Source organism: Euleptes europaea, chromosome 1 (genome assembly GCF_029931775.1).
Source record: "Euleptes europaea isolate rEulEur1 chromosome 1, rEulEur1.hap1, whole genome shotgun sequence".
Lineage (NCBI taxonomy): Eukaryota > Metazoa > Chordata > Lepidosauria > Squamata > Sphaerodactylidae > Euleptes > Euleptes europaea.
In genome coordinates this window covers 16,597,885-16,712,908 of record NC_079312.1, presented here as the reverse complement: position 1 = coordinate 16,712,908, position 115,024 = coordinate 16,597,885, and the positions used below count along the sequence as shown (strand labels likewise).

The 115,024-nt window shown below is 46.7% G+C and overlaps 2 protein-coding genes across 2 annotated transcripts; both read right to left on the bottom strand.

Annotated features, from left to right (window-relative positions):
• Window positions 1-4,761: 4,761 nt before the first annotated feature.
• On the bottom strand, window positions 4,762-85,839 carry LOC130494089 (uncharacterized). Its single transcript, XM_056867741.1, is given in 19 exon segments — window positions 4,762-5,276; window positions 7,991-8,023; window positions 9,043-9,161; window positions 10,229-10,251; window positions 10,730-10,960; window positions 12,022-12,117; window positions 12,800-12,964; window positions 15,806-15,981; window positions 15,984-16,317; window positions 23,292-23,791; window positions 32,154-32,186; window positions 35,550-35,653; window positions 38,679-38,701; window positions 43,311-43,541; window positions 44,045-44,140; window positions 44,749-44,955; window positions 54,606-55,048; window positions 85,396-85,542; window positions 85,545-85,839. Coding segments are annotated over 19 exon segments (3,771 nt in total).
• Window positions 85,840-93,490: 7,651 nt separating this feature from the next.
• Window positions 93,491-108,370, bottom strand: LOC130492452 (E3 ubiquitin-protein ligase TRIM7-like). Its single transcript, XM_056866204.1, is given in 9 exon segments — window positions 93,491-94,008; window positions 98,760-98,792; window positions 100,327-100,445; window positions 101,687-101,709; window positions 102,999-103,229; window positions 104,215-104,310; window positions 105,848-106,012; window positions 107,931-108,274; window positions 108,277-108,370. Coding segments are annotated over 9 exon segments (1,623 nt in total).
• Between the last annotated feature and the right edge of the window lie 6,654 nt (window positions 108,371-115,024).

Sequence of the window (115,024 nt, the reverse complement as noted above, 5' to 3'; positions counted from 1 at the left end):
ATTGCTTTATTGCTATAGAATTGGAACACAACAGAAATAATTATTTCATTAGCAATATAAAAGGAGTAATTGTTCTGAAAACCCCGAATCCCGCCTAGACTGGTTCTGTCTTACCCGAGATGCACAGCCTGCTGGTTGACAACCACTGCTGTACATTAAACTCCTCTAGCAAAAAAGATAAACACCTATGCTGCAAAAAGTGGGTAATAAACCAAAGTACAGCATGAGGCTCAAAAATATTAGAAATAGAAATAATGACAATACTTATTTCAGTGTGATAACAATCACTTCAATATATTGTGCATGTGAACTTCATAAATGTATTAAATGTTCTTAGCATGACATTTCCAAGTAACAACAATTCAATGAATTTCATAAATACAATAAATATTCCTATATATAATTAATGGCAGTACAAATTACCAGCATCTGTTGTTAATTGTGTGCAAAAATGCTCTAATATATAACCACAGACTGTACCAAACAGCAGCTAGTATTAATGGTAGAATCCAGTTATGAACATCCCTGTATAGATTGAAAGAACAGGCAACATCACTAATAAGGCTTTTCAAAAAGCATAAAGTAAATGATACCAATTGAAACCCCTCCACGTGCACAATTGTATAAGCATATAAAGCAAAGGGACCAGCTATGCTGTGAACTGAACTCTCATTACAAAGACAATAATGCAGCTGTACTGAACGCACTCACTTGGGTGTGCCGCTTGAAGCGGAAAGAAGCGTGTGTGTAAGGCGTTACAAAGTTGAAATCCCCCGTATTGTTGTTACTTGGAAATGTCATGCTAAGAACATTTAATACATTTATGAAGTTTACATGCACAATATATTGAAGAGATTGTTATCACACTGAAATAAGTATTGTCATTATTTCTATTTCTAATATTTTTGAGCCTCGGGCTGTACTTTGGTTTAGTGCATTAAACTCCTGGCGTTCACAAAAAGAGCCCGTCAGGGATGAAACTAGACTGAACCATCCCCTTCTGACAGACAAAAATGTGTTCTGTGGGTTTGTTCTGTTTGTTCCTTAACATAGGGGAGTGACCTCTCAAAGGTCCAGAGAAGACCAGGCCAATTCCAGCTTTTGACCTGTCTAGCTATATTTTTTTTTAAAATTGCTGACACACCATTACAATGACCTATTATGGCAATGACTAGTTCATAGATTTTTTAAAACCAACTCTTGCTCTTTTCATTGTGAAGTTATAAGAGGAACAGTATTGGCTGCATATTGAGCCTTATAACTTTGGCATGAGAAGGGATAGAGAGTTATTTAAACAAATAATAATTCAGGGAATTAGTACATTGAAGTTATGGCCCAAAGAAGACCAGGCCACTTCCAGCATTTGAGGTGCCTAGCCATAATTAAAAAAAAGACTCTCCATTAGAATGACTTATTGTGACAATGGCTAGTTCACAGATTTCTTTCCTGTTTTCTTTTTTTTAAGTAACTCTCTAGCTGTTTTCATTGCAGAATTATAAGGGGAATGGGACTGGCTGCACATTGCTCTTTATAACAGAAACAAAAGGGGCTAGAGAGTTACTTTTTAAAAATAAATCTGGGAACAATTACATTGTTGCAATAGGCAGGGGATATAAATATTTAAATAAAAAAAACTATGTTGATCTGGTACCAACTTTTTAAAAAGGCCTCCATTAGTAAGTGGATGAAAGGCCTCCCCAGAGCATCAAGGCAAGGAAATCGCACATGAGCAGGAATTCAGTGTAAATGTAGACAAAAATAAAAGCCAGAATACTGAAGAGTCCTGCGCATATGGGTGCCAGCCCAGAGCCCTCATTCCACCCCCTCCACATTCAATGACCACATCCTCATCCGTCCATGTTGAAGGAGGACGAGGCCTTGGCTTCGTCTTTGCCTCTTCTCTCTCTCCTTTGTTTTCCCCATCTTCAGCTTCTTGCCAGGCTCCTTCCTTTACAACATTACAACCCACCCCCTGCACTTCCCCTTCCCCCAAAGTTTGGGTCCTGCTGTGGTCACCTCTCTCCTTGCAACCTTCTCTGCTCTCGCTCTGGTCTTTCAATGTTCCCCTCAAGCCACCTCCCTTCTATCCAGAACTCCACTGCCAAAACCCCCCACCTCTCTCTTCATTCTGAACAAGGGACGTTTCTCCTTTGACCCCTCCATTAACTTCCTTCCGCTCCCAGACCCCACAAACTCCTCAATCCTGCCCTTCAAACCCCTGTGGCCTCCCCTCACTCTGTACCTCTCCTGCTTATATCCTGATACAACCTTCCTCCTGACCTTCAGGTTCACCATCCTCTGCCTCCCAAGAGCTACTGCGCCCAATAACTCCTCCCTTCCTGCCCCTGATGCCTGGAACGGCCTCCCAAGAACTCCTGCAGGACACCGCCTCTCTCCCTTCCTTCCCTAAAAGCCCTCCTTTTCTTTGGTTTAGTCTCATTTCCCAACAGGAACTGGAATGAATGTAGTTTCAGAAGTTAGTCTGCAGTAGAAGAGCTAGATTCGAGTCCAGTAGCATCTTAGAAAACAGAAAATTTTGTTGGTCTCTGTGCTACTGGATTTGAATCAAGCAGGAATGAATGTATATACATCCCCGCCTTTGGAGGTCTTTAAGCAAAGGCTAGATGGCCATCTGTTGGGAGTGCTTTGATTGTGGGATCCTGCATGGTGGGGGGAGGGTTGGGGTCACTGGGGATGTGGGGGGAGGTAGTTAATTTCCTGCATTGTGCAGGGGGTTGGATTAGATGGCCCTGGTGGTCCCTTACAACTCTATGATTCTACGATTCTTCCCATTGATCCCTGCTGCCACCTTTCTCCCCTCCTTAATGGCAAAGTATACAGTGTAAGTTCCTCAGGGCAGGGACTTGTTTTCCTGTACTCTGCCAGAAGTGACACATGGTAGCTCTAGGAGTACCTGGAAACTGTATAGTCTCCCCATAGAGTTCAGGCAATTCTTAGAACTATCCTGTGCTGTAAAGGCAAACCCAGAAGTGATGTAACAACATTACCAACATCACCTTTAAATTTAGAAAAACTATCCTGGTGCTCGGAGCAGCTGGTGCAACCAGAGCTGCCGGTGGGAGGCCAGGTAGCCCTGGTGCATTGATCCATCAGAAAATGAAGCTGGGGCCCTCAGAACTGGTCACCAGCGTCTGGATTTTGATGGGACTTGTAGAGCCCAAAATGAAAGGAATTGGAAGATCCTGGCCCAGATTAGGTCCAGAAACTCTGCTGCTCTTTGCAATGGAATCAAAGGTTTAACCATGAGAAGCCAGGAAGGTGGGAAGCAGCACAGCCAGGGATGGTGGGAAATATCCCCTCCCTTACAAAACAAAGATGGGTTAACTTCCCTCGCTTATCAGAGCCAGTGCGGTATAGTGGTTAGAGGGTTGTAGAATCTATGAGACCCGGGTTCCAATCCTAACCCTTCCATGGAAGCTTGTTTGTTGGCATTGGGCCAGTCACACACCCTCACCCTAACCTCCTTCTCAGGGTTGTTGTTGTAAGGATAAAATGGAAGGCAGGGGGGTGATATAAGCTGCTGTGGGTCCACCTTTGGGAGAAAGGCAGCAGAGACAAGATGAGTGGAATATGTCACCTCTTTTACAAAATGGGGGGGGAGTAAAGACTCCCTGAAGATTCAGAGCCAGTATTTTGTAGTGGTTAAAGCAGGTCTACGATCTAAGAGACCCAGGTTCAAATTCTCATTCTGCCTCTGATACTTGGAGGCTGACTGAGGGCCACTCACACTCCGCCTCCTCCAGTTCACAAGACTCTTATTGTGAGGATAAACTGGAGGACTTGACAACTATGTCAGCCACGTTTGGTCCACACTGGGGAGAAAGGCTGCTTCAGAGCATGGACTCTATGGCATTATGCCCCCCTCAGGTTCCTTCCCTCCCCAAACCCCACCTTCCCCAGCTTTGCACCCAAAATCTCCAGAAATTTCCCAAACCACAGTTGGCAACCCCAGCAATGCAGCTCAGTAGCACTTGGCCTAACTTCCCTCGCAGGGTTGCGGTATGAACAAAGTATGAGCACCCAGTTTGTTGGAAACCCAATTAAAGGAGAGAGAGAGAGAGAGACAGCTGTGTGGATGAAAAAGGGTTTATCATGATTTGAAGAGAGACACAAAAACAGGAATTAGAAACGTTTAACCCACCAGGACCCTGGCTACGCAAATCCCCCTCCTGCATTTCTTTCCAACTGGAGAGTTGGGGGGGTCAATAAATGAAACCACCCTTGTGGTTGTCTGGCAGTTACAAAATCCACCCCCCCCCAATTTTTTTTTAAGGCAGCAGAGTTTTCAAGGTAACATAACTTTATCATAACATCATTTCAACCACTGGTATAACTGAAGCACAACTGCAATGAATATAGCAAACTTGATAGGGACAGGATCTTCAGTGCTCTTCAGAAAGCAGGATCCTATCAGGCAGTGCAAATAAAAGAGAAATTCCAGAGTATAAACTTAAAACTTGCAGGGGCCTCTTTCTTCCTCTGCAGGGTCTTCGGCTGTTCCTCTTGTGCTGGAGAGGAATGGAGGTTGGAGGAGTGCGGTCTATTCACAGCTCTCCTTGACAACATTGCTATTCGTTATAAAGTGAAATGTGTTTCTGTTGCTTTCAGAAATAATCATTCAAAGAAAAAAAGGGGAACGTTGGGAAATGGAGGGGAAACGTTTCCATTTTACCCCGTCAGTTTTGGTGTCTGGGAGACCGGAGAGGCCTTATTGATGCTCCTGGTGTGAAGAGAAGGGTCTTAAGAGAGTTTGAGGTGGCCTTTTTTAGACACCCGAAAGAAGGGCAGGAGGGTCTCTCCAGAGAAGGAGGCTCCAGAGAACTCGTAGATCAGGGATCCTCGGTCAGCATCGAAAAAGGCCACTTGGCCCCCAGCGTAGTTCAGGCAGACTCGGATCCTCTTGGGCTCCCCACTAATGGACAGGGGAGGCTCACGGTCTTTTATGGAAGCCCTGTAGTGTCCCTCCCACTTCCCCACAACCCAGATCCCTTCCTCAGGACTAAAAGAGAAATATCCCTTCCTCCTCACGGACTTTCTGGCCACCCCCACAGCCCATCCTTCCTCACTTCCCACAAGGACTTCCCAGAAATGGCGGCCTGCTGTGAATCCCTCACGGCCCAGAACAGCAGGATATCTTTCAAATCTCTCAGGATTGCTGGGCAGAGCTTGAACTTTTTCTCCCCATCTCACGCTTTTCCAATCCTCAGACAGGACGAGTTGGGGATGGGCTGTGTCTGGATCCAGAGTCACATTTGCTGTTGGGGAGGGAAATGAGGAGACAAGAAGAGAAGCGTTTTCAGCCGGGAGATTTCTCCCCCTCTGGTCTCTTCTGCGTCCTTCTCCTACCATTCCTGTCCTGCTCCCACCTCTTTAACCCTCTCCTAGATTCACAGACTCTCCTGCCTCCTCCTGACCTGCTAAAAGGCAGAGCAGCCTTCCTCTGAGCTTCAAGAGAAGGCAGATAAAACGCACAATAAAAACTCACAGGAACACAACCCACTTCCCACCATATCCTGTCCCAAGCAGAAAACCTTGAGAGAGAAGAGAACCATGGATATTTCACTCACAGGGTTTGTTTGTTTTGCTAACAGCATTTACACAACCACCCAGATCATATGAAAATGAGCAGAGGCACAGAATGGGTTGAACAGGCCGTGGCTCTTAATCCTGATCAGAGGCACATCTCAAAACAGGCAATACCACTGAATTTGGCTGTAATTGACTCCGAACAAAACACGAAGACTGGAAGGGGGTTCCCACTGCTTTCAACCTGCTAGGGAGGTTTGTTTCTCAATTGGCATTTGGGACACTTTTGGATGGACTTGGGGTGGTTTATGTATTTTAGTGGGGGGAAAACAAAGATTGGACTGAACGCAGCTTCTCAGGGAATGTGCTGTAAGGTAACATTACATCACCAGTAAAGTGGAGCTGATGTCCTGCCTGCACCCCTCAGAGGATGCATGCGAGATCAGACCTTCACACCATAGCCTGAAGAATCTGTCTTCTGTCTTTTACAAGGTTGCAACATCCAGCCTGACCCTACACAGAAGGGAACAAGAGAGTCCAAGGTGCTTCGGCAGAGCTATCCACACAGGGACAGGCTTGTGCAGGTTTCCTTGCTACTGGTGAAGCTACTGATCAAGTGCAGCAACAAGAACGGAGCTTCTGCATGGCAGGTCCCCCCCCAGTTTCCATGCTGTAGTTTCCCAGCAGCATCCACCCCCCTCCACTGGAGCATTGGCAATTGTTTTTAATTAGTAGCAGCATATCATTATATTGATGTATTTCCTTGTATATGGTCACAATCAAAAGGCCTAGTGGGCTGGGAATTCAGAGAACCAGGTACACATATTGAGGGAAGGAAATGATCACCACAAAGAAAGGGTCAGGTAAATGGCTGCCACAACGGTGGGGAAATCTGAATTTTCCCACCCACACAGCAGCCATCCTGGCTTTACTGCAAACCAGGTTTGAGAAAGACCGGAGAAAACCTGGGAAACCCCAGCAGGTGTACAAATGTGGTGAGGAAGCTGGGGGGAAATCACTTCCCGCAACAGTTGAACCCAGAGCTAATAACCAGTGAGAAGACGGCCAGGATCAAGCTAGAATTTACGGAAATATCCTTGGTATTGAATTCATGTCCCCTCCCTGCTCCTGTGGAAGCAACTTATTTTCAGCTCTGCAAAAACTAAGCCCTCTTGTAGTTTCCTCGGTGGCAGTTTAAAAAGAGCTGCAGTAATTCCAGTGGGGAGCCCTCTGCACTAGAGTTTCCATCACAGAGCTATCAAACTTCAAGCATGACCTATCCTGAGCTGGGAAAAACGGATGCCTCAATAGCCACCTTTGGCAGAATAATACTTTTGTTATGGAACTCAGCCAAGAAACAAATGTCCTTAGGCATCAAGAATAGGTTTCCTTGCCTCACGTATTTTTTGCAGAGCCTTGAAAATGCTATTCTGATTCTTGCAAATTTGGCAGCACCAAAGGGTAAAACCTTTTAAAGCAGTCGTAAGTTTCCAATGAGGCAGAACAGGTTTGGAAGATACTTTGCTGTTCTGAAAACACACATACATCTAATATCTTGGACATACCTCTTCACAAACCAGTTCTGCAACTTTACTGAAAGCTTTGTAAAGGATTAATATATTGTGATATACCATCAATGCCGTTTGAAACAGCCAACAACTGACCCTACGCAGAAGGGAGCAAAACAGAGCTAAGCCAGCATTTGACCTGCAAACACGAATGTGGCAAATGGAAGCTCCTGAACTGGAAAACATTTGCCTTCCTTCTGTCTGAATTCACTCTAAAATATACTCAGGAGACAGCCTCCTCCTGCCCAGAACTCTGCACCCTAGTGACAGCTGGGGAGGAGGAAGACCAGGCTGAAGAGGAGGCTTGTGAGTGACGGCACGTAGGACCTGTTCTTCTCCCAAACATTGAACACAAATTCTGTGTGAACAACTGGAAAACACCACCAGGGCAAGCTGGACTTCTGCTTTCATATACTGCTATTCCATAAACACAGCTTAAAAACAAACAAACTATGGACCCAATACTCAATTTATAGCACCTTGAAATTGAGGGAAACCTGGAAAGCAGGTAGGGAAATCCACTGAGAGAAAGGGAATTCCCAACCTGGTCTGGGCCTCTCATGGGGAGGATTCTGAAAGGCCCTCAAGGGCTGATGCCCAGCAACCCTTCTACCATCATTCCAATATGGTGGCAGGTAGGTGAACGGAGGCAGGTCATTTCCCTCAGAGTTCACCCTCTCTTTCACCCTGACAGACCTCCTCAGAACAAAAAGGAACTGGCTGTGGCAGGGAGAGAGAGAGGTTGAGGAGCAAAACAAGAGTGTCCAATAATGTTATCTTTGCACACACAAAAAACACCAAACAGAAGAACACAAATTGTAAGGTGAAGCTTTTTAGTTTAGAAATAATTGATCAGTGTATGAAGAAATATATACCTTTCTGCAGGTGAAATCCAGAATCCAAAGTGTCTGAGGAAGGAAAGGAACCAAACGTGAGCAGCAGACCCTTGTGCCGATCACCAATCTTGTGACAAAAACATCAGTTAACAATATCATCTATTTTTCTCTTGGGGAGGGAAGGGGCCATCGTATAGCCCCACCTCATTAGATCTCAAAAGCTAAGCAGGGTTGGTACTTGGATGGGAGACCAAAGAGGATTCTGCAGAGGAATCAAAGGCAAAGCAATTTCTGCTTCTCACTTGCCTTGAAAAGCTTTTTCTGGAGTTGCTATAAGGTGGTTGTGTCTTGATGGCACATGCATACCATCTTCTGAGGTTCAGTTGAAAGCTGGGGGAAATTCTTCCAAATGTTATTTATGTGGAAACATTCACATTTCTTTTTAATGGTCACTTTAAGTGACTGGAGATGCACTTTATAGAACGTAGGCTAAGAACTGCAGCCCAATGGTCCACTCCAGCTAAACTTAAGCCCAATTTCAATGGGCGCAGAAGGGTGTAAATCTGTTTAACACAGCATTATCAGACCCCTTGAGACCACTCTGTGGGCTCAGCTACGACATACTTCAGCAAACACATGCACTCCCTCAAAGGGGACCATTTTGATACATCCAATTTGGTTATAAACTCACTGAAATGATTATGGAGGCAGGCGTTCCTGAAAGAGATTGGGTGGGTGTCTCCATTAAATGAGGATGCCCTGAAGGGCAGTTTCCTCCCCCTCCCTTTCATTTTAGGTGCCTGTTCTACCATCTACCTCACGGTTTGCAAGTGCACAGTCACAGAAATGACCAGGGATCAGCAATGTAGAATAACTTTGAGAAAATCCAGGTAATGCAATTCTGAGCTAAACCTGTGGAAAAATTCTGACCAGAAAACTTCACATTGTGAACTAAAATGGCCTTTTGAATCAGTACATGGATTCCTGACATTCCTGGGTCTGCTAATAATACAAGCAGCCTGAAACATACTAAAACACATCTGGCCCACTCTAACGTCCAGTCTGAAATCCCTGCAGCGGCTCTTCATTACCTCTCAATGGCTTCATGATGACCTTGAAAAGGAGATTTAGATCGGAGAAGTCCCACATGTGCCACTTCCGTAAAAGAGAAAAACCCACTGGATTCTCAAATGCCTCCTTTTCTTCATACCTTGAGAAAAATCATGCTACAGTATCATCCAGTATTACCCCCACCCACCCAGTGGATCAGAGACCCCAAAGCCACACAGCAGCTGTGGGGAACAAATATTTAAAAATAACAGAGCCCATCTGGACTCCTAACGCCACCATGGGAAGAGGAAGCGCTCCTGCCTCCTCCACCAGCCATTTTCCCATGTTGAAACTGCACTGGGGGTCTTATTTCCCCACATGGGAATGCCCCACATGGGGAAATAACTCCCCTTCTCAGCGCTGTTTCAGCATGAAAAATGGCTGGGGGGGGGGGAGTCAGGAGATCTTCCTTCCTTGCGGCGGCATTCCAGGGCCAAGCAGGCTCTGCTTTATTCCTTAAAAGCCATTCCTCACAGACCCAACTCATTCCCCAAGACCCAACTCTTTAAAAAGCAAACATTGTTTGGCCCTAAGAACAGCAACTCCACATCCAAATGTCTAGGGAAAGCTGGTGTGGTCAGAGTTCTAGACAAGGACTTGTAGGACCCTGGTTCAATCCCACATTCAGCCATTTGTCTCTCAGTGCCCTTAGACCAGTCTCTTTCTCTCAGAAGAGGTTGTAGTCAGGTACAGTGCCTTGACATCTTTTTCTCCGTCTCCCATAATGCTAGAACTCAGGGGCACCCAATGAAGTTGTTGAGAAATACATTCAGGACAGACAAAAGAGCATACTTTGTTACTTAACCAGTAATTAATCTATGGAATTCACTGCCGGTTGAGGTAATGATGGCCATGAGCATAGATAGCTTTAAAAGGGGATTAGACAAATTCATGGCCGAGAGGTCCATCAGTAGCTATGAGAACTGGTGAGTGAAGAGGAGCCTCCACAGCCAGAGGCAGCCATCCTCTGATTAGCACTGCTAGGAGGCAGCAGCAGGGGAGGGCCTTGGCCTCTGCGTCATGTTCCTTGGCCACTGTGCAAAACAGGATGCTGGACTAAATGGACCACTGGTCTCATTCAGCAGGCTCTGCTTATGTTCTCAAGAGGGAGGCTGAGACCCAGACCCCTAATAGTGTAAATAAGGTTGATGAGAAAGATCCACTTACCTCTGCAAGGTGCTTCTGGCATCCTAAAGAAAAATAGCAGAGAGAGAGAAAAAGAAGGGAGACCTCAATGGTTGCTAAAAGGCCACACCAGGAAGAGCCCTGAGACCCTGGGAGATTCTGCACTCTGGCCCTTCTCTTGTGTCCAGCTAGCAGATTCCACTCAAAGGCTGGGGTGGATCTCCATACAGTGGGAGAAAATCTTTGTGAGGATAATATGAGCAGTCAAAGTGGAGCCATTTCAGAGCAGACCTGGGAGATCTGCTTTGTCAACCCAACAGTAGCTTCTTTAACAAAGGGAATTTTCCTCAAGTGGAAGGCAGGAAGTCCTCAGATTAGGGTGTGTAGCTCTCACGGCCACCTCGGGGGAGGGATAGAAGGGCTGGCATCGGGCTGCGTCCTGACAGCTCATTTACTTTCAGCCCAAGCAAAGGAGGCACAGAAAGGGTTCAGAGGCAGCCTTCTCCCAAAGGGGAGCCTGGGCTGTTCCTGCCACACTCTCACCTGCAGGAGTTCACTGGCCGGCTGCTGACACTTCTCCTCCATTTCCCGGATGAGGCTGTCCAGAGAGGAGAGTTTTTCTGACAGTTCGTCCAAGTGCTGGTCCCTGGTTTTTGTCACCTCCCTCTCCACCTCTTCCATCTGAGCCAGCAACAGTTTCTCTTGTTCCTCTAGAAACGAGCGTAGTTCTCTGAACTTGGCTACCGTCACTAGCTTCTCTCCTGTGGTTTCCTTCTGAAATGGAAAGAGAAATCAGGTCAATATAACACAGGTGGTCTTTGCAGTGGAAAGAGGTTCTTCAGGAGACTCCAATCGGAAGGGCAATTTGACCTTTCACGGAGATCACATCAACATTGGGCAGGGAAAAAGGAAGATTTCCATGGATCCATCCTCAGGGCCAAAGTATATCACACTCAAACTCCTGGAGAGGTTCTTTCAGCCACTGAGGGCTATGTCTGCAGCAGAAGTCCCAGAGAGTAGAAAGGACTTCTTGAGTCTGTTTGTTTCCTCAGTAAAACACCCTCCATATGCTGACCCCCCTCACTTCCCAACAGGTGAAGACGTACAATGTTTGAGTAGTAATACCACTAAGGAGAAAAGAACTAAGAAGCCCCTTCCCCTCACTCGGTCTCCCTGGCTGCAATTTGAGCAAGGAAAAACTGCAGGGGGAAAGATCAACACGCCACTGAGTATTGCAGGTACTTCTCCCCCTTAGAATCAGCAATGGCTGAACAACCCTTGGACCAGTTCAGGATCAGTGGAGTATCTAACAGCATTTCTACCCAGCATTTCTCGGGGTGGGGGTGGGGAGACACACCCTCGTCTCTCTTCAGGGACCTCTCCTGGCTTGCAGTGTAGGTGCAGGCACACTAGTGGGGAATTGACACAGACGTTCCTCTCATCCGGGAACAGACAACACCTTGGAAGGTCAACTGATTCTGCCCAAAACAAGATCACTCAAGAACAACAAAAAAGGGGGGGGGCTAGAGCTGGATAAATACCCAGGGCAGCCCACCCACTAGGAAGTCCAAGGTGACCATCTTAGGGTGCCAGGGGCACCAAGAATGTGCAGTCCTGCAGCACACCCACCCCAGTTATAACTCTGCTTAGAACTGCAATATTATGCCTCCCTTGGGGGGGGGGGTGTTGGTCTGATCAATACTGACCATCTGTGCACCGAATTTCCAAATTGCTGGGAGTTTGCTTCGTAAGTTGCCTCTTTTGCTATTTTCTGCCATTCCTCCCCCAGTACTAGTCCTCGATTCTGCTCACTTCCCAGCCGTAGTGACACTTACGAGCAAGTCTTGGCTTTCCTTTAATATGTCTGCTTGACACGCCTCAATTCTTTCCCTCTCCTTCTTCAGCATCTCCAGATGGTTGCTGAACCGATCCTGGGGGAGGAGGGACCCAAAACGGAGATTGGTTCATTTTTTAGAAGTTTATTATAAAACATACGAGAAGCAAAATTGTCATTAAAAACCAAACTAGATGTAACGGCCCCACAAAGCAGGGGAAACTCTGTGTGGAAGCAACCACAGCTGTGGGGTGGGAAAGGATTTCTTATGGAGCCACAGTGCTGTGGAAGGGCCAAGGCTCATTGGGAGAACATCTGCTTGGCGTGCAGAAAGTCCCAGGTTCAATCCCCAACATCTCCAGTTGAAACTCATAGGTAGCAGTTGCCATGAAAGACTTCCACCCGAGTCCCTGGAGAGCCGCTGCCAGTCAGAATGGACCTGGACAGACCAAGAGTCTGACTCAGAATAAGGCATCTTCATGTGTAGCCCTCCCCCCCGCCAAAAAAAACTGAAACTACCCCCTCGTAGCTCAGTCATGCAGTGGGCTGTCCAGACATCAACACAGCCAGGCAGAAAGTGAGTCAATCTCCCCACTTTTTCATATCACCCCACTTTAACCTCAGCAGGGGGCAGGAGGCAATGCTTTACGGTGCCACTAAGCCAAGAAGGAAGCAGCAAAGAGGCTGAGGCAGAAAATGGAGGCAGTTTCTCTGCAAAGAGACCAAGGAGAAGGATCCACAGCTCTTCCCCACCAACCTCCACCTTATTGATTTCCCACCTTGTACTCTTGGGAGGCCTCCTCAAGAGGAAGGGTTTCATGATCTCTGTGCTCCTTGGATCTGTCGCAAACCACACAGATGAGGGCTTCGTCATCCTTGCAGAAGAGCTTCAGTGGCTCCTGGTGCTTCTGGCAAACTCTCCCTCTTCTAGCAGCCACGATTGCCTGATGGCCAAAACAAGGAAACAGGATGCGTTTGCATAATAAGGACCACCTCTGTTAAATCATATGAATCCATTTATAATTACCTTGACCAAACTACCAATATAGTTTTATATCTGACATTTTTCATTTCTAAATACTATCTCATTTGTAGTTACATACAGGCTTATATACAGTGACTATATTCCCTAATACATATTTTCAATAAAACCTTGTGGTTAAATATATTGTAGCTAAACATACTCATTTATACCAGCCTCACAAAACATATGAGTAATACAATTTCCACCTTTCTTGAAACTCGTTGCATTCCTGGGGTGTTCTTATGACAAACCTCCAAATATAGGTCCAGAGGTGTAATAAGGTGAAGCTGGAACTGCAGGAATACGGATGGACCCAGGTGGATTTTTCATTCCCCTTTCAAGATTCAACTCCAAACCAGCCCATCCGCCCTCTCACAGACAGCATCTCCTCCTAGTAGGGTTGCCAACTGCCAGGTAGTAGCAGATCTCCTGCTTATTCAACCGATCTCCAGCCGATAAGAGATCAGATCACCTGGAGAAAAATGGCCGCTTTGGCAATTGAACTCTATGGAATTGAAGCCCCTCCCCAAACCCCGCCCTCTTCAGGCTCCACCCCTTAAAATCTCCCGCAGGTTGAGAAGAGGGACCTGGCAACCCTACCTCCCAGGTGGCCCTCCAGACAACACCATGAACGATACAAATGCCTGATGATTCTGATACTGGCCCAACAAGCTGATAATCATTCTCATAAACTTGAGCTTGATTTGAGGGGTTTACCCTCCCTGTACCTTAATTTTCCCATGGTGGTGATGATGAGGCATTCCTTCACATCCTGGACCCACAGGGGCATCAGTATGTGGGGCACCTGTGGGTTCCTAGCCCTTTTGCTTGGAAACCCCATAATGCCCCTCAGACTTAATCTCACAGCCGATGATCTCCTGCAGGGCTGTTTGCCCTCAGGGAAGCCTTTGTGCCAACACATCTACAGGTACTGAGTTTTGGCCACCCTGATCATGGGGGACTTCTCCATTGGCCTGGTGATGAGATTTTTTGGGCCTCGACTCTGAAAAGTAGCACAAAGTTAGTCCTGACCCAGCCAGACTTGCCAGTTGTCTAAGTGCTGGGATTCTGAGAACGACACACATCCATTTCTTGCCTTCTGCTCCTCCCTCCATATTCACAATGACCCCTGCAAAGTACTGGAAGCCCCACTTCATCAGAGGCCTGCACTTCTGGGGGGGGGGGCTGGGAAGCCCCCCCCTTGGGCAGTGAGACCTCTTGGGCTGGCCACACAGCTCAATCTCAGGATGGGAGGGCCAAGGGGATGGCCATTGTAAATAAAGGGTAGGCCACTGCTTAAGGCCCTGACCTGGATGGCCCAGGCTAGCCTGATCTTGTCAGATCTCAGAAGCTAAGCAGGGTCAGCCCTGGTTAGTATTTGGATGGGAGACCACCAAGGATTACCAGGGTTGCTGTGCAGAGGAAGGCACTGGCAAACCACCTCTGTTAGTCTCTTGCCTTGAAAACCCCATAAGGGGTCGCCATAAGTCGGCTGCGACTTGACGGCACTTTACACACACACACACTGCTTAAGGGGAAGGAAATGGGATTGTACTGTGCATGTTCCTCAGCCAAAGGTAGCCTATTAGTGAAAGGCTGGGGCAGCAATATTGAGAGGATAACAAGCAAAAATGGCAGAAACTAGCAAAGACTTGAAACGACTACTGCTGAAAGTTAAAAGAGAAAGTGCCAAAGCAGGACTGCAGCTGAACATCAAGAAGACAAAAGTAATGACTACAGGAGAATTACACAACTTTAAGATTGACAATGAGGAAACTGAAATTGAAGACTTTCTATTCCTTGGCTCCATCATCAACCAAAAGGGAGAGTGCAGCCGAGAAATCAGAAGGAGGTTGAGACTGGGAAGGGCAGCCATGAAGGAGCTAGAAAAGATTCTGAAGGGTAAGGATATGTCACTGGCAACCAAGATCAGGTTAATTCATGCCATTGCATTCCCTATTACTATGTTATTTGAGAGAGCTGGACAATGAAGAAAGAGTCACTGGAAAAGACAATCATGCTAGGAAAAGTTGAAGGCTGCAAGAAAAGAGGAAGACCCAACAAGAGATAGATTGACTCTATAAAGGAAGCCACGGCCCTCTATTTGCAAGAACTGAGCAAGGCTGTTAAGGATAGGACACTTTGGAGGACATTTGGTTCATAGGGTCGCCATGAGTCGGAAACGACTTGACGGCACTTAACACACACACAACCAGCAAAGGATGCTCTCTGGGAAGGGGGAGGTGGTGAGGCAGAGAAGAAGTGGCAGCCAGGCCCTCCATCATGAGGAAAAACCCTTCCTCAAGCACTTGTGATCGTTTATTCCTAGCTGCTGCTTTGCAGGCCAATTTGTGACGGGGCAGTAATGTAATACTGTATAATTCACCATGGGTAGCCGTGTTAGTCTGTCTGCAGTAGCAGAAAAGAGCAAGAGTCCAGTAGCACCTTAAAGACTAACAAAAATATTTTCTGGCAGGGTATGAGCTTTTGTGAGCCACAGCTCACTTCTTCAGGTATCTGAAGGTATCTGAAGAAGTGAGCTGTGGCTCACGAAAGCTCGTACCCTGGCAGAAAATATTTCTGTTAGTCTTTAAGGTGCTACTGGACTCTTGCTCTTTTCTAGTAATACTGTATATTTATAGTTCATATTGTACTAATAGTTACAAGCCAGCAAGCGGCAACGACCACTAGCTCGAGAGAGCTTTGCGCCAAAGGAAAATCTTGAGCCACACACAAGGATGCAAGGAAGTCGCCCTGCCACCGCTTTCTTACTCACCCTGTTTTCTTGGAAAGCCTCTTCCTCGTGGTCTTTCTGCTCCTCGCACACGTCCCAGAAAATGCAGACGGGGGCTTCGCCTTCCTTGCAAAAAAATTTCAGGATCTCCCGGTGCTTCTCGCAGACGCCCCTCTTTCCTTCTGCCCCCCTTTCCCTCTTGAAGAGAGTTTCTTGGCTATTTGGACAAAGTTGGCCAGCTGCTGGTTGGGCCGGAGGCTCCCCTCCTGCGCTCGCCCTCTGCACTGGGGGCAGCAGGAAGCCTCTGCCGCCGACGCCCCCCAGCTGCGGGTCAGGCAGGCGCGGCAGAAACTGTGGCCGCACTGGGCGATGGTCACCGGGTCCCTGAAGAAGTCCAGGCAGACGGAGCAAGAGGCTTCCTCGCACAGCTCCTGGACGGGACCCCCGGCGGCCATGGTTGCCTCGAGGAAGGGAAGGGAGAACAAAAGAGTCCGTTTGGTTTTCCCGCTTTGCAAAGCCACGACGGGGCGTCCCCCTTCCTGCAAATGGCTTTAGAGAAAGGGGGGAAGGCAAGCCTGGGGCTGGGCGCGTCTCTGGCCTCGCATTTGCAAGCGGCCGCCCCCAATGGAAGGGAGACCCTTTCCCCTTTGCGCCCCAGGGCTGGGCAAAGGGGGAGTTCCCGGTGTTGGAGCGAGATGCTTCCCGGGTCTGGGGCAGGCGGGTGTGGAGAGATCAGCGCTCACCAGCCTGGGAAGGGATGCGCTGGAACGAATGACACAGGATTGCCCGTTGGGAGATGCTGGCATGCCCACTGGCTATGCTGGGAGCCAGGAATACCCACTGCTTTGCATAGGTTTATTGAATACAGTAGGCAAAAGTTGCAATAAAAATGCAGAATGGGACTCTGATCCGAGATACACTGCTCTGGCCCCACAGTGGAAAGATGTGTGTGTGTGTTAAGTGCCGTCAAGTCGCTTCCGACTCATGACGACCCTATGAATGAAAGTCCTCCAAAATGTCCTATCTTTGACAGCCTTGCTCAGATCTTGCAAATTGAAAGCTGTGGCTTCCTTTATTGAGTCAATCCATCTCTTGTTGTGGAAAGATGGCCCCTGGGAATAACAGAAGTGTTCTGGGGCTAGAGCAACAGGCCCCAGAGTGGAATGGAGGGCTCCCCTAACAAAAGCCCGCCTACCTCCCCAACTCCAGAAGGGTATCCTCTGTACGAGAGGATATTGGTCCATCACCCAAGGAAGAGGCCCCTTCTAAGGGATCACATCCCTCCTCCTCAGACTGACACCCTCTGACCTGGAGACTCTGACCCTCCACAACAGCACAGGAGTGGGGCTGTTCTGGGAAGTCCCCGAAGGTCTCATCCCCAAACCTCTCTCTGCCTCAGCTTCTCCAGGCTGGCAAACCGTAGCCTCAAGGGAATGAACCTGCCCCCTGAGGGCCAAGAGCTTCAGGCATTGAGCTCACACCCATCATTTCTGCCCAGTGGATAAGATGATCATACCTGTGGCACGCCTTGCCAAACCCTGGATAGTTGTGGCTTCACCCCCAGGGGTCAGACAATAGCAGGCAGCTGACACATCTCACTCAAGCATAAGAGCCCTCCCAGCAGAACCATGTGCTTCTAATACACTCCCCCCAAAGCTAGATTTCCACACAGACAGCCCAAACAGCTCAGAAAACACACCACCTCTCTTCACCTCTTGCATGTTTCTAATCCAATATTTTTAACCCACTATTTACTTTTAAATATTGCAAATGCAACAGACCTCTAGTCAACAAAAAAAGTGACGGGCATCTTTGTGTGATACCCCAGCTCCTCTCCACTTTTGGGGTTTTCATGGCAAGAGACTAACACAGGTGGTTTGAAAGTGCCTTCCTCTGCACAGCAACCTTGGTATTCCTTGGTGGTCTCCCATCCAAATACTAAACAGGGCTGACCCTGCTTAGCTTCTGAGATCTGATGAGATCAGGCTAGCCTCGGCCACCCAGGTCAGGGCACAAATAGCTTGCCTCCCCTCTTTTCCTCCTTCCTGCTTTCCTCTCTTCCTTGTCTTTTCCCCTCCCGGACCGTTGCATAATTCCTCCCCAGCTGTCTCCCTTTTTCCTTCCCTCTTCCTTCCTTTTGGGGTGTTCCTTGCCCCCATGTCTTCTTCGTCTACATCCTCTTTCCTTTCCCCTGGACTGAAGGCACTGAACAGTGGGCATTGATACACAGCCCACCTGTAAGCCCCATCCTCCCTAAGGTGGGGTAGTTATGTGCCATCAGATGAGAGTGTTAGTTTAGGAATGATTTTAGATTGCAATAAAATACCAATACAATACAGTACAAATTACATTCTTATGATGCTAGCCACCCTGAGCCCGGCTTTGCCAGGGAGGGCAGGGTACAAATAAAATGTATTATTAATAATTAAGGTATTGCATACATTTTGTTCGTATTGGGTTTTTTTGCATGGACCACTATGGCTGTACAATTTTTTCCCTGTATTCAAATAATGTCATTTTTACTCAAACCAACCTTGAGTTATTTGTCCTAAAAGATAACTACCCCTCTTCTCCTGTCATTCAAGGTGTCTCCCAGAACACCTTGAATCAAAAACACCCCAGTCACTAATAGTTTCTGTGCTTCACAGCATGGGTAACTCAGGGGAAGGAAGACAGAGCAGGATTGACATTCCCGTGAAACTCCCAGTGTCTTGTAGAGAGACCCAGGTGCTTCAGCAGTGGTTTCCACATGGAGAAGGGCTTGTGCGGTTTCCTTGTTATTGGTGTAGCTACTGATAAAGCGCAGCGACAAGAACAGGGCTTCTTCAGGGCAGGTCTCCCCCCTCCCCGTTTCCCTGCTCCAGTCCCCCAGTAGCACCCACCCCCCTCCACTGGGCCACCAGGGCTTTGGCAATTAAAAAACAACAACCCAGCAGTAGCACATTATATTGATGCCTTTGTATATTGTCATAACAGAAAGGTCTAAAGACCTACTTTTTAATGGAGGCTGGGAAGTCAGAGAACCAGGTACATGTATTTGTAAAACATTATATATATATATAATGATATAATAATATAACCTATTTAAAAAACCAGTCTGAGAAAGATCAGAGGAAACGTGGGCAACCCCAGCAGATGCACAAATGTGGTGGGAAAGCAAAGGCATTGAACCCATGGCAGATCATCTGTGTGAAGATGGCCAGGATAAAGCGAGAATTGATAGAAATAACCTTGCATCTATTCATGTCCCCTCCCTGCTCCTATGGAAGCAACTTATTGACAGTTCTGCAAAAACTTGCTTTATGCTGCAGGAGTTCCTTTCATATAAACACTCAGGTGCTATTTACACAGTCCAAATAATGCACTTTCAATCCACTTTGAAGGTGGATTTTACTGTATGAACTGGCAAAATCCACTTGTAAACTATCGTTAAGGTGCAGTGAAAGTGGATTGAAAGTGCATTATTTGGGCTGTGTAAACAGCACCTCAGTGTGTACCTAGGTACCTGTGACTTCTAGAGAGAACCAAGCACTTCAGGCCCAAGCTAGAATTGACAGAAATATCCTTGGTATTGGATTCATGTTCCCTCCCTGCTCCTGTGGAAGCAACTTGCTTAAAGCTCTGCAAAAACTAAGCTCTCTTGTGGCATCTTTGGCAGCAATTGAAAAAGAACTGCAACATTACCAATTGGAAGCCCTTCTGCACTAGAGTTATCATCACAGAACTATCAAACTTCAAGCATGACGTACCCTGGGCTGGAAAAAGACGCCTCAACAGCCACCCTTTGGGGGAAGAATATGAAGACCTTTCTTATGGAACTCAGCCAAGCAACAAATGTCCTAAGGCATCAAGAACGGGTTCCCTTGCCTCACATATATCTTGAGGAGCCCTGAAACGCTATTGTGATGCTTGCAAATTTTGCAGCACCAAAGGGTGAAAACATTTTAAAGCAGGTGTAACTTTTCCAGGAGGCAGAACTAGCTTGAAAGAAACTTTGCTGCCCTGAAAATACACATATATTTAACATCCTGGAAATACCTCTCCAAAAACCAGTTCTGCAACTTTACTGTGGTAAAGGATTAATATGTTGCAATTTACCATAAATGCAGTTTGAAAATGTATTCATTTAAAACAGCAAACTAGAGATCCTATGCAAAAGGGAGCAAAACAGAGCCAAGCCAGCATTTGACCTGCAAACATGAATGTGACAAGTGGAAGTTCCTGAGCCCAGTTTACAGCACCAGAAAACATCTACCTGCATTCTGTCTGAATTCACTCTAAGATATACTCAGGGGACAGCCTTCACCTGCCCAGAAGTGTACATCCGAGTGACAGCCAGGGAGACGAAAGACCAAACTGAAGAGGCGGCTTGTGAGTGACAGGCACGTATCTCCCATTCTTCTCCCAAATAGCAAACACAACTTATGTGTGAACATCTGGAAAACAGCACCAGGGCAAGCTGGACATCTTCCTTTATATGCTGCTACTCCACAAACCCACGGATCCAATAGACAATTTGTAGCACCTTGAAACTGAGGGAAACCTGGAAAGCAAGTAGGGAAATCCACTGAGAGAAAGGGGATTCCCAACCTGGTCTGGGCCTCTCATGGGGAGGATTCTGAAGGGCCCTCAAGGGCTGATGCCCACAACCCTTTCCCCCTCATTTCAATATGGCGGCAGGTAGGTGAAAGGTAGCAGGTAGTTCATCCTCTTAGAGTTCACCTTCTCTTTCACCCTTACAGACCTCCTCAAAACAAGAAAGAACTGGCTGTGGCAGGGAGGGAGAGATGTTGAGGAATAAAACAAGAGCATCCAAGTAGAAGAACACAAATTGTAAGGTGAAGCTTTTTACTGAAGAAATGATTGAATGGTGTATGAAGAAATACGTACCTTTCTGCAGGTGAAATCCAGGATCCAGTGTCTGAGGAAGTAAATGAATAGAAAGTGAGCAGCACACCCATGTGCCTCTCACCAATCTTGTGACAAAAACATCAGTTAACAATATCGTCTATTTTTATCTCGGGGAGGGAAGGTGCCATCGTATAGCCCCACCTCATCAGATCTTGAAAGCTAAGCAGGGTTGGTACCAAAGAAGATTGTGCAGATTAACCCTCTTTCTGGGGTCACCATAAGTTGGTTGTGACTTGATGTTACATGCGTACATATTTCTTCCTGAGTTTTGGCTGAAAGGTTAAGCAGAACCTACTTCTGGGTAAAAATTCTTCACAGATTTCATTTATATGTAAATATTCACATTTCTTTTTACTAGTCACGTTGAGTAGTAATGATAGGTCCAATTTGTTCATAGACACACTGCGATGAGAATGGGGGTAAGTGTTCCTGAAAGGGATTGGGTGGGGGTCGCCATTAAATGAGGATGCCCTGAAGGGACAGTTTCCTCCCCCTCCCTTTCATTTCAGATGCTTGTTCTACCACTACATCCCAGTTTGTCAGTTCATGGGCACAAATAACTAGAAAGAAGCAACAGAGAATAATTTTCAGGAAATCCACATAATCCAATTTTGAACTAAAGTTGTGGGAGAATACGGAAACTTCCCATGGTGAACTCAGATAGCCTTGTGAATCGGTACATACAATTCTCACATTCCTTGGTCTGTTCCTGATATAAGTCAGGGGTCCCCAACATGGTGCCCATCGACACTGGTGCTACCAGTACCTTTCCTGGTGCCCACCAGGTATTTTACAAAGTGGCCAGGGCAAGGTGGGACTTTTGCCAAGCCAGGCTTCTGATTGGCTGTGCAGCTTTTTAAAAATGTTGCTTGGGCAGCATCTGCCACCACAGCACAAGGATTTCCACTGTGTGACTGAAGGTAAGTTGCAGTAACCATTTCGTGGCTGGCTCCACCTCTAGGGGCAGCTATTTTGGGGAATCCGTTTTGAGGCTGCTGCTGCTGTCATCTTGTTTGTGGGCTTCCTAGAGGCACGTGGTTGGCCACTGTGTGAACAGACTGCTGGACTTGATGGGCCTTGGTCTGATCCAGCATGGCCTTTCTTAAGTTCTTATGGCCATTACCTTTGAATTGCTTTTTGAAGCCCTCCAAAAGGGGATTTAAATCCGAGAGGTCCCAGACCCGCCACTTCAGTGCAAGAGGAAAAGCCGCTGCATCCTCAAACGCCTCCTTTTCTTCATACCTGGAGAAAATCATGTCAAGGTACCAGAAGGACCTATCCAAAGTACACGTGAATTATTTTTGCATTGTTTTTTCTTTTCTTTTCTTTAGGAGAAGAGAAGCAAGGCCTGCCACCATCTGAATCAGGCAGGTAAAGGTGGTGGCGCATTAGACTGACAGAGTGGCTGTTCAGTGGCCAGCAGGGCAAGCGGGGATGGGATGATGCTCCCCTAAGCCTCATTTAGTCCCTTTATCACTTGAAGTGTAGATGACACATTAGTATGAGTGCTTTGAAGTGCAGTGTGGTGGACTTGAACTGATGAGGCCTGGGTTCAAATTCCTACTCAGCTATAGGGTTGCCAGCCTCCAGGTGGGTGCTGGAAATCTCCCAGAATTACAGATGCAGATGATGGAAATCAGGTCCCCTGGAGAGAAAGGCTGCTTCAGAGGATGGACTTTATGGCATTGTGCCCCCCTCAGGTCCCTCCCCTCCCCAAACCCCACCCTCCCCATCTCTGCACCCAAAATCTCCAGGAATTTCCCAGGCCACAGTTGGCCACCCCAGCAATGAAGCTCAGTAGCTCTTGGCCCAACTTCCCTTGCAGGGTTGCGGTAAGAACAAAGTATGGGCACCCAGTTTGTTGGAAACCCAATTAAAGGAGAGAGACAGAGAGACGGCTGTGTGGATGAAAAGGATTCATAATGATTTGAAGAGAGACACAAAAAACAGGAATTAGAAACCTTTAACCCAGCAGGACCCCGGCTATGCAAACCCCCCTCCTGAATTTCTTTCCAACTGGAGCGCTGGGGGGGGGGGCAAGCCAATAAATGAAAAGCACCCTTGTGGTTGTCCGGCTGTCACAATATACCCTCCCACCACCCAATAAAAAATTCAAGGCAGCCCAGTTTTCAAGGTAACGTAACTTTATCATAAGAGCAACAACATCTTTGCAACCAGTAATATAACTGAACCACAACTGCGATGCATGGAGCAGCCTTGACAGGGAGAGGCAATTTCCTAGCAGGTGCTGCCCAGTGTAGCATTGAAAAGAGAAAGGCCAGAAGATCATCTTAGACTTTCAGGGGCCTCTTTCTTCCTCTCCACGGTCTTTGGCTGTTCCTGTTGTGCTTGAGAGGAATGAAGGCCGGAGGAGAATGGCGGGGGGTGGGGTGGGGGGGACACGAACTATTCACAGCTCTCCTTGACCACAAGCCGATTATTCTTTATGAACAGAAATGTGTCACTGTTGCTTTCAGAAATGAGATACAAATTTTAAAAAGGGGATGAAGGGAAAATGTCTCCCTTTTTACTCCAGTCAGTTTTGGTGGAGCCCGGAGAGGCCTTATTTGGTGCTCCTGGTGTGAAGAGAAGGGTCTTAAGATGAGATTTTGAGTTGGGCTTTTCCCCACAACCGAAAGAAGGGCAGGAGGGTCTCTCCACGGAAGGAGGCTCCAGAGAACTCGTAGATCAGGGATCCTCGGTCAGCGTCAAAAAAGGCCACTCGGCCCCCAGCGTAGTTCAGGCAGACGCGGATCCTCTTCGGCTCCCCACTCAGGGAAAGGCCTTCTGTGGCAGCCCAGTAGCGTCCCCCCCTCTTCCCCACAGCCCAGATCCCTCCCTCAGGACTAAAGGTGATGCTTCCCTTCCTCTCCACAGACTTTCTGGCCACCCCCACACGCCAGCCTTCCTCACTTCCCACAACGACTTCCCAGAAATGGCGGCCTGCTGTGAATCCCTCCCGGCCCAGAACAATGTCACAGTTTTCAAATCTCTCAGGATTGCTGGGCAGAGCTTGAGCTTTTTCTCCCCATCTCATGCTTTTCCGATTCTCAGACAGGATGAGTCGGGGATAGGCCGTGTCTGGATCCAGAGTCACATTTGCTGTTGGGGGGAAAATGAGACAAGAAGAGAAGCATTTTCAGCCTGGAGATTTCTCCCCCTCTGGCCCATTCTGTGTTCTTTTCCTGCTCCCACCTCTTCATAACCCTCTCCTGAATTCACAGACTCTCCCGCCTTCTCCTGACCTCCTAAAAGGCAGAGCAGCCTTCCTGGGGGCTTCAAAAGAAGGCAGATAAAATGCACAATAAAACCCCACAGGAGCACAACCCATTTCCTACCATATCCTATTGTGGGGAACATGGAATTTTAATTGATTTAATCTTAACATATTAATCAGTCACAAGAAATATAAAACAATGATAGACCATGCCACTTTATATTAATCGAGCTGTAGTTACTTATATAAGCCAGTAGAGAGCAGCATTGTTTAACAAAAAAAGTTTTAAGGCTTTTAATTAGTTTTGGCTTGTTTCTTAACTTTGAATTCGTTCCTTGCTCTCCCTGATACCAATAACAGATGAGATCATGTTTCGAGATAATTACATCATAGGGGTGTGTTTGAGGGAGGAGACCTCCTAAAATCCTCTTGGAACAAAGGACTCTCAAATATTATAAAATGTAAAGAAATAGGAGGGGCTTGTTAGAGGAAAGTTTCACTTTTGAGGTCTTTGTCTAAACTCTTTCCTCTCTAATTGTTTTTGCCGCAAAAATAATTTTAAAAATCTCTTGCTTTCAATCCTGAGGTTGGGTTTCTTTTTATTCAGAACTTAAGTCTGTTTAAAGAAATAAATCTTTTTATTTCCAACACTATCCCAAGCAGGAAGGGAACTGGGCTTCCCCCAGGCAGTGTTAGTAGATTTCTAATAGGTATAGGTTACAGCCCATGTTTGTGTTAGTGATGTGTAGGAAAAACGTGCTTCCCCTTTAAGAAAAGTGCATGCTAGTTATTGTAGCCCAGGATGGGAACCTTAAGAAATCACAGGAGAGGGCATTTACACACCCAAATCACAGGAAAATGAACAGAGGCACAGAGTGGGTTGAACGGGTCGGCGAGTCACATCTCAAAACAGGCAATACCACTGAATGTGGCTTTCATTGAACAAAACACAAGAGACTGGAAGGGGGTTCCCATTGCTTTCAGCCTGCCAGGGAGATAGATGTGTGCCTCAATAAACATTTGGGACCATTTTGGATGGAGTTGGGGTAGTTTACGTATTTTAGTGAAAGAACAAACATTGGACTCAACGCAGCTTCTCAGGGAATGTCTCGTAAGGTAATATTACGGCAGCAGTAAAGTGGAGCTGATGTCCTGCCTGCAGCCCTCAGAGGATGCAAGCGAGACCAGACCTTCACACCACAGCCTGGAGAATCTTCCTTCCACCCTTCTGTCTTTGACAAGGTTGCAACATCCAGCCTGATGAAGACGTCTGGTGTGCTTGAAAGCTTACACAATGTTTTGTGCCAATTTAAATAATAAATAATGAAGGTATTACATGAATTTTGTTCTTCGGTTCTTGTAGGTTATCCGGGCTGTGGACTGTGGTCTTGGTATTTTCTTTCCTGATGTTTCGCCAGCAGCTGTGGCACGCATCTTCAGAGGAGTAACACTGAAGGACAGTGTCTCTCAGTGTCAAAGTGTGTTGGAAGAGTCCATCCCCTTCCAACACACTTTGACACTGAGAGACACTGTCCTTCAGTGTTACTCCTCTGAAGATGCCGGCCACAGCTGCTGGCAAAATGTCAGGAAAGAAAATACCAAGACCACGGTCACACAGCCCAGATAACCTACAAGAACCGATGAACTCTGACCGTGAAAGCCTTCGACAAAATTTTGTTCTTGTTTGGAGGTTTTGCACGGACCGCTATGGCTGTACAGGTTTTTCCTGGATCCCAAGAATGACATTTCTACTCAACCCAAACTTCAAGTATTTGTTCTAAAAATGATTACCCCTAGAATCACAGAGCTGGAAGGGACCACATAAGAACATAAGAAAGGCCCTGCTGGATCAGACCAAGGCCCATCAAGTCCAGCAGTCTGTTCACACAGAGGCCAACCAGGTGCCTCTAGGAAGCCACAAACAAGACTACTGCAGCAGCACCATCCTGCCTGTGTTCCATAGCACCCAATATAATAGGCATGCTCCTCTGATACTAGAGAGAATAAGTATGCAGCATGACTAGTATCCATTCTAACTAATAGCCATGAATACCCCTCTCCTCCATGAATATGTCCCCTCCCCTCTTAAAGCCCTCCAAGCTGGCAGCCATCACCCCATCTTGGGGCAGGGAGTTCCACAATGTAACTATGCGTTGTGCAAAAAAAAAAAAAAACTTCCTTTTATCTGTTTTGAATCTCTCACCCTCCAGCTTTAGCAGATGACCCCAGGTTCTAGTATTATGGGAGAGGGAGAAAAACTTCTCCCTGTCCACTCTCTCCAAACCATGCATAATTTTATAGACCTCTATCATGTCTCCCCTCAGCCGCCTTCTTTCCAAGCTAAACAGCCCTAAGCGTCTTAACCGCTCCCCATAGGACAGTTGCTCTAGTCCCCTAATCATTTTGGTTGCTCTTTTCTGCACCTTCTCAAGCTCTGTAATATCCTTTTTTAGGTGCGGTGACCAGAACTGTACACACTATTCCAAGTGTGGTCTCACCATAGATTTGTTCAAGGGCAGTATGATATCAGCAGTTTTATTCTCTATTCCTCGTCTAATTATGGCCAGCACAGAATTTGCCTTTTTTACTGCAATCGCACACTGGGTTGACATCTTCATTGAGCTATCCACTACCACCCCAAGATCCCTTTCTTGGTCTGGCGCTGCCAGCACAGATCCCATCAGTGTATATGTGAAGTTGGGATTTTTTGCCCCAATATGCATCACTTTACACTTGCTCACATTGAAACTCAGTTGCCATTTTAATGCCCATTCTTCCAGTATGTAGGGATCCTTCTGGAGCTCTTCACAGTCCAATTTTGTTTTAACCACCCTAAATAATTTGGTGTCATCTGCAAACTTGGCGACTTCACTGTTTAACCCCAACTCCAGGTCATTGATGAACAGGTTGAAAAGCACCGGTCCCAACACAGATTCCTGAGGCACCCCACTGCTCACATCCCGCCATTGTGAGAACTAACCATTGATTCCTACTCTCTGCTTCCTATTTTTCAGCCAGCTCTCAATCCATAAGAGGACTTGTCCTCTTATCCCATGACTATGAAGTTTGCTTAGCAGTCTTTGGTGGGGGACTTTGTCAAAAGCTTTTTGGAAATCCAAATACAAAATATCCACAGGCTTATTCCTGTCCACATGCTTATTGACACTTTCAAACCACAAGGGTCATCAAGTCCAACCCCCTGCACAATGCAGGAAATTCACAACTACTGCCCTACACCCCTAGTGACTAGAAGATGGCCAAGATGCCCTCCCTCTCATCATCTGCCTAAGGTCACAGAATCAGCATTGCTGACAGATGGCCATCTAACCTCCATGGAAGGAGAGCTTACCACCTCCTGAGGAAGCCTGTTCCACTGAGGAACCGCTCTAACTGTTAGAAGATTCTTCCTAATGTCTAGACGGAAACTCTTTTGATTTAATTTCAACCCATTGGTTCTGGTCCAACCTTCTTGGGCAACAGAAAACAACTCAGCACCATCTTCTATATGACAGCCCCTCAAATACTTGAGCATGGTTATCATATCCCCTCTCAGTCTTCTCCTCTTCAGGCTAAACATACCCAGCTCCTTCAACCTTTCCTCATAAGACTTGGTCTCCAGACCCCTCACAATCTTTGTTGCCCTCCTCTGGACATGCTCCAGCTTGTCTACATCTTTCTTAAATTGTGGTGCCCAAAACTGAACACAGTACTCTAGTTGAGGTCTAACCAGAGCAGAGTAAAGCGATACTATCATTTCGCGTGATCTGGACACTATACTTCTGTTGATGCAGCCCAAGACTACATTAGCCTTTTTAGCTACCGCATCACACTGCTGACTCATGTTCAGTGTTTGGTCTACTAAGACCCCAATATCCTTTTCATACACACTACTGCTCAGACAGTTCTCCCCCATCCTATAATTATGCATTTGATTTTTCCTACCTAAATGCAGAAGTTTACATTTGTCTTTGTTGAAGTGCATTTTATTAGTTCTAGCCCACTTCTCCTGCCTGTCAAGATCATCCTGCATCTTGGTTCTGTCTTCTACCATATTTGCTACCCCTCCCAATTTAGTATCATCTGCAAATTTAATGAGCATTCCCTCTATTCCTTCATCCAAATCATCTATAAATGATTCTTCTCCTATCATTCAAAGTGTCTCCCAGAACACCTTGAATCAAAAACACCCCGCTAATAGTTTCTGTGCTTCACAGCATGGGAAACTTGGGGGAAGGAAGACAGAGCAGGATTTACATTCCCTTGAAACTCCTTGTCTCTTCTAGAGAGACCCAGGTGCTTCGGCAGTGGTTTTCACACAGGGAAGGACTTGTGCAGTTTCCTTGTTGCTGGTGAAGCTACTGATAAAGCACAAGAACAGGGCTTCTGCATGGCAGGTCCCCCCCCATTTCCCTGTTCCACTCCCCCAGTAGAACCCAAATCCCTGCATTAGACCAGCAGGACTTTGGCAATTAAAAAAAAAAATCAGTGGTAGCATATCATTATATTGATGCCTTTCCCTATATATTGTCACAACAGAAAGGTCTAGATCACTGGTTCCCAACCAGGGGTCCCCAGGGGTCCGCGAGAACTAAATTAAGGTCCGCAAAACAAAGTTATAAACCCATAATAAATTAATATTTTCAATTAAAAGTTCTCTATTATAAAAATATATTCAAATATTATTCTAACTTTAATGTTTAACTAACAGTTATGATTAAAGTTTATTTTCAAATTCTCAGAATTTTTATTTTAAACTTGGGGTCCCTGCACCGAACAAAAAAGTCCTAGTGGTCCCTGGTCAAAAAAAGGTTGGGAACCACTGGTCTAGATATTTACTTTTTAATGAAGGCTTGGAATTCAGGTACACGTATGGGTAAAACATTATATCTATATAATAATAATAAAGCATTTCCTTTTAAAAAAAACAAAAAAACTAAAAATCCCCCCAGAGGTGGGGAAAGGAAATAGTCACCACCAGGACAGGGTCAGGGAAATGGCTGCCACGTAGGGAGAAAAAGCTTAATGTTCCCACCTTTCACTGAGAAAGTTTGAAGAAAACCTGGGATACTCCAGCAGGTGTACAAATGTGGTGGGGAAGCAATGAGGAAAACCACTTCTCAAAACGGACAAACCCACCTGGAAAGAGTAACTAATTATAGACCAAGCTCTTTATTAAACGTGGATTACAAAATATATGCTTCTATATTATCGAATCGTCTAAAGCAATTTATCACAACCTTGATTCATGAAGACCAAGCGGGCTTTGTCCCTGGAAGACAGATAAAAGACAACTTGAGGATTTTATTAGATGCAATGGAATATTATGAACAAAATAATCAACATAAAGCTGCTTTTATTTTTTTGGATGCTGAGAAGGCTTTTGACATGGTTTCATGGGAATATATGAAAAAAGATTTGGAAAAAAATGAATTTTGGTGTAAGGTTTCGGACGGAGATTGATGCTATTTACAATATGCAAAAAGCTAAAATATTAGTGAATGAATCTATATCAGATAATTGTGAAATACAAAAAGGAACCAGACAAGGATGTCCGCTTTCTCCTTTGCTTTTTATTTTGACTTTATGTTGTAAGATACGTGATACAGACGTAATCCACGGTCTTAAAGTAAACAAACAAGAATTTAAAATGAGAGCTTTTGCAGATGACTTATTACACATTCTGAATGACCCGAATCAATCTATAAATAATTTGTTGGATGTATTGAAGCAATATGGTGAAGTCTCAGGATTTAGGATTAACCAAGATAAGACCCAGATATTGTTTAAAAATCTCTCAAAAGAAGAACAAAAAGACTTCATAAATACTTCAAGATGGGAGAAAACAAACAAAGTAAAGTACTTAGGTATTTGGATTACAAACAAAAGTAAAGACTTAATAGTTAACAACTATGTTAAACTATGGGAATTAGTTAAAAAAGACATGATATCATGGTCCAATAAAAATATCTCCTTTTTGGGTCGTATTTCAGTAATACAAATGAATATTTTACCAAGACTGTTGTTTTTGTTTCAGAATTTACCAATAGTTACACAAACAAAATATTTTGATGTGTGGAGGAAGGACCTGTTGAATTTTGTTTGGAAAGGGGAAAAATCTAGAATTGCCTACAAATATTTGGTTGACTCTAAAGAAAGAGGAGGATTTGCTCTTCCAAATTTTAAATTATATGCGGAAGCATCGGCTTTGGTATGGCTAAAGGACTGGATACAATTAAAGAATACACATTTATTGGATTTAGAAGGTTTTGACAATAGATTTGGGTGGCATGGTTACTTATGGTATGATAAACTTAAAAATCACACGGCTTTTCAACATCATATTGTAAAATCCTCTTTAATAAAAACTTGGTTTAAGATATAAACATATTTTAGAAACCAGAACACCTCTATGGATCTCTAAACAAGAAATGCTAACATTACGACCACTGAGACAATCTCAGTTTGTAGCATACCAGGACCTTTTTTTATGGGAAGACAATAAATTTGTCCTAAAAGATCATGAAGACCTAAAAGAACACTTGACTTGGTTTCAATATCACTAGATAAAATCTGTATATATACAGGATATGAAAATAGGTTTTATTAAAGATAAATCAACTTTACAACAAATATTATTGGAGAATAATGATCATCTAATTTCAAAGATGTACAAGATGTTGTTGATAATATATACAGAACAAGATCAAATCAAACCTACGATGATAACTTGGGCACAGACACTGGGTTATAATATTCCTTTGAATAGATGGGAAAGACTTTGGTCAAGAGATATGAAATGTATCCTTTCACAATGGTTAAGAGAGAATATTTACAAGATAATCTATAGATGGTATTTGACACCAAAAAAGTTAGGTAAAATGTATAGAACAATGTCACCAAACTGTTGGAAATGTCAAGATGAGGTTGGTTCCGTTCATCATGTTTGGTGGCTTTGTGAAAAAGCTAAGAACTTTTGAGATATGATTTATAATGAATTAAGACTGATATTACAACAAAATATCCCTAAAACACCAGAAATGATGTTGTTAAGTATTATACCAGAATCTATATTGATTCAGAGATCTTTTTTGATATATGCCACTACTGCCGTAAGATTGGTTTATGCAGCAAAATGGAAATTGTCTGAGACACCGGATAAGACTGACTGGATAAATAAAATGTTGGAACTAGCAAAAATGGCCAAACTCACTGCATTAGTAAATTTGGCAGCACCAAAGGGTAAAAACTTTTTAAAGCAGGCATAACTTTTCAATGAGGCAGAACTGGTTTGAAAGAAACTTTGCTGCCCTGCACACACACATACAACTAATATCCTGGAGAGATCTCTTCAAAAACCAGTTCTGCAACTTTACTGAAAGCTTTGGTAAAGTATTAATATGATGGAGTTTACCATAAATGCTGTTTGAAAACATACTAATTTACAACAGCAAACAAATGACCCTACGCAGAAGGGAGAGAAACAGAGATAAACCAGCAATCGACCTGCATACATGAATGCGGCAAATGAAAGTTCCTGAACCCAGTTCACAGCGCTAGAAAAACATCTGCTTTCCTTCTGTCTGAATTTCCTCTAAAATATACTCAGGAGACAACCTGCTCCTGCCCAGAAGTGTGCATCTGAGTGACAGACGGGGAGGGGGCAGACCAAGCTGAAGAGCAGTCTTGTGAGTGACAGGCACGTCGTTCCAGTTCTTCTCCCAAACATCAAACACAAATTATGTGTGAACAAATGGAAAACAGCACCTGGGCAGGCTGGACTTCTGCCTTTAAATACTGCAATTCCAGAAACACAGCTTTAAAAAACAAAACAAAAAATGTGGGTCCAATACACAACTTGTAGCATCTTCAAACTAAAGAAAACCTGGAAAGCAGGTAGGGAAATCCACTTGGGCTGAGCTCTCAACCTGGTCTGTGCTTCTCATGGGGAGGATTCTGAAAGGCCCTCAAGATCTGATGCCCAGCAATTGTCCTCCCATCGTTTCAATATGGCGACAGGTAGGTGAAAGGAGGCAGTTTCTCCCCTCAGACTCCACCTTCACTTTAACCATACAGACCTCCTCAGAACAAGAAGGAACTGGCTGTGGCAGGGCAGGAGGGAAGTTGAGGAACAAGACAAGAATGTCCAGTAATGTTAGCTCTAGAAAAACACTAAGTAGAAGAACAGAAATTGTAAGGTGAAGCTCTTTACTTAAGAAATAATTGATTGGTGTATGAAGAAAACTATACCTTTCTGCACATGAAGTCCAGAATCCAGAGTGTCTGAGGAAGCAAAGGAAACAAAAGTGAGCAGCAGACCCTTGTGCCAATCACAACTCTTGTGACAAAAACATCAGTTAATAATATTCCTCTTGGGGAAGGAAAGTGCCATGGTATAGCCCAGTGGTCGGCAAACTCATTAGTCAACAGAGCCAAATATCAACAGTACAACGATTGAGATTTCTTTTGAGAGCCAAATTTCTTAAACTGCTGACTGTGCAAGAGCTCCCCCTCGCCCCCAAACCGGCTTAAGAGCAGGAGGAAGCACGAAGTCAAGCAGTGCCGATCCTGCGGGGGAGAGGGGGGCGCGGCTTCTCCCCATGCCAACGGCTCGAGCGGGGTTCTTTTGCGCTCTCCCCGAGCAAGTAAGCCCACAGGTCCCAATGGGTCTCCTCAGACCTGCCCCTCCCCACCCAAACATGCAAACCGCGCCTTAAAAAAAACTCAGCCCCTGGTGGTGGGGGAGACAGAAGTGCCCCCCCCCCAGCTTATGCCTTTCTGGTTTCAAAACGGTGCTATTAATAGTAAGAAATACAAAAGGGGGGGAGAGAGAAAGAGAAGGAAAAACACGCGGCGGAGACCAATCGATCCACTGGCTTTTGTATCGGGAGAGCCAAAGAGATCCAATGACAAGCCCCCCCACCCCCGACCTAAGGGGAAAGCATTTCCTAACTTGTAGTAGGTGAGCAGTTGCACACCTGAATGCTCCCTGCATGCCAGGCAGAAGGCTCCGGTGGGGTTTGGCGGGGTGCATTCAAACCCGGGCCTGCAAGCTGAAAGAGGTGGCCGGCCGGGGATGAAACGCTTTCCCGCTGGGCCTCGGGCCTTCCCCCCATTCCCCTCCGTGGCTTGCCGGCAGCCTTGTGCGGGGCCAAGTTGGAGCCTGCTGGGGGCTTCCCTCCTCACGGGCGAGAGGGTGAGCAGGCCAAGGGCTGCCTTCGGAGGGGGAGAGGGGTGCGTCGCCCACGCCGCCGCTCAGGGAGGGAGCTTGCAAGGCGCGCCGGACCTCCCTCGCCTCTCCCCGGCCAACCTACCTGCAAAAGCCGCCGAAGAGCACGTGGAGAGAGCAGGCGGAGGAGGAGGCCGCCGGGCTGGGGGTTGTAGCTTCGGCGTCTCAACCGGCAACCGGTGACGCGGAACAATGCGCAGCAGGAGGGAGGCTGGGCCTTCTTCCCCCTGCCGGACTGCGTCAGCGTGCTGGATGGGCTGGTTCAGGAGGGCGGCAGCCGCTCCAGGGCAAGCATGCTCATCGCCGGGTAACCTTCAACTAAGGACAAGCTATGGGGCGGGGAGGGGGGTTGAGAGAGTGTATTGGGGGGGTGGAAAGAGGAGATGCCTCCCTTGGGTCGCCCTGGCAACTGCGACCCGCCTGCGCCACGTCTCCCGTCCAACACACCCCGCACGTGCCTGCGCTCCCGCAAGTGGTCATTTGTGGCAGAGCCGCACTCAAGGGGCCAAAGAGCCGCATGCGGCTCGCGAGCCGCAGTTTGCCGACCACTGGTATAGCCCCACCTCATCTCAAAAGCTAAGCAGGTTGGTACTTGGATGACCAAAGAAGATTCTGCGGACTAAGGCAAAGCAATCTCTGCTTCTCATTTGCCTTGAAAACCTCTTCCTGGGGTTGCCATAAATTGTTGTGACTTGATGGGACATGAGTACATATTTCTTCTGATTTTCAGCTGAAAGGTTAAGTAGAAGCTATTTCCGGGAAGGTTCTTTCCAAATTTTATTGATGTGGAAATATTCAAATTTCTTTTCATTAGTCACTTGGAGTGACTGAAGATTCCCTTCACCCATCTATAAAAAGGGCTCCAGGGTGGGGCTCCAGGAAATTACAGGCCAGCTAGCTTAACGTCTGTTCCAGGTAAATTGATGTAAAGCATCATTAAAGATAGAATTGTCAAGCATATAGAAGGGCAAGCCCCACTGAGCAAAAACCAACACGACTTCTGCAAAGGCTGGTCCGGTCTCACTGACCTTTTAGAGGTTTTTGGAAGTGTCAATAAGCATGTGGGCAGGAAGGAGCCTGCGGCCATTGTGCATTTGGATTTCCAAAAGGCTTTTGACAAATTCCCCACCAAAGACTACTAAGCAAACTTCATTGTTATAGGATAAGAGGATTGGGAGCTGGCTAAAAATTAGAAAGCAGAGTAGGAATCAATGGTCAGTTCTCACAATGGAGGGATGTGAGCAGTGGGGTCCCTCAGGAATCTGGTTTGGACTAAACTTGTGCAAAACAAAATCAGTAAATTTTGGATTCGGGTTTACTGGGCCCAAATTATTTTGGGAAACCCGAAATAAGCTGAATACCCATACCGGTAAATATAGATATTCGGCTTTTTTTTGGATTTCCTGAAAAAATCCGGCCCATTAGAGTCTATGGGGATTTTTTTCAAAGCTTCTCTGGGGACATCTTTGGAGGTAGAGCCCCCATATTTGCATCGTCGCTTGAAGGGGCTCTCCTTGCATGAACCCCAAAGGTTGGTGAAGATTGGGTCAAGGGATCCAATTGTATTGGGTCTTAAAGGGGTTATTTCCATCCTCCATAGAGAAACATAGTAAAGTAAGCAATTGGGAATCTGACCTGCCACTTCCAGACCCTATAAAATTGGACCCCCTGACCCAATCTTCACCAAACTTTGGGGTTCATCCAAGCAACATTGCAAATATGGGGGCTCTACCTCCAAAGACGTCCCCACAAGGGATTCAGGGGAAAATTTCCATAGACGTTAGTGGCCGGGAATTGACCTACTTTCCTATCATTGCTTAGCATGGCCCCACTGAAAGCAATGATGGAAAACTAGGTCAGGCAACTGCCTTATGAGGAGCGGTTAAAACGTTTAGGTCTGTTTAGCTTAGAAAGAAGGTGATTAAGGGGAGATATGATAGAGGTCTATAAAATTATGCATGGTGTGGAGAGAGTGGACAGGGAGCAGCTTTTCTCCCTCTATTAATACCAGAACATGGGTTCAACTGCTGAAGTTGGAAGGTGAGATTCAAAACAGACAAAAAGGAAGTATTTCTTCACACAACGCATAGTTAAATTATGGAACTCCCTGCCCCAGGATGTGGTGATGGCTGCCAGCTTGGAAGGCTTTAAGAGGGGAGTGGACATGTTCATGGAGGAGAGGGCTATTCATGGCTACTAGTTAAAATGGATACTAGTCATGATGCATGCCTATTCTCTCCAGGATCAGAGGAGCATGCCAAATATATTAGGTGCTGTGGAACACAGGCAGGATAATGCTGCTGCAGTCGTCTTGTTTGGGGGCTTCCTAGAGGCACCTGGTTAGCCACTGTGTGAACAGACTGCTGGACTTGATGGGCCTTGGTCTGATCCAGCAGGGCTTTTTTAATGATCATTACCTTTGAACTGCTTCTTGATACCATCCAAAAGAGGATTTACATCCCAGACACGCCACTTCAGTGCAAAAGCCACTGGATCCTCAAATGTCTCCTTATCTTCATACCTAGAGAAATCATGTAAAGGTACCATCCGTCCAATTCAGACCCCCCCCCCCCAATGGTGGATCAGTGAAACAGAGGAAGGAATTGGCAGAAAGCTGAGAGACACAGGCTGAGGCTGAAAGCAGAAAAAGATGGGAGGTTCTTTGGAGAGCAATGTCCACCCCACTATAGTTCCTGAGACACCAAAGTCACGCAGCAGCTGAGGGGAATGGTTATTAAAAAACAAAACAGAGCCCATTTGGGCTTAGACCACCACCAGAGGGGGAAGAAGGGCTTGTGTCAGCCCACAGCCATTTTCCTGTGCTGAAACTTCACTGGGGGGGGGTGTATTTTGCTGCTTCGTGTGGACTATTCTGTGCATATGAAGCAGCTAAAAAGGAGAAGCTACTCCCCTAAGTGGGGGCTGTTTTAACATGAAAAATGGCTGGGGGTGGAGGCAGGGGTTCCTCTTCTCCTGCCGCAGCAATCCAAGGCCAAATGGGCTCTGCTTTCTTTTTTAAGGAAGAGAAAAATTGAATCTCTGAATAACATGAAAAAGAGGCACAAAAAATCCAGAGTTTTGGAACAACGACCTTAAACCACTTGCTTTAGAAGCTGGAACTTCAACAGCAATATCATAGTATGTAGAATAGTATAACCTTGAAAGAAAAACATCTTGGCTCCTACTCAAAAGATAGTTAAGGACTGATGAAGATTCAAAACAGGAACTAGCTGGCATCTTATCTTTGTTGTTGTGTGCTTTTCCATTTACTGTTTTTGTTTAGAATTATCACATGATGTTTGTAACTGATATTTTTACTGCAATTGATAATTGCTGAATTGTTGGATATATTGTGGTGCAATGATGCAATTTTGTAAATCACAATATTAATACTTTGTATTTTTACTTTTAAGATATAAACTGTACACACTTTGGTAACTTTCCCCTTTCTTTCTGAATCATTGTTCCAGATCTCTGGTACTTCTGTACCACTTTTCTCCCTTTTTTCACAACCATTCCCCACAGTTGCTGTGTGGCCGAGGGGAACCCAGACCCAACTCTGAAAAAAGCAAACACCAACTTTGGCCTCCAGAACAGCAAACCCCCCCCCCATCCCCTGCCCAGATCTGTCTTGCAAATGTCCAGCAGAAGAAAAAGAAAGCTGTGGTGGTTGAGAGTTCTGCACTTTAGGGTTAGAGTTAGGGGAAGGGATGCAGCTCAGAGGAAGACCATCTCCTTGACATGCAGATGGTCCTGGGTTCAATCCCTAGCACCTCCAGGTCTAAGAATCAGGTACTAGGTGGTGTGAAAGACCTCTATCAGACACCCTGGAGAGCCACTGCCACTCTGCATAGACAATACTGACTTTGATGCACCAAACATCTGATCCAGTCTATGGCAGCTTCCTGTGTCCTGTGATTAGGACTGTAGGACCCGGGTTCAATCCCACATGCAGCCATGCAGTTCACTGGGTGACCTTAGACCAGTCCCTCTTTCTCTCAGACAGGGATGTTGTGAGGAGAAAATGGAGGAGGGCAGAATTTTGTTCAGTGCCTTTGTGTCTTTTTCTCCCTCCCCCATAATGCTAGAACTCAGAGGCACCCAATGAAGTTGGCCAACTATCTCAGCCTACAGTGAATTGTCATCAACACAGAGGGGGACTAGGCAGAGTCATGGAGCAGAGGTCCATCATTAGCTACGAGACCTGATGACTGAAGGGAACCTCCATAGCCAGAGGCAGCCAACCTCTGAACAGCACTGCTGGGAGGCAGAAGAAGGGAAGGGCCTCGGCCTCTGTGCTGTGTTTGTTGGCCATCAAGGGGCATTCCTTGGTCACTGCGTGAAACAGGATGATGGACTAAATGGACCACTGGTCTCACTCAGCAAGCTCCACTTATGTTCTCAAGAGTGAGGCTGAGAGACGGTGGAAGGAAATAGGTCACATGACATCACCATACCCAAAAGTGTGTTTACTTCTGTTCCTTTTAATCGTTTGCCCTAGTGGGAGCTTTATAATGCCACATGACAATTCTTCTTCCTCTCAAACTACTTGGGGATACTTAAAGAAGATGTCAATTTCCTGATCACCAGCTGTGTGTTCCCCATCATGGGATGCTCAGCATGACAAATGCTTTATTTCTAAAGCCCTGTTGTTACCATGGCTGCCACATGGCTTTCTGATAGTGGGTTTCTTTGTCCCAATGGCTGATGTAGGAAAATAAAGTCAAAAAGCACAGTGGATGGAGGAATCACTACCATTCTCGCTTCGCCCCAACCTTTAATGTGGGGCAAATGGCCAGTGTGGAAACAGCCAAGGACATATTTGAGTAGGAGCAGCACATTTAAAGGGCTATGTGGTTGCAGGAACACTGATGGAAACATGGCACACACACCCCAACTCCTGCTTCCTCATGTGTAGTCTCACCCGACCCTCCTTAACAAATGGAGCACATTGGATTGGGTTGGGTGGTCATACCCGCGTTCACCTCTAAAGTGGCATCCCCCCCAGCCAACCTTGATACCAACCAAGGCCTTATCTGGGCCAAATAAAGTTTCAAACTGCCATTTTGTGGAATTAATGTAGCTCAGGAAACTCAAACTCTATTTCCTGGGGTACTTTTCAGAAAGTGGCTTTAGGAGCAGCTGCCACAACTCAAGGATCTTCAGTGTGTGACTGAAGGTAAGATGCAACACCCATTTTGTGGCTGGCTTCACCTCCTGCGGCAGCCATTTTGCGCCAGCCATTCTAGGTCAGCCACACCAGGGCATAATTTTAAAGGTGCCTGGCTGCCTCAAAAAGGTTGGGGACCCCTCTTCTAGACAGGCACAGCTAGGTGTCAACCCAGATACCACCCCAATTGCTATTTCACTTCACGATTTCCTGTTGATGAAGCTCTGAGTTTAAGCTGTTTGACAGATGGGTGGAGGTGCATTATCTTAATTTCACTTCATTTGGCCCACAGCCATGACCCTGAAGGAGCCCATTCTCCACAGGCTATCCAGACCCCTCCCAGTGTTAAAAGGGGTAATGAGAAAGATCCACTTACCTCTGCAAGGTGCTTCTGGCATCCTAAAAAAATGACAGAGAGAGAAAGAAGAGAGACCGCAATGCTTGCTAAAAGGCCACACCAGGAAGACCCCCTCAGACACTGGGAGATCCTGCCCTCTGGCCCTTCTCCTGGGTCCAGCTAGCAGACTCCACTTAAAGGCTGGGGAGTATCTCCATAAAAGTGGGAGAAAATCTTCATGAGGTTAATATCAACAAAGTGGAGACATTTTAGAGCAAAACTGGGTGATCTGCTCTGACAACTCAACAGCGGCCACTTTCACAAAGGGATTTTCCCTTACATGGAAGGCAGGAAGCCCTCAGATTAGGGTACGTAGCTCTTGTGGCCACCTGTGGACATAGAGGCTTTCCCAGCAACATTTCGTACCTCAACCCCGCATTACTGTTATTTTCCTTCTATTCACGATGGAGGGCATTTCCCAGGTTTTAAAAATTATCTGTGTTACAGTTTCATGGTAACAACATACCTAGGGTTGCCAGATCCAGGTTGGGAAATACCTGGATCCTGAGGAGGGCGGGGTTTGGGGAGGGACTTCATTGCCATAGAGTCCAATTGCCAAAGCAGCCATTTTCTCCAGGTGAACTGATCTCTATCGGCTGGAGATCTGATGTAATAACAGCATACCTCCAGCCACCACCTGGAGGTTGAGCAAAAGAAAATTAGGCAGAACAGTGGCCAAATAAATACAGTATGACAAAAGACTCTGCTCTGTATAATCTCACTTTTGCTACTTTGTAATATATTACTGCATAAACAAACTCAAGCAGATATCAAACATTTAACATAGTGAATGCCATTGACTAATAGTTGTAACAAAAAAACACTACAAGCCCTTATACTGTAGCCCTATTTGGGAACTGTAGGTGCCAACTTAGTAGTAGTATTCATGAAAGGTCCAACATGTGAAGAAGAGAAATATACACGTGGCCAATTCCTGCACTTGCTTAGGACACGAAAAGGAAAGTCTGGTTGCTAATCCCTTTCAAAGGTCTTCATCAGTCGCTTGTAATTAGGTGCCAGGATGAAATTGACCAGTAGAAGCTCCATGTTCCTTTGTCCTTTTGGAGCAAAGCTTTTCAGCAAACTGCTTTAAGGCACTCAGTGCCTAGAACTATCAACAAGAAAAATCAGCTATGTAGTGTCCAGACATAATAAATCACTGCACACATAGAATACATGATTAATATCATATCAAAAAACTCTTACATCCCATATCAAAGGAGGCACTATCTAGCAGCCTCCCTTGCATGTCATATGATTGAGTCCTGACAAGAAACTATGCCGACAGCTCTTCCTATTTCTAGCTTAATCAATCGCAAGTGCGAGGTACATTTATATAAGTTGGTAGCTGTATTATAAGAAACAAGACAGATCCATGGAAGAATTTAAGCCATGAGGAGACTTTAAAAAAAAATAAAAATAAACTGTGTTTCCTGCTGCAGCAGTATCCTATCTATGTTTTGTCTGGAATAAGGTCTAGAAGGGTACTGCCATACAGCAAAAAAAAAAAAAATGTACGTCATCCTCAGTGTGTCTCATGTCTTTGAAGTGTTGGACCAGCGGTGCCTCAATGACCCCATTTCGAATCCTACAGCGATGCTCTCCTGTGCGATACCTGAGTGGGTGAACAGTTTTTCCCACATACAAAAGACCGCAAGGGCATCTAACCAGATAAATAACTTTTCTAGAATTGCAATTGCTAAATAATTTCAGTTTGAAAGTGAAGCCAGTGTTGACGCTGGTAAATTCTTTTACCGGTAAGGCAAATGGACACACTTGACAGCCATTGCATCTATTGTGACCTACTGTATATACCCATGTATAAGCCGACCTGCGTATAAGCCGAGGTGCCTAATTTCTCCCCAAAAATGGGGGAAAATTAGGCACCCGCGTATAAGCCGAGGGTCGGCTTATAACACCTCCCCCCCCCCCGGAGGCATACCTGACAGGGCTCTCCAGCGGCGAGGGTCCGGCGGCGGCGCAGCCCCAGGGGGCCTGGGCAGCCTTCCTGCGGCTGCAGGAGTCTGCCCCAGGCCGCTCCCGGCGGGAGGAAGCGGCGGCGAGGCCCAGGGGGACCCGGAGCAGCCTTTCTGCGGCTGCAGGAGGCTGCCCAAGGCCCCTCCCGCCCGGGAAAAATGGCGGGGGGGGGGCGGGAAGGGCCGGGGCAGCCTTCCTGCGGCTGCAGGAGGCTGCCCAAGGCCCCTCCCGCCCGAAAAAAATGGCGGCGGGGGGGGGCCTTGGGCAGCCATCCTGCAGCTGCAGGAGGCTGCCCCAGGCCGCTCCCGGCGGCAGGAAGCGGCATGGGCCCGGCGGCGGTAAGTTTCCCCCCTCCCTCCCTCCCCCCGTATTGACCCGCGTATAAGCCGAGGCCGGCTTTTCCAGCCCATTTTTGGGGCTGAAAAACTCGGCTTATACGAGAGTATATACGGTAATACTCTCGGGGCCCTGACCTGGATGGCCCAGGCAAGCCTTATCTCGTCAGATCTCAGAAGCTAAGCAGGGTCAGCCCTGGTTAGTATTTGGATGAGAGACCACCAAGGAATACCAGGATTGCTGTGCAGAGGAAGTCACTGGCAAACCACCTTTGTTAGTCTCTTGCCATGAAAACCCTAAAAGGGGTCGCCATAAGTCGGCTGCGACTTGACAGCACTTTACACACACAATATTCTTGGGGCTGATTTTCTAATAATATTATCAGTCTGAATTAAACTGTCTCTGATAGAAGAGGTTTTCCTGAGCCCCAATCCTGGCGGCTCCTAACAGCCCGGAATGTTCTGTAATAAATGCCAATGTCATCATCATCATTTGTTTATTATGGTCAAAGACCAGTTTGCACAAAAAAGATATCATAATAATTAAAAACAAAATGTCTGATATTTGCTCAGATAAATTGTAAATTTAGTTACAACAACTCTTGGTAAAATAGTCTGTTTAACATAAAAGTCATTTTAACAGCTACTTCTGCCTTATTGCACATGCCCTAGCACAGAATCTCGCAACCTGATAGGTAACATCTTTAACAGAATCATCTAATAGTAAAGTGGTATAGTTAACTCTGTTTCTATCTGGGTAGACAAAATTGGATCAATGAGCGTTCTACGTATGTCTTGATAAAATGGACAGTGTAATAGAACATGTTCAACCGTTTCCACCATTCCAGATTGGCATGGACAGAGGCGGAATTCGTAAGGGAGACAGGCATACCTCCCATCAAGAAAAGCAGATGGAAGGGCATTAAAATGAGCTAAAGTGAAGGCTCTCCGATGTTTATGAAATGAAGTAGGGCGTTTTTGTCAAGTGACTTTTTTAAAGGGACGCACTACTAGAGTGCCCTATGGGCAATTCTGAAGATTGAAAAGGAACTCCACATTTCTTGATGACTATGAACATTCAGCCTCTAATCTGTTTTAAGTCTTTAGTGGCAAGGGGGTACTCGGAGACTGTTGTAAGAGCCGCTAAGGCAAGGGCTGACAAACAAGACAGAGGGTCATTATTCACCAACAGCTGTAGGACTGTTAGACACAACAACAGAGCCTCTTTGCAATATACACCTTTAACCAAGAACATCAGAAAAATCATATTCAAACATTGGCATTTACAATAATTTTGGTCCCTCCAAATTATCTTTATACCAAATTATCTTTATACCCGTCCCTTTAAAAAAGTCACTTGACAAAAACGCCCTACTTCATTTTGGTTCCTTTCACCCTGACCACTTAAAAGCGAAATTTGCCCTACGGGCAGCAAAATATTTCAAAGTAGCAAAAGTGAGATTATACAGAGCAGTCTTTTGTCATACTGTATTTATTTGGCCACCGTGCTGCTGAATTTTCTTTTGGTCAGCTAACGTTAACACGAAAATTGTGTTTTTTTTACCACCTGGAGGTTGGCAACCCTAAACATACCTGTCCCAGCTTTTTATTTTATTTTATTGTTGTTGTAGAGTTATAACTAGAAATGTGCAGCCTACACTTTACATCCTCTAAAATAAAAGCTAGGAATTAGTGCAACAGATCATTATGTTACAATGCTATAGCAATCTAGTCATTGCCCCTTTCTGTAAAACCTGAGAAAAGCCCTCTGATAGGGGCAGAGATGGTGTCCTCAGCGACTGAGGGAAGAGACAAACTCTGTCATCTTGAAGCCCTTTAAAGGGCTTTCCCCCCCTTTCCCCTGCAGTGTTGCCACATAGCTCAGCAGGGAAAGGGTGGGGTCTGGGCATAAATGCCAGATTGGCAGGAGCAAGCACAGTGGTGCCAGAAACAGTTGCGTGGATGCAATTCCTCTACCACCTGTTTTTCCTCTTGTGTGTGTGTGCATTTTTGCACACCTATCTGCAAGCAACCAGTGTAAGCTGCATTCCCCGCCCCCCAAAGCCATCCTCCTTTAAAAACTTTCTCTGAAAAATCTAGCCTATGACCCTCATTCCTGGTTGTTTGGAAAGAGCAACCTGTGAACAGGGCTCTGGGGGGACAGCATTTCCAGGGGGTGGAGTTCTGCATGGCCGCTGCCCCTGGGTGGAGATGAAATGGGGCAGGAGGAGGCACAGAAAGGGTTTGGAGGCAGCCTTCTCCCAAAGGGGAGCCTGGGCTGTTTCTGCCACACTCTTACCTGAAGGAGTTCACTGGCCGGCTGCTGACACTTCTCCTCCATCTCCCGGATGAGGCTGTTCAGAGAGGAGAGCTCCTCAGAGAGTTTGGCCAGGTGCTGATCCCGGTTTCTTGCCACCTCCTTCTCCAGCTCTTCCATCTGGGCCAGCACAAGCTTCTCCTGCTTATCCAGAAACTTATGCAGTTGCCTGAACTTGGTCACTGTCTCCTGCCGCTCTCCTTTGGTTTGCTTCTGAGATGGGAAAAAGAAGAAAAGAATACAGCCAGTCCTTGCAGTGGGAAGAGGGACCTTAGGAGACTCCTATCAGAAGGGCACTTTTGACTTTCCCAGAGATCGCATCAATATTGGATAGGAAAACAAAAAGAATCAGAAGGACCCATCCAAAGTTCACATTAATTATCTTTGCATTATTTTCTTCTTGGAGTGGTTTTACTTTACAAAACTCAAACATGTGCTGCAGCTTCTCATATCTCTCTCCCCTGTGCATAGACACTATGGTTATTTCCAGAACCCTTTTTATTGCAGAGGTATAAGAGGATAGATGTTCACCTTAATAGTCACAACAGTTCTTTGTAAGTGGTCTTTCATTAACTTTTCTGTGGGAAACCAGGCCATTCCGAATGGGAAGGGGTCGCCTTCTTGCTTGACTTTTCTGCATTTTGTACTCAGTGTCTCCCCACCCCCCAATGCACTTTTCCATTGTCTGTTCACCTCCTGGCAATAAGAACACTTACCATTAGGTCTTGGCTTTCCTTCATTATACTGGCTTTATATGCCAGAATTTTTTCCTTCTCCTTCCGCAGAATATCCATACAATTGCAGAACTGATCCTGGAGGGGAGAAAGTCCCAAACTTGAAGTTTCCTCCTTTTACTAGAAATCATAAAGCAATACTGTCATCAAAGCCCAAATTAGATATAAGTGCAAAATGTCCCGCCCCATGCAACCCCTGGGCAGAGGGTTAACAGCAACTCTGGGCTAGCAATTTTTTTTGGAGGGGGTTTTAAATTCATATTTATTTGCTTTTTAAAAAAAGGGGTACAGGAAAGGGAAAAAAATAAGGGAGGGGACAGATAGGGAAAAAACTTTTACAAATCGTTTTGCGTCCGTGAAGAATACCATGTAGGGAGGAATAGTTAAAACCTTCTTCCAATAGGCTGCTGCCCCCTGGTGTCTTGGCAGGACAATCAGCTGGCCAGACATCAACACAGCCAGCCCTGAAGAGTGCCAACGTCCCAAGGTCACGCCCTGAGCACAAGGGGAGGGCAATTAGGAAGGGAGTAGCCAAGCCAGGAGATGGGCAACAAAGAAATGTTGTCATTCCCCATTTGGGCCCAAGGTGTTTCCCTACAGAAAGTGCCATGGAACACCCAGGAGTGCAGCTAGAAAGGAACCACACATGATCTTCCCCACCATCATCCACTTTATCTATCTCCAACCTTGTACTCTTGGGAAGCCTCCTCCACAGGAATGATTTCGTGATCGTTGTGCTCCTGGGACTGGTCACAGACCGCACAGATGAGGGCTTCATCGTCCTTGCAGAAGAGATTCAGCAGCTCCTGGTGCTTCTGGCAAACTCTCTCTTTTCTAGCTGCCACGACTGCCTGATGCCAAAAACAAAAGAACCTCGTTGGTTTTATTTCCCCCTCCATATTATTGAAATCTCCATACTTGTAAATATTGGACATAATCAGTGACTTATGCAGAAAAAATATATTGTAAAGGAGAGAGAGATGTAACCAAGCTTTTATTGATGCCTCAAATTCCTTTGAAAGCCAATGGATTGGTAACAATTCCTGGTTCGGAGTAAACCAAACCCTCCCTGCATCTACTTTGCAAATCCACCCCCAGATCCTCAGCTGGTGGCTCCCCTCTCCTCTAGCAACAAGATTTCAGGTAGCATCTAGGGCTGTTGCAGAAGGAGGAACTCCAAAATTAAGGAAATTGGAACATCCTGGCCCAAATAATCTCCGAAACATATCCATATTCTTTTCAATTAAAGTGATGATTTACTTCAGGGGTTCCCCAACCTTTTAAAGCTTGCGTGTACCTTTGAAATTTTGAGAGAGGGTATTGATGACGGCCACAGGAGGTGGAGCCAAACCAACATGGCTGCCAGAGCAGGCGGAGCCACACAAAAATCCTCCCATCTCAAGTCCAGATTCTACAATCCTCCCAACTCTTTTCCAAACCCTCAAAATGAATCTGAATCTCACAGGACTCCCCAGTGAATTTGCCCTCAGGGCAGCCTTTTCTGCCAACAGATCTACAGGCAACATCCTGCAAGGAGTTCTGACCATCGTGATCATGGGGGATGCTCTGAAGACACTTTTGAAACAATTTCAACATTTTTGTCCCAGTACAAACAACAGGGTCTCGGGGCTGAGGCACAACAGCCCTGGATCCAGCCAACTTTGCCATGTGATGCAGTCACATCTTTCTCTGTTCCTGCAGGGCTCCCCGCCTCATTCCAGACTCACAGTTACTGTTGATTGGTATTGGGATTCCCCTCTTCACCAAGAGCATGCAGTTTGGTGGCTGGGGACAGGGGACAGGAACCACATCCTCCAGGTCAGGGGTCCCCAGCAAGGTGTTGTAGGCCCCACTGAGCTGATCAACACCTTTCCTGGTGCCCGCCAAGTATTTATAGAAAGTGGCTGAAGCTTTTGCCCAGGAGGACGTCTGACTGGCCATTCAAGAGCTGATCGGCTGTGCAGATTCTTAAAAACACTGCTTTGGCAGCAGCTTCCACCACAGCACAAGGATCTTCACTGTGTGACTGAACAGAAGGTGTGGCAGCCATTTTGTGGCTGTGCCCACCACATTGTGTCAGAATCCCAAAGGTGCTCAAAAAGGTTCGGGACTCCTGCTCTGGATATTCCCCCTTAGGCAGGGACACCTCTTGGACTGGCCATGCTGCTAGATCTCAATACAGGAGCGGCAATAGCATTCCCACTGTAAGGGATGGATGGGAGATATTACTGGGAGGAAATGGATTGTGTGCGTGGGAGGCTGGGGGCTCAAGGATTGAGAGCGCCTCCTCAACCATCAAATTCCACTACCTTGGAATAGGCGTCCCCTGAAAGGATAGATGGCAGGGCTTTGAAGGAGAACATGACATTTGAATGGCTCTTGTTACCACCAACTCCTTTGGCAGCCAATCTGCGGCTGAACAGAGGAACCAAAATATAAAGCTGACATTATAAACAAACAAACAAACAAACAAACGGCAAGGAGGCCTCAAATGCTCAAGGCTGCTTTGACCCAAACGAAAAATCGGAGCCACCAAGATGCAAGAAAAGTCTCCTCTCCTGGTGAAACGGAACACAGTAAGAACCCAGCTGGATCAGACAGAAGGAGGGATCTGCCCAGCCCAGGATCTCATTTTCCAACTCTGGTTGACCCGGTGGGGACAGCTCCTGGTTTACTGTCAGGCAACTGGGGCATAAAATTAAACTGGTTTAATACCTACCATTATTTGCATTCCAGCTAGGGCTTTTTTCACTGGACTGAAACTACGGAGAAGGGGACGTACTAAAACAAAGGACAGCGATTGCCCATAGGGAATGCATGATTGCCCATAGGAAATACATGACTGCCAATAGACAATGCATGATTGCCAACAGAGACTCAGGCAAAACACCCTTGCCAATACACAATAAGGGAACCCACGCTGGCCCGCTGACAATAAGGGAGGCTACGCTTGCCCATAGACGAACAGGGAAACTACGCTTGCAAAGAGAGAATCCAAAAACTAAGCACAACGATTGCCCATAGGAAATGCATGATTACCCATAGAGAAAGCATGATTGCCAATACAGACTCAGGCAAAACACCCTTGGGAACACACGCTTGCCAACTGAGAATAAGGCAAACCACCCTTGCCCACTGACAATAAGGGAGGCCATGCTTGCCCATAGACAAACAGGGAAACTATGCTTTCCAAGAGGGAATCTGAAAACTAAGCACAACGATTGCCCATTAGGAATGCATGATTGCCCATAGAGAATGCATGATTGCCAATAGAGACTCAGGCAAAACACCCTTGCCAATGCAAAATGAGGGAACCCACGCTTGCCAACTGAGAATAAGGCAAACCACGCTTGCCCACTGACAATAAGGGAGGCCACACTTGTCTATAGACAAACAGGGAAACTGTGTTGCCAATAGATAATCTGAAAACTAAGGTCAACGATTGCCCATAGCAGTGATGGTGAACATTTTAGAGATTGAGTGCCCAAACTGCAACCCAAAACCCACTTATTTATCGCCGAGTGCCAATGTGGCAATTTAACCTGAATACTGAGGTTTTAGTTTAGAAAAAACAACTCATGCGTTAACATCTTTTGCCTTAAAAGAAAAACTCAATAACAGAGCTTTCAATGATACAAACAACTTTTTATCTCAAGGCATGCTTTTGAACAATTAATGTGATTTTCGCTGTTGTGTGCATGCTGATAATTTGTCTACCCTTGGCTCATACCTTGTAAGTTTGAGAGAAATACATGCAGCACTCAGGTCATCTGTTAGTCTGTTTCTGGTGCCAGATTTTATATAATTCAAAGCTGAAAACAGCTGCTCACAAGCATAAGATGATCCAAACAAAGTGAGGAAAGCAATCCCAAGTGCTTTCATTGACTTAAAATTATTTGGCAGAGAATTCCACACTTTTAACGAATTCTGAGTGGCAAATCCAAGGCAAAACCTCCCATTCACAAATGGCCAATTACCCCCCATGCAAAGTTTTGAGAATCTGGATGGGGAAAATGCGCGAGGGGCCAGCTTGCCCCAGCAACAGGGTGTATTGGGGGAGGGGAGAGAGACACTCCCCCCCCCCCGAGGAAAGGTCGAGGAACCATTAACAGGCACTTTTTAATTCGATCTGTCAACCAATTACAGATCCACCTAACAGTAACAGGATCTAAATCACATTTTCCCAATTTGTCAACTAGAATACTATGTGGAACCTTATCAAAAGCCTTACTGAAGTCTACATACGCTATGTCTACAGCATTCCCCTGATCCAGCAAGGTACTAACTTTCTCAAAAAAGGAGATAAGATTAGTCTGACACGACTTGTTCTTGAGAAACCCATCCTGGCTCTTAGCAATCAGATCCATCCTTTCTAAATGCTCAAGGACTGACCGTTTGATGATTTGTTTAGAGACTTTTCCCCTTATAGAAGTCAAACTGATGGGTCGGTTGTTACCCGGTCGTTACTCCTTTTCCCCCTTCTTTAAGATGGGGGGAATATTTGCCTGCCTCCAGTCTTCTGGCACCTCACCTATAATGGTAAGAGGCTCAGAAATTGCATCTGCAAGTTCTTTAAATACCCTTGGATGCAATTAATCTGGCCCTGAGGACTTCGTTTCATTTAAAGAAACTAGGTGTTTGTGCACTACCCCAATGCCAATCGCAGCTACAAATCCCTTCCCTCATCATGTGTTCTGTTCATGCCATGTTGAGCACCTTTTCCCTCACAAGTAAAGACTGAGGAAAAGTAGGAATTGAGGAGTTCTGCCCTCTCTTCATCTCCTGTTACAATTTCACGTCGAACTCCCTGCAATGGGCTTATCTTGTTCCTGTTCTTATTCTTACTCTGTACATAGGAAAAGAACCCTTTTTTGTTGTGTGTAGCATCTCTCGCTAGCCTAAGCTCATACTGAGCTTTAGCTTTCCTGACACTGTCCATACAAGCACTACTTCTTTGTTTATATTCCTCTTTGGTTAAGGCCCTCCTTCCACTTCCTAAATGAGTCTTTTTTATTTCTCAAATCTTTAAAAGGCAGCTTATGGAGCCACCCCGGCCTCTTTAGGCTCCTCTCATTTCCCCTTCTCATAGGAGTGGTTTGTGATTGTGTCTTCAGTATTTCATTTTTAAGAAACTCCCACCCTTCTTGAACTCCCTTCTCCTTAAGTATTTCTGACCATGGGACTCCACCCAGCATAAGTTAAAGCTTGTTAAAATTTGCTTTCCTAAAGTCCAACCTATAGGTACAGTTTTCCCTTTCCCCAAGATTATAAATTCCAAGATTGCATGGTCACTACTACCAAGGGTGCCTACTACTTTAAACTCATCAACCACTTTTTCCCTGTTGGTGAGAATCAAATCTAAGATGGCAGATCCCCTTGTTTCCCTGTCCACTTTCTGGAATAGGAAGTTGTCAGCAAGACAAGTCAGGAATTTATTGGACCTTGCATTTTTAACACAGTTGGACTTCCAACAGATATTCGGGTAATTAAAATCTCCCATGACCACAATGTCCAGTTTCTTTGAGAACTTCATAATCTGGTCTAGGAGTGTCTCATCCAAGTCCTTTGCTTGTTGGTGGTCGATAGCAGACCCCCACCATCATATCACTATTATTTCTTACTCCTTTTATTGTTACCCATAGACTTTCATCTGGACTTCGATTCTCAGATTCATGTATTTCTTCCCCCCTTCCTTATCTGTCTATCCCTTTTAAAAAGTTGTACTCCTCAATCCTAATATTCCAGTCATGAGTGACATCCCACCAATTTTCAGTAATGCCTTTTAGATAACAATAGCCTTCCCGAATTAGGGCTTCGAGTTCTTCCTGCTTGTTTCCAATATTCTGTGCATTAGTGTACAGACATTGGAATCCATGCTTTATGTGCCCCAAGGTTTTTGTTTCTGTACTTACCCTTGAGTTTATGTTTCCCTGCATACATGCCCTCCCTGCAAATCTTTATTGTTCATGTCTCCAGTTATAGTCAGCATACTAGGCCTTAAGTTTTTGTCTCATTTCCCCATAGGATTTAGTTTAAAGCCCTCCTGATTAGGTTTGCAAGGTTCTCAACAAACACATTTTTCTTACCCTTGTGAGGTGCAAACCATCTCCCAATAGAAGAGCTTCCTCTCGAAAGCGTAAGCCACAGTCCAGAAATCCAAACCTTTCCTGATGACACCATCTACGCATCCAGCCATTAATTTGTAGTATTCTTCTTTCCCTTCCTAAGCCACGACATTCAATAGGCAGAACTGATGAAAACACAACCTGTGCCCCCAGGTCCTTCACCTTCTTACCCAGAGCCGCATAGACTCTTTAAGTATGTTCTGGGCTGTGTCAGGTAATATCAGTTGTGTAATTATCATTACCCTCAGGTAAGATTGCAAACATGCCACAGATCTTGCATGTTATTGCTTCAGCTCCCTCACTCGCCACACTACTGTGATGCTGAAGGTGTTCAGTTTCTTTCCTGCACTACTCTGATAGTTCCCCTGACAAACTGCCTCTCAAGGCTTCCTGCTCGAAGAAACGAAAACAGTCAACACATTAAAAAATATAGAAACTTGCAGCTGCTTAAGGGGGTCCCAGGCTAGACCCCCAGGCTAAGAGCCCTTGTGCTTGCGCCTCTGGCAAGAGGAGCCTTCTTAATGAAGAACTCTTAGTCCCACCCCTCAACATCCAACAGCAGAGGGTGGAGCCAGCAATTAACCCCAGTCACACTAGCCCTCCTCACTCAGGAAACTGACTTCTTTAGAAACTGGGTCCTACAGACTCTCAGCCCAGGTCCCTCAGGTTCTGCCTCTAGTGAGAGGAGCCTTCTTAATGAAGCACTCTCAGTCTCACCCCTCAACTGCCAACAGCAGAGGGCAGAGCCAGCAACTGAGTGAGTGATCAGCTGTATGTTCTCAAAATGCAAATGTTTCACTGCATGACTATGGTAAGACAACACTAATTTGTGCCTCCCCCACTTGGATGGAAGACAAGACTCCATTTGCCACCGCATTTGGAGTCTTGAGAAGGATGTGAGAACTATGATATATATGTTGGGCCCAGAATAGTTCCATCCATACTTTATGTTCTGTGTTTTATACTGTAAAATTTGTAAATAATTGATGAGGTGCAGTTGGTTCAGGGTGTGTGTGTGTTATTGTTCTAATTGTTGGTAATTTTTAATTAATTCTTATGAACAAAAATCATCCTCTCTTATGTGACAATAAACTACTATGGAAAGCATGGGGTGATCCCATCCCACAAGCAGGATTTGATGAAACTGAATCCCCCCAGGGTCATCTAGTCCAACCCCCTGCACAGTGCAGGAAATTTCCAACTACCTCCTCCCCAAACCCCCAGTGACCCCCTACTGCCTACTCCATGGTGGGGGGGAAATGAAGATGGTGGGGGAAAAAATCCTCCAGTATCCCTTGCCAATCTGGCTTGGAGAAAACCTGCTTCCTTACCTCAAAGTGGCAATCTGCACTACCCTGGGCATGCAAGAAAGGGCCACGAGAGCCAAACATTGATGCAAACCTTCGCTCTCACCTAAGGTCATAGAATCAGCATTGCTGGCAGATGGCCATGTACTGTAGCCTCTGCTTAAAAACCACCAAAGAAGGAGGTTTAAGTACAGGTTATTTTGAATTATTACATTTTAACAAGTGGGTTTTGACTAGATGAAGCCATCTGTTTAGGTTTTATCAATATTCATACAAAGACGCGACAACTATTGGGGTGGGGAGGTGAATGGAAATTGGAAGGATAGGTAGGATATGGCAGGAAAGGATGCTTCTTGGAGCAGTAGGAGGTAATAGGGGATTAGGAGAATATTTGACTTTACTGTGATTTAAAAAATGTAAATAATGAAACACTTTGCATTGTTAATTAAGTTAAGGTTGTATTTCAGCTGTCTGAAGATCATTGGTTGAAGTCCCCCTAAATTTCTGGGGAGCCCTTAACAAAATCCCTCCTGGCCCTGTTTCCGTAGATAGTGGCAATGGAGACTCCTCCCTGTGATGTCATTGGCTCCTCCCTATAATGTCATATTAATGCCTCTGGTCAAGACCCAGCCCTCCCCTCCAGGAAACTGGAAAGTCTACGCCCCTGGTTTGCCTTATTCTCAGTTGGCAAGTATGTATTTCCTTATTGGTCTTGGCAAGCATGCTTTCTGTATGGGCAATCATGCATTCCCTAGGGGCAATCAATGTCATTATTTTTCGAATTCTCTCTTGGCAAGAGTAGTTTTCCTGTTTCTCTATGGGCAAGCGTGGCCTCCCTTATTGTCAATGGGCAAGCGTGGTCATTATTTTTCGAATTCTCTCTTGGCAAGCATAGTTTCCCTGTTTGTCTATGGGCAAGCGTGGCCTCCCTTATTGTCAGTGGGCAAGTGTGGTTTGCCTTATTCTCAGTTGGCAAGCATGTATTCCCTTACTGTGTATTGGCAAGGGTGTTTTGCCTGAGTCTCTATTGGCAATCATGCTGTCTCTGTGGGCAATAGTGGTGCAATCTTTTTGGATTCTCTATTGGCAGCATAGTTTCCTTTTTCTTTGTGGGCAAGTGTGGCCTCCCTTATTGTCAGTGGGCAAGCATGTATTCCCTTACTGTGTATTAGCAAGGGTGTTTTGCCTGAGTCTCTATTGGCAATCATGCTGTCTCTGTGGCAATCGTGGTGCAATCTTTTTGGATTCTCTATTGGCAACAGTTTCCCTGTTTCTTTGTGGGCAAGCGTGGCCTCCCTTATTGTCAGTGGGTAAGTGTGGTTTGCCTTATTCTCAGTTGGCAAGCATGCGCTCCCTCATTTTGCATTGGAAAGGGTGTTTTGCCTGAGTCTCTATGGGCAATCATGCCCTATGGGCAATCGTTGTGCTTAGTTTTCGGATTCTCTCATGGCAAGCGTAGTTTCCTTGTTCATCTACGGGCAAGCATGGTCTCCCTTATTGTCAATGCGCAAGTGTGGTTTGCCTTATTTTCAGTTGGCAAGCATGTGTTCCCAAGGGTGTTTTGCCTGAGTCTCTATAGGTAATCATGCTTTCTCTATGGGCAATCATGCATTCCCTATGGGCAATTGTTTTCCTTCGTTTATGGATTTTCTCTTGCAAGCATAGTTTCCCTGTTTGTCTATGAGCAAGCGTGGCCTCCCTTATTGTCAGTGGGCAAGGGTGGTTTGCCTTATTCTCAGTTGGCAAGCATGGGTTCCCTCATTTTGCATTGGCAAGGGTGTTTTGTCCGAGTCTCAATTGGCAATCATGATTTCTCTATGGGCAATCATGCATTCCCTATGGGCAATCATCATTCTTCGTTTTCGGATTCCCTCTTTGCAAGCGTAGTTTCCCTGTTTGTCTATGGCAAGCGTGGCCTCCCTTATTGTCAGTGGGCAAGGGTGGTTTGTCTAATTCTCAGTTAGCAAGTGTGTGTTCCCAAGGGTGTTTTGCCTGAGTCTCTATTGGCAATCATGCTTTCTCTATGGGCAATTATGCATCCCCTATGGGCAATCATTGTGTTTAGTTTTTGGATTCTCTCTTGGCCAGCGTAGTTTCCCTGTTTATCTTTGGGCAAGCGTGGCCTTCTTTATTGTCAATGGGCAAGGGTGGTTTGCCTTATTCTCAGTTGGCAAGCGTGGGCTCCCTCATTTTGCATTGGCAAGGGTGTTTAGCCTGAGTCTCTATTGGCAATCATGCTGTCTCTATGGGCAATCATGCATTCCCTATGGGCAATCGCTGTGTTTAGTTTTTGGATTCTCTCTTGCAAGCGTAGTTTCCCTGTTTGTCTATGGGCAAGCGTGGCCTCCCTTATTGTCAGTGGGCAAGCATGGTTTGCCTTATTCTCAGTTGGCAAGTGTGTGTTCCCAAGGGTGTTTTGTCCGAGTCTCTATTGGCAATCATGCTTTCTCTATGGTCAATCATGCATTCCCTATGGGCAATTGTTGTGCTTAGTGTTCGGATTCTCTGTTGGCAAGCGTAGCTTCCCTGTTTGTCTATGGGCTAGCGTGGCCTCCTTTATTGTCAATGGGCAAGCATTGTTTGCCTTATTCTCAGTTGGCAAGCGGTTATTCTCTTATTGTGTATTAGCAGGGGTGTTTAGCCTGAGTCTGTATTGGCAATCATGCTTTCTCTATGGGCAATCATGCATTCCCTATGGGCAATCGTTGTGCTTAGTTTTTGAGATTATTAGCAAGTGTTGTCTCCCTTTTTGTCTATGGGCACTCATGCTTTCTCTATGGGCAATCGTGGTGCAATATTTTTGGATTCTCTATTGGCAACATAGTTTCCCTGTTTCTTTTTGGGCAAGCGTGGCCTCCCTTATTGTCAGTAGGCAAGCGTGGTTGGCCTTATTCTCAGTTGGCAAGCGTGGGCTCCCTTATTGTGTATTGGCAAGGGTGTTTTGCCTGAGTCTTTATTGGCAATCATGCATTGTCTACTGGCAATCATGTATTTCCTATGGGCAATCATGCATTCCCTATGGGCAATCGCTGTCCTTTGTTTTAGTACTTCCCGGAGAAGCCAAGAAGAAATCACGGCTCATCCCCAGCAAGATCCCCAGAGACTTCTTACCTTCTTCTCTCCGGCAGGCTCCTCCAGAGGGATCACCTCGTGATCTTGGTGCTCCTCGGATGAGGTGCAGACCACGCAGAGGAGGGCTACCTCCTCCTTGCAGAAAAACTTCAGGGGCTCCTGGTGCTCCTCGCAGATTCCCCTCCTTGGCTTCTGCCTCCTTCGCTTCTCCTCCTTCCCTTCCAAAGGACTGAGTTTCTTGGCTATTTGGACAAAGTTGGCCAGCTGCTGGTTGGGCCGGAGGGTCCCCTCCTGCGCTCTCCCTCTGCATTGGGGGCAGCAGGAAGCCTCTGCCCCCGACTCCCCCCAGCTGCGGGTCAGGCAGCCTCGGCAGAAACTGTGGCCGCACTCGGCGATGGTCACCGGGTCCCTGAAGAAGTCCAGGCAGATGGAGCAAGAGGCTTCCTCGCACAGCTCCTTCAGGGGACCCTCCGCCGCCATGGCTGCCTCTGCTAAGCGGGAGGGAGAGAGAAGAGCGTTTCAGTTTCGTTTCCCCGCTTTCCAAAGCAAAGACGGGGCGTTTCCCTCCCTGCAAAGGACTCGCTGCTGCTGCTGCGCCCTCAAGGGCCGGGCAATGGGCAGCTGCGGGAGGGGGGAAGAGTTGCCAGGTAAAAGGCCGGGGAGGAAGGCAGAATATGGGAAGGAAAAGGCTCCCTGGCAGTCCTTTGCGGGGAGGGGGGGAGGAGGAAGACGGTTCCCTTCTCCCCCCAAGGGACTCTTCCACGCGGGGTGTCCCTGAGACTAGGGAGAGGCTTCCCTGCCGGGCTGGGGGAGGGCAGAGATCCGGGGGTCTCCAGCGACTCTCCGAGAAATGAGCCCGGAACGATTCCCCCAGCAGAAGAAAATCGTCCTGGGAAAGTTGGGAGGAAGCGCAGGGGCGCCGCGGGGCCGATTTACCCTGGAGAGTAACCTCGTGCATCATCAGCCCCTTTGCAAAACCACAGCCAGGTTCGGATTCCCCCACCCCTCTAACTTTGGGGGGGCGAGTGGGACAAATTTCCCAGTTTCCCCTGTGAAGCTGACTCAAAAAAAGAAAAACAAAAAGAGGGAAGAAAAGGTCCAACCGTTTGGATGCTACTCCACTTCTCTGCCTTTGTCTGCACCAGAGTTGTTCCCACAACAGCAACAAGCGCGTGTTCCCTGCAACCCGGGATCTGGACGCGGACGCCAGATCCGCAAGGGAGGGCAGGAGGGGCTGCACCACTCCGGGCGGGGAGAGAGGGGAGTCCCGTTTCCGAAAGCTCCTCCCTGTTAAAGAAATGGCCACGTAGGCAGAAAAGCAGCACCGCAAAGTAAGGGCTGAGAATGTGACCTTGCTCCTTGAGCTGCTAGTTTTCTACTGGGAGAGAGAATGTGTGTGTGCCTGGTATAGCCAGTCTTTTAGTTGCACGTGCACAATCTCTAAGCCTTCAACACAGGCTGGTATCCACCTGTTACAGGCTTTGACATATTAGAACATATGAACTGTTGTATCAGTGTCACAGGCAAAGATTACATAGGAGAGTTGTAGAATTTTCCTATTTAAAGTTCATAAGCACAGTCTTATTTAGAGGCTTGTCTTTCATTTAAAAGTGAACAAGCCTAAACATTTTCTTGTCAAGGACTTGCCATTGTTGTATTCCTGTGCCAAAATCATGATCTGCAGATCTCTGTCCTGGAATGCTGCCATTTTCAGAAATACTCTTTCCTTTGAACGTTTCACTATCAGAAATGCTTTTGCTCATGACCTTATCTTGGTACTATGGCAGTATTTTTTGCTGACTGTGAACTAATGATGTAATATTATATTACAATGTGATTTTATATTGAGTTTTAAGTCTTACACAGTAAAGATTCATATTTATCATATTCTTCAGGAGATGAGAATGCTGGTGAAATCAAACATTATAGAAACATAACAAAGACACAGACTGTTTAGTACAAGTGGCTATGGTCAGCAAATGACCTGATATGGACAGGAACTCCTTATATGGGTAAATGCAGAAGAATTGCTGCCCCAGGTAACATACAGTTCATGTGCAGGTTTGCACAAACTCTCTCAAGATCAGATAGACACTGATCTTGGATAGAAAAGGAGGCGCTTCCTAGCCAACAACAAGAGTTCCTAATGGGCCTGAATGGATCTCTCCATCCCTTGTGTGGGATGCAAGTAAGCTCTCAGACTTTGATCCTTGCGTGGATTAAGGCTTAGAGCTTTTCAGTCCTCATGTACTGGAGGAGCGTAGATTTTTCCAAGTCTTTGCGTAGACATGGAGGTTCTAAGAGCTCCCTATAGATCTCTCCTTTGTATGGATGCACTGAAAACTGCTTGATACTTGCATGTACTAAGAAGTTTTCACTAAGATCTATCCAGCCCTTATAGTTGGCAACCCTAGCAATGAAGTTCAGTAGCTCTTGGCCTAACTTCCCTTGCAGGGTCGTGGTAAGAACAAAGTATGAGCACCCAGTTTGTTGGAGACCCAACCACGGAAGGAGATAGAGACGGCTGTGTGGATGAAAAGGGTTTATAATGATTTGAAGAGAGACACAAAAAACCAGGAAGAGAAACCTTTAACCCAGCAGGACCCTGGCTACGCAAATGCCCCCCTCCTGAATTTCTTTCCAACTGGAGAACTGGGGAGGGCTCAAGCCAATAAATGAAAAGCACCCTTGTGGTTGTCAACAGATAAAAAATCCCCCCCTCCCGGCACAAAAAAATTAAAGGCAGTTTTCAAGGTAACATAACTTTATCATAAGCGTGACATCTTTTCAACCACTGATATCTGAACCACAACTGCAATTAATGTAGCAGCCTTGAAAGGGAGAGGATCCTCAGGGCCCTTCAGAAAGGGTACGTGTTACCAAAATTGCTCTTTGGATGGGGAATTAGCTCGAGCAATCGGTAACTATGTATTTATTAAGCCAGGATCGCCCTATGTCTACGAGGGTTTTTCTCAGTGACTCCCCAAATAAAGACAGACTCAGGAATTCCAAATTAAAAGGTGTTTATATATATATATTCATTCATTCAATGTTACAAGTAACACACATACGAGAAACTAGGAATAAAGATAAAGGTAAGCTACAGACATTGAGGGAGTTATTAATTAGGATACTTTACCAATCTCTAGAAGTAGAGATGTTCCAACATCCGTGGCACAGAGGTAGACAGAATACAGCGGGGGGGGGAGGGGTGTATGGAACTTAACACACGAGGGAGACATGGCAGAGAGTGAAGGGGGAAGATCTGCTCTGAGCCTTGTTGGGTAGGGCAAAATATACCCTTTTCTGGGGGTGGGGGGGGGAGTGAGATTCTCCAGATGGCTCCTTCCAACAACAAAAAGAGATTAAAAAGACTTCAGGGTCAGAGATAGGGTGAGGTGGTAATTTGTTTACTAAGCTGGCATCCTTGATTTATACATCCTGAGATGGTCCTTCACGTTTGACCAAATGGGAGGTTGTAAAACTTCACATTCCAGGGAGGCGGCAGGGGGAATCCTTTAATGTAGATAGCTGAGGATGTTTTCCCACAAGATACAGGAAGAGGGGGGGGAATATGCAGAGAAGGGCTACGTGATGCTCTCGCCTTGCAATAATGGCTTCTCTTTGGCTTAGGCTTTTGGATCAAGAGGCAATCAGGGATCAATGGCAATTGTTCTGCTGGTTCTGCAGAGGTGATCCGGCCTCTTGTCCCTGGAAAGTCTGGCTTGTACAAAACTGGGGAGAGCTAGCCCAGAGCAGCAGGCTATTAAGGTGCAGGCAGCAATGTTTCAAACAGTTCAGTGAGTCTCTGTTATGGGTGCCATCTCCAGGGCTGGAGCTTTTAGGTATCAATTCCCCCCTTTGGTGGCTCCAGAACTTTGTGACGGGGCCACCACAAAAACTGGATCTTAGGAACTGCTGGAGGCAGGATAACAGGAGCTCTGAAGCAGGAATGCTGGAAACAGGAGGCAGCGGGTTAGAAACAGGAACGGACTGGAACACAGGAACTTGGAGTCGCTGGAACTTGCTTGTAGTGTTGATTGGAGACCCAGGAGATGTATAAATCAAAGGGAAGTGTAGGAGCCATTTTGCACTCTAAGCTAAAAACGGGCCAGATTAAAAAAGGTGACAGCCATGGGAATTGGAAACACCTGGGTGCTATATTGGTTTTGCTGTTACTACTCGTGAGAAGTAGATACATTGAATAGAGATGTGCTAGGAGGTATAGATATATATGTACAATTATTTACACTTGTTGATTTTCTAGCTAGTTTAAAGATAACAAGAAGGAAAGAGAGTAACTAAATAGGCTATCTGCTATTTACAATACATAGAAAACTGTACAGGGAAAAAAACTCTGGATGTTGCAGTTTGCAGAGAAAAAAAACTGTCAGTCTTCTTTACAAGGTTACAGTTAGTAGGAAAGGAAAGTTTCCGCTGGCATCGCAATTAAGTTACAATGTAGGAAATAGGAAAGCACCCCCCTTAGAGCACTTAGCAAGGAGAGGGTTAATTAGCTTAACTAGGTCTTCACTGCAGGCTGTTGGTAGAGACGCCTGCAGGGCTTCAGGTGCTTAGAGGCTCGGTATCACTTTCACTTTCTGCGATCATCCGATGCTCCGTCCTACCACGGGGGCTGTCATAGGAAGGCAGTCCGTGGGAGGAGGGAAAGTGATTTTTATATGGGCTAAAGGCATGTTGGTATTACAAAAGAAAAGACAACAACATTGCTGAAACAACTCCATAAATTACAGCTCTTTTACGGCTGTTCATGTTTCTTGCTTGGATATCAGGAAGGGTTTAATTGGTTCACAATGAGCTGGACATAGAGCGGGCTGCAAGACTAACACAAAAGCGAACTTTTTCATACACATTCATATCCTTATGCAAAAGAGAAAGAGGTGCAAATCCCATGCCCCAGAGGGCCCGGCACATGCAAATCTTCGGAAAGAAAAAAAAATGCTGGAGCATGATGGGTGCCTTACTGGTTTTCAGGGCAAAAGCAGGTGTCAGGGAATTGACACATGAAGAAGCAAAAACACATTTTCAGGTGCAAAAAGAGATTGACTGTCCAAGGGCAGGACCTTTTTAGAGGGGAAGGGGGGTCCCTCAGTCCCTCCCTTTAATTTTTGTCTAGGGGATGCCAAATGTTGTCCCCACCTTGGAAAGTCAAAAATAGAAAATAATAAAAACTTAAGAGCAAGCCTAGGGGTTACACAGGTCTCTATATTGCTTTTAGGAGAGCCGTGTAGCCTGGTAGGTGACTATCATTTTGCTGGGCCATTTTTGCATCCATCTACCCAAAACTCATAGATGTGTGAAAGCATAGGTAAAGGAAGAATGGCAGCTTGCACACACATATATATCCAATGGGATCAAATCATAACATTCATGTTTATACCCAATAAAAGGGACTACACATATAAATATCTAAAATCTATTCCATCAATGCAGTGGCTGAGATAGGTTGTTATCTTAATCTTTTCATCTTGGGCAATCAACTGTTTCAGAAAAATCCTAACGCTAACATACATAAAACTTGGCAAGTTTGTAAACATTACTAAACCATTAAGTCTAGGCATTGAACTAATATAAAACCTTGGAAGGTGAAGCAGGTACAGACAAGTAATGGATGTAGGATACCAATTCAATCTGGATTAGTATACTAAAGCTATCAGGATGGCTGTTTGCAGGGAAACCTAAGCATCTGTGCCTACAAAATAACAAGAAATCATAGGGCTATAAGTACTGGAAAGGGTTAAGTCAATTTGTTAATGAGTCCTTGTGAGAAAGGACAGTTGCTAGTGGAAGCGGTAGTTGGCAGTTGTCTGGATACCCAGTGTTTTGGTTGGGGGGGGTGTTCCTTACACGGGAGGTTGGCACAAGGGGGGAGCCCCTGGGGGTTCAAATGTCAGCGCAGGGTCCCATCTGAACCAATCACATCCTTGCATTAATACATACATCATAGTAACCTGGGACTGAATGACTCATATATACCCAATAGCATTGTCAATGGTGCAATGTTTGTTTTGAGACAGGGATTCATTTCCTAAGTATGCCCCTACAGCAAGCTCCTTGTGACTCTCCTCCTTTCTCCCCGCAGGTGGGCTGAAGTAGCATTGCTTCAGGTCAGGAGTCTCCTGCCTGGGAGGTGATTATGGGGGGAGCACGCAGCAGGGAGTTCCACCAGTGACCGATAGCAGAGACCTGTATAGTTAGGGATGGAACTTATACACATTAGTGGTTGGAGGATCACTCCAAGGACCGCTGTGTCAGCCCTTGGCCCACAGAACCAGAAATCACCACAAAGTCATATAGAGTCCAAACAGATGGCTTTTACTGATCAAATAGGCATACAGTGCAAACGAATAAAATGACAGCTATGAGAGGCTCACTAGCTGGGAGATATTATAAGGCAGGAAAGGCGGGAGATTACACGCATGAATACAGTTTCCCAGGAGCTGAGTTCCCAGGCCTAGGTATGCGACCTTGGGGGGCAGACAATACAGCACAGAGACAGAGGCAATAACGAAACCGAGATAGCAGCCTGACATTCTGCTCCCCTCAAGGCCCCCTCCCAGTTCGCAAGGGGGCTGGCCTGTCTGGGTAAGCAATGTGAAAGGCGTCGACGAGGTCGGGGGCGGAGACATCCCGTGCACGCACCCATTCGTCATAGGCAGGGGGGAAATGTTTCCAACGAACTAGATATTGCAGATTGCCATGGTGAATACGGGAGTCAAGGATCTTGGAGACTTCGAAGTGTTCTTCCCCCCCCACCATGATGGGTTGCGCAGGCGGTGGGTCCGGATGCCACCGTGGAGAAGCAACATGGGGTTTGAGGAGGCTTATGTGGAAAACAGGATGCACACGCCTCAAGGATTTGGGGAGAGCCAGTTCCACTGTGACAGGGTTTATGACCCGAGTAATGGGGAAAGGGCCAATGAATTTGGCGCTGAGCTTATGGCACGGTTGGGTGGAACGGAGATTTTTGGTGGAAAGGTAAACCAAAGCACCCACTTGCAGATCACCCCCGGGGGAGCGATGTTTGTCAGCTTGCGCTTTGTATTTACGTTTGGCCCGGTCGAGGTTGCTAACGAGCCAGGGCCAAGTGGTACGGAGGGCGTGTGCCCAGGAGGCAATGTCGGGGTTCCCCTCCCCCTCTACATCATCTGTAGGAGCGATGGGACTGAAATCTTGTCCATACACAGCAAAAAACGGGCTAAAACCTGTGGATTGATGCATGGCATTATTGTAGGCATATTCTGCTAAAGGTAACAGTTCCACCCAGTTATCCTGGTGGTAGTTAACATAACAACGCAAATAACATTCAAGTACAGCATTGACACGTTCAGTTTGACCATCAGTTTGAGGATGGTATGCACTAGACAATCCCTGTTCCACCCCCACCAACTTGAGGAAAGCTTTCCAAAACTTAGAAACGAAACCACTTCCGCGGTCACAAATTATTTTACGCGGAAACGAATGTAAACGAAAGATATGCGTCACGAAGAGGCGGGCCAGTTTCTGAGCAGAGGGGATCCCTGCGCATGGAATCAAATGTATTTGCTTAGAAAACAAATCAGTAACAACCCACAACACAGTTTTACCCCCACTGAGAGGGAGATCAGTCATGAAGTCCATAGCAATCACTTCCCAAGGTCTGCTGGGCGTTTCAAGAGGTTGTAGCAGTCCCGGGGGTTTGCCCTGCGATCGTTTCGCAGCGGCACAAACGGGACAGCTGCGGATGAAGGAGTCAATGTCGGAACGCATTCCCCCCCACCAGAACTGTCTGCGCAATAAGTGAAGGGTCTTCAGAAACCCAAAGTGCCCAGCTGTTTTGGCTCCATGAGCTAAATGTAAAACGTCCTTCCGGAGAGCTTTGGGTACATACAATTTTGAGTCTTTGTACCAGGACCCCCCTTGTTCCAAAACACCAGGAGGTAGGGTATGAGCGGAACGTTCTAAAAGGCACTGGTCCCGAAGGACAGTTAAAAAGGATTCGGAGATGGGGATTTTGGAGGGAGCCCCCCCGTCGGTCATGGAGATCTGAGAAACAGTTATAGGGCTAGTGCTTACGTGCGGCGGCGCGCAGACTGCAGGCGGCTGAGCGGTCGGAGGGGTAGGAGGGGCGGGAACTCCGGTCTGTTGCGGTGGCGGCTGGGCAGCCGGTTGGGCTGGCGGAGCTTGCGAGTTAGGGAAGGTGTGCTGATGCTGGGATCGGGTTTGCACAGCCAGCATAGGTAGGGCCCCACGTTGCATAGGGGTGAACAGAGAGTTGGTGGGTCTTTCGAGTTTTACCGGATATTGTGGTAAACGGGAGAGGGCATCCGCGAGAACGTTCTGCTTCCCAGGGACGTGCTTCAGGGTGAAACGGAACTGAGCAAAGAACTCCGCCCACCGTTGTTGTTTCGCCGATAGCTTATGGGACCCCGTGAGGGCAGCTAGATTTTTGTGATCGGTCCAAACTTCAAAGGGTACTTTAGACCCTTCCAAGAATTGCCGCCATAAAGTCAGTGCATGATGAACTGCAGAGGCCTCTTTCTCCCAGATGGGCCAGTTTAATTGAGCGTGCGCAAATTTTTTTGAAAAGTAAGCGCAAGGGTGAAGAAGACCGTCCGGTCCTTGCTGGAGGAGAGCCCCTCCCATGGCTACATCGGAAGCATCGACTTGCACAATGAACATTTGATTTGGGTCTGGGTGCCGTAGCACCGGCTCCGAAGTGAAGAGGCGTTTGAGGGCCAGAAAGGCGGCTTGGCATTGCTCAGTCCATAGGATTTTTGCGGAGGGCAAGGCAGCCGAGCTTACTTTTCCCTTAGTTTTCAGCAGGTCCGTAATGGGTAGAGCCACTTGGGCGAAGTTAGGGATGAATCCCCGATAGAAGTTTGCAAATCCCAGAAATTGCTGTACTTGCTTACGGTTGGTGGGGGGAGTCCAATCGAGGACGGCTTGGACTTTGGCGGGGTCCATGCGAAGACCTTGGTGGGAGATGATGTATCCCAAAAACGTGAGTTTGCTTTGGTGAAATTCACACTTAGCTAGTTTAGCGAACAGTTGATGGTTACGCAGGCGTTGTAGAACTTCCCTGACCAGAGTCACATGCTCGTCCACAGTTTTCGAATAAATGAGAATGTCATCTAAGTAGACCACCACCCCACGATATAGAAGGTCATGTAGGATTTCATTGATGAGTTGCATGAAGACCCCCGGGGCCCCTTTTAATCCGAATGGCATTACAAGGAATTCATACATTCCGAAACAGCTAGAGAAGGCAGTGAGGTGTTCATCTCCTTCGCGGATACGGACTCGGTAGTAGGCTTCCACCAAGTCTAATTTAGAGAACACACGGCCTTCCTGTAATTGTCCCAAAATATCCGATATTAATGGGATAGGATAGGCGTTGGTCTGGGTAACCGCATTGAGCTTTCTGAAGTCAATGCACAGGCGAAGGTCGCCCTCTTTTTTCCGGACGAAAAACGCGGGGGCCGAGTTTGGGGCATTCGAAGGGCGAATGAACCCTCTGGCGAGGTTTTTGTCCAAAAAGTCCCGGAGGACAGTGCGCTCGGAAGCGCTCATAGGGTAAATCTTACTCTTGGTTAATGTGCAGTCCTTTACTACTTCAATCGCACAGTCTGAGGCCCGGTGGGGGGGTAAGGCATCACATTCCCTAAGGTCGAAGACATCTTCAAAGTCCCGGTATACAGCGGGTAGAGCCGGTGGTACTGGGGCAGTAGAGGTTAATGCTGGAACGGGCGGAAATGGCAGAGCAAAGTTTTGCCGATGCTGGTCGCAGGTGGGACTAGCGAAAGAGATAGTGTTTGTTTCCCAATCAATACTGGGACTATGTCCTTTAATCCAGTTAATTCCCAAGACCACTTCAAATCGGATAGGGGCTATAGTGAAGTCTATTTGTTCCCAGTGGGAACCAATTCCCATTGCCACCCCTATGGTGCGGTGATCAACTGGACCCCCCTGGAATTGGCTCCCGTCCATTTGAGCAAATTGGACGGGGGCGGGTAAAGCCTCTGAGTCGGCTCTGAGTGCAGCAAACGTGGCTTCGCTTATGAGAGTGCGACAGCAACTGGAGTCAATTAGTGCTTTGACGGGGATTTGTGGACCTCCGTTAAGTTGTTGTAAAACTGCATCCACGTAGACGGTGGAGTCCACTTCTTTGATTTTGGTAGGAGCATTCGGTTTGATAGGAAGATCCTGAGGGGTCTGTGGAGATGCTCCATTCACCACAGACCGGAGCCGTTTTTTGACAAGTCGAGGGGAGATTCCAGGTTTAAGGCTGGAGAAATCCAAGGGTTTTCCTCATCCGAAGAGGGAAAGCTGTCCCCCAATGGGGCACTTGTAATCCGAGACCCGGCGGGGTCGTTGGAAGCAGGCAGGGAGGCTGGGTCCCCGGCATGGAGTGCAGAGGGTGTGGGCCTTCCCGGAGCTGCGCTGCGGGTGGCCGCGGTGCCTCTGCGTGGTGGACGACCTCGGGCGCGGGTTGTCGTGCTGGGACGAAATAATTCCTGGCGGCGTGGGCAAACGGCTGCAAAGTGGCCCATTTCTCCGCATGTAAGACAGGCACCCCTCTGAAATCGGGCTTCACGTTCCTGGAGCGGACGTGGGGGATTTCGTGGGACGAGCAGTGGTGCCTTGGGTTGAGGCTTTTGGGTGCCCTTCTCCTTGTGCTTTTGACGGACGAGAGAAATAAAGCGGCGGCGGCTTTCCACTTCCTCGGCTAATAGGATCAAGCCTTCGAGGGTATCGGGATCGCCCCGCATGTAAGACCAGTTCAGAATGTCAGGATGCAAGGCTTCCCTGAAATGATGGATTAGGGTGGTCTCGGGCCAACCTACAATTTTACTTGCCAGTCGCTGAAATTCATCGGCAAATTCCCGAACTGTAGCAGAGCCTTGTTTTAATTGTAAGAGTTCCGTTTTGGCTCTTTCCCCCAGGAAGGGGTCCTCAAACCTCCTTCTCAGGGCAGTCATGAAGTTGTTGAGGGAACGAATCGCACGAGAGCGGGTGTCAAACTGGAGGACCATCCAGTCAGCCGCTTTGCCTGTCAGGAGGGAAGCTACGTACCGCACCCGGCTATCTTCCGTGGGGAAAAGTTGACCTTGTTCTCGCATATAACTGTCCACTTGATGCAAGAAACAAGGCAAAGTCTCAAGAGATCCGTCATACGTAGTCCTCAATTTGAGTTGCTTCCAAGGGCCGGGCGCGGGTTGACCCGGTTGCACGGGTGGTCCGGGCGGAGGAGCAACAGGAGCTCCAGGAGGCAAGGGTGGAGCAGGCACATTAGCAGGTGGTTGCACGGGTGGTCCGGGCGGAGGAGCAACAGGAGCTCCAGGAGGTAAGGGTGGAGCAGGCACATTAGCGGGTGGTTGTACGGGTACCCCCTGACCCGGTATCGGAACGGGCTGTCTCTGAGCAATCAGGGTTTGTTGTAATTGCCTGTTCTCTTGAAGCATAAGTTCCATTACTTCCTGGAGTTGATCAACACGGTCGGAGAGCTCCCGATTCTGGGCTCGTAAAAGATGAACCTCCTCACTTGGGCCACCAGTAAGATGAGGCTTACTGGTTCGGAAGCTCGTGGCCCATTGAGAGCTATCCCCATATAAATCCTCGTCTTCAGACTCATCTGAGTCTCGACGTCGGTCAGCCAAACGGCGTGCGCGTTGGGTCGCACGCGACGGGACAAACGCCGGGGAAAAAGTTAGACCTGATAGTCCCAGTACATAGTCCTTGGGGCGCGTGTCCACGTTCGCCTGATTCCTAATCCTTGCTGCAGCCGCCCTGGCTGCTTCCGCCGCCTCTCTCTCTCTTGCGACCCTAGCCGCTTCGGCGGCTTGCTGATCCGCAAGAACTTTGGCGTTCTCAAGTCTTAGGGCAGTCTCTGCCGTAATGCGCGGCAAAAGTTCTGTCTCGAGGAGCAAGAGTATGGGGTCAGGTTCCCCGCCCAGCAGAGGTTGTACTCGAACCGCCAGTGCGGATGCCTCGGCTCCAAACGTCGGGGTCAAAACTTGAGCCAAGGTGGCTACCGGGGTGTCCTTTGTACATTCCACAAGGAGAAGAGCGGTGCTAATAGCGACTCGCTTGGCCTCAGCCTGGCAGCTGGCCGCATCCGGGATCAGGGAAAAACCCTCCGGCGGGGCTCCCGCCATGGTAGAAAGAGTTTGTCGAGAAATAAGATTATCCAAAAGTCCAGTTAATATTTGTAAATCCTCAGTCGCCAATCGGGCATCGTCCAGTAATTGATCCAAGTCCTGAAGATCTAAACGAGCATCACTATCCTCCGATGTTAACATCCAGAGACGTCCTGTAAGAGATTGCCACTGCGCCTGTACCAGTCCCCTCAAGCGGCAAACCTCTCGGGTCGTCCGGAAAAGTTCAGCGATTAAGTCTTGTAACAGAGTAGGGTCCTCTGAGAAGGGTTCCAGGGTAGTAGATCACCTGGAGAGCTGCACAGCTCCCATCCAAGTGGCAGGCGAACCCCCCTGGGCTCCAGCCTGGCTAGGAGAACGGTGAAGATGAGAGATAGCTGTCATAATGTCAGCCCTTGGCCCACAGAACCAGAAATCACCACAAAGTCATATAGAGTCCAAACAGATGGCTTTTACTGATCAAATAGGCATACAGTGCAAACGAATAAAATGACAGCTATGAGAGGCTCACTAGCTGGGAGATATTATAAGGCAGGAAAGGCGGGAGATTACACGCATGAATACAGTTTCCCAGGAGCTGAGTTCCCAGGCCTAGGTATGCGACCTTGGGGGGCAGACAATACAGCACAGAGACAGAGGCAATAACGAAACCGAGATAGCAGCCTGACACGCTGCTCCTTGAAGCGAAACGGAAAAAAAACTCATTAAGGTGGAGAGAAAGTTAAAACACTTCACACAAAACAAAACAAAAGTTGGTAGTGCGTTGCCTCTCTTCCCGGTTTCCTGGCTGGTTGGCATGGCTTTCAGGAGGGAGGGAAAACAGAAGGCAAGATTGTTAATGAATACCAGGCAATCTGCATTTCAAGAAGAAGAGGGGGGGAAGAGACCCTTCGAGTGGGGGGGTTCCCCCCTTTCATATTCCTGATAGCCATGTTTGTTGGCATGCCGCAAGGGGAATGAAAAAGCTAGGTTGAAGCATTTAAAACTCCTCAAAAATAAAATTCAGAAATGGAAGATGACCAAAATCATAAACTTAATCACAAACTTAGGCTGGATTCTTAGAAGGCACAATGATTAAAATGGATCCATTGCAAATGATCAGGTATTGTTCAGGAACTTAAAAAAAAATCCTTCAAATTCAAAGTCCAAAAGAAATAAAAAGTGGGTCATATCTCCCTTTCCTTTAAAAGTTTTCAGATAAAAAAACAAAAATGGACCGGACTGGACCGGGTGCCCTTCTCTCCCCACTTCCTTTCTTCTGATGCAATCAGATGAAAGGAGTATAAATGGGGCAATTGTGGCAGCACTTGGGCATGTGCAAAGTGCTGCTTGGAAAAGTACAATGCAAGTCCTGAACATTGATTTAAATGGGACAGGACTGCTTTTAAGCGTTTTATACATACAAATAACAATACAATCTTGGGATGGGCAAGACCATTGTTTACATATAATATTACAATCTTGGGCTGTGACCATTATTTTGTGGGGAAAGTTTCCTTCCACTGCTGCATCAGTTCAGTGCAGCCCCTCTGAAACACATAGACACCTCTGTCAAATCCTTTCATTTCCATACCTTCAAAACCTTCCATTTACGAAAACACACCTTAACAGACATCTGTTATGAGTAGCAGCCTCACACTAGATGCCATGCCATCAACCATCACTTTCTATAAAAATCCTGTCTTTCTACATACTTTTACCATTCCTTTTTCCACCACAATAAATGACTACAAGACCCAGAAAATATCGAGTGTGGAGCTGAAAGGGGGGGGGGGAACAAAGCATACTAAGCTCTCCCTTCCCTCATTCATTCCATAGGGTAAAAACAAACAAGGAAACCTTTGCTCTGATGCACTCACACTGACTCTTCACTGGGTCACATATTCCTAACTGGCTGGAGAACACATCACATTTTATACAGTGGTCCACACATATATTCACATAAAGACAATAATAAAAAAACTTTCATTGCGCAATGACATAGACACTCCATATTCACTTCATTCAATACACTCAGAAAATATCTCATTCCAGTGCCTTCCCCTGGTACTGTGGGGTAGACACACACACAGACACACATACAAGTTTCAATATGAAGCAGACAAGAGGGGGGGCACATATACACATGTACTTTCACTTCATTTTCCTCTTTGCCAAATTGTGCGAAAACTGCCTTTATTTTGGAGAGGTGGACGGGGGTTGATGATATTCTTGGGAAAGGCTGGCCATACCTTTCTCAAGAAACAAGCCCCGGTAAAAATCTTTACTTAAAACCATCACAAGGGTGATGAGAGATACACAGAGACATGTCATTGTTTCCTGCAAATGAAAACAAGTTATTTGGTACTTTTTATGGTTCAGGTACACTTCCCTGCGCCAGGGAGGCTCTGCTATAATTTAGAGAACAGTGAGAGAGCTTTGCACGGATCTTCCCTCAAGATCCGCTCCCCCATGGCAATACAGCTTGACTTGTTAACTCTTTCGTTGCCGAAGAGGCTATACATCTTAACATTGAGTTGCAGAGATTTTAGTTCTTTCATTACATAGTTAAAACTAGGCACACACTTCTTCAACCATTTCCCTTCCTGCACTGAGGAGGCTTTTTGCATGTTCGTTCAGTTGACTAGGAATAGTACAGAATGAAGTTTAGAAAAGAGAGGGGGGGTGGGGATGCGCGCACACACACATTCACTCAAAAGGGGGAAAGAGGTGGGGCAGATTGCATGGCAAGAAGAGATGCACATTGCATGGGAAAAGCCCATAGGATCAAAAGAGATGGAAAAAAGGGGGGGGAGATGCACATTGCATGGTAATTTTCAGACAGAGGCTTGAAACGGCATCTTTCCTTCGTATTGAACCGAATCACAATGTTGGATTTTGATTATGAAGTTACTGCAATTTTCCTTCGTGTCTTGCCGCTCCCAAGGCGGGGGTAGGCAGGTCGCTGCGTTTATAGCTAGCTTTCCTCCGCGGGGGAGGAAGCCAATAGTTCCCTTTTGTCACTCGAGGGAATGAGCAGAGGCAGTTTTGCCTTGCTACAATCCCATGGGATCTTCTGCTGTTCCCTCATTTGGGAAGGGGCAGCAGAGTTTCTGCTCTTGTCTTGGGCCATGATTTGCTCTTGTAAATACTGGATTGTGGCCCTAGAATGGTCTAGTTCTTGCTGAAGTGAGGTGATCCTGCTCAAGGCAGCTTTCATTGCTCCTTTCCCTTGATTTAATTCCTTCTGTGTTTCAAGGAGAGCGTGGGACAAATCACTCCTATCCTTCATTAGTCCAGTATTAGTTGCCTGGGATCCAACAGGGTCGCGTTTGCCAATATTGTGCCTTGAAGGATCACCATGACTTAATTTTGGCAGCCATCTCTTTAGTTTGCTTAGGCTGGGGTCACTGTTCAATTTTCCTGCCATGATGAAAACTATAGCTCTGGGGGAAAGGGTGGATCGCTCTGGCTGATCCTGGTGAGGCAAAAGAAATCCGTTTCTCAGTAGAGAACCAGGGGAATGGGTTTGAGTCTGATCTGCACTCTTGGGATAAAAGCGCCACTTGCGGGTATTTCAAGGCAGCGGGGACAAAAATGTTTCACAGCAAGGGAGGGGTTGGAGTCGATCAGGGCTCTCTGGATTTTTAATCGCTGGCTGTTGGGGTGCAGCCCAGCACGGAGAGAGGTGGAAGGTGGGGTCGCTCGGGTTGATTTTGGTAAGGCAAAATAAAAAGGTTTCCCAGTGGAGACCCAGGGAATGGGTTTGAGCCGGACCTGCACTCTTGGGATTGAAACACCACCTGTGGGTATTTCAGGGTGGCGGGGGAAAACGTTCCATAGTCCACATCAAGGGAGGGGTTTGAGTCGATCCGGGCTCCTTGGATTATTAATCACTGGCTGTGGGGGTGCAGCCCAGCGTGGAAGAAAAGTTCAGGGATTCAAGTTGAGCTATAATTGCTACAATTTCTAATTAGATATTTTTGCAAGCACTCTTTTATTGCTCTGGGGGTGGTTTTAACCCAGGGTCCATTGCTTAAGGCAGGCTAGTGCAGTCTGCTGCAGCCAGACTACACAACCCATATTGTTTCAAGGGGATACTCCCCTCCAGGGTTCTCTATTGGAAATTCTGTGCATTCCACTCCAGACTTTCCAATGCTCTTGGATTGGGGCCTCGACGCACCTCGCTCTCGAGCCCATCCTATCAATTACTCAGTAGCAGACAGCCAGTGCCGTCGCTCCTGGGGTTCAGACTTTGCAGTTGCTCTTGGATTGGGGGGGGCACCTCGCTCCCGGCCAATCTTTCAGTTTCACTCAGTAGCAGACAGCCAGTGCCGTCGCTCCTGGGGTTCAGACTTTGCAGTTGCTCTTGGATTGGGGGGGCACCTCGCTCCCGGCCAATCTTTCAGTTTCACTCAGTAGCAGACAGCCAGTGCCGTCGCTCCTGGGGTTCAGACTTTGCAGTTGCTCTTGGATTGGGGGGGCACCTCGCTCCCGGCCAATCTTTCAGTTTCACTCAGTAGCAGACAGCCAGTGCCGTCGCTCCTGTTTGGGGGGGGGGGCTTGAGCTCACCCCGGCTATGATCTGCGTCCAGATCGCAAGTTTTCAGGTACTCAATATTCAAATATGCAGTTACTCAAAAAAAATTCAGGTTCACAATAAAGATTCAGGTTCACAATAAAGATTCAGGTTCACAATAAAGATTCAGTTTCACACAAAAAATTCAGTTTCACACAAAAAAAAATTCAGTTTCACAAAAAAAATTCAGTTACTTAGCTCTGGTGGTGGCTGGAAAGTAAGCGCACCATAGAGAAATCTCAAGAAGAGAGGGACTAGTTACACAAAGAATCTCAAAAGGGCTCCCCTACAGAGAGTTTCCCAGATGGGGAGGGAAGCCAACCCACAAGATAGTGCTCTCTAGAGCCAAACACACAGTTTGCACACACACTCTGTTATTTTAATATGACAATTTTGTTCAGGTGATGCATTCAGTCAAGATTCAGAGAGTCACCGAGACTTCCCCTTACGTCTGCCATGGAAATGCTTGTGCGTCGACTTCACAAGGCATTCACAAGTGCAGGGGCTGCCCGCATTTTCTCCACCAATAAACTGTTACCAAAATTGCTCTTTGGATGGGGAATTAGCTCGAGCAATCGGTAACTATGTATTTATTAAGCCAGGATCGCCCTATGTCTACGAGGGTTTTTCTCAGTGACTCCCCAAATAAAGACAGACTCAGGAATTCCAAATTAAAAGGTGTTTATATATATATATTCATTCATTCAATGTTACAAGTAACACACATACGAGAAACTAGGAATAAAGATAAAGGTAAGCTACAGACATTGAGGGAGTTATTAATTAGGATACTTTACCAATCTCTAGAAGTGGAGATGTTCCAACATCCGTGGCACAGAGGTAGACAGAATACAGCGGGGGGGGAGGGGTGTATGGAACTTAACACACGAGGGAGACATGGCAGAGAGTGAAGGGGGAAGATCTGCTCTGAGCCTTGTTGGGTAGGGCAAAATATACCCTTTTCTGGGGGTGGGGGGGGGGAGTGAGATTCTCCAGATGGCTCCTTCCAACAACAAAAAGAGATTAAAAAGACTTCAGGGTCAGAGATAGGGTGAGGTGGTAATTTGTTTACTAAGCTGGCATCCTTGATTTATACATCCTGAGATGGTCCTTCACGTTTGACCAAATGGGAGGTTGTAAAACTTCACATTCCAGGGAGGCGGCAGGGGGAATCCTTTAATGTAGATAGCTGAGGATGTTTTCCCACAAGATACAGGAAGAGGGGGGGGGGAATATGCAGAGAAGGGCTACGTGATGCTCTCGCCTTGCAATAATGGCTTCTCTTTGGCTTAGGCTTTTGGATCAAGAGGCAATCAGGGATCAATGGCAATTGTTCTGCTGGTTCTGCAGAGGTGATCCGGCCTCTTGTCCCTGGAAAGTCTGGCTTGTACAAAACTGGGGAGAGCTAGCCCAGAGCAGCAGGCTATTAAGGTGCAGGCAGCAATGTTTCAAACAGTTCAGTGAGTCTCTGTTATGGGTGCCATCTCCAGGGCTGGAGCTTTTAGGTATCATACGGATGAACAGAGGCAAATTTTAACAGGTGGTGCCCAGTAAACCAAAGAAAAGAGAAAATCCAGAATATTCGGCTGTTCCTCTTGTGCTTGAGAGGAATGGGAGGCCGGAGGGGGAAGGGAAGGAGTCTCTTCACAGCCCTCCTTGACAACTAATTGAAATGTGTTACTGTCACTTTCAGAAATAAAATACAAAGGGGGGGAAAGTAAATGTTGGGAAATTTTATTCCAGTTAGTTTTGGTGTCTGGGAGCCCAGAGAGGCCTTATTGGTGCTCCTGGTGTGAAGAGGAGGGACTTAAGAAGAGAGTTTGAGGTGGGCTTTTGATTCCACCCGAAAGAAGGGCAGGAGGGTCTCTCCACGGAAGGAGGCTCCAGAAAACTTGTAGAGAAGGGATCCTCGGTCAGCGTCGAAAAAGGCCACTCGGCCCCCAGCGTAGTCCAGGCAGACTCGGATCCTCTTCAGCTCCCCACTAAGGGACAGGGGAGGGTATTGGCCTTCTGTGGCAGCCCTGTAGCAGCCCCCCAACTTCCCCACAGCCCAGATCCCTTCTGCAGGACTAAAGGCGATCCATCCCTTCCTCCCCACAGACTCTCTGGCTACCCCCACAGCCCATTCTTCCTCACTTCCCACAAGGACTTCCCAGAAATGGCGGCCTGCTGTGAATCCCTCACAGCCCAGCACAGCAGTATATGTGGAAAATCTCTCAGGATTGCTGGGCAGAGATTGAGCTTTTTCTCTTTCTCTCACGCTTTTCCGATCCTCAGACAGGAGGAGTTTTGGATGGGCCGTGTCTCGATCCAGAGTCACATTTGCTGTTGGGGGGGAAATGAGGAGACAAGAAGAGAAGGGTTTTCAGCTGGGAGATTTCTCCCTCTGGCCTGTTCTGCGTCCTTCTCCTGCTCCCACCTCTTCATAACCCTCTCCTAGATTTCACAGACTCTTCTGCCTTCTACTGACCTGCTAAAAGGCAGACCAGTCTTCCTCTGAGCTTCAAGAGAAGGCAGATAAAATGCACAATCAAAACCCACAGGAAAACAACCAATTTCCTACCATATCCTAGCCCAAGTGGGGAACTTTGAGGGAAATCCATGGACCCTTCACTCACAAGATTTCCCCCACTAAGAAATTACACATGAGAGAGCATTTACACAAATACCCAAATCACATGAAAAGGAGCAGAGGCACAGAATGAATTAAACGGGTCGTGGCTCTTAATCCTGATACGAGACACATCTCAAAACAGGCAATACCACTGAATTTGGCTTTAATTGACTCTGAACAAAACACAAGAGACTGGAAGAGGGTTCCCATTGCTTTCAGCCTGCCAGGGAGATGTGTGTCTCAGCTGGCATTTGTGACCATTTTGGATGGACTGGGGTGGTTTCTATGTATCAGATTGGACTGAACACAGCTTCTCAGGGAATGTCCTGTAAGGGTAACGTTACGGCAGCAATAAAGTGGAGCTGATGTCCTGCCTGCACCCCTCAGAGGATGCAAGCGAGATCAGACCTTCACACCACAGCCTGGAGAATCTTCCTTCCACCCTTCTGTCTTTGACAAGGTTGCAACATCCAGCCTGATGAAGGCGTCTGGTGTGCTTGAAACATTACACAATGTTTTGTGCCAATTTAAAAAATAAATAATAAAGGTATTACATGAATTTTGTTCTTGTTTGGAGGTTTTCTATGGCCCACTATGGCTATAAAAAATTTTTCCGGTATCCCAAGAATGACATTTCTACTCAACCCAAACTTTGTTCTATAAATGATCACCCCTCTTCTCCTGTCATTCAAGGTGTCTCCCAGAACACCTTGAATCAGAAAAAAACCAATAATAGTTTCTGTGCTTCGCAGCATAGGGAACTCGGGGGAAGGAAGACAGAGCAGGATTGATGTTCCCTTGAAACTCTCTCTGTCTTCTAGAGGGACCCAGGTGCTTCAGCAGTGGTTTCCACACAGGGACGGGCTTGTGCGGTTTCCTTGTTGCTGGTGTAGTTACTGATCAAATGCAGCAACAAGAACGGGGCTTCTGCATGACAGGTTTCCCCTCTCCCCAGTTTCCCTGCTCCAGTTCCCCAGCAGCACCCACCCCCATCGATTGGGCCACTGGGGATTTAGCAATTTTAAAAAATTAGTAGAAGCATATCATTATATTGATGCCTTTCCCTGTATATTGTTACAACAGAAAGGTGTGGAGACTTACTTTTTCATGAAGGCAGGGAATTCAGAGAACCAGGTGCATGTACTGGTAAAACATTATATCTATATAATGATAATACAGTATTGACTGTCGAAGGCTTTCACGGTCAGAGTTCGTTGGTTCTTGTAGGTTATCCGAGCTGTGTAACCAAGACCATGGTTACACAGCCCGGATAACCTACAAGAACCAACAGTATTGACTATTTTTTAAAAACTAAAAAAATGCCCTCAGAGGTGGGTGAAGGAAATAGTCACCACCAGGACAGGGTCAGGGAAATGGCTGCCACATAGGTGGGAAAATCTGAATTTTTCCTACCCACATCCAGGCTTTACTGCAAGCTAGGTTTGAGAAAGATTGGAGAAAACCTGGAAAACCCCAGCAGGTGCACAAATGTGGTTAGGAAGCAGGGGGGAAACCACTTCCCAAAAAGGATGAACCCAGGGCTAATAACCTGTGAGAAGATGGCCAGGATCAAGCTAGAATTTACAGAAATATCCTTGGTATTGAATTCCTGTCCCCTCCCTGCTCCTGTGGAAGCAACTTTTTGACAGCTCTGCAAAAACTAAGCCCTCTTGTGGTGTCCTCGGTGGCAGTTTAAAAAGAGCTGCAGTATTACCAATGGGGAGCCCTTCTGCACTAGAGTTTCCATCACAGAGCTATCAAACTTCAAGCATGACCTACCCTGGGCTAGAAAAACAGATGCCTCAATAGCCACCTTTGGTGGAAGAACACAAAGACTTTTGTTATGAAACTCAGCCAAGCAAGAAACGTGGTTAGGCATCAAGAATGGCTTTCCTTGCCTCACATACATTTTGCAGAGCCTTGAAAATGCTATTCTGATGCCTGCAAAATTGGCAGCACCAAAGGGTTAAAACTTTTTAAAACAAACTGGTCCTGACCTAGATGCCCAGGCTAGCCCGATCTTGACAGATCTCAGAGGTTAAGCGGGGTCTGTTTGGTCTGTGACTCTCATGGGGAGGATTCGGAAAGGCCCTCAAGGCCTGATGCCCAGCAACCATTTCCCCATCACTTCAATATAGCGGCAGGAAGGTGAAAAGAGGCAGTTCATCCCCTCAGTGTTCACCTTCTTTTTCCCCCTGACAGACTTCCTCAGAACAATAAGGAACTGGCCATGGCAGGGAGGGAGAGAGGTTGAGGAACAGTAATATTATCTCTGGAAGAACATCAAGCAGAAGAACACAGATTATCAGGTGAAGCTTTTTAGTTAAGAAATAATTTATCAGTGAATGAAGAAAAAATTACCTTTCTGCAGGTGAAGTCCAGAATCCAGAGTGTCTGAGGAAGCAAAATAATCAAATGTGAGCAGCAGACCCATGTGCCTATCACCCATCTTGTGACAAAAACATCAATTAATAATATGGACTCTTTTTCTCTTGGGGAGGGAAGGTGCTGTATAGCCCCACCTCATCAGATCTCGAAAGTTCAGCAGGGTTGGTACTTGGATGGGAGACCAAAGAAGATTGTGAAGATTAAGGCAATGGCAAGGAAATCTCTGCTTCTCTCTTGCCTTGAAAACCTCTTTCTGGGGTTGCCATAACTTGGCATGTGACTTGATGGCACATGCGTACATATTTCTTCTGAGTTTTGGCTGAAAGGTTAAGTAACACCTACTTCTGGGCGGGGGGAGAATTCCAAATGTTATTTATGGGGAAATATTCACATTTCTTTTCACTAGTCACTTTGAGTGACTGGAGATTCACTTCATAGAACGTATGCTAAGGACTGCGGCCCAAGGGTCCACTCCGGCTAAATGTAGGTTCCTTCCAAAGAGTTTCCACACTGTCATCCTAAGTAATCTTACCCCCTTCAAACTCCGCTGATTTCAATGGGCTTAGAAGGGGGTAAATCTGCATGAGACACCACCCCCAGTCCCCGAGACCACTCTGTGGGCTCAGCTACGACATGCTCAAGCAAACACACTCTCTCAGTCAAAGAGGACTGTTTTGAAAGAGTCATATTTTTGACCAATATCTTAGTTTTGTTTTTATTAATTTTAAAACCTGAAAGCTGTCCATAAACCTCCAAAATTTTATTCTATCTATCAATTTGCTCAATTGGATCAATCAAAAACCATACAAGATCATCTGCATATGCTTTAACTTTATAATGATTTCTCCCTATTCGTACGCCAACTACTTCATCAGACTGTCTAAAAATTTTCAATAACAATTCTAATACCAAAATAAACAAAGGGGACAGAGGACATCCTTGTCTTGTTCCCTTTTGAATTTCAATCTTCGGTGATAACATTCCATTTATCAACAAATTCGCGGTTTGATAAGTATATATACTTTTTATGGCAGTTATAAAATTCTCACCAAAATCCATAAATTATAATATCTTAATCATAAACTGCCAATTCACATTATCAAATGCCTTTTCCACATCTAAAAATACCATAGCTATCAGAGTTGTATCTTGTTCCACATATTCTAGGACTGTTTTGATAGGTCCAAGTTGGTCATAGACACACTGCAGTGAGAATGGGACGGGGGTTAGTGTTCCTGAAAGGGATGGGGGTCTCCATTAAATGAGGATGCCCTGAAGAACAGTTTCTTCCCCCTCCCTTTCATTTCAGGTGCTCGTTCCACCTCTTCCTCCCAGTTTGCCAGTCCATGGACACAAATGACTAGAGATCAGCAACATAGAATAATTTTGAGAAAATCCACACAATGCCATTTTGAACTAAAATCGCAGGAGAAATCTGATCAGAAAACCTTCCATGGTGAACTACCTAACTGGTACACACACTTCTCATATATTCCTTGTCTTCTAATGATATACGCCAGGGGTCCCCAACATGGCACCCACCAATCCCTTTATTGGTGTCCGTCAAGTATTTATTGAAGAGGCCAGGGCAAGGTGGAACTTTTGCCAAGCAAGGCTTCTGATTGGCTGTACGGCTTTTTTAACACATTGCATTCACAGCTTCTGCCACCAACAGTAAAAGGATCTTCCCTGTGTGACTGAAGGTAAGCTGCAGCAGCCATTTTGTGGCTGGCTCCACTTCTAGTGGAAGCTAATTTGTGGCTGTGTCCACCATGCTGTGTCTAAATTCCAAAGGTGGCTGCGGGCTCAAAAAGGTTGGGGACCCCAAAATAAGCAGCCTAAAACACGTCTGGCACAATCATATGTCCAGTCTGAAATCCCTGCAGCATTTCTTCATTACCTTTGAATTGCTTCTTGATGCCCTCCAAAAAGACATTTAGATCGGAGAAGTCCAAGATGCGCCACTTCTGTGCAAGAGAAAAAGCCACTCGATCCTCAAATGCCTCCTTTTCATCATACCTTGAGAAAAATTAGGTAAAAATACTATATAATCAATTCAGTATCCCCCTCCCCCCATAGATGAGAGCAACTGAGGAAGGAGTCGGCAGAAAGCCGAGAGACCCAGGCTGAGGCTGAAAGCAGAGCAAGATGGGGGGGCTCTTCGGAGAGCAACGTCCACCTCACTATCTCCTGAGACCCCAAAGCCACACAGGAGCTGTGGGGAATGGATATTAAAAAATAAAACAGAGCCTGTTTGGGCTCAGAACACCACCACAGGGGGAGGAAGGGCTCCTGACAGCCCCCCAGCCATTTACCCTTGCTGAAGCTGTGCTGGGGAGAAAGTAATTCCCCTCCCCAGGGATGTCTGGGCATGAAAAATGGCTACCCCCCCCCCCCACAGAGGCATTTCAAGGCCCTACTTTATTCTCTAAAGTTGATGTGTGACTGAGGGCAACCCAGACCCAATTCTGAGAAAGGAAACACCAAGTTGGGCCTAAATACAGCAATCCCACATCCACTGCCTATATCTGCCCTGCAAATGCCTAGCAAAAGAAAAAGAAAGCCGGTGTGGTTAGAGTTCTGAATTTAGTGTTAGAATTAAGGGAGGGGCTGTGGCTCAGTGATAGAGCATCAGCTTAACATGCAGATGGTTCTGGGTTAAATCCCCGGCATTTCCATGTAAAGGGATCTGGTACTAGATTGGGTAAAAGACCTCTACCAGAGATCCTGGAGAGCCACTGCAACTCTGAGTAGACAGTACTAACTTTAATGGACCAATGGTCTGAATCAGTATACGGCTGCTTCCTGTGCCCTGTGACTAGGACTCCAGGACCCTGGTTCAATCCCACATGCAGCCATGTGGCACACTGGGTGACCTTAGACCAGTCCCTCTTTTTCTCAGACAGGGATGTTGTGAGGAGAAAATGAAGGAGGGCAGAATTAGGTTCAATGCCTTCACATCTTTTTCTCCCTCTTCCATAACACCAGAACGTTGTGGAGAAATAGGTTCGAGAGAGGCAAAAGGACATACCCAACCAGTAATTAATCTGATGAATTTATTAGTGGTTGAGGTAGTGATGGCCACAAATACAGATAGCTTTAAAGGGGAATTAGACACATTCATGGAGAGGTCCAGCAGTGGCCACTAGCCAAGGTGACCGGAGGGGAGCCGCCAGAGGCAGGCAACATTTGAGTAGCACTGCTAGGAGGCAGCAGCAAGGGAGGGCCTCGACCTCTGTGCCATGTTTGTTGGCCATCCAGGGGCATCCCTTGGCCACTGTGTGAAACAGGATGTTGGACTAAACGGACCATTGGTCTCATTCACCAGTCTCTACATATGTTCTCAAGAGTGAGGCTGATGGACAGTGGAAGGAAACAGGTCACATGACATCACCATACCCAGAAGTGTATTTACTTCTGTTCCTTTTTAACCATTTGCCCCTGGTGGGAGGTGTGGAAACTTCGAGCCCTACAATGTCCCATGACCATTCTTCTTTCTCTGAAACTACCTGGGGAAACTTAAAGCAGAGGTTGCTCTGCATGATAAATGCTTTATTTGGGAAGTCCTGTTGTGACCATGGCTGCCAGCAGGGCACAGCGGCAACATGGCTCCCTGATAGTGGGTTTCTTTGGCCCAATGGCTGATGTGAAAGAAGTCAAAAAGAATGCTGCTGTTCCTGTGGGGCACAGGAATGCCTTGAATGTGGGGCAAATGGCAGGTGCGGAAACAGCCAAGGACAAATTTGAGTAGGAGCAGCTCATTTAAGTGCCATGTGGTTGCAGGATGTGGTTGTAGGAACACTGATAGAAACATGGCGCACACACAACAACTCCTGCATCCTCATGTGCAGTCTCACCTTACCCTCCTTAACAAACGGAGCACATTGGATTGGGCTGGATGGTCATCACCGTGTTCACCTCTACAGTGCTCCCGTAGGCAGCCCCGATGCCCACCAAGGCATTATCTGGGCCAAATAAAGTTTCCAAACTGCCATTTTGTAGAACGAATGTAGCAGCTGCCGCCACAACACAAGGATCTTCACTGTGTGACTGACGGTAAGCTGCAACACCCATTTTGTGGCTGGCTCCGCCTCCTGTGGCAGCCATTTTGTGGCTGCGCCCACCACACTGTCAGAATTCCAAAGGTGCAGAAGAAGCGGTCATAAAGTCTTGCATGTTAAACAGACTATTTTATTAAGAATTGTTTTAACTAAATTTCCATTTTAGCTGATCATATATTAGACCTTATTTTAATTATTTATGATATTTTTTTATGTAAGCTGGTCTTTGACCGTAATAAATAAATGATGATGATGAATTCCAAAGGTGCCTGCCGTCTCAAAAAAGGTTGGGGACCCCTCTTCTAGGGATGCACAGCTAGGTGTCAACCCAGGCCCACCCAAAAAAATACTATTTCGCGATTTCCTGTTGATGAGGCTCTGTGCTTAAGCTGTTTGCTGCTGACAGATGGATGGAGATCCACGACCTTAATTACACCTGATTTGGCCCTCGGCCATGATCCTGAAGGAGCACGTTCTTCACAGGATACCCAGACCCCTCCCAGCATAAAGAAGGTTATTGAGAAAGATCCACTTACCTCTGCAAGGTGCTTCTGGCATCCTAAGGAAAATGGCAGAAAAAGAGAAAGAAGAGAGACCTCAATGCTTGTGAAAAGGCCACACCAGGAAGATCCCCTCAGACCCTGGAAGATTCTGCACTCTGGCCCTTCTCTAGTGTCCAGCTAGCAGACTCCACTCAAAGGCTGGGGTGGATCTCCATACAGTGGGGAAAAATCTTCATGAGGTTAATATCAACAAAGTGGGGGCATTTCAGAGTACAGCTGGGTTATCTGCTATGATGTCTCACTAGTGGCTACTTGAACAAAGGGATTTTCCTCACATGGAAGGCAGGAAGTCCTCAGATTAGGGTATGAAGCTCTTCTGTCCACCTGTGGACACGGAGGCATTTGAAGCAACACAACATCCACGTTGCTTGACTTGGCCCCACATTAGTGTTATTTCCCTTCTTTCTACCCAAGGCCATTTCCTCGGTTTAAGAAAAAATAATTAGATTACAGTTGCATTGTAACAACATACTTGCTCCCAGCTTTCATTTATTTAAAAAAGCATTTAGACCTTTTTGTTGCAGAGTGATAACTGGAAATGTGTAGCCTGCACTTTACCTCTTTTAAAAAGGGAAGCTAGGAATTAGTGCAACAGATCATTATAATGTTACAACGCTACTGCAATCTAGCCATTGCCCTTTTCTTTAAAGCCTGAGAAAAACCCTCTGATGGGGGGATGGTGGCCACAGACACTGAGAGGAGAAGAACCTTTTAGCCCTTTAAAGGGTTTTCCCCCTTTTTCCTGCAGTGTTGCCACGTGGCTCAGCAGGGAAAGGGAAAGGGGGGGTCTAGGCACAAATGCCATTGAATTTGCACAGACATGACAAGTTGGCATCAGCATGCACAGTGGTGCCAGCAACAGGCGTGTACATGCTGTTCCCCTACCACTTGTGATTGCCATTGTGTGCCTCTGTGTGTGCATTTTTGTGCACTCGTCTGCATGTAACATTCCCCACTCCCCACAGACGTCCTCCTTTTAAAACCTGCTGTAAAAATCTTGCCTATGACCCTCATTCCTGGTGGTTGGGAAAGAGCTACCAGTGAACCTGGTTTGATTTGCATGTAGTTCCCCAGACTGTTGGATGACTCACAAACACACTTCTGCTTCTGAGATGGAAAACATGTGGCCTCAGTCTATCAAGGAGGGGCACAGGGCTCTTGGGGAGGGGCTGCATTTCCAGGGGGTGGAGTTTCACAGGGTCACTCTGATAATTTTTTTCAGTCTGCCCCTGGCTGGAGATGAAATGGGGCAGATGGAGGCACCGAAAGGGTTTGGAGGCAGCCTTCTTTCAAAGGGGAGGTTGGGCTGTTCCTGCCACACTCTCACCTGCAGGAGTTCACTGGCCGGCTGCTGACTCTTCTCCTCCATCTCCTGGATGAGGTTGTCCAGAGAGGAGAGCTCCTCATACAGTTCGGCCAGGCGCTGGTCCCTGTTTCTTGCCACCTCCCTCTCCACCTCTTCCATCTGGGCCAGCAAAAGTTTCTCCTCTTCTTCCAGAAACTTGTGTAGTTGCTTGAACTTGTTCACTGTCTTTTGCTGGGCTACTTTGGTTTGCTTCTGAGATGGAAAAAGAAGATAAGAAGTGGGAAGAGGGACCTTAAAAAACTCCTATCAGAAGGGCACTTTTGACTTCCCCAGAGATCGCATCAACAAAAAAGAAAGATTAAGAAGGATTCATCCAAAGTACACGTGAATTATCTTTGCATTATTTGTTTTATTTTACAAAACTCCAACATGTGCTGCAGCACAAGAAAAACAGAGCTGAAGAAGCTTCTCTCGTCTCTCTCCCCCAGGCATAGACACTTCAGTTACTTCCAGAACCCTTTTTTTTTGAAAAGCTATAAGAGGAAAGGTGTTCCCCTTAATATTCGTAAAAGTTCATTCTAAGTGGTCTTTCATTATCTTTTCGGTGGGAAACCAATCCATTCCGAATGGGAAGAGACTTGACTTGCTTTACTTTTCTGCATTTTGTACTCAATATTTCCCCCCTATGTACATTTCCAGTGTCCGTTCACATCCCAGCAATAGAGACACTTACCAGCAGGTTTTGGCTTTCCTTCACTATATTGGCTTTAAACAGCAGAATTTTTTTCCTTTCCATCCGCAGAATCTCCAGACAATTGCAGAACTGACCCTGGGGGAGGGGGGGGAAGTCCCCAAATTAGTGTTTTTTTAAATCAGAGGTTTATTATAAAATCTAAAAAGCAAAATTGTCATCAAAGGCCAAATTAGGTATAAGTGCAAGATGTCCTGCCTCAGGTAACCCCTGGCCAGAGGGTTGACAGCAACTCCAGGCTAACAATTTTTTTTAAGAAAGGACATTGTATGTGGGGCGAAAATAGATAAAACTTTCAACCAAAGGCTACTGCCCCCTGGTGGCTCAGCAGGAAAATCACACAGCCAGACGTCAACACAGCCAGCCCTGAAGGGTGCCAATGTCCTAACATCACCCCCTGGGCACAATGGGACGGCAATTAGGAAGGGAGCAGCCAAGCCAGACAGGAAACAAAGAGATGTTGTCCTTCCCCGTTTGGGCCCAAGGCCTGAGCGCTTCCCTAGCTAGAAAGGATCCACACATGATCTTCCCCACCATCATCCACCTTGTCGATTTCCAACCTGGTACTCTCGGGAAGCCTCCTCCACAGGAATTATTTCATGATCTTTGTGCTCATGGGACTGGTCACAGACCACACAGATGGGGGCTTCATCCTCCTTACAGAAGAGCTTCAGTGGCTCCTGGTGCTTCTGGCAAACTCTCTCCTTTCTGGCTGCCACAATTATCTGATGCCAAAAACAAAAGAACCACGTTTGTTTTATTTCCCACCCACCCCCATATTTTTGAACTCTCCCTCTCTCTGTTCCTGGAAATATTGGACATAATTGGTGTCTTATTCAGAAAAAATGTATAGGAAAGAGAGATGTAACCAAGCTTTTGTTGATGCCTCAAATTCCTTTGAAAGCCAATGGATTGATAACAATTCCTGGCTCAGAGTAAACCGAACTGTTCAGTGGTGGAATGCACTGCCTCAGAGGGTGGTGGAGTCCCTGTCTTTGGAGGTCTTTAAGCAGAGGCTGGATGGCCATCTGTCGGGTGTGCTTTGATTGTGGGATCCTGCATGGCGGGGGGAGGGTTGGGCACTGGGGATGTGGGGCGGGAGGTAGTTGTTAATTTCCTGCATTGTGCAGGGGGTTGGACTAGATGACCCTGGTGGTCCCTTCCAACTCTATGATTCTATGAACACTCCCTGTATCTACTTTGCCGGTCAGCAAATCCACCGCCAGATCCAAAGCTGGTGGCTCCCCTCTCCTCTGGCAATAAGATTTCAAGTAGCATCTGAGGCTGTTGTAGAAGGAGGAAACCAATAACTAAGAGAATTGGAAAATCCTGGCCCAAATATTTTTCAAAACATATCCATTTCGTTTTCAGTGAAAGCGATGAATTTGCCCTCAGGGCATCCTTTCTGCCAACAGATGCAGAGGGAACATCCTGAAAGGAGTTTTGGCCACCGTGATCAGACACTTTTGAAACAATTTCAACATTTCTGTTCCGGTACTAATAACGGGTCTCTGAGCTGAGGCACATCAGCCCCTGATCCAGCCAACTTTGCCAGTGACGAAGTCAAATCTTTCTCTGCAGGGCTCCCCAACTCATTCCAGATTCATAATTACTGTTGCATGATATTGGAATTCCCTCTCACCAAGAGCATGAAGTTTGGTGGCTGGGGGGTGGGGGGGACGGGAACCACATCCTCTGGATCAGGGGTCCCCAGCAGGGTGCTGTGGGCACCTATGTGCCCATCTACACCTTTTCTAGTGCCTGTGACACCTCTTGGACTGGGCATTCTCCTAAATTTCAATACAGGAGAAGCAACAGCATTCCCACTGTAAGTAACGGATGGGAGGAAATGGATCGTGTCTACGGGAGTCTGGGGGGACAAGGATCGAGAGCGACTCCTCAGCAATTGAATCCCACTACCTATGAAGAGGTGTCTCCTGGTGAAATAGCTGGCAGGGCTTCGAAGGAGAACATGACCTTTGAATGGCTCTTGTGACCACCAACTCCTTTGGCAGCCCATCTGCGGCTGAACAGAGGAATCAAAATATAAAGCTGACATTATAAACAAACAACTGGAAAAGAGGCCCCAAAACGCTTAAGGCTGCTTTGGTCCAAAGGGAAAATCTGAGCCAGGCACCAAGATGCAAGAAAAGTCTTCTCTCCTGGGGAAACAGAGCACAGTAAGAAGAGCCCCGCCTGGTCAGACAGGACGATCTGCCCAGCCCAGGATCCCGTTTTCCAACTCTGGTCTACCCGATGGGGACAGCTAAAGGCTGGCGGGATTCTGGTTTACTGTCAGGAAACTGGGGCATAAAATTAAATTGGGTGTAATATCTACCAGCTGGGACTCTTTTCACTGGACCGAAACTACAGAGAAGCCAAGAAGAAATCAGGGCTACATGCCCAGCAAGATCCACAGAGACTTTTTACCTTCTTCTTCTCTCCGGCAGGCTCCTCCAGAGGAATCACCTGGTGATCTTGGTGCTCCTCGGATCTGCGGCAGACCCCGCAGAGGGGGGCTTCGTCCTCCTTGCAGAAAAACCTCAGGAGCTCCTGGTGCTGCTCGCAGACGCCCCTCCTTCGCTTCTGCCCCTTTCGCTTCTCCTCCTTCCCTTCCAAAGGACTGAGTTTCTTGGCTATTTGGACAAAGTTGCCCAGCTGAAGGTTGGGCCGGAGGGTCCCCTCCTGCGCTCGCCCTCTGCACTGGGGGCAGCAGGAAGCCTCCGCCCCCGACGCCCCCCAGCTGCGGGTCAGGCAGCCTCGGCAGAAACTGTGGCCGCACTCGGGGATCATGACGGGGTCCCTGAAGAAGTCCAGGCAGACGGCGCAAGAGGCTTCCTCGCGGAGCTCCTTCAGGGGTCCCTCCGCCGCCATGGCTGCCTGGGCGAAGGGGGGAAGAGAGAAGAAGAGAGTCGGTTTCGTTTTCCTGCTTTCCAAAGAGGCGACGGGGCGTTTCCCTCCCTGCAAAGGACTCCGCTGCTGCTGCGCTCAACGGCAATGGGCAGCTGCTGGGGGGGGGGAAGAAAGAGTTGCTAGGAAAAGGGCCGGGGTGGAAGGCGGATCCTGGGGAGGAAAGGGCTCCCTCCCACTCCTTGGGTGGGCATTTGCAAAACCCGGGGGGGGGGCGGGAGAGAGACGTTTCCCTTCGCCTCCCAGGGGAAGTCCGGGGAAAGTTGGGATGAAGCGGAGGGGAGCGCGGCAGTGGATTCACCGCAGGCAGTAACCACCTCCCCCGGCCCCTTCCCAAAAGGGCACATGAACACATGAAGCTGCCTTCTACTGAACCAGACCCTTGGTCCATCCAAGTCAGTACTGTCTGCTCAGACCGGCAGCGGCTCTCCAGGGACCCAGGCGGGCATCTTTCACATCACCTACCTGCCTAGTCCCTTGAACTGGAGATGCCGGGGATTGCACCTGGGACCTTCTGCGTGCCAACCCGATGCTCTGCCACTGAGCCTCGGCCCCCTCCCCACCTCTAGGTTCAGATCTCCCCCACCCCTCTTTCTTGGGGGAAGGGGCAGAAACTCTCCAATTTGCCCCAGGAAACTGGGGAAGGGAAGGGAAGGAGGGAAGGGAAGAAAGAAAGAAAGAAAGAAAGAAAGAAAGAAAGAAAGAAAGAAAGAAAGAAAGAAAGAAAGAAAGAAAGAAAGAAAGAAAGAAAGAAAGAAAGAAAGAAAGAAAGTCCAACTGTTTGGTTGCGATTCCACTTGTTTGGTCCTTGCCTTGCCCCATTACTGAGCCGTTCCCACGACAGAAATGCATGCATGTTCCCAGCAAACCGAAGTCTGGAGGCAGAGTCCTGATCTGAAAGAGTGGGCAGAACGGACTGCACCACTCCAGATAGTAAGAGGGGAGTCGTGTTTCCAAACGCTCCCCCATATTAAAGAAAATTCCAGGAAAACAGAAAAGCGGCACAGCAAAGAAGGACGAGAATATAATATTTCTCCTTGAGGTGCTAGTATTCTGTTGGGAGAGAGAGAGAGACAATGTGTGTGTGGTATAGTGACGGGCATCTTCCTGTGCATCTCCAGCTCCTCTTCTCCCTTCCCTCCAGCTGTTGGGAAAAAGGAGGGACCCTGGATTTCCTCTTACCCCTCTCCTTGTGGAGGTGGGACAGGATCTTATATCTAATTCTGAATATGGCACCCGTGTGTATCAAATAACCCAGAAAATGGGGCCAGGTACACTCAGGGTATGTTTTCCATAGCAACCCCCCAGGTTTGCAGGAATTTTTTTTTTTTTTTACCAATTTAACATTTTTAGGCAAATTGTGATCTTGTGAACCTATGTCATGAGATCTCAGTTGTCAGTTTGGAAAAGGCAGGAGCAGCGGCCACGTGAGCCAGGCGGTCAGGGGAAGAGGAGAAGCAAACCAGTGGAAAATACCCAATAAAGAGGAGGCTTTTATGTATTTTAGGATTTTTATTAAAGATAATCAAATTATTGCACGCACACACACACACAATTCCCAACACATATAGAGCTAAGAAAGCAAAGGTTTGAGGGGGTGGTCACAAGGATAAAAGGGTTCCAGGGGGAAATTATATTACCTTCCTGAAGAACAGGGTCCAGAAATGAAACAGCTGCAAGGAAAAGCTAGCAGTGACCTGCACCACTGGCAAAGGAGCGGCACATGCCGTGGCTACACTCTGGATCCAGGAGAGAAGTGACAGCAGCTTGCTGAACTGAGTGGGTCATAGTCATACCAAATTTGTACCCTGAGGCAGGATGAGTTGTTGGGAGTGGACAAAGGTTTAATTGCTGGAGATTGGATTAGGAAAGTGCAGTGAGTAAGGTCATCAGAGATGATGGCTGAACGCTTAAGAATTCAGTGTTTGAGCCTTGAGTACGGTAACAGAATTGGAAATTGAGGTGGGGTCTGGAAGGAGAAAGTCAGAGGGGGCTTGCCTGGCTCTGGGATGAGATTAGGAGTTAGTTACAATAGAATTGATGAGATCTGGCAGGATGATTGCCATTTATTGCAGGAAAAGTATAGAAATGCTAATCCATTGTCTCTTTGTCTTCTTCAGAGAGCTGCAACATTCCTTTCCAGGGAGGGTATATGGCTCCCCTTTTGCTGTATTCCAACTGTCAGCTCGCTTCAGCTTTGCACAAACAAGATAGATTTCAGGAAACCCCTTCTATCTCTGGCTACACAGCAGTGTACCCATCCCTTCATGCACCAGCTTCAGTTCTGTAGCTGCGGGCCTGTGAGGGTGCCATAACATCATGAACCTCCCCGAACCCCACCCTCCCCAGCTCTGCACCCAAAATCTACAGGAATTCCCCAAGCCACAGTTGGCAACCCTAGCAAGGAAGCTCAGTAGCTCTTGGCCTATCTTCCCTTGCAAGGTCATGGTAAGCATAAAGTATGAACACCCAGTTTGTTGGTAACCCAATTAAAGGAGATAGAGACAGCTGTGTGGATGAAAAGGGCTTATTGTGATTTGAAGAGACACAAAAAATCAGGAAGAGAAACCTTTAACCCAGCAGGACCCTGGCTACGCAAATCCCCCTGCTGAATCTCTTTCCAATTGGGAAGTTACACCCGCCTGCTCCCCACCAAAACAAATTCAAGGCAGCACAGTTTTCAAGGTAGAATAACTTTATCATAAGCATAATGTCTTTTCAACCACTGGTATAACTGAAACACAACTGCGATGAATGTAGAAATCTTGATAAGGAGAGGATCCTCAGGGCCTTTCTGAAAGGGGATAATGAGCAGAGAGGGAAATCCTAGCAGGTGGTGCCCAGTAAAGCAAAGAAAAGAGAAAGTCCAGAATATCAACTTAGACTTGCAGAGCCTCTTTCTTCCTCTGCAGGATCTTTGGCTGTTCCTCTTGTGCTTGAGAGGAAGGGAGGCTGGAGGAGGGGGGGTGTTGGAAAGTCTCTCGAGCCTAATTTGAGTGACAGAGGGTTAAACCCATCCCTTCTGTTGACCCTTGCTGATAAACCGAGGCTATGGATCATTTGATTATGGCTATGTGAAAGTCAATTAAGGCACACGCACACAATGAACAGGCAAAGTCCTTTGTCTTAATAAAACAAACTTTACTCACTATGAATATAGGGTAGGGAAACTGGAAGATAAAACAATAAATCCTTACTACATTTCTACTTTCCTAAACTTGCCAGAAAAGCTGGCAGGAATCTAAACTTAATCACATGGCATCTCTAAGAGACAGAAATGCTCCATCCTCTCTGTTTGAGATCCAAAAGGTAACTGGTACTGCTCTTTCTATCAGACAAAGTAAAAGAGCAGTAACATGCAAATTATTAGTACATGACCAAAAGCATGTTTACAACAGATACTCACTGACCAATAGCTAATTGACACATTGGGGATTACATCACCTTCTTGAACTGGTTAACATCAATACAATCAATTTAACCCTTGGATGTCTGACCTATAACGAAGCTCGCTATACCCAACAACACCGCCTCTCTCTAGCTCACTCTCAAGCTGTTACACTGATTTAGTTACGATGAGGTAAAAGTTACAAAAGCCTCTTAAGAAAAATGTTGTTTGTTTTTGAATGACTTCATGAATATTTATTAAAACCGTTTCCTTGAACATTTGGATACGTGTGCTGTTCAGAAAATCCCTCCGCATTCACAGAATCTGCTGCTTGAGGGCTTTGCTGTTAAGGAGGTGGAAGATCCAGCCCATGGGGGAGTGCTGGGAAATTACCCCTAAAGAAGCGATTGGGCTATTTTCCTTTTTTTTTTCCAATGGGGTGGGGGGGGGTCTATTCACAGCTCTCCAGGAGAACAACCCTTTTTATAAAGTGAAATGTATCACTGTTTTGCTTTCAGAAAAAAGATACAAAGAAAAATAGGAATGTTGGGAAATGGAGGGGGGAAATTTCTCCCTTTTTACTCCAGTCAGTTTTGGTGTCTGGGAGCCAGGAGGAGATTCACAGGACCCAAAAAGGGGGCTCCTGAAAAAAATAATATTTTCTTATTCATGCTCCTGCTGTGAAGAGACGGTCTTAAGAAGAGAGTTTGAGGTGGCCTTTTTTAAACACCTGAAAGATGGGCAGGAGGGTCTCTCCACGGAAGGAGGCTCCAGAGAACTCATGGATCAGGGCTCCTCGGTCAGACTCTCTCCTGCCTTCTCCTGACCTGCTAAAAGGCAGCACAGATTTCCTGTGAGCTTCAAAAGAAGGCAGATAAAATGCACAATAAAAAAAAACCCCAAGAACACAACCCATTTCCTCCCATATCCTATCCCAAGCAGGGAACCTTGAGAGAGACCCATGAATATCTCAGTCACAGGAGTTTTTTGTTGTAGTAAGAAATCACACAAGAGAGCATTTACACAAACACCCAAATCACATGAAAAGGAGCAAAGGCACAGAATGGGTCATGGCTCTTAGTCCTGATCCAAGACATACCTCAAGACAGATAATACCACTGAATTTGAACATAAGAACATAAGAAAAGCCCTGCTGGATCAGACCAAGGCCCATCAAGTCCAGCAGTCCGTTCACACAATGGCCAACCAGGGGCCTCTAGGAAGCCCACAAACAAGACGAGTGCAGCAGCACCATCCTGCCTGTGTTCCACCGCACCCAAAACAATAGGCATGCTCCTCTGATACTAGAGAGAGTAAGTATGCAGCATGACTAGTATCCATTTTAACTAATAGCCATGGATACCCGTCTCCTCTATGAACATGCCCACTCCCCTCTTAAATTGGCAGCCATCACCACATCCTGGGGCAGGGAGTTCCACAATTTAACTAAGCGTTATATGAAGAAATACTTCCTTTTATCAGTTTTGAATCTCTCACCCTCCAGCTTCAGCAGATGATTCTGCATTCTAGTATTATGAGGGAGAAAAGCTTCTCCCTGTCACTCTCTCCAAACCATGCATAATTTTATAGCCCTCTAACCGTCTTCTTTCCAAGCTAAACAGCCCTAAGCATTTTAACTGCTCCTCATAGGGCAGTTTTTAAACCCGTGGATCCAGTACACAATTCATAGCACCTTGAAAATGAGGGAAACCTGGAAAGCAGGTAGGGAAGTCCACTGAGAGAAATGGGATTCCCAACCTGGTCGGTGCTTCTCATGGGGAGGATTCTGAAGGGCCCTCAAGGGCTGAGGCCCAGCAACCGTTCTCCCAGCATTTCAATATTGGGGCAGGTAGGTGAAAGGAGGCCGTTCATCCTCTCAGAGTTCACCTTCTCTTTCACCCTGACATACCTCGCCCCCAGAACAAGAAGGAACTGGCTGTGGCAGGGAGGGAGGGAGGTTGAGGAACAAAACAAGAGCGTCCAGAAATGTTATCTCTGGAAAAACACTAAGCAGAACCACACAAATTGTAAGGTGAAGCTTTTTAGTTAAGTGTCTGGCTGGCCTCGACCAGCCTGGTGGAACAGCCTTTCTAATGAGACCAGGGCCCTGTGGGACCTTATGGAGTTTTGCAAGGCCTGTAAAACAGAACTGTTCCGCCAGGCATATGGTTGAGGCCAGCTACGGTTTCTATCATAAATGCTGGCCTCCCTACTTTATCTGCTGCTGCCAAACAACTGCCTGCAGGCCATGCTATGGCCTTGTATTGCAGCATTACGCACCATCAGAAATTATGATTTTATTAGGGTGGTTTTAATTCAAGGTTGAATGTTATTTTATGGTTTTTACTGTATGTTTTAAGGTTTGTGTGAGCTGCTCTGAGCTCGGCTTGCCGGGGTAGAGTGGGTTATAAGACTGATATAATAAATGAATGAATGAATAATTGAATGGTGTATGAAGAAAAATTTACCTATCTGCAGGTGAAGACCAGAATCCAGAGTTTGAGGAAGCAAAAGAAACAAATGTGAGTAGCAAACCCTTCCACCTATCACCAATCTTGTGACAAAAACATCTGTTAATAATATGGGCTCTTTTTTCTCTTGGGGAGGGAAGATGCCATGGTCTAGCCCATCTCAAAAGCTAAGCAAGGTTGGTCCTTGGATGGGAGACCACTGAAGATTCTGCAGATTAAGGCAATGGCAAAGAAATCTCTGCTTCTCGCTTGCCTTGAAAATCTCTTTCTGAGGCCACCATAAGTTGGTTGTGACTTGATGGCACATGCATACATATTTCTTCTGAGTTTTGCCTGAAAGGTTAAGTAAAACATACTTCGGGGGGGGGGGGGGAGGAGAATTCAAAATGTTATTTATGTGGAAATATTCACATTTATTTTCACTAGTCACCTTGAGTGACTGGAGATTCACTTCATATAAAGTATGCTAAGGACTGTGGCCCAAGGGTCCACTCCAGCTAAACAGCTTCCAGTGTGCATCTCCAGCTCCTCCTCTCCCTTCCCTCCAGCTGTTGGGAAAAAGGAGGGACCCTGGATTTCCTCTTGCCCCTCTTCCTGTGGAGGTGGGACAGGATCTTATATCTAATTCTGAATCTGGCACCTGTGTGTATCAAGTAAGCCAGAAAATGGGGCCAGGTACACTCAGGAGATGTTTTCCATAGCAACCCTGCAGGTTTGGAGAAAAATCCCAAAAAGATTCAGTAAGATTGTAAACACTGAGAGCCAGTGCTTTGAAGTACAATGTGGTGGACCTGAACTGATGAGGCCTGGGTTCAAATTCCTACTCAGCTTTAAGGTTGCCAGCCTCCAGGTGGGCGCTGGAGATCTCCCACAATTACAACTGATCTGCAGGTGAAAGAAATCAGCTCCCCGGGAGACAAATGGCTGCTTCAGAGCATGGACTCCATGGTATTATGCCCCCCCTCAGGTCCCTCCTTTCCCCAATCCCCCCTCCCCAGCTCTGCACTCCAAATCTCCAGGAATTTCCCAGGCCAGAGTTGGTAACCCTAGCAATGAAGCTCAGTAGCTCTTGACCTAACTTCCCTTGCAGGGTCATGGTGAGAACAAAGTACAAGCACCCATTTTGTTGGATGAAAAGGTTATAATGATTTGAAGAGAGACACAAAAAACCAGGAAGAGAAACCTTTAACCCAGCAGGACCCTGGCTACGCAAATGCCCCCCTCCTGAATTTCTTTACAACTGAGAGCTGGGGAGGGCTCAAGCCAATAAATGAAAAGCACCCTTGTGGTTGTCCGGCAGTTACAACCCCCCCCCCCCGGCACAAAAAAATTAAAGGCAGTTTTCAAGGTAACGTAACTTTATCATAAGTGTAACATCTTTTCAAGCACTGATATCTGAACCACAACTGCAATGAATGTAGCTGCCTTGACAGGGAGAGGATCCTCAGGGCCCTTCAGAAAGGGTACGGATGAACAGAGGCAAATTTTAACAGGTGGTGCCCAGTAAAGCAAAGAGGAAAATCCAGAATATTCGGCTGTTCCTCTTGTGCTTGAGAGGAATGGGAGGCCGGAGGGGGAAGGGAGGGAGTCTCTTTACAGCCCTCCTTGACAACAAACTGAAATGTGTTACTGTCACTGTCAGAAATGAGATACAACGGGGGGAAAAGGGAGTCCTGGGAAATTTTACTCCAGTCAGTTTTGGGGTCTGGGAGCTCAGAGAGGCCTCATTGATGCTCCTGGTGTGAAGAGAAGGGTCTTAAGGAGAGATTTTGAGGTGGGCTTTTTGATACACCCCAAAGAAGGGCAGGAGGGTCTCTCCACGGAAGGAGGCTCCGGAGAACTCGTAGATCAGGGCTCCTCGGTCAGCGTCGAAAAAGGCCACTCGGCCCCCAGCGTAGTTCAGGCAGACTCGGATCCTCTTCAGCTCCCCGGTCAGGGACATGGGAAGGTCATCGTCTTTTAAGGAAGCCTTGTAGCAGCCCCCCCACTTCCCCACCTCCCAGATCCCTCCCTCAGGACTAAAAGTGATCCATCCCTTCCTCCTCACAGACTCTCTGGCCACCCCCACCATCCATTCTTCCTCACTTCCCACAAGGACTTCCCAGAAATGGCGGCCTGCTATGAATCCCTCACGGCCCAGAACAGCACCATATTTGTCAAATCTCTCAGGATTGTTGGGTAGAGGTTGAATTTTTTCTCCCCATCTCACGCTTTTCCGGTCCTCAGACAGGATGAGTTGGGGATGGGCCGTGTCAGGATCCAGAGTCACATTTGCTGTTGGGGGAAAAACGAGGAGACAAGAGAAGCATTTTCAGCTGGCAGATTTCTCCCCCTCTGCCCTGTTCTGCGTCCTCCTCCTGCTCCCACCTCTTCAAAAACCCCTCCTGGATTCACAGACTCTCCCGCCTTCTCCTGACCTACTAAAAGGCAGATCAGTCTTTCTGTGAGCTTCCAGAGAAGGCAGATAAAATGCACAATAAAAACCAACAGGAACACAGCCCATTTCCCACCATATCCTATCCCAAGCAGGGAGCCTTGAGAGAGAAGAAAACCATGGCTATTTCAGTCACAAGGTGGTTGTTGTTGTTTTTTGAAAGAGCATTTACACAAACACCCAGGTCATATGAAAATGAGCAGACGGACAGAATGGGTTGAACAGGTCGTGGCTCTTAATCCTGATACGAGACACACCTCAAAACAGGCAATACCACTGAATTTGGCTTTAATTGACTCTGAACAAATCACGGAGGCTGGAAGGGGGTTCCCATTGCTTTCAGCCTGCCAGGGAGTTTCTCAACTGGCATTTGGGACCATTTTGGATGGACTTGGGGTGGTATCTATATTTCAATGAAAGAACAAAGATTGGACTGAATGCCAGGTAATGTGCTGTAAGGTAACGTTATGGCAGCAATAAAGTGAAGCTAATATCCTGCCTCAGAGGATGCATGCAAGATCAGACCTTCACACCACAGCCTGAAGAATTTGCCTTCCACCCCTTTCTGACTTTTACAAGGTTGCAAAATGCAGCCTGATGAAAATGTCTGGTGTGCCTGAAAGATTGCACAATGTTTTGTGCCAATTTAATAAATAAATAACGGAGGCATTATTTATACATGAGTCAGCAGTGTGATGCAGTAGCTAAAAAGGCAAATGCGATCTTAGGCTGTATCAACAGAAGTATAGTATCCAGATCACATGAAGTGATGGTATCGCTTTATTCTGCTGTGGTTAGACCTCACCTAGAGGACTGTGTTCAGTTTTGGGCGCTGCAATTTAAGAAGGATGTAGACAAGCTGGAACGAGTCTAGAGGAAGCCAATAAAAATGGTGAGGGGTCTGGAGACCAAGTCCTATGAGGAAAGGTTGAAGGAGCTGGGTATGTTTTGCCTGAAGAGGAGAAGACTTGAGAGGGATATGATAACCATCTTCAAGTACTTCACATGCTGCCATATTGTCATGAGTCAGCCTGCAGAGACCTCCTCTGACGAAGAGGGACATCCTCAGGCAGAAGTCCCACAGGAACAACCACAGGGCCTACAGCCTGCCGGAGTGGAGGATCAGCGAAGGTCAGGGGATGACTCACCATGTCTGCAGCCAGCCAGCTCAAGGACTCCAGTTGGACCTGACACCTTGCAACATGCAGTGTCTCCAGAGGCCTCGCCAGAGCCACTGGAGCAGAGGAGAAAACAGGTCCGTCTGGCAATGCAGCAGAGACGGCAAAGTGCTAGGCTGAAGGCTTTACAGAGGAACCTCCCCAGTAGCAGTGATGAGGAAGAGCAGGGCTGAAGCACCACCTGTGAACTCAGCCTCATCAGCATCAGCTGGCTGCTACAGCAGCAGGGGAAGGGATTTAAGCCATCAGTTAGGCTTGGCTGTTGTGCAAGCAACTTGTCACCAACCTCCTTGAGTACCTGCCTTGTTTACCTGCTATCCTTTGGATTCCTGGTATCCTGACTTCTTGGACTGGCTCTGACTAACGCTTTGGACTTCCCTTGCCTGTATTGATATCTCGGACTCTGCCTTCACTGTGAATGACCTTGGACTGTTCCCCCGACTACGCTTACAGCCCTCGCTCCTCGCCTGTACCATGACACATATACAGGATGGTGCCGAGTTGTTTTCTGTTGCCCCAGAAGGTCGGACCAGAACCAACGAGTTGAAATTACATCAAAAGAGTTTCCAGTTTCTGTCTATTAGGAAGAATTTTCTAACAGTTAGAGCGGTTGCTCAGTGGAACACGCTTCCTTGGGAGGTGGTGAGTTCTCCTTCCCTGTTTTTAAGCAAAGGCTAGATGGCCATCTGTCAGCAATGCTTATTCTACGACCTTAGGCAGATCATGATAGGGAGGGCATCTTGGCCATCTTCTGGGCATGGAGTAGGTGTCGCTGGGGCATGTAGGGGGAGGTAGTTGTGAATTTCCTGCATTGTGCAGGGGGTTGGACTAGATGGCCCTGGTGGTCCCTTCCAATTCTATGATTCATTACATGAATTTTGTTCTTGTTTGGAGGTTTTGTATGGACCACAATGGCTGTACAGTTTTTCCCTGTACCCCAAGAATATTTCTACTCAACCCAACCTTCACGTATTTGTTCTAAAAAATGATTACCCCTCTTCTCTTGTCATTCAAGGTGTCTCCCAGAACACCTTGAATCAAAAACACCCCAATACTAGTTTCTGTGCTTCACAGAAAAGGGAACTTGGGGGAAGCAAGACAGAGCAGGATTTACAATCCCTTGAAACTCTGTGACTTCTAGAGCAAAGCTTCTTAAACTGTGGGTCGCGACCCCATATGGGGTCACATAACTGAATGAGGGGGTTGCGAAAAATGTGGCGACAGTATGCAAATTAGTATGCAAATTTGCTTTAGTCTTTAATAAATGGCAAAATTATATGTATACCCAAGAATTGTTTTAAAATAAATTTCTTTATGATTTTTTATCAGTAAATGTTTGATTTGTATACCTACTTTTATATACCCGGGGTTGCGTAAAACTTTATTGGGCAAAAAGGGGTTGCGAGTGAAAAAAGTTTAAGAAGCCCTGTCCTAGAGAGACCCAGGGACTTCGGCAGTGGTTTCCACACAGGGACGGGCTTGTGCAGGTTTCCTTGTGCAGCAACAAGAACTGGGCTTCTGCGTGGCAGGTTCCCGCCCCCCCCCCCCACGCAGTTTCCCTGCTCCAGTCCCCCAGCAGCGCCCATCCCCCTCCATTGAGCCACCGGGGCTTTGGGATTTTTTTATTAGTAGCAGCATATAATTATGTTGATGCCTTTCCCTGTATGTGGTCACAACCAAAATGTCTAGAGACTTACTTTTTAATGAAGGCTGAAAATTCACAGAACAAGGTACACATACTGGCAAAACATTATACCTATATAATTCAGCACTGCCTTTTTTTTTTTAAACTAAAAATTCCCCCAGAGGTGAGGGAAGGAAATGGTCACCACAAGGAAAGGGTCAAGGAAATGGCTGCCACATAGGTAGGAAAATCTGAATTTTCCCACCCACATAGCAGCCATCCAGGCTTTACTGCAAACGAGGTTTGAGAAAGATCAGAGAAAACCTGGGAAACCCCAGCAGGTGTACAAATGTGGTGATGAAGCAGGAGGGGGGGAATCACTTCCCACAACTGTTGAACCCAGGGCTAATAACCTGTGAGAAGACGGCCAGGATCAAGCTAGAATTTACAGAAATATCCTTGGTATTGAATTCATGTCCCCTCCCTGCTCCTGTGGAGGCAACTTATTGACAGCTCTGCAAAAACTAAGCCCTCTTGTGGTGTCCTCGGTGGCAGTTTTAAAAGAGCCACAATATTACCAATTGGAAGCCCTTCTACACTAGCGCTTTTAACACCGAGCTATCAAACTTCAAGCATGACCTATCCTGGGCTGGAAAAACAGATGCCTCAATAGCCACCTAAGACTTTTGTTATGGAACTCAGCCAAGCAACAAACATCCTTAGGCATCAAGAACAGGTTTCCTTGCCTCATGTATATTTTGCAGAGCCCTGAAAATGCTATTTGGATGCTGGCAAATTTGGCAGCACCAAAGGGTAAACATTTTTTAAAGCAGCAGTCGTAACTTTTCAATGAGGCAGAACTAGTGTGGAAAACACTTTGCTGCCCTGAACACACCCATACATCTAATATCCTGGACATACCTCTTCACAAACCAGTTCTGCAACTTTACTGAAAGTTTTGGTAAAGGATTAATACCTTGCGATATACCATCAATGCCGTTTGAAACAGCCAACAACTGACCCTACGCAGAAAGGAGCAAAACAGAGCTAAGCCAGCATTTGACCTGCAAACACGAATGTGGTAAATGGAAACTCCTGAACTGGAAAACATTTGCCTTCCTTCTGTCTGAATTCACTCTAAAATATACTCAGGAGACAGCCTCTTCCTGCCCAGAACTCTGCACCCTAGTGACAGCTGGGGAGGCGGAAGACCAGGCTGTAGAGGAGGCTTGTGGCAGGCACGTAGTTCTAGTTCTTCTCCCAAACATCAAACACAAATTGTGTGTGAACAACTGGAAAACAGCAACATGGGAAGCTGGACTTCTGCTTTCATATACTGCTTTTCCACAAACACAGCTTTTTACAAAAACAGCTGTGGACCCAGTGCACACTTTATAGCACCTTGAAGCGGAGGGAAATCTGGAAAGCAGGTAGGGAAATCCACGTAGAGAAAGGGGATTCTCAACCCGGTCAGTGACGCTCATGGGGAGGATTCTGAAGGGCCCTCAAGGGCTGAGGCCCAGTGACCATTTTCCCATCATTTCAATATGGCGGCAGGTAGGTGAAAGGAGGCTATTCATCCCCTCAGAGTCCACCTTCTCTTTCACCCTAACAGACCTCCTCAGAACAAAAAGGAACTGGCTGTGGCAGGGAGGGAGAGAGGTTGAGAAACAGAATAAGAGCGTCCAGTAATGTTATCTCTGGAAAAAAACCCAAGTAGAAGAACACAAATTGTAAGGTGAAGCTTTCTAGTTTAGAAATAAATGATCATGTATGAAGAAAAATATACCTTTCTGCAGGTGAAATCCAGAATCCTGAGTATCTGAGGAAGGAAAGGAACCAAACATGAGCAACAGACCCTTGTGCCTATCACCAATCTTGTGACAAAAACATCAGTTCATAATATTGTCTATTTTTCTCTTGGGGAGGGAAGGTGTCATGGTATAGCCCCACCTCATCAGATCTCGAAAGCTAAGCAGGGTTGGTACTTGGATGGGAGACCAAAGAAGATTCTGCAGACTAAGGCAATGGCAAAGAAATCTCTGCTTCTCACTTGTATGGAAAACTGTTTTCTGGGGTTGCCATAAGGTGGTTGTAACTTGATGGCACATGTATACCATCTTCTGAGTTTCAACTGAAAGGTTAAGTAGAAGCTACTTCTGGGGAAAATTCTTTCAAATTTTATTTATGTGGAAATATTCACATTTCTTTTCACTAGTCACTTGGAGTGACTGGAGATCTACTTTATAGAAAGTATGCTAAGAACTGCAGCCCAAGGGTCCACTCCAGCTACACGTAAGCCCAATTTCAATGGGCTTAGAAGGGGGTAAATCTGCTTAAGACAGCACTATCAGTCCCCTTGAGACCACTCTGTGGGCTCAGCTACGACATACTCCAGCAAACACATGCACTCCGCCACAGGGACCATTTTGATACATCGTTTGGTCTCGTTTGTGTGTATGTGTGTGTGCGTGTGTTAAGTGCCGTCAAGTCGCTTCCAACTCAGGGTGACCCTATGAATCAACGTCCTCCAAAATGTCCTATCTTTGACAGACTTGCTCAGATCTTGCAAATTGAGGGCCATGGCTTCCTTTATTGAGTCAATCCATCTCTTGTTGGGTCTTCCTCTTTTCCTGCTGCTCTCCGCTTTTCCTAGCATGACTGTCTTTTCTACTGACTCTTGTTTTCTCATAATGTGACCAAAATACGATAGCCTCAGTTTAGTCATTTTATCTTCTAGGGTCAGTTCAGGCTTGATTTGATCTATGACCCACTGATTTGTTTTTTTGGCAGTCCACGCTATCTGTAACACTCTCCTCTAACACCACATTTCAAAAGAATCTACTTTCTTCCCATCAGCTTTCTTCAATGTCCAGCTTTCACACCCATACATAGTAACAGGGAATACGATGGCATGAATTAACTTAATCTTGGTGGCCAGTGAATCATAAACTCACTGATATGAGAATGGAGGCAGGTGTTCCTGAAAGGGATCATGCGGATGTCTCTATTAAATGAGAATGCCCTGAAGGGCAGTTTCCTCACCCTCCCTTTCCTTTTAGGTGCCTCTACCACCATCTACCTCACAGTTTGCCAGTGCACAGTCACAGGTATGACCAGAGATCAGCAATGTAGAATAACTTTGAGAAAATCAGGTACTGAAATTCTGAGCTAATTTTGTAGGAGAATTCCGAACAGAAAACTTTGCATGGTGAACTAAAATGGCCTTTTGAATCAGTACATAAATTCCTGACATTCCTGGTTCTGTTAATGATACAAGCAGCCTAGAGCATACTAAAACACATCTGGCCCACTCTAACGTCCAGTCTGAAATCCCTGCAGCATCTCTTTATTACCTTTGAATGGCTTCATGACGGTCTCAAAAAGGAGATTTAGATCGGAGAAGTCCCAAGCGTACCACTTCAGTAAAAGAAAAAAATCCGCTGGATTCTCAAATGCCTCCTTTTCTTCATACCTTGAGAAAAATCATGCAGAGGTATTGTCCATCCAATTCATTATCCCCCCCCCCCGCCCATGCAGTAGATCAGAGAAACAGAGGAAGGAACTGGCAGAAAAGCTAGAGACACAGGCTGAGAGTGAAAGCAGAGCAAAATGGGAGGCACTTCGGATAGGAACGGTCACCTTGATGTACCTCCTGAGACCCCAAAGCCACACAGCAGCTGTGGGGAACATCTATTAAAAAAATAAAACAGAGCCTATCTGGACTCGTAATGCCACCATGGGAAGAGGAAGTGCTCCTGCACCCCCACCAGCCATTTTCCATACTGAAACTGCACTGGGGGGAGGGGCTTATTTCCCCACATGGAGAAATAACTCCCCTTCTCAGCACTGTTCAGCATGAAAAATGGCTGGGGGGAAGGCAGGAGATCTTCCTTCCCTGTGGCGGCATTCCGAGGCCAAACAGGCTCTGCTTTATCCTTTAAAAGCCATTCCTCACAGACCCAACTCATTCCCCAAGACCCAACTCTTTAAAAAGCAAACACTGTTTGGCCCTAAAAACTGAGGCAAAATAGGCATTGAGCCTTTCTGCTTTCTCTCTGTCCTCTGTCAAAGTTTCTCCATTTTGAACCAACAGTGGGCCTATGGCCTCTTTCCCCTTGCGTTTGCTCCTCACATATCTGAAGAAGCTGTTCTTGTTGCAGGGAGCCTCCCTGGCCAGCATCGGCTCACTGTGAGCTTTGGCCTCTGATGGCTGACCTACAGTTCCTAGATCCTCTTCTCTAGAGGTATGTCCTTGCCTCCATTTCTTGAACATTTCCTTTTGCTCATCACTAAAGTGTCCCTGTAAGAAGCCTCAATGCCAACCAAGTCATTACTTGGGCCTAATACAATTTACCACGTGCCATTTTGTGGAATGAATGTAGCTCAGGAGACTCAGACACTGTATTTCCTCGGGTGGGAATAAATCTTGTTTGACCGCTCCAGGTATAGCACCAGAGTTCTGGCTGGTCCTTCAAGAGATGCACAGCCAGATGTCAGTCCCTCCCCCTCCCTTCCCCAGTGCTGTTTTGGGACACAATTTCCTGTCGACGGAGCTCTGTAAGTTAGCTGTTTGCCAGGGACAGGTGGATGAAGATCCACGATCTTAGTTACACCTGATTTGGCCCTGGGCCACAGTTCTGAAGGATGATGAACTTCATAGGCTACCCAGACCCCTCCCAGTGTAAAGAAGGTTAATGAGAAAGATCCACTTACCTCTTCAAGGTGCATCTGGCACCCTAAAGGCAAAGAGAGAGAAAGAAGAGAGACCTCAGTGCTTGCTAAAAGGCCACACCAGGAAGACCCTGGAAGATTCTGCACTCTGACCCTTCTCTTGCTTCCAGCTAGCAGACTCCCCTCAAAGGCTGGGGTGGATTTTCATACAGTGGGAGAAAATCTTTGTAAGGATAATATGAGCAGACAAAGTGGAGCCATTTCAGAGCAAAGCTGGTTGATCTGCTCTGATGACTCAATAGTGGCTACTTTAACAAAGGGATTTTTCCTCAAGTGGAAGGCAGGAAGCACTCAGATTAGGATGTGTAGCTCTCCTGGCCGCCTGTGGACACACAGGTATTCGCCTGTGGACACACAACGTTCCCTGATCGGCCCTGTGTCACGGATATTCCCTTCCTTCCACTGGAAGGCCTTTCCCAGGCTTAAAAAACCATAGCTGGATTACAGTAGCATTGTAACAACATACTGGTCCCCAGCTTTCGTTTGTTAAAAGTATTTACGTCTTGTCATTTCAGGGTTATAACTAGAAATGTGCAGCCTGTACTTTTAAAATAAAAAGTAGGAATTAGTGAAATTATGTTATAACACTAAGTATTATGATGCTATCCCCCCACCAGTTCCCTCGCATCCTCTTTCCCACACCCCTTTTCCCCAAGTGTGTTCCATTCCCCATGTGGTCCCCCTTCTATTAAGCTGCCACCTCCCCTCTGTTGTTTTCTGCCCCCCAGTGAGTGGTTTCACTCTCCCTCCTTTCACCCTGTTAATGCACTATGGCTACTTCTCTTGTGCAAGGGTTCCTCCTGTAGGTCCCTCTGTCCTGTCCCTCTCCCGGCACACCTGGATTCTTGTGGGCATTGACAATGGAGACTGCAGCCACAGCGTCCCAGACCCCCCTTCAGAGGCTCCAGCCACTCCCTGTGCCTCTTGTCTTGACCCCACCCTCTCCGGCCTTCAGTCCAGGTGCGGTCTCATGTCCTCTGTTGGCAGCCTGTATTTCGACCAGGCCACCAGGGTTGGAGTTGAGGCCACACTCGGTGCTTTTAACATGCCTGGGAGTGGTGGGGGAGTACCTGCTGACCCGACACTCCTTTTTCAGGTAAGTCTGGGACCAGCAGGGCTTTGTTGGGTGTATTGCGGGAGGGAGGAGGGCTGCCAGAGCTTTGGGGGAAGGGTTGGCATCGGGCCGTGTCCTGACAGCTCATTCGCTTTCCGCCCAAGCAAAGGAGGCACAGAAAAGCTTCAGAGGCAGCCTCCTCCCAAAGGGGAGCCTGGGCTGTTCCTGCCACACTCTCACCTGCAAGAGTTCACTGGGTGGCAGATGACACTTCTCCTCCATCTCCTGGATGAGGCTGTCCAGAGAGGAGAGTTTTTCAGAGAGTTCAGCCAGGTGCTGGTCCCTGGTTTTTGCCACCTCCCTCTCCATCTCTTCCATCTGAGTCAACAAAAGTTCCTCTTGTTCCACTAGAAATGAGTGTAGCTGTCTGAACTTGGCTGCCGTCTCTCGCTTCTCTCCTGTGGTTTGCTTCTGAAATGGAAAAAGAAAATACGGTCAATATAACACAACTAGTCTTTACAGCGGGAAGAAGTTCTTCTACCGGAAGGGCACTCAAGGAACGATTTCCATGGACCCATCCTGAGGGCCAAAGTACATCACACTCAAACTCCTCGAGAGGTTCTTTCAGCCACAGAGGACGATATCTGCAGCAGAAGACCCAGAGAGTAGAAGGGACTTCTTGAGTCCATTTGTTTCCCCAATAAAACATCCTTCATATGCTGTTCCCCCACTTCCCATCAGGCAAAAAGGTACAATGTTTGAGTAGAAATACCAGTGGGGAGAAAAGAGCTAAGAAGCCCCTTCCCCTCACTTGGTCTCCCAATCTCAACTGCAGCTTCCCTGGCTGAACTTTTGAGTAAGAAAATCCAGCAGGGAAAAAGATCAACATGCTACTGAGTACTCCAAGTAGTTTCCCCTTTGACTCAGCAATGGCTGAACAGCCCTTGGCCCAGTTCAGGATCAGTGGAGTATTCATCAGCATTTCTACCCAGCATTTCTTTGGGAGGTGGGACACCCTCATCTCTTTCCAGGGACTTCTCCTGGCTTGGGGTGTTGGTGGATGCACGCAAATGGGGAATTGACACATGCATTCATCTGCCCAGGCCTCATCCCGGAGCACAGAGCACCTTGTAGTCAAGTGACTCTGCCCCAAACAAAGTCACCCAAGAACAACAAAAAAAGGAGTGGGTGTCTAGATCTGGCCAGCCCTAGGTGACCATCTAGGGTGCCAGGGGCACCAAGACTGTGCCATTCAGCAACATCCCCAGCTCCAGTGCTTGGGTATAATGTCTGCCTTTGGGGGTCTGGTCTGCTTGAATGCTTTCAGTCTGTGCACAGAATTCCCAAATTTGGGGGGTGAGGCTTTCTCAGAGGTTGATTTTCTGCTTTTTTCTGCCATTCCTCCCCCAATACTAGTTTTAGAGTCTGTTCACCCCCCAGCCATAGTGACACTTACGAGCAGGTCTTGGCTTTCCTTTACTACATCTGCTTGACACGCCACAATTCTTTCTCTCTCCTTTTTCAGCATCTCCAGACAGTTGCAGAACTGATCCTGGGGAGGAAATCCCCAAAAGTGAAACAGGTTCCTTTTTTAGAAGTTTATTATAAAACATGTGAGAAGCAAAACGGTCATTAAGGGCCAAACTAGATATAACTGCCCTACGTCCATAACAGGATCTTCAACAATGCATTCCCCAATGCTGAACACAGGTAGCTTCCTCATGGGGATGGTGCCACATTCTCCTTTGATACCAACCAAGAATGCAAAGACATTCACAGTGCCAATGCTGCTGCCCACCATTCTACCCCCGTGCTCACCACAGGAGGGTTTTTTGCATTAAAAATTATTCACAGTCAGTATATCACTATATTCTGTTAACATTCTAGCAATATACCCAGTAGTGACAATTTTTTTAAAATGGCAAAAAGCTCTTGGGGGTGGGAATGGTAGGCTGGACGGTGCTGGACTGGAGATGGTGGAGGAAATGCGTACCTTCCATGCCACACTTGCCCAAATGCTCTTTGGGTATCTTCTTCCAAGAAAGAGAATACCAAAGCAGGGAATGCTCTGTGTGGAAGCAACCACAGCTGTGAAAAGGGGGGAATCCCTTGTAGTGATATGGTGCAGTGGATGGGCCATGGTTCAGTGACCCTTAGAATATCTGCTTGGCAAGCAGAAGGTCCTGGGTTCAATCCCCCGGGTTCAATTCTCCAGTTGAAACAAATGGGTAGTAGTTGATGTGAAAGGCCTCCACCTGGAGAAGAGCCACTGCCAATCAGAGGGGACCTGGACAGACCAAGGGTGTGACTCAGAACAAGGCAGCTTCATGAGTAGCCCTCCCACCCCCAAGAGCTCTTCTTCTGAATTAAACTGCTGTCACAAAGCTACTGCATACAAGTGGGAGAAACAGACAGGTACCAAACCTGCAAGCGTTCTCCCCCAGGCAAAGAGCAACTCAAGGACAGTAACTGAAGTCGAGAAAGCTCTGTGTGTGTGGGGGGAGGGGTTTAAAACTGGGAGTCAGGTAGGGTTAGGGCAGTAGGGTTGCCAAGCCCCCCTTCCCAATCGGCAGGAGGTTTTAGGAGGCGGGGCTGGGGTGGCCGCGCATGCAATGACATCACTTCTGGTTTTACTTCCGGAAGCGTCCGATCACCACAGCTGATCCAAAATAAACCCAAATAAAACCGGAAGTGGCGTCAACGCGTGTGCGCACCTGTGCAGGTACACAGTCGCCACCTATGGAGCAGCTGGGTGGATTGGTGGGCAATGTCCTGCCAAAAACACCCACCTTGCAACCCTATAGCTCAGCTGTGCAATGGGCTGCCCAGACATCAACACAGCCAGACGTGAAGTGAGTCAATCTCCCCACTTTATCATATCACCCCACTTTAGCCTCAGCAGGGGGCAGGAGGCAATGCCCTTGGGAGCCACCAAGCCAGGAAAGAGGCAGCAAAGAGGTGTTTTCACTCCCCATTTTGGGCCCAGAGGCTGAGGAAGAAACTGGAGGCAGTTTCCCCGCAAAGAGACCAAGGAGAAAGGAAGGATCCACTGCTCTTCCCCACCAGCCTCCACCTTCTTGATTTCCTACCTTGTACTCTTGGGAGGCCTCCTTAAGAAGAAGGGTTTCGTGATCTCTGTGCTCCTTGGATCGGTCACAGGCCACACAGATGAAGGCTTCATCATTCTTGCAGAAGAGATTCAGTGGCTCCTGGTGCTTCCGGCAAACTCTCCCTTTTCTAGCAACTCTGATTGTCTGATACAAAAAACAAAGAAAGAGAATTTGTTTCACTCCCCCCACCCCAAACTGTGTCTCTCCTTGTAATGACTGGATGTAATTAGTGCCTTGAGCAGCACTGAGACCCCCAAGATCAGCCCCATCTCCAGCACCACCGACGGCCAGTCAAGCCACAGCAGCAAAGACTGATGAGGAGAGACCTGAAGAAGGCCTCAGAGAGACCAGAAAAGACTCCCATCACCTCTTTGGTTTCCACTTGAAGTTGTGTTCTCTAGGTCTGAGTTCACTAATCGAGTGTCCTCGGCCCTCCTCGTTGGATTCAACTCTACTTGTATATTAAGTTCTACTTGTAAATGGTTATTGGTGATTGGCGGGTCTGGGAGTTGTTTCTGAATTCGTTTCTTTTATGCCTCAAGGCCATCTATGTGAGGAAGTGGAGGCCAGTGGGCTGGAGGCTCCCCTTCTTTTTTATCACACCCCCCTCCACTAATAAACCAGGTCCCAGAATGTCTCCCTCAGCTGGGGTTGGAGGAAGAAACTGATTTTTTCTAACCCTCAAATTCCTCTGGAAGTCAATGAACTAATTACAACTACTGGTTCCAGGTAACCAACATTCTCCCCAAACCTGCTTTGGGCTGCATTTTGCAGTGTGCCAGAGGAATCCCCAAACACCACCCCCTTCCTTTCTTGCAAACATGCATTCCTGGGGAGTTATTTTGACAAGCCTCCAAAGGTGGATCCAAATGTGCAAGGAGGGGAAGCTGGAACTGCAGGAAAATGGATGGACCCTGTTGGACTTTTAAGCCACCTTTCAAGATTCAGCTAAAAACCAGCCCATCCCCCCTCTCACAGACAGCATCTCCTCCCAGGTGGCCCCTGCAGACGACACCATGAACGTTACAAATAATGATTCTGATACTAGTATGAGCAGATATTCATTCTGGTGTAAGTTAACTTGTGTTTTAGAATTGCCCTCCATTAATTTTTCCATATTATTAAATGTAACAACAACAACAATAGAGACATTCCTTCACATCCTGGACCCAAAAGGGCATCAGCATGTGAGGCTCCCGAGAGTTCCTAGTCCTTTCGCTTGGAAACCCCATAATGATCCTTTCTAAACTCTCAGAATTAATCTCACTTCCCCGCCCCCACTAACCCCTGCAGGGCCATTTGCCCTCAGGGAAGCCTTTCTGCCAAATGATCTACAGGCAACATCCCACTCTGAGTTTTGGCCATCTTGATCATGGGGGACTTCTCCATCTGGCCTGGCGCTGAGAGCAGGCTCTGGGCCCCAACTCCGAAACGTGGCACAAAGTTAGTCCTGATCCTGCCAGCTTTGCCAGTTGTGTAGCTCTGGGATTCTGAGAACGACACACCTCCATTTCTCGCCTTCTGCTCCTCCCTCCATATTCGCAATGACCTTGGCACAGTACTGGAAGCCCCACTCCATCAGAGACCTGTGCTTGGGGGCTGGGGGCTGGCCAGGGCAGTGAAATTTCCTGGGCTGGCCACGCAGCTCGATCTCAGCATAGGAGGGCCAAGGGGATGGCCAGTGTAACTGATGAATAGGCCAGTGCTTAAGGGGAAGGAAATGGGATTGTCCTGTGCCAAAGGTGGCCTGTAAGTGAAAGGCCGGGACACCAATACTGAGAGGGCTACCAGCAAAGGGTTTTCCTTGGGGCGGGGAGGGAGTCGGGTGAGGAAGAGGAGGCAGCCTGGCCCTCCCCTCCATCACGAGGAAAACCCCTTCCTCCTCAAGCGTGTTTTTAATAAGTTTATTATTAGCTGCTGTTTTGCAAGCCAACTTGTGCCGGGTTGGGGCAAGAATATAATATTGTATATTTAACTTGAGAGACCTTTGCACCAAAGTGAAATGTTAAAAGCCACACAACAAGAAAGCAAGAAAGCCTCCCTCCGCCCATTTCTCACTTACCCTGTTTTCTTGCAAAGCCTCCTCCAGAGGAACCACCTGGTGATCTTGGTGCTCCTTGGATCTGCTGCAGACCACGCACAGGGGGGCTTCGTCCTCCTTGCAGAAAATTTTCAGGGGCTCCTGGTGCTGCTCGCAGACGCCCCCCTTGCCTTCTTCGCCCTTCCCACCCGCCTCTTTTCCCACCTGAGGACTGAGTGTTTGGATTATTTCCACCAAGTTGGCCAGCTGCTTGTTCGGCCGGAGGGTCCCTTCCTGAGCTTTTCCTCTGCACTGGGGGCAGCAGGAAGCCTCTGCCCCCGACGCCCCCCAGCTGCGGGTCAGGCAGGCGCGGCAGAAGTTGTGCCGCACTCCGCGATCATGACGGGATCCCTGAAATAGTCGAGGCAGATGGAGCAAGAGGCTTCCTCGCAGAGCTCCTGGACGGCACCTCCAGCCGCCATGGCTGCCTCGAGGAAGGGAAGGGAGAGTAGTCAGTTTCGTTTTCACGCTTTCCAAAGCAGCGACGGGGCGTTCCCCTTCCTGCAAACGAGGGACTCTCACAGGTGGCATCAATGGCCCGACGATAGAGCTGGGCTTATTTGCAAAAATAAAAGCACAAACCCCTAGAGAAAGGGCCTGGGACGGAAGGCAAACCTTGGGAGAGTCTCCTTTGGCCTCGTATTTGCAAGCGCCCGCCTCCAATGGGAGGGAGACCCTTTCCCTCTGCATCCCAGGGGTTTGCAAAGGGGATGTTCCCGGTGTTGGAGGGAGATGCTTCCCGGGTCTGGGGCACACGGGTGTGGAGAGGTCTGCGCTCCCTAGCCTGGGAAGGGATGTGCTGGAACGAATGACACAGGATTGCCCATGGGGAGCAAAGGGAGATGCTGGCATGCCCACTGGCTACAATGGGGGCCTGGAATGCCAACTACCTTGCATTGGCCCATTGGAATATAAGACAGCAGGCAGAAGCTGCAATGAAAATGCAAAATTGGTTTTTGAGTTAAGGTCTCTGGACCAGGATTGACTGCTGTAGGAGTGGAATGACAGCCCTCCAAGTGGAATGACAGCTCCTGGGAGTAGGAGAAGTGCTCGGGGACTAGAATGAGGCCTAGGGGATGCCAGCCTCCAGAAATTACAGCTCATCTCCAGACTACAGAGATCAGTTCTCCTGGAGAAAATATATTCTTTGCAGGGTGGGCTCTATGGCATTGTACCCCACTGAGGTCCCTGTCCTCCCCAGGCTCCACCCCCAAATCTCCAGGTTTCCCAATCTGGAGCTGGCAACCCCTCCCCACCCCCACCAGGGTCCCCAGAGGGGAATGACAGCCCCTGGGAGCAGAAGACATGCCCATCCCCCCCCCCGCCGCCTGTGGCCAGGGTCCCCAGAGGAGAATGACAGCCCCTGGGAGCAGAAGACATGGTTTGGAGCTGGAATGACAGCCCCTGGGAGTAGCCTAAGTGTTCACAGAGTAGAATGGCAGACCCTAAATAGAAATGGAGGGTTCTACTACCGACACCCCACCTCCCCCCCCCCAACAGTTGCCTTTTCCTGAGGGGAGAGAAAGGGAGGGGAAAGTGAAGCTAGAGGTCGGATGGAAAACTACAGCCTGAAAATCTTGTTGGTCTCTGAGGTTTCAGACCTAGCTGGAAGGAATGTCTATCCTTCCCATTGATTCCTGCTGCCACCTTCCTCCCCTCCTGTGTGGCAAAGGCTCCTCAGGGCAAGGTAGGGTTGCCAATTGCCAGGTAGTAGCAGGAGATCTCCTGCTAATTCAACTGATCAACCGACAGGTAGCAGATCACCTGGAGAAAAATGGCCGCTTTGGCAATTGAACTCTATGGCATTGAAGCCCCCCCCCCAAACCCCACCCTCCTCAGGCCCGCCCCATAAATCTCCCACCCATGGCAAAGAGGGACTGGGCAACCATAGGGCAGGGACCTGTTTTCCTGCACTTTGTCAAGTGTCGTGTTTTTAAAATAAACTAATAATAATGAAATGACCTGCATGTCTGTCCCTCTCTCCATCCTAGGCTGAGCCTGGCAACTGGCAGGAGGGTTGGAGGTGGGAACATTAAGGATGAGACGTCGGCTGCATCGCTTTGTCACTTCTGGGAAAAACCTGGAAGTGACACATGGTAGCTCTAGGAATCACTGGAAACGGTATAGTTTTACCATAGAGTTACTGACAATTCTGAGAACTATCCTGTGTTGTGAATGAAAACCCAGAAGTGACGTAGAACATTGACAATAACACCTTTTTGTTAAAAAAAAAAAGTCTCCTGGTGCTCAGAGAAGTTGATGCAACTAGCGATGCCAGCAGGAGGCCTCATAGCCCTGGTGCATCTGTCCATCTGTCTGTGGCAGGTTTAACCCTTCAGAAAATAAAGCTGGCCTTAGAACTCGTCACCAGCTTCTGGATTTTGATGGGACTTGTAGAGCCCAAAATGAAGGGAATCAGAAGATCCTGGCCCAGATTAGGTCCAGAAACACTGCTCTTTGCAATGGAATCAAAGGTTTAATCCTGAGTGTCAGCTCTAGCCCTGTGATAGCTCCATGAACAGACTCCAGCAGACGAATAGTCCACGAAAGCAGGTTTATTCAGGAAAATCTACAGGTTTCAGAAGCCTAAACGTAAAGTGGATTCTAATGCTGGAAATAGCCAAGTACATGACATATCTGGCAAAGCGAAGAACGATAACAGGGAACCATGGTAACCACCATCCCCGGAGGTCGACGGGGCACTCGGTGCTTCCCACGGCATGAAGTTTAAACACAGGACATGGCGAGACCTTGGATGGAGAAGCACAACAGCACCTGCTAAAAACCACAGCATACCATTCCCAAGGCCTGCTCCTGACAAGAAGCCAGGAAGGTGGGAAGCAGCACAGACAGGGAGGGTGGAAAATATCCCCTCCTTTACAAAACAAAGAAGGGTTAACTCCCCTCACCTATCAGAGCCAGTGCGGTATAGTGGTTACAGGGTCTTAGAATCTATGACAGGGATGGGGAACCTCAGGGCCGGGGGCCATATGCGGCCCCCGAGGACATTTTTGTGGCCCTCGGGAGCTCTGGGGCCCAGCCGCGGAGGCACGGTGCAGGGCAGCCCTCCCTGGGGCCTCGTTTGCTCAGGCACACCGCTGGCTGCCCTCCCGCCTGGGAGGGGGGGAGCGGGGGCGCCCTCCAGGCCTTCTCTGCGTGGTGTGCCCTGGGGTTGCCAACCTCCAGGTGGTGGCTGGAGACCTGGCAACCCTAGCCTCTCCCCCCCACCGGAAGATCTACGCCTGGTATGGCCCCCAAATGATGTTATAAATGCGCAAATGGCCCTTGGCAGGAAAAAGGTTCCCCACCCCTGATCTATGAGGACCAGGTTCCAATCCCAGCCCCACCATGGAAGCCTGCTTGTTGGCATTGGGCCAGGCACACACTCTCACCCTAACCTGCTTCCCAGGGTTGTGGTTGTTGTGAGGATAAAATGGAAGGCAGGGGAATGATGTAAGCTGATTTGGGTCCACCTTTGGGAGAAAGGCAGCAGAGACAAGGAGAGTGAAATATATCGCCTCTTTTACAAAATAAAGGCTGGGGGGATTAAGAAGTTCCCTGAACTATCAGAGCCAGTATTCTGTAGTGCTTAAAGCTCACCTAGGAGATCCAGGTTCAAATCCTCAATCCGTTAGATGCTTGGACAGTGACATTGGGACAGTCGCGTACTCTCGGCCAGATCTAAATCACAGGATTGTTATTGTGAGGATAAGATGGAGGACAAAAGAATTGTGTAAGCCACTTTGGGTCCACCCTGGCAAGACAGGCAGGATATACTCTGTAATAAGTCACTCTGTAATAAGCCAAACTTAATCCTTCACCAAAGGAATAATTTCAGAGAAATTACTGTTGGCTGTGAGAAAAGAAAAAAGGAGGTATTTTTTTCAGAGTTGCTCCTGTTGGAGAAAGACAGACATTTGTCATAAATCTGATTTTGGCTACAGTTCACAAAAAGGATGATTGCACTTTTTGTTGCTACATCAGATATGGCATAAGTTTTTTGACAGGAGGTGGAACTGCTCATTCAGTATTCAAACTACTGTTGTGAGCACAACAGATCTCTAGTCAGTAATGAAAGTGACGGGCATCTTTGTGGGCATCTCCAGCTCCTCCTCTCCCTTCCCTCCAGCTGTTGGGAAAAAGGAAGGACCCTGGATTTCTTCTTACCCCTCTTCTTCAGAGATTCAGACACTTTTATTGGCATAGTAAAATAGCAACAAGGGAGCATAAATACAAGCACCCACAAGGATTCACAAACAACTGACCAAAACTCAGCCATCAAGTTAAAACACTTCAGTCTAAAAACCATAACAATACATTCATCCAGCCAGCGGATATGAACTCCAGCGAACACCGGCACCCTTCCAGTTGATGTTGCCCAGTGCCTACAAATTACCTCTGTTGGTTTAAACTGTTTGTTTATTCTTTACCCTCTTATTTTTATTTTTGATGACAATCATCAGAAACTCTGCCATGTTTGGTGACAGCAGGTATCTTGTCCTCTAATAAAAATTTGATGCCATCATGTGTTAAGATTTTTAAGGGTGTGAGGATTAATTCTAGACGTTGTTTATGATACAGGGGACAGTACAAAAGGATATGCTCAAATGATTCTTCTGTCATCTGACAGCTGCAAATTCTTTTGTTCCAGGGGATACCCCTGTATCTGCCAGAAACTATAGCTGATGGGAATATGTTTAATCTGGCTAACATAAAGGCTCTGCGCTGGGAGGGTTGGGTTAAGTTGAAAAAATAACCGGCCATTGATCTTTTTGGAAAGGAAAGGCCAAAAGATGTAGGTGAGCAGATCTTGTTTGCTCCAGCATTTATTTTCTGCAGTTCCTTTTTTTCCCCCACACTCTGGACATTTTATTAATATTTTGAGGGGTACAAAAAGGAAAAAAGGGAAAAGGTAAATCATTCAATATATAAAAACAACATTACAATTTCCATTACAAAATAAGCTCAGTTGTATACAACCAAAATATCAGTCAAGTACCATATTGTTTATCTAAATAGAAAATAATTATGAAAGTAAAAATATCATTCATTTGTCTATTATCCTTTTAAGAAAAGTATTGCCTGTTCTATATTTTAGACTAGTCAGTACGTCATCCATTCACTTAACTAGAAATCATATAAGTATAAAATGACTCCCACTTTTCGTCAAATTGTTCTATAGATTCATTAAGCTTTGGATTTAAAGCAAAAGTCATTTTGGCCATACTGGCGTACTCTAAAAGTTTTTCTTTCCATTCTTCAATTTCGGGAATGTGCGTTTGTTTCCAAGTTCTTGCCAGAACCGTTCTGGCTGCTGTTGTGGCATACTTAAAAACATCATGAAATTTCAAAGGCAAGTTTGGTGGTACCATACTAAGTAAGTAATATTTGGGATCTCGTGTTATCTTCGTTTTTAATATCATCTGAAGTTCTCGGTGAATCTGTTTCCAGTACAATTGTAATTTGGGACATGTCCACCAAACATGGAAGTAAGAACCGTCTGTATCTTGACATTTCCAACATACACCTTTTTCCCCCGGAGATGTCATATGAAAAAGCATATTTGGAGTCAAATACCATCTATAAAATGTTTTGTACCAGTTTTCTTTGACTTCTTGGCACACAGTATACTTTAATTCAGAGGTACAGAGTTTTCCCCAGGATTCCATATTGATCATTTCGCCAAAGTTTTGTATCCATTTAATCATATTCGTTTTCACCTGTTCTTCTTCTGTGTCATATTTCAGAAGTTTGTAGATTTTTCCTAATAGATGGGAATCATTCTTAGATATTATCAATTCAATCTCTGTCAGTTCTCGAAATGGCCAGGGATATGAACAGTCTTTCTGTAAATTAGACCTCAATTGAAGATAAGTTAGCCAGTTTAATTTTTGAAATTTATTTTGGAGTTCAGTTAAACTTTTAATTTCACCTGTTGGCTCTATCATATTGTTATAGGTAAAATGAACAGCTGGTTTCAATTTAATGTTGTCATGATATGCTTCCGTCGGGGACATTATGGATGGTGGAGTTGGACTTATTCTTTTTTTGTACTTTTTCCATACTTTTAATATCGCAATCTTAATATCGCAATCTTCTGGTGCTTTATCCTTTTGGGTTATTGCTGTAGGGTCCCACAGAGTTTTATGAAATCCTTGTCCAAGATCCGCTCGTTCTAAAATGACATGTCTATTTTTTGGATGTTTTATCCATTCTGCTATCCAGGTTAAGCAGGCTGCATGATAATATAATTTAAGATTGGGTAAAGCCAAGCCTCCTCTTTTCTTTTCGTCTTGTAAAACTTTAAATCTGATTCTCGGCTTTTTCGCAGCCCATACAAACTGATTAATTTGTTTTTGCCAGTTTTCTATTGTTCTATCTGGTATGTTAATCGGAAGAAATTGAAATAAAAAGTTCAATCTCGGGAGTACATTCATCTTTATCACCGATATTCTTCCCAGCCAAGAAATGTTCATTTTAGACCATAAACTTAGATCTCTTTCTATGTCTCCCCAAGTTTTCAGATAATTTGACCTTAAAAGTGTCTTATTTTGTGAAGATATTCTAACACCCAGATATTTGATTGACTCCTTCGTAATTTGACATCCGGTGATTCCTTGTAGATACTTGTCTTCATTGGTTGTAGTATTAAAGGTCAAATTTTTTGTCTTTGTTTTATTATATTTTCTTCAGTTCCATATCCCAAATTCTCCCAGTAATCGTCCAAAGAATATAAGCATCCCCGGAGTTTGCCAACCCCTCTATATCAACGGACAAAGTATTGATTTTCCTTTGTATGAATTCAGACCATTTAAATACACAGGGGTTAGCAACCAAACTGGCTATAAGGCTATTTGAGGGGGCACGAAAGTGTAAGCGCAGCCAGAACTTAAGAGTAGAGATCCAGGCTCTACTTTCAATAAGATGAAGGCCTAACTCCACGCAAAGTGTATGGTAACCAACAGAGTTGGGTATACCAAGTATGTGCCGCAAGAAAGACATATTTATCCCTTGTTATCCCACCCCCTTGTTAAAAGCCTGGATCCACACTGGGGCTCCATATAATAAATGCAGAA